General features: G+C 39.5%; 1 protein-coding gene across 4 annotated transcripts; it reads left to right on the forward strand.

Moving 5' to 3' along the window:
* The first annotated feature begins 10,685 nt into the window (after nucleotides 1-10,685).
* On the forward strand, nucleotides 10,686-96,595 carry LOC116312956. Of its 4 annotated transcripts, XM_039607092.1 has the most exons (6): nucleotides 10,686-10,953; nucleotides 18,061-18,182; nucleotides 22,795-22,842; nucleotides 86,419-86,624; nucleotides 94,706-94,954; nucleotides 95,295-96,595. In XM_039607092.1, exons 1-5 carry the CDS (start codon nucleotides 10,896-10,898, stop codon nucleotides 94,920-94,922), a joined length of 651 nt encoding a protein of 216 aa, XP_039463026.1. In that variant the 5' UTR covers nucleotides 10,686-10,895; the 3' UTR covers nucleotides 94,923-94,954; nucleotides 95,295-96,595. The 4 variants fall into 4 exon arrangements, with proteins under 4 accessions (XP_039463026.1, XP_031586349.1, XP_039463027.1 ...); XM_031730489.2 differs by having other exon boundaries at nucleotides 94,706-96,595; XM_039607093.1 differs by lacking the exon at nucleotides 10,686-10,953 and adding an exon at nucleotides 11,722-11,783 and having other exon boundaries at nucleotides 94,706-96,595.
* The last annotated feature ends 24,478 nt before the right edge of the window (nucleotides 96,596-121,073 follow it).

The following is a 121,073-nucleotide window of genomic DNA, read 5'->3' on the forward strand; positions in this document are numbered from 1 at the left end:
TGCATTGGTTGCGACATGTTGTTTGTCGGAGATCCAGTGTAACTTCATATCAAAGACAGGATGGGACAAGAGAGACTAACCTTAACTGAGGACAGGCCTGCCAAATTGAGACAGAAGATATCAAAAGACATAAAGGAGAAGAGAAATACTTACAGCCTGCTGAATTTATTACATTTTTTCTCACACACCGAGAGTAAATTTGGCAGTTGATGTATTAAGAGTAGCATTACGAATGACTGCAAGTTTTAAACAGTCATCTAATTAACGATTTAGATTGATTTGCCTTTAAAAGCTCACTACAACACCTGCTGTGGATGAAAGCATAGGCCATAAACATTTATGCCTAAAAGAACATTACCTTGCCAAACACATTTATATGTATGTGCTTATGAGTCTTTATCCTTTGCTCATATAAAACTTCCAAATTGAGTACAAACAGTGAACTTCTAACTTCTAACATACAGCCACTGATTCATGTTCAAATTTAAAAAGCAAAGATTCACATCAATTTTAAAAGGTAAATATGGTCAAATTAAGAGACTAAAATACAATTGAAGAAATAGTTTAGCAGACAGAGCCTAAATAGGCTCAATCATCTGTTCAGGCTCCATCATCTATCATAAAGCTCTGCCATGTTAAAAGAAATATGTGGATAAAGACTGGCTGAAGCAACAAGAAACATTTTTTAGAAGTTGAGTCTACTTTGGCACACCATTGTTCTTTTCTTGTAGAAGTAGCAGATTATTATAGTTTGTTTTTTTTATCGTTTTTGAGTTTGTTGACCCTTTTTCATGTAGTTTTTATTGTTTAAAAAGGTTATGTTTAGCTTTTAATAGTGTTACGTTAGTTTAGTCTTTTGAAATTATCTTAATATAGGAAGTAAAGTTTTCATGAATGCCTTGACATATTTGTAACGCTTGCAAAAACAGCCAGAAAACTCTTGAATCTTGTTGCATTTGGACAAATGAAAAGCACCACTAAAACTCGGGACATAAAATAAGACAAAAAACTAAATACTAGCAAAGTTTGTATGGTGTAATGATGTACTATGGTCAATATAAACTCTTTGGCTTGTGGAAAACAGAGGACGAAGGTTAGATTATTATCAGTTAAAATCAGTAGCATGACTAATTGGAGACGTTGTACATTTGGAAGACGGTAACTCGAGTCTCTTTTTTATGGCTCTGTCACACTAGAATAGAAACAGGACGAAACCCTCTTTACGAGGTTGGAGTATGGAAAAAGCGCCCTCAGAGGGGGCAAACCGTCAGGCGTCTCAGGAGGGGAAAGGTGGTGCTGGCGGTGCGCTGCTGACGCCGTGCAATCGGTTGTTCTCTGGTCATTGCAATGACGTTTTTTGTATTTGGTGACCAATTGCAAGTAGTTACCGTGACCGCTTTTGATTGCAAGACAATTGCACAGGTCGGGTCATAGGAGACAAACAATCTTTAAAGAATCGAGGTCCAACTTGGACTGACTATCACTGCTATCACTCTGACAGATTGGGAGTGGTTTGCAAATAATTTCTGTTTAATTTATAAAAGCACACAGATTGCCAACACGTTAAAGTCAGTCAAAGGAAATTTTGAATGATGTCATTTTTTTGCAGATTATTATGAGTTAAACTGACTCTGTGTTATTGCTCTTTTATTGATGTTTTGAGACAAAGTTGCTTTAAAGTTGCTTGGCTCTGTCTCTTGCCAACTTGAGTGCAAAAGCTGGCCTGACCTCAAAGAAGAGATCATCAAGCGGCAGATCCGGGTGGCTGGCCTCTCCCTTAGAGATAGAGGTTCAATGCTCCCGCTGCCCTCCACATCGAAAGGAACAAGGATGCCCCCTGGGCGCCTCCTGGGTGAGGTGTTCGTTTTGAGACAAAGTTGCTTTGGATGGATGGATAACTCGAGTCTCTTTTTATGGCTCTGTCAAGTTGCTTCCAAAAACCGCTTTTGATTGCAAGACAATTGCAACAACTAACTGCAACTGGTCGTAGGCCTGGTTCACATCTTTTAATAAAACCATTTCAAAAGTAAGAAGATCACATTCCACATTGTCAAAGTAATTTTGATGGTGCCACGGACTCCAGCAACTGTTCCCTAGTATGACCTTAGCATTAGAAAGGGATTTCAAATATGCTAGGATCATATGACCAATAAATTATTGGTGACATGAATTATTATTATTATTCACTAACAAACCCAAGTAATTATGGATACTTGATTTAAAAAAATAATTCAGTACAATTCATTAGAATTTTTAAAATAATTGATGACTGAATTTTCTAATTCAAAAAGGGGAAAAAATAAAATCTTTGAATATTATAATATAAAACATTATTTTTCTTTGCTGCACAGTTGAACATTATATCAAATAAATGTAACACATAAAGAGCTTTAGTTAATAAAAGTGAAAAATATGCAAGGAGGCCATCTGGAGAGTGAGAAATAAAATCCTTAATTCTTTGTAACTACCTGCTCGCTGGTTTACCGTTCAGCTCTGTTTTACGACAGCTAATTAGGCTGGTTTTATAACCAGGTTTACTTAACTCTGTCATGCAAGGATAAATTACCATTTTGCACTTCTCACTTAATCATTTTAATTACCACAGGCAATTTATCAGGCTGTCTTCAGGGCATGAATAATTGGAAATATTATTAGATGAGAATATATACTGGGTATATCAAAGTAAGCTGTATACGTATGAAGAAGAATATATGGTACACTTTAAGGAGATACAGTGTATGTTGGGGTTTTTTTATATTTATAGTATAAAATGCATTACAGATGGGCAGGTAATAGGTTATGGCTTCATGCTCTTATATATCTTTTATATAGTCCTTCATTGGCTCTGTGTTTGGAAGAGGCTGACCCTTTGCTGACTTTGTCCACGTTCATTCTCACACTATATCGGCAACAAAAGTGGGATGCAGCAGCCACCCCTTCCACACAGATCAAAGTGGGGTGTGCCGTGCTGCTGTGGGGCTTACTTGAGAGACTACCAACATGAAAATACCACATCCCAGTTCTCAGTAGGGGGCTGGTCTGTAATTGTGTCTTGTCAGACCTCCAGAGTCGCTCTCACAGCTTCGTACCTGACATTTTCCTCCAATGAATTTATTTTTCATTCTCTGGTATTTTTGCAGTTGTGCCACTTGTGACCAAATTTAGCTCCTTTTTCCCCTCCTCACCATGTGCACTGTGAGCCAGTGATAAAACTATGTGTGAAAATTGCACTTTTTATGAAAAGAGAGCATTACCCTCATCAAGAAAAGGTCACATCGTGTAACTGATGAGCGGCCAAATGCACCAGTATTGTATGAGATTGTAATTCATCACTTTAGATGTGTGTGTGTGTGTGTGTGTGTATTTTAGCCAAGATAGAAATGGGCATAAAATTATAAACACTGTGGTTTGAAGAAAATCAAATTTCCCACAAAGCCCTTTTAATGTAAACAACCAAAACCACAAAGGACATGTATGATGTGTTGTCTCTTCAGCTGCCATTGCATAAAGTGTGCCTTGGTTATAAAAGAAGGCACTGTCCACAACACAGATCCCAACCTCTAACCATCATAACAAACAATTACCTGTCTTTAAGAGGCAAACGATAAAGGTGATACTGCATCCTGATATGCTGTTTTTGGTTTTGTTGAACTCAGTCCCTTGGGATCATCCTGAAGAAGGCTGGATCAAACACCTGAGTCACTAGCATCCACCTCCACATGCAAAAATCTAGAGCAGCAAAGAACAGTAAACTGGATAGAAGAGCTTTGGTTATTTTTGTATCTGTCAGAGTGCTTTTGTGAGGCTGTGCAACTGTGTTATGCTATTGTCTAGTTTAGGTTCCACTTTCCCGTATTATTTTGTTTCCTTCTCTTATGCTAATTCATCCTTTGTTTTCGTCTTTTCGTGTTAACCTTGCCAGAGAAAGCTTGAAAGGAGCGCTGCCATTTCCCCCTCTTCTCTTTTCTTTGAGTTGCTAGGAGGTTTAGTTGCAGTTTTTCTTTTGTTTAGTTAGTTGACGATGATTTTGTTTTAACTGTGGGTCTTATCTGTTGCTTTGGTTTGGCCTTTGGCTTCCCTGTCACCAGCTTAGGGATCGGCTTGGATTCATTAGAATGAACACTTTCAGTGTTGGAGGAGGTCAGGGTTGGACACAGATGCTCAGAAAGTAGATACAAAAGCACAGAGACTAAATCAAATCAAATAATTTGCCTGTATGGAGTTTAGAATATGTAAATGTCTGGATAAAACATAGCAGAAGTGGCTTTCTTGTAGGTTTTTTAGTCAGTCTGAGGCTTTAACAGTAACTTAAGCTGTACCAATACATTGGTATGGATCAGTGTTGGTCCTGTTGACGACACTGGCGATGTGAATGTGTAATATTTATATGTTGTGTCAAACTAATTTTGCCGGCTAAATGTTTGACAGTTGTGTGAAGAAGAACTTCTAGACCAGTTCGTTGTACCACTCTAATGTACCATTCTGTTGTGGTAAAATGAGTTTAGCACTAAAGCAACGAACCACGAGCTGCGGCTCATGACCGAAAGAATAAGACTGAAGATAATGTACAAGCTGCATAGATGAGCTTCATCTAAAGGGCATCTGGGGTCGGTCTTACAAATCAGATGAGGAGCTTGATGATTCAGAAGAAGCTCAGAGTAGAGCTGATACTCCTCCACATTAAAAGGAGGTGATAGAGGTGGATCAGCATTTGGCCAGGATGCTTCCTAGGTGAGGTATTTTGGACAACTGTCCAACTGGAAGGAAACTGTCGAACAGACCCAGGAGATGCTGGAAAGATGATCTCTCTCAGCTGTTTTGGGAATGCCTCCCACATCCCCACCCCCACCCCAAAATTATAGCTGGAGGAGGTGTCTCCAGACAGGGAGGTCTAGGCTTCTTTGCCCCGACCCACCCCCCGATCTGGATCTGGACCAGGGGCACAGAATGCATAGGCGGTTATTTTTTGTTTTTTACAGTGACAATTTGCATGTTTCCTGAGAACAAAAATTGAAATAAATAACAAAATCTAAATACTGGAAGAAAAAAATGGCGTTGGTTATCAGCCAAATTGTTATTTTAAACATCGGCAACAAATTTCACAATCTGTGCATCCCTGCTAATAACGTCTGTCCGGCTGGGGAAAAAAACACAGAACTAATGTACCAATACACTCATGTGAAATTCCAACAAAGCATGTGTATAATACACATCATATTATACAGATATGGTTTTCCCTGTGCTATTCATTATTTTAGGCGCAATTAATTTCATCAACTTTAAAAAAAATTATTATTTCATGTTTTGGTGTTATTTTCTTATAGATGTTAAAATATTGTCATTGTTGTGTTTTTCTTATGATTTCAGTCATGTAATGTTCTGAATTGTAGGAGAACGCAAACACACGCTGTAGGCCGTCTCATAGCACACCTCTGACTTACTGTAGTGCTCCTTGAAAGCTCCCCGTGCTAACATGCTGCATGTTACCGAGCGGACTGAAGATTAGCATATGACATGACAGATTACATTAAATCATGTCTGCGCCGTACTTTATGACATTAGCCTCTTAGCCCAGGCATACAGATGCATGCAAATGCTCCCTCAAACCCTCTTATTTAAATCTGCTGCATGACATGGCACCTTTGATATGATTATTAGTCATCTAAGCGACTTGACTTCACCCTCATCAGATAGAAGGTGTCAGCAAAGGTGAGGAATGATGGCCACTTTGAACACGAACCTTGATGAGCTGCGGAAAAATGGTGAAAATCAGACGAGCGACTGAAGACGTTATTTAACAAAGGACAGCCATGTGGGCGGAGGGGGGAGGGGTTCCGACCCGTCCGTGATGAAGTTATTTTCCCTTTAAAAATGTTGTTAAAAAGTTGAGCAGAAAGTGTCACCACCTCCTCAAATATCACAAAAAGAGAAAGTTGTTGAAAATGTGGTTGTTCATTTCATGCTGGCCAACTCATTAGCAACAGAAGTCAGTCTGTCTCAGTCGTAACTGCTGCCCAGATGGCTCTCCAATCTGCCCTGTGTAAAGAGCGAATAGTCATAATAATACATAATCTTCTGTTTAACACATGCCTTTTGCTTCATTTTTTCGAACTGAACTAGTACAGTAATACATAAATCATCCTTTTTTTTTACATCCTGAAGCGACACAGAGATCGTGAGTTATCACGCTTTCTGAAAGACGTCAGTGATTGTGGTATTTCAAGCTCATTCCGATTGTCAGTCACACCCAGTGTTTGCATATAGTGATACCCACATTCGCCTGCTCTTTAGGGAGGTAGGGATTGTAGATACTTCTCTCCAATTATTCCCAGTATCATCAGAGAAGCCCCCAACACCACTCGAGTGTCTTGTCTGTGCTCTGTGGTCTTTAATCTTAATTATAAAGCTATCATTACAGCATGAACCCTGGGCTGCCAACAGTGGAGCCCTGGGCTCATCTGCTCTGAATCAATCAAACTAAGTTCTGCACTGGAGGACTTTTTTCTCTTTTTTTCAATCAGGTCATTTTGATTCTCCCTTATCTCATTTTCATAATTATGCTTGTCCCTTCTCTAATGGAGTGAAAATGCTCTACCTCCTGAAGCTTTACATGGTCAAGTCTGAATATTAAAACTGTGCGGCAACCTTGAACGTCTGACCTTTGCTTTAGAACTTTGTGACAATAAAATGCTTTTTTGTTTTTCAGCGGCAAGCAAAAGCCTCTGCGAGCAATCCAAAAGATTAGAATTTGTTCCCTGCCGCGCTTGTTAATAACGCCTCGTTAATAGAGAAGGATGAGACAAGAACAAAATAACTTCGGCAATTTATTGTTTATGAGAAGGTGTTAGATGTGGAGTTATGTGTCTGCGAAACACCCTCATTCACACTTAAATTGCTGGCGTCTGCTGTAAATCAAGGCGGTGAAATTGGATGACGGAGAGAAAGCTGGCTGCAGCCAATGACAAATTCTCCCTATCTCAAACACAGCTGACATCTCAGAGCTGTGATCAAGTGGAATGATCAAAGGCATTCAGTACTCCATTTAGAGGTACTGCGTGTGTGTGAGCGTGAGAACGGGGTGACAGTGTCAGGAGGTTTATTTAATGTCAGACCGAGACTTTATACTCGTTTCATACACCCTCGTCGTGTTTGCGTACTCGTGGTCAAAACTGTGACTGCCATAAAGAGGAATTCTGAATGTATTTGTCACTTCTGCTTGAATTTACAGTTCATCTGACAATGTTGGGACTGGTAATTGGTAGTTTTATTGATGCAATGTCTGTGTGGGCAAGCACTAAAAATAGTTTGACAGCAATTTCAAGAGCACACAGGCTGTTAATCAGCTTGAGGGGTGATGTTGTTAGCAGCTGCTTAGTCCCATCTGCGATATGAGCACTCTTTGTGTTAGAGTATTGATTTGATTTTTTTTTTTAATGTATGCACCTTTCCTAATTATCGTATATGGAGTGTGTGACAACAACACAGCAGTATTAGAATTTGTTCAACTTTGAACTTTTGCCAATCACCCGTGACAACAGCTTGAACTGACAGACAGCTAATTAGACTTATTTCGCAGCTCCCAGTCCTTATATCACTCACTGATGAGCATACTTCTTAATATTAATGAGAGCATGTCAGAAAACACAATTTATATGCTACAATACACTGTATTTTTTTATTTATAGGAAGATATCACCACAGAATAAATACAATATCACAATATTTTACATAAACCATATATTGGGTGAAATTGTATGCACTATTAGACCTATAAAAACCAAGAGCTGAGAGCAGCTACACATACCTGTGAGTTTTGGATCACTGTCAGATGCTTTGTCATGTGGCCATTGGAGGAACTGCAGTTTTTACTTTGACGTAGGCGTCATTTTTTAGCTGTTTGAGATTCATAAACCTTCATCAAGATAACATTTTCTTTATTTCGCATATTATTTTATTGTCGTGTTGAATGTGGAGTGCCATTTTGTTATGAAAGTTTCTTGTTTACCCGAGAGTGAACTTTTTGTCTCTAGTGGAGAAATTCAAACAAAATCTTACACAAAGACAACCTGTAAGTCACGTTATTCATCATTAAAGACGATAAAACAGATCAAAGAGTAGATGAATCGAGCTTTTCAACTTTTAACAAGCAGAGCAGGTAGGGTATTACTTTCCACTGTCCGTGGCACCCAATCCTGGCACAATGGGGAAACGAGCCTGACAACTGAGCATAAGGCAGAGAAGATTATGTGGAGTTCATAGGTCACAGTTCTTTAATGCGCAAACCCTCCAGAATACCTTTTTATTGCTGTCTGGGAGAAAGCGAAAGCCTCAGTTTAATGCGACAGAACTGAGGTCCTCATCGGTGTTAAAATATGCAAAGCAGTACATGCTAACATTAACCAGTGCCTACATTATTTATCCTCCTGAAAAGTGTTTTATCAGCACTAGGCCTGCTTTACTTCACTTTAAAATATTCAAATTAGAGCGGAACTAAAACATCCACCTTGCAAAAAGCAGCGCTTTTTAACACTGGATTTTCAAATTAAGCTCACAATTCTCATATATTTGGTTAAAATACAGTTTGGTGTATTGCAAATTCTGTAGCGCTGCAGTTATTAAAGGAATTGCCGAAGGCTCAGCTCTCCACAATAATCAATAGTTTTCCCTCTGAAATACAGTCAAGCACTGACAACTGTTCAAGTTTTTCACAAAGTTAAAGAAAAGCTAAAGTTTGACTTTAGACTGAAGTGGAGCTGAAACTAAGTCACACAGTAAAAATGTCTTTAATGATCATTTTTGTGAAATATGTGGACTCCAACATTACTTCATGAAACCAAGGCTGCATTTTTAAAGTTATGTTCCACTTTGGGCACTTGGGCTTCAAATCCACTTCAAAGTGTTTGTTAGGTAAGAGAGCTGCGTGAGAAACATAACAAATGAACATATTAATTTCTCAAAAGTTACTTAGCGTTCATTTCTTAGACTTTGGTGTTTGATTCTTTCCCTGATGTGGTCTTTATTTACATGGCAGGGGGGTTTTAGAGGGAGAGGGAAAAGCTTTTACTGTGGTTTACGTTGGCCATGTATCATTGGGCTTACTAAAAACTAAAGAGCTGTTCCTTGCTTTTTAGCACTCAGTCTCCCCCTCCACGCTCTTTATTCCCTAACACCCATCGCAAATTTGGTCTGGTATGTGACTGCTAATTTATCCTTTCAATGTATGATATCCTGTCATCTCCTCATTTGTCCCTGAGTGTTTCTAATCTGAGATAATCCCAGTCAAATCCTTTGATTGTGTGTTTGGACCAGATCCATCTCTAAAGAAGCAATTTAATGGGCTTCATGGCACTTGGTGTAAAGTCATTTATCTAGTGGATTGGATGTGAATGCTTGTTTTAATAAGTGCTCTTCATGAATAGTAGGAGACGTGCCATTTAATTAGGCAGAGTGTAGACCTAGATCATCCTCACAACTTCTCCAATGTGTTTTATTTTTTTCCATATATATATTTTTATTACTATTTCTGAAGCTGAGTGCTTTGTTATAACAGGTATGAGACTCTTCAGATTTCTGTATAAAGAAATTAACTGTGTGATCTGGTGTTTTAAAACACGGCTGCACGATTTAAACTATATAAACGCTGGTAAGCAAAATCGTCTTTTTGTCAAACATATTCCAGACATTTAGGAGCCAAGAATGTCATCTGACAACACCCCAGATTACTTGTTTTCTACCAGGTTTAGACTGGTGAAAGTAGAAATAAGAAAAGTTGAGCTATAAACGATTAAAGTTTTATTATTTCTTCTTGATTCAAGTTGGGAAGAGTTGGGTCATGTCTGCATCTTGCAGTGAATATTTGGATGTTCTGTATCACGTCGTGCTTTATCTGATACTTGTTTGAGTCTCAAAGTCCTGCTGACCTTTCATTCATACATTATGAAATAAGCAGTTCTAAAACCTTTACTAACACACTGACAACAACTAGCTCATTTCATAAGGAGTTTTTGCTTCTCATGTATTTGATGTGCTTCTTAACTTAAAATGTTATAACCTTGCATTTACTTGCTTCTACCCAGAGACACTCACAGATAAACTGAAAATCTTTATTCCCTTGTGTCTGTGATAGCTGTAACATTTTGTGTGCGTTTCATGGCCTGGCCTTACTTACAAAAAGGAAACTGCAGGAGGAGATCTATCAAAATGCAGCAGTAAAGGGACACGTAAATGTCACAAACTGTTGGTGAGGAACTTTCCATCGATGAATGTGTTCCGACACAATGCAGAAAGACGTGTGGGGAAATTCCAGAACCTGTTAATCATTTCCCAGCAGTGGCTGTACGCGATGGTTTGTTGCAACTCTGGTGTTTTTTGGAAAAAGTCTCATCCACTTCATGCTCCTCCCTCACCATGAAACAATGCTCACCGTAAATCATTTTACCCTAAACAAGCAAACAGAAAAGCACCTTTTTGCTGTGTGAGTCATCACTTTATGGCCAGCAGCATCTGTTTTTTAGACCTTCTTGAAAGCAACACAATGAAATCCAGCAGAGAGCCCCTCTCCAACTCTCTTTCTCTTCCGCTTTCTCTCTCCCCTTCTTTTCTTTCATGTGGCTTCCTGTCGTGACGTGCTGCAGCTCACGGCTGTGATTGGCTGCTCACTTTCACAACTTCCGTTCAAACAAAAACACAGCTTATCAGCTGACCGAGCGCAGTGACAGAAAGTGGAGCTATGCTGTGGTAAATTTCTGTTTTGACATGTCAATTCGTCTCTAAATGTCCATCCGTCTTCAGCGAGGGAAAAAAGAGGAATGTCAACAGGAAGTAGAGCAACTTGCTGGTATCTGAAAACAGTCAGAGGAGAGTGGAAGGAGTTGTTTCTCAACACAGAGTGAGACATGGGCTCCGAGTACCGACCTCTGTCTCCGGCAGAGTCATGTAGAAGTTTGTTTATAGGTATGTGCTTGACATTTGATGATATGTTACAACTTTCAGTTTATTTGTTCAAACAGAAATGAGAGATTGTCTTTTTTTCTTGGAAATGAAATGAAACAGCTGGCTGTGCATTTCTGACAGCCAGATGTTTCAGAACTGAAACCACAGCCTGGGTCATTGGGCTGTTTCTTCCGGGGAGGGAGTGTATGTGCTGTTGTCAAAGCCCGCTGGCACAAAGCGCATATTTGAACACATTCATACACATTTTTATAACCAAGTTATCAAAGCTACCTTTAAAAAATAATAAGTTCAGGTTGTTTAAAAAAACAATGGGTCTCAGTCTGTATCACTGTGTGAGGTAGCATAACGTAAGAGGCAAGGAAGGTGATAAGTAAACAGCATCAGCAGACTATTTAAGCTTTTTTTTAAGTATACTTTATTTCTGGCATCTCCATTCTACCATAAAACAATCAACCTGGTAGCCAAAAATCCCACTTGCTTTATACAGGACTTTACCCACACCTGAACCTTGTTAGTCTCTACCATTGAAACAAATAGGTCAGACCAAACAATACAATTCTAAACAAAGAACAGGAATAAGATTATGCATGAAGTTGACAAACTCATTTCCTCAGCTAAATGGTTTGAAAAGTAAAACACTGCATACAATACAACTTAAAAGGCTACTTTAAAGAAACTAAACAATACTTTGCAAAATGAAAAACCCTTCATTTGGTTGCACCCAGTGATGCGATCAATGACCTCATGTCCCTATATAAACAGGAAGTACTGGGGCGGCCCTTCCCATTTACCTGTCTTAAATATAGGACCTGAATAAATGGACAAACATGGTAAGTATAACCAAAGCAACATGAAGAAACATAATTTACCAGACATTTGCCTGTGAACAGAAGAAAATTCAAGTGACCTGATGGTTAGTAGTGTTTGCTTTAAAAAAACATATGCATGGATGTAATGGATGTAACTACTGCTACCACAAACAAACCTGGGATAGTGTGTTAAGCAAAGTTACACCAGCAATGTCTAAATTAAAGCATTATGGCTGACTGTAAAATAACAATAAGGTCAAGGGACAAGTGGTAAATGAGTTCATGCCTAACCACTTTGTCACACGCTGTAGCATGTAAAGCCTGTTTTCTTGGTTTAAACATTAAAAGAAATCTATCATCACTTTGTCTTAGTCCTAAACTAAACACAAAAATCAAGTGCAGATTCAGTTTTTTATAACTAACTGACAGTGACTAACCAATGCAATTCTCTAAGCTTTATATATGTATGATACACACAGTGCTCTTAAAGTATGTTAACTGTGGAGTGAATGTTTGTTTTTGGTACTTCACGCTTTGGAATCTGAGGTCAGAAGGTCACCGCAGTGGTGTAGATGCATATTTTTACACACACACTTATACATAGTCAAAAGTGCCTTAACAGAACAATGGAATTTAAAGCTACTGTTAACCTACATTTTGAGTAGTGTTTATATATATATATATGTATATATATGATGTGCTGTTTGCATATAAATGTGTGAAACAAAGTCAGGATCTGCCTTTGTCTCTGTCCTGCTCTGACATCAGATTAAAATGTTTGAAGCAGGAAGAACATGAATTTCACTCTTCTGTTATCAGACTTTTGGAGATAAGTTTTCTAATTTGCCAGAAAAAGCAAATGAAAAACAAATAAAGAGCTTAAATATCATTGACATTTAATAATAAGCTATTGGCACAGAGGGCTGTAAGTAAACAGTGGGCAGCTTCTTAAGGTCACAGTGAGGAGATTTAAATCAGGTCCTTCACATCGATTTGATTGCTCAAAAGTCTACGTCAGTTAGCATTTATATGGCAGTATAGAGGTGTAGTGGGCAAATTCACTGAAAGGCCGCCTTCTGCCTGTATAACTACAGTGGATGTTGTGCTTGATTTCTCTTTTACCAAATTTGGAGGAGTTGCAGTTGAGAAAATGTATTTGGACGACAGCAGAGCCAAAGTTTTATGGCTGTTTTTAAATTTTACATACCTCGAAGCTTCAGTGGTTATTGACTACGGTTGTGATAGTTTTTTTTAAATTTTCTTTTGAGTTTTAGTTTTGATATTGATTTAGTTTCACTTTTGCTTGTTTCAGTAAGTTTGTACTGTTTGAAAATGGCAAGTTGTCATTGGTTTCACTTTTACTTTTAAAATTCAGAACCTATAATATATTTCAAGCACAGCATTTGACTTGACTTTTGTCTCATTTTTAAACTCTACTTTAAATTTATAATGAACCAAAATGCTTTTTCACGCCTAATTTGTTTTTAGTTTAGTTTAACTTAACTATGGCCACACCCAGTTTTGGGGGAAGACACTGCAATATGAATTTATCATTGAATTTTTATTGCTACAGTCCATCAACCAGTTATGATAACCTTGAAAAAATGGGTCCATTTGGTGGTTAATACACCATATGAGGTGGTGTTGCCTTCACATTGGTTTTACCTGTCGTAGGCCAGTCAAAAAAACACCACTATAGCAGGTGTTTAAGGATGATACAGTGTTTTAGGTGTGCATAAATACACTCTGTGGGTTTGATGCATAGTGGATATTATACTGTATATTTCAATTACTTACAATAGACCTAAATGCTGAGACAAATAATTGATTTCTTGTCCACTATTATTATTGTCTTTTTCCCCCATATTACTTGAATGATCAGTCAACAATTATTCTTTTTTCTTGATATTTTCTCTCATTTTCAGACTTTGGTCACATTATAGTTTTCAGTAATTAAAGAGAAAAATTTCAAATTTACACTTGTTTAGTAAAACACCACTAACTTCCATCTAGAGGTGCTCTAGGTCTGTACTTGGAAGTTGCGATGGTCGTGGTGTTAGCTTACAAGTTCCCCAACCCCCATCGCAACCCCCCCTAACCATTGTAGCCAGATGGCTGTCACACAGGCGGTTCCTCGCCCAGACCATGCTGATTTCCCATCATTCTTTTGTTAATGAGGTCGTTAGCAATGCAGTGGACAATTAAATTATCCCAATCTGGCATTTTCCTCATTTGTTTACTTTGTAGTGCACTGTACAGTGTTTCAACCTCGAGTAACACTGCTCAGTTTGCCTCTGTTGAGATTATGGTTTCCATCCCTGTGTCGTTTTCTCTCAGGTTTCATGTGTGATACTGAGCAGCGGCGAATTAAAACATCACTGACATGCCTTGCAACTGAAGCTGGTTTCACAGTCAAGTAGCATAAACAGAGCTTTTGACAGAGTGTTGGTACGTTCTGCTTTGTGATAAGATCATCACCCTGTATGGAAGCGCACAGCTGAGAGCTGCTGCTGCTGCTGTACAGAGCAAGTTTTGTTGGCTGTTAAATCGTGCAGAGAGGAGGACTTCAGCCAGTTAGTGGAGCACCCACCTTCATGTGAAACTCTGCTGAACGCTGACACCACTGACAGTTAATTATGGGAGTCACAGATCACGCAGACGTGTCAGCTCGACTACGATTGACACACTGCATGTTTACATCTCTGTTGTAATGTTGTTTTCTAGTTATTTTCCCAGCAGTAGTGCTGTTATTTAGCTCCAGAAGTGCCCCAGGGCTTGCCATAATGATCGTAAAAGCAGCACAGATTCGGGGGAGTGAAATGTTAAAAAGGACTTGTGCGTATAATTGGTGAACCTGCCATCACAGTAACTTTGGCAATATTTTCGGTCAGGCTGTTGAATCACTCAGACTGCCTGTTAGCTAGATTGTCATTCTCTATAGGTATGTCTGTACATGGCTCCATTATTTTCTGCAAACTCTTCAGCACATACAAACTTATTTTGACAGTGACTGAAAACCAACTAAACTTGCTATACTGTTAGGAAGGCAGACTAAAGGCGAGCAAACAGATGAATTTTGACATACTAGTATGTGGAAAGTGTGTCAGTGGAAGCAGTAGGCCAGTTGCTTGCTGTCAATAACAGTGAGGTAAAGCAAGCAGCTAAACACCAGACATTTATCTCAAAAGCTTTGGGACTGAATCAAAAATAAAAGTTTAGGGTTTCCTCCTTTACACAGCCTGTTCCAGAGATCTTAATGCAAAGTGAAATATATGCATGGTCAGTAATAAAATCTGCTTACGCAGATCGTGATGGGTTGCATTAAAGACTCTTCCTTTGATTAAAAGATTTTTCATCTGAGGATAGATTTTCACCTGAAGCAATGCAGATCAGCGAGAGGCCCAAAAGAGACAGGAGCTTCTGAGGCAGCAGTTCATCCTCCTATCAGGCGAGCGCACAGATGACAGCTAGCCCTCTCTGCCGTCTCTCAGTGTTTTTCTGGGATGAAACCAGCGGACCTGGCTTCTAGCTACTGTCCAGTATTTAGCTTCAAAGCTGCTGCTTGGGAATCATCACTGACGGACGATCATGGCAAAGTGTGCTGTTAAATCAGAGGTGCTGGTTGCAGCACAATGGGGCATAAAGCACTGGATGGATGTTGTGGCTAACCCCAGCCTAGGGCCAGGACCGCATGTCTGGCAGCTCGCACATGATGTATTCTTCTCTACTTTTATGCCCACCCCTAACTGAACCGGGACAGATCATTTTACTGCGAGACTTTAGGCTTTGCTTCAGCTGTGAGCTCAAAGCAGCTGTTAGGAGTTTTGATGGCAGCAGATGAAGTGTTGTTGTTAACAATTAGCAGCTCCTGACCTTTCTTTACACCCTGTTGCTAAACACAGTCTTGCATGAGGACGGAAGCAATGGAAATTTGGGGTTTTAGAATGTGTGGTACTGACCTCAGCACTACAGGGGGCAAAACACCACCTTAGCTTAGATTAACCTATATTTCCACAACTTTGTTGTATATGTACAATGAAAATAAAGGGCTATTCTATGCTATATAAGGGTCGGTTCAGATTTCAGATTGTAAGGACCCGTGGTTGTTGCAAACATATATATAGAACATGTGAACATAGCAATTAAGGTACATTCACAAATGAAAGAATTCTTTTTCACCAAGAAGGAATCAAAGTTAGAAGATGAGCCTGCTATTAAAATATAGGGTAAAAGGAGTCCTTTCATATCCTGCCTATCCCACATGATGATACAAGCCCTGAAAGTTTGCCTAAAATAAATTTTTTCAAGTTTTCTCCAGTGAGTTATGAGAACACAGATCAAACAGTCAGGGTACCAATGCTTGTATCTCTTCCTCTACGTCATAGATAGTGCAGTTTTGCTATTGAAGCTATGAGGTATTCCATGACAGTGATGCTCAGGGTTGGTCAGAAAGAAAAATGCAAGAAACAAAACAAATGTGACGCTTGGTGTAAACTCGATCTGGTGTTAGAAGCCCTGAAAATTTCATGTCATGAGTTATGATGGAGAAAGAAATACAGGAAAAACAATGTAAATTTTTAAAAATGCTACATTTTGACTCACCCCTACGTACCTTGGAGACATGTAACTTGAAACATATTTGCAGTATGAAAGGAATATTATGCATGGCTTCACTTTATACTTGAGTTACTACACAAAGACAACATCAGCTGATTCTGATGGGGTCAGGTGGGAGGGATCGGGTTTTCATGAAATGACCCGTGAATGTTTTACGTGGTATAATCACACTTATAGCTACAGCTGCGTCGGGATTTTTATAGTGACAGAAGGTTATGCAAAAGATGCGAGACTCACAGAGTTGTCACCTGACTGCAATTAATGGAGTTTTTAGCATGTGTGAGCTCATTATTTTGGTTTTATGCCTCAGTGCTCTCATGCGCATTGCTGCCAATAGGAAAATAGGGGGAAAAAAACCTCCCTTATCCCCAGTGTATGCTAACTGCCCAGCCCCAAACTGCAGACAGTTTTGGCAGCTAGCTGGTGAATTTTGTAGAACATTTAAAAACTAAAATGTTTCTCCAGATATTTCTCTCAGTAGTTCCTAAAGGTGAGTGTATTCCTTTTTCAACTTCAGCCCAGTTTTCCAGCAGTGCTAATATTGTTAGTTCTGAATGCGGCCAGTGTTCACCTTGTGTATACTTTTAAGCTACAATCAGTTTTTTTTAATGGATTTTTTTAGGCTAAATGTGGCTTTGATGGAATGTAAAAAACTTCCAAACTGACTTTTGAATGAGAATTACTCTTACCTTTTGTTTTTGTTATTTGCACGCACTAGTTGAACTTTGTAATAGCTGCTTTAACTGAATAAACACTGCAGTGTCATCACGGTAAACCCACTGAACCCATGAGTTCATGCTTACAGTGCAGTTTACTGTGTAGAAATACAGGTTTAAATAGATTGTCCTTTTAATGTTCCCTTAATGACTAAATAGAAAACAACATTATTGTTTTTCATCTCTTTATTGAGTTGGATTTGATGTATTTTCAGTACTTTCTATATTGCCTCTAGCTTATCAAAAATAATCCAAAGTTCAGTGGTAAGCCACCAGGACATTTGATAAAGGCCTGTCAGTTGACTCTTCTACCACCTAACATGCACACGTTGCTATGACGATGTCTTATGTCCTGAGAATTCTCAAAGTTGAAAACGTCCAGACTGCTTTTGACTGCCGACTGTGGGGCAACCATCTGTAGAACAAAGCTTTTATTGTTTTAGAAGGAAGCTGCCATTTTTCTACCAACTAAATACACGTTTACTTTTAAAGTTCACAGTTAACTCTTTCTCCTTATTGGCTGCCCCTCGAAAGTTGTGTCTGACCATGTTAGGATATCTGCTTGCACTGACATCGTGCAAAAAACTCTCTGAAACTTCATATTTAGAGCAGTCTGAATCCTGAATTTTTAACTAACAGGGATGACTTGTAAATATTTGGACCTCATTATCTGAAACTGTGGCCGTATTTAATGTGAGCATGCACTATTTTAATAGTTTATATGTGGCAGAAAATAATGAAAAAGCATCATAAGCCCACATTCCCTTCTCTGCGTTCCCACTGGGAATAACATGAATGTCTAATGCTCTGTGGAACCGTACTGGGTGTGTTGAACACTGTAATAGGAAATAAGTATCGCTATACATGGATGAATATTTGATATGAATCTTAACGCGAATCAGGGATTAGCCTTTGATCCAATGTGAAACCATTCATAATCTCCATCTTCTGCTCGTCTTCCACAGAGACATCAGAGTGCTTTATATGCAGGGATGGTGAACTTAAAGCCAGTGACCCGCTGAGGAATTTCTGCGACTGCAAGAATTTACTTGCCCATCACGTGTGTCTGTCCACATGGATCCAGAGGGTAAGAAAGACTTTCCATGTAGGGAACTGTGATATTTTTGAATTGCCATCAGCTGTTTGTTAAAGTGTAAGCGGTGAAACGTCTGTGTTGGTTTTCCAAAATTGACTAAATGTATTTGCCGTCTCGCCTTATTGAGACAAAACATTGCTTGCCTAATGAGCTACCTTTCAAATAGAAATACCAATTAGTTTTAATGAGGGTTGCTAACAATGGTGACACGTCATCGTTATACAGTTGAAACACGGAGGCCAAGACAGTGAGAAGTACCTCTTAATGGACTGGCTGAAATCCAGGAAGCTATCAAGTGCCCAGCACAGGTCACCTACCACAGAGGAGCTCATTAACATCTGTAGTCCTTCTTGAACCAGCAGTTGTACTAACACAGTGGTCGGGGAGCTGGTGCTTTTGGACTGCACCTCCCAAAAGCTCACTTTACACTCTTCTCAGCTGATAAAATCTAAGGTTCCGTAGGTGGCATACATTTCTCTTTCTGTTCAGTCATGGAGCTTCTTTCTGCTCATGCTAATTACTCTTCCACCATTAATTCCCAACAAACTGCTGCTGCTGTCGCTGCCAGAAATTGGATTGCCAGAATGTATAATTACTGCTGTGTACCAAGTATTTTCCCAGAAATAAAAGATAAAAGCTAAAAAGCGAGTGAAGAGGTGTGTTGATGTGAAAATGTAAATTCAGCGGCGGACTTTAACACCTCAGCTGCAGTCTTTCACAGAAGTAATAAACCTTCTCTGTATGCAAATGAGTTTTTATGTCACAGGACACGAAAGTGCACTTTACGAGCTTGTTACTTTGCTTGGACAGATGCACTGATGCGCTGTTCAGTTTTACATAATGTGATCACTGTACAACTGCCTTAAAGGGCGTCATACAGCAGTAATCACAATATGACTCTAAAAGTACTGGTTGTTAGCTCTGAGAATCTTAGCAGACGGCACTGTGAAAGTTAAAGCTCTAATTTAATGTTTGAAGTGAAAAACGGATTGAATGGTTATGTGTTATGTGTAATGGCTCTCTCTTAGGCTAGGAGCTGTGGTTTTCTAATCTAGCATCTTTAGCGCTTCCGTTTAGCTGTCTTACCAACCTTGTAGCAGCAGGTAGCTCTGATAAACCCACCGAACGTCACCAACACCAACGTGCAGACTGACAGCATTAGGAAAAAGCTGGTAAATATGTTTAAGCATTTAGCAGTTAAAGAGCCACATTTTCCTAAACTGTGGGTGGCAACTAGGGGCTGCTTTTGCTAGTCAGCTAATCAGTTAAACAAAGTATTCTTACTTTATTAAGATGGTATGATTCCACGCACCATTAACAGGGTCTGCAGCCTCCACAGACGGCTTTAATGGGAAGTTGTAAATGAGAGCGGTGGAAAGTAAGCAGACAGCTGTACAAATCGGTGCAGTGCTGCAGTACTTGGATTTCAAAAGTGAACATAACCATTTGACTGAAACATTCCATAAACTACATCCTGCAGGCGTGTGGATGCTAGTCTGCAGTAGGGCAAGGCAACTAACAGCTAACGTTAGCCACACAAAATAATCTGATGCACACAAATTGATGAGTGATGCATTTCAGCAAAAAGTATATTTTGTGTAGGGGCGGCATCACCATGGCAACCATGAGCACAATGATGCAGACCGTTTTTAATAACTAAACTTAAGTTAAATATGTGAGTTTAACCTTGTCATGAAGATCTAGGATGCTCCTAAAAACAACAACAACAAAAAGCAGAAGATAATTTCAATAAATTAGAAAGTCAAACAGTGGAAAAAATCTTCCTGAAATGTTTCACGTTTTCTGCTTTTTCAAATAAAATCTATTCTCAAGCTGAATAAATACACACACGGACAACTATAAAGACTACACAGTTGCATGGTGGGAAATGTAGTAGTCTTCAGTCTGTGTGGAGGTTAAGCCTTCTAGAGACTTAAATGTGAGGATGTGTCGGCACAAATTCCAATTCTGCTTTCGGATTTGACTGTAGAGCCAAAGAGCAAATAAACTGAAGAGTAATTTCATCTGTGTCACTAATGCACGTTTGGATAGTGCTTGATTCCATTTGAGGTATAAACAAATTCCAGCTGTATATAAATGCATCGAGATCTAATTCTGCGTCATAATGTATGCACTTCACAGCACACCGATGCTTGTAGATTAATCAAAGAAGAATGTGCGTAAGCTTGTTGTGTCGTCCACTCCAGAGAGCTTTGGGTCTCTTTGGATACTCCACAAGTGGTAGACAACATGCTACAGCAGACCTTTCATCTGCACCACCCAGCTGTCAGAGTGAAGAGCCTCTTCCATTAAGTGTGTGTCTTCCCACTATACAATTATATACAGACATACACACAGGCTTATGAAACGGGCATGCTACACGCTCTGGGATGAGTGTGTGTGCCGATGCTACCACAGTACTTTTAACATGAGTGTGTGTGTGTGAGAGAGAGAGAGAAGCAGACACAGAGAGAGGGGGGAACATGCATCCATTTAGAGTGCTCAGGGTTGGGAGCCCCTTTCCCTTTTTACGGAACAGAAATCAGCAATTGACCTGTCACTTTTGCTCTGATAGCCATCTCTGGAAAGCAGGTCATGCACATATGTCTAAAGTGCCTCTTAACCGCATTTTATGAAGCCAGAAAATGTAATCCAATAATGATTTGACTTGAGAGAGACAGAGCCAGCCAGCTGGGAGTGATAGCATGCACAGTTACCACTCCTCTAAAAGCAGCTTGTACGGGGAGGGGGGGAAAAAAAATCCACGTCCTTATTTAATTTCAGCCACAACAGTATCACACAGATGTTGTCACTAAAGAGTGGGCACGCAGAATTCAAACACGACGAAACACCACTGGCATTCATTTCAGCTGTTGATACATACTTCAGCATGTTTGCAGCAGAGGACTGTCTGAGTGATTATCGTCTCCACTGAGGCAAAACATACGCTATCTTTTTTTAGGCTGCCTCATTTGGCCCCCTCCCCCTTCTCCTCCTCCTCCTCCTCCTCCTCCTCCTCACTCAGGTTCCTAAAGACAAATAGCATGGCACAGAACTAATTAGTAACCAGGAACTAGTTAGGAGATGCCCTTTGAAAAACATGTCCTGAGGCAGGATTTAAATATAGGGACAGAGTCAGTGACTGAGTGTGCCTGGGAGATCCCGGCCTCCAGGCACGGCAGCACTTTGACCTCTGACCCTCATTATAGGGAGTGCATTCCTAGAGGGGTGAAACCCCTCAAAGCACGAAGTACAAGGGCACGAGTAGACTGTATAGCACCAGCTGAGTGTGGACTGGTGTGAGCACTGCCTGCCCACTCACTGACAGCTTGAGTACTTGACTAGGATCTCTACAGATAAATTCTTATTTTTTTTTATCCATCTGGTTTCATTATATTGAGGTTAATAGGGAAAAAAATGCTCTTTAGAAATTGTAATTCCAACCGTTTGAAAAAAACACAGAGGAAAAAAGAAGTCATGCTGAAGAGTTAAATATAGAACCGATTCAATGGAGAATGTGTGAAGTGATGAAAAACATAATGAGATGTGCAGAAAATGAGTTTAGTTTCTGACGTGCGTTAGATATGTTTCTCATTTGTGATAAATTTGTTTGGGTGCATGACTATGTCTCCTTTTAATTGCGAGTTAAGCGTCTAACCCTCTTCTCTCCCTTTCTCTCTCATTGGCTGACATCTCTGCAAACAGACCTGGTTTACATTCATCAAACCAACACTTGCAGCAATCAGGCCACAGTGCCAGGGGCAATGGTCCTCTTTATAAAATCACATTGCCTAATAGCAGTGTTCTATAATTATATGCCATTAACATCTATCAAAATGTGCTCCCGCATGCCATGCATGTTAGCGGTTTGTGTACGCACAAATGCTTTTCTTGTTATTAGCGTGTTTAGCGAGCGAGCACCAGCTTAAAGATTGTTAAACATGTCACTGGATGCGTGCTTCTGTCATATGAAGCGATGCATTTAGTCTAAGCGTTAAATACATGCACGTGTTAATGCTACTTATTGTAGTCAGAGGAGGCCTCAAGTGCAAACCAGCCAAAAAAACACAATCAGAGTGCGGTGTCTGAAATGTTGCTTTCTGTTTCATGTGTTTTTTGAGTTTTGTGAAATATTGATGTTTCATATTTTGTTGTTTTGTCAAAGGTTGTTTTCTGATCCTTTGTCTTTTTAATGCGTTTTTTGAATTGTGTTCTCTCCTTTGTCCTTGTGTCTTGTGAAATGCTTTTGTTAGTGTTATTTTTACGATTTGTGGGGTTTTTTTATGCAGTGTTGGTTTTCTGTATGATTTTTTTTTTTTTGGTAATGCTTATTGAAAAAAAAAAAAAAAGAAGTTGTGTTTTTGCTCCTCAAGGCCACCATACTATACAGGCTTTTAAGCAATTTAATTAAATTAGCATTGTTATGCATAGTGCACCTTTGGGTTTAAAATAGTGCACCATTTCCCCAACAAACTTAATTAGTTTATTGATCAAAACAACAAACAAATGATTCGTTGCTCATGCGTGTCATTCAGGAACTTTGGAGCCGCTGTTTTCACGGCTCACTGTCACTAAATTACTTTTAAATATCGTTTCCTTACAGGGATGTGGGAGTGAAGACAGAGTGCGATGCATCATCTGCAAGGCCAAGGTAAGTGTATTGACGAGCGTGTGTGTTTTGAGAAGGGGGCCGTGATGTAAAATTCAGTGAGATATCTGATTATGTCTCATTCTTTTAATCTTTACTGTGTGAAATGTAGATGGTCCACATTTAAACAAACCCCAGTTAAGCCATTAAACAGTGTCTGCATCTCACAAGCAGATTTAAAGAGAGCAGATCTATAATACTAATGAGCAATCAGGTCTTTGTTTTGCTCTGTGATTTAGCTGATTTGCCAGCAGTTGTGTTGCTTATGAGCTGTAAGCTGTCTTTTATTCCTTATTATTGCAGCCGAACACTCGCTGCGGAAAAGGAGGGCGAAACATTATAATATTTGGCAGAGGATACAAGCCATGTAATGACAAAATCTGTATTCATTTCGTGAGCAGAAATTAATCATGCTTTCCTGTGTTACATTCCTAATGCAAATTTTCTGTCAACACATTGTGTCTCGTGTTTGTGAGTTTATTCGTTTGAAACGGTGGAGCTGATGTGTCATCACAGATGGGCCTGCATGCTGGAGAAGGTGGCCGCATTACTAACCATCTCAGATTAGGAAGTATGCTGTTGATGTGTTGTATGTATTCATGCTTGAGTCGTGGGTCAAAGCATCACAAGCTGGCTCTTGAGTGTTTTATTCATTGTTTGCTCTCCGGCGTCGGTTTCGCTGTCTGGTCCTGCGTGTATGTATGGGAAGGATCCACTCTGTGGGAGAAAATGTCACAGTAACTTTGACGACGACCTTTCAGGTGTCGAAGATATTTTAAACATGAAATCGTGTGAGTGCACATCCACAGTCTCACTCTGAGCAAATTAAATGAAACATTTAGCTTGGGGTGGAAGTCTCGAGTGACTTTTGTTATGCGTCTAGGAGTGTGTGTCGTTGCCACTGTGGGGGTAAAAAAACAGTGAGATGTTGTTTTTTGGCAGCAGGGCGATGAGTATGTTTTTAAGGTCTTTTCATGGGTTTCACGTAAAAGAAGATGATAATCTAATAATGCTGCTTTAGGAATTGTGTTCTTAAGTCTTCAGTTTTTCTCCTTAAAAAGGAGCATTTCTTGCTTCTGAGCGAGGAATTCTCATTGAAACATTTTCGAGCTGAGATTGTATACGAAGATGGTCGATGTCGACGGGCTGTCACCCTACTCTGGTAAAGCGATTTCTAACAAACTGCAGTTGTGGTGTTGAGGTCCTATTTTTGCTGGAAAGTCCCTTGAATGAAGAACTCTTAGAGTAACTGCTAATGTTTCTCATTTTAGGTGTTGTGCTCCTGACTCACCAGCTAAAGCAAAATTATCTTGTCAGTTCAGCTGGCCTTCAAAAGTCAAACTAACTTTCTGAACAGAAGAAAAAAGCAGAAAAAAAACCAAAATCCCTCAGAGTCTCAGTTAGTGCAGTTTGCTGCAGAGCAACTTTCTTGGAGGTTGGAGAGAGGTGACAAATCATAAGGTGCCAAAAAAGGAGCAGTTCTTTATGTTCTTATGTCTAATTTCAAAGGTCTGCAGATGCCTCCAGGTGTACTTCATTCAGTCAGCAGTGTTGCAGGTTTGGGCATCAAATAACTAATCAAACACAAGACTGACTTGAAGAAAATGAACATTAGAACAAACATAAAAGTACTCAGTATCACAGAAACCATATTTGTCCCAATGCCTTTTAGCTTTCAAAGGGTCGAATTCTGCCATTTTTTACTAAAGGTGTCCTCTGCCATCAGCAGTATTGCATGCCGGGAGCAAACTGTACACTTTTTGCAGTGTGTATTTGGAGATTGGCAAGGTGGCAGTGCCATAAATTCTATGACTATTAACCAGGCGATGGCTGTTTAAGTCCCAGTTGGGAGCTCTGCGTTTTTCACTCACTGTTTACTCTGACTTTCACTCACTGGTCAAAGAAACACGGCACTTAAAGACCAAGTGTCCTTATTTTCCGACTTGTCAGTGTTGCTGTGGCACCAACAACAGGGGAACTTCTCCTTTCTGACCTTTTTAAACATGCTGATTCATACACTTTCAATTACATTTTCATTTCAGTTTATCCTTTAGCACAAATCCTGCTGCTCTGTTGTCCTCCAGATATAATCATCCACCTGACTGTGGGGCTGTGAGTTACCGATTTGCTGTATAAAATGAAGTCGCCATGATATATAAAGAGAAGTTATGGAAACACTACTGCGAGCTGTCACACTACCCTGCAGACTATCACCTGACTGTAATAATGTAATCCAGTGTTGAGGCCATTTTCATTACTTTCCTTCTTCCCTGACAGTATCTGGCTGCGGGCAAACACATTTTTTTAGGTGTTACAACCATCCCTCCCCTTCTTTTAGCTACGAGGGGACATTTCTCGCACTTCTGCAGCATCTCCAACTGACTGTTGCATTTGTCCTCGCCTATTGTACCGATGGCATCATCGTCAATTATTAATGGCGAGGAGTAAGTGTCTGAGAGACATCCCACTGAGAGACCAAACAGCCACGATCAGGGGTTAGTGGCAGGACCAGGGAGTGCTGCGAGTGGCAGCTGCACCATTTAGAGAGTGATTGTTGGGAAGCTCCTACTATATATTGATATGAACTCTGCTACAGTAAGTTAATGCATCAGTATAATAACATTTTAATGTCTGCAGTGGCATGGGCATTTAATATTTGTCCACAGAGAGATGTATATGTAGATCTGCAATGACTCTAATGATGGTGATAATCATTTTGTCCTGCGCAGCTATCACTCTGTAATGCATTACTGCAATCACCCTTGGTTAACATTAAGAGGCTTTAGCCATTACGACTTTGAGCGAGCAGTGCTCATCATAGTCTCCGATTCAATGCGCCAGCCATTTCATTTTGCATCTTTATTTTTATTCTTGAAGCTTCTTTTTCCTGTATGTTGTTTTCCCCTTATTGCAACGGGGTCTCAAATGTGGGCCATTTGTATGAGTTATGCTAATTTGTTGGGGCAATGAATGCATTAATTTCATTAGCACATGGCCTCAAAGCAATAATTACCAGAGTAGGTGTGTCAGAAGCAATCATGTTAAAATTTGCCAGTTAATTATTAAGATTTTGTTCTGAGGGACCTGAATTTGACATGAGTCGCCGAGGGAAAAAAAAGAGAGGAGAAAGTTAATGCATTCCAGTGGCCGAGGCTAGGTGCTTGTTGTTGAACACAGTGGGGGTGTCTGCGACATTGTGGGCCTACTGGCACGATTTTTTGCATGTTGACAGCTCACATTCTGGACTAATTACCACAAATAGCAGAGGGTTAGCTGGTGCTTGGTCAATCCAGGAGGGTGTAATTATAAAGAAAAGGAAGTCCGGTAGTTCCAGGCCGTCTAATGGCCCCTGCTCCGTCAGATTGCAGTCCAGTGTAGACGATATTGGTCATGACTTGTGATGAACAGATTCACAGCTCACTTCGTTGGTCCTAAATGGGATCAGGAATATATATTTGCAGCTTCACTGTGACAGTAGTGATCTGTTGGGGTGTTGCAAGGCTTTGTAACAGTAAAGTATAACAGCTTTATTACAGCATGGTAATAATACAGGGTAACAAAAGCAAATAATATTTCTGTTAATGTGGATGTCTTAAATCAGTAGTGGAAGGTCAAGCCTGCATATGAAGCTCGAATGTGTTGATTATAACAGGAATGATTTTAATTCATTGCATGGATCAAATATAACTGTTTGATATCTTTATTTATGTTTTATGTCAATCAATTTTATTTAAATATGATACATGTGTTTGAAATATCTGTCAAATTACTTGCTGCTTAAGCATATGAATACCCCAGAAAACTAGAAATAAAGATACAGAGCATGCTTTGTGAGATGCTGTGGCTTTATACTTGGAACAAGAGTTGGGTTTTTCCATGGCAACTAATGCACAGTACATGATGACAAGGATTGGACCATTTAGAAAAGTGGTTTTAAGTCATTCAACAAACACTGGAGTCTCTAGCTGAATGCTCTCTGAGGCCATGATGCCACATAAATGCAGGGTGACTCAGAGGTTTTAAAAATGCACGAGGTATACAGTGCATATTAATCAAATATGTGTACGCTAATAACTTAAGGAATCCTGTTCGAAACTTAAAATGCCACATTTTTTTATGTCCAGCAGTTTTTGGACTCTTGTCTCAATCTGGGTCACGGAGGCAGCAGTCAAAAGCTAAATTTATGGTCCTGCAAATGCGTCCATCTGCATACACGTTGCCATTTGGAGAGCTCCAGTGCAGTCCTCCAAAATCCGAGCTGCACAGTGCTGGATGTGGATGACCTACGCGTCGTCAAATGCTTATTGGTTAACAAGTGGTTTGGAATAAGAAAGGGAGCAACAGGAATGGGAGAGATGCAAAAAATGATCAAATATTTTTACACCATGAAAAGCACAGACAGTGAATGCAGTGAATACCTTTTATTGTTTTAGCACTCAGTGTGACTTCAGCTCTTTGTATGCTATAACTTCACTCTATTCCACGGCAGGCTGATGGATCAACAGCACAAGCTAGAGTATCATATTTACTGCATATTTTGTCCACTCCATTCACAGCAAACACTCTCTGCAGTTGGACTGCGTCTGCACTAACCCCGCTCAAGCATAAATCAGCAGATACCCCACCCACCTCCTCCAGCTCTTCTGGTGGTGTAGATGTTCCCTAGCCACCCAAGAGACATAATTTTTCTATCGTGCCTCCTCCCTGTTCATTCAAAACGCCTCACCTGCCCAGGAGGGAACCTATTCAGATACTTGAACGACCTCAACTGCCTCCTTTCGATGTGGAGGAGCAGCTGCTTATGCTCTCTCTCTAAGGAAGAGCCCAGGCGCCCTTTGGAGGAAGCTTGCTTCCATCTCCTGTCCCACATTGACTATCGTATCCCACTTTTCACTACAACTGACTAGTATATCATAAGCTTCAATGGACATTAATTTTTTTTGTGGGAAAAAATGTTTTGTTTTCCAAAATAGGGCTAAATCAGCATGAACATTCTGGGACTTAAGAAATGTTGTGAAATTAGATTATCCAGCAACATTTCTAGTATAAAGAGCAATTTTGTCATATACTGAGCTTGTGTCCTTCATAAAATTAGATTTTTCCACTGCTTTAACAGTAATTATCATCAACCAAGGACAGGCCAAACTATAACCTGCTAAGCTCTAAGCTGTAGCAGATTGTAGAGAGCTCCTCCAGCCATACTAAATTTTCTACTTTGGTTTTTACACCCTGATATAAAAAAAGCTGCTCTGCTGTGGTTGTCCTTCATTTATATATGAAATAATGACTTCAGTGTAAATACATTTTTAAGGGCTACTTTCGCCGTTCCCTCTGTGTATAATGCTGACATTATACATTTCTCTGCTTCTGTTTCTTTGTCATTATCTATGCTTTTCACATGTGCAAAGGTGGGTAATGGTAGCACTCAGTTTGAATCATGTACAGGAGCCTATTGTGTGATTGGTGTTTTGTTTGAAATTAATCCTGATTACGATAAAATGAAATTCCTAATTCAGAAATGAGCCCAAACAGAGCAGCTCTCTAACCTGAGAGCTTCAAATCTTCCAGCACCACTCTGCACTTTTAGCGAACCTTCCCCGCCTCTTGTCTCTCAAGTGTCTCCTTAAAGGTGCTAGCATTTACGCTCCCACCCTCCCCCTCTGGGGGGAAAAAAAGTTAATCATCACTTGATTTTATATGGAAAGCAGATTATCCTTTGATTTTGATGAATGCAGCAGCTGCCAGACACTTCATTTGACTAAAAGCAGGACATTGTGCCGAGGCCTCTCGTATGTCACTAAGCCTCTGTCAGGACAGTACTGTGACAGGAGATGACACATGAAAGGAATTCCTCCTTGTGGCTCTCCCAGGACAATGGAGTATGGCCTTGAGGTAAAACGTGTGTGCATGTGAACACACACACACACACACACACACACACACACACACACCATGCTTAGCTGCCAAGAATAAACACACAGCAGCATTTCTTTGTAAATCTCTTCAGACACTTTCTTTTTTCTTTAATTTTGATAATTGCTTTAATAAGTATGGATTAGAATGTAGTTCAGTTCATAAATCTGTTTAACCTTCAAGTGACCAATTGGAGTCATTTAAGACCCCACCCTTGTATTCATGTGGACAGTTAAGATTTCTTAATCATAAAAATCTTTCCAACCGTGAATTTGCCAATGTATTTTTCCTGCAGCTTTTCATAGTTTTACACTGGAACTGGCCCTTTGGTGTAGCAATGATAATGGAAAGCTGTGTGGAAATATACTGGGTTTTTAAAAAAACATTATAGGGTTTGATTTCATTGTAATTTTCCACTTGTAGTCAGTGCATTGTACTAAACCAAAAGTAGCAAGACTTACGGCCGTTAAGGGTTTCTCCACAAAGTATTTAAAGATTACTACAAACCAGATGTCCCAGTACGACTTCATTGATCAAAATATTATAGTCTGTAAAACCTGTTCACAGAAACATATCTTACATTTCTAAATGAAATTGTTTTTCTTCGATTACTTAAACAAATAAATTGTTTTATTAGAAGTAACAGAAAAGGCAGTCAAAATAAGTGTCATTTTAGTGTTTATTAACTGCTTTGTGCATGAAAAAACATAATAATGAGATTACTTACTTTTGGAACATGAATCATAGGTAAAAGAGACAGTATAAGTATGATAAACAAAAGCAGAACCGTCTTTAAAATACTCGCTGCAGGGTTAAATCTGTGTGCTTCTTATTAATGGCAGCAAAAACGGGTCAAAACAAATAATTTTAAAAAGTGTTTTAATCAAAACCATAAACGCTCAGCATGGTATTCACAAAAACACGTTTAAAGCCTGTCATATAGTAGGCTTTGAGGTCTATGGCTACTTTTCCAATTTATGGGAAATTTGTATACACAGAATTTTGATGTAACTTTTTAATATAATTTCATAAAAGTTGGAGATTTAGTTCATATATGGAATTTTATAATCATTTTGCCAAGTAAATTGCTCCTGATAACAGCAGTACAGCAGCTCAGATATTCTACTAACATGAGATCATTTTTTTTTAGATATTCCCGGTCCAGTCAGCAGGTTAACAGCTGGTTAACCATGCTGACAGGTGACCTGCTAGTCAGCCTCAGATTGGCCTGACATACACATCTCTGCAAATAGAGGTGATTATCCTACAGTTCAATGTCAGTGCATTTTACCAAAAAAGCTCAGTGCAGTATCTCAAAAGAAAGTTAAAATAAATAAATGGGCATATTTTATATTGTAATGTGAACACAAATTTTAAATTAAATTTCAAAAAGTTTGATTATTTTATGGTGTCAATTATATTTGTCAAATGGAAAATCTGAATCGGTATGTCAGCATTTAAAAATTCTGAATAATCTCTCACACAGAGGCAGCAGTGGGGAATTTTCATTTTTGAGGCTGTAATTACTTTTTCATTTAGTTTTTACTCATTAGCAAATAAAGTGAAGCATTTTGTCAGAGTTCTCGCTCTGAAATGCCACTTGTGTTTCTCATTCTCCTTGGCTGTCAATAACTATTTTCGCAGGATTTGCTCACATGAGGAACAGAGAGGACTTTAAGGTGGACGTTTTCAATTTAACGACCTATCGCCGAGATTATTGTTGAGGTTTACGCTTGTATACTAAAGCAACTACAGGTAACAAACTAATAGAGGGTGCGGTCGCTCCAAACCTAATACGAGTTTGGAATTTTTTTGCAGACCCCGTCTGTCGACAGCTACAGCGTGTGGTTTGGCAGGATGAAGTTGCAAATGCAATTTAATTTACATCATAGCAGGGTCAGATTCTAACCATTATTCTGAGCAAAGACTGGGACTCTTGGTAATTTTACTCTCCTTATTTAACCTCCGTGCCCTCCTCCTCCTCTCTCCTGCCATCCGTCGCCAAGCACAATTCATTTGAGTTCCTGTTCAGGAGGGTGATTCAATTATGTTCTCCTTTAATTGGCTTTCAGGCATCTAAACTGAAACTGATGGGGAATTAATAACAGCTCCACTAGCTCTCCAAACTGTTTGCAACCCTGGAAACATTCTAAGAGCCTGAGTTGGTCCCATTTTCCGTGTGTCTGTTTTGGACGTTTGATATTGCAGCTGCAAAAACGTGGTCACAGTTGCTGTGTGGTCCTCGCTCTCGGTATGCACTTTGTCTCTTTGTCAACACCCTAGACGTTTGGTGCAAACTTTGTACCCATAAAAACAAAGCAGATGCCAAAGAAAGCTCAGCTTAAGTATAGTGTATCTTATTTTTCCTCCCTGACCTAAAAGATGCATGTGGTTTGAAAACATTTACTTCTCTCCAAATCAGTCGGTTAGCGACATGAGATGGAAAAAAAATCTCTGCATTCCTCTTAAGCCTTCGCTGTATGTTCTCTCCTATTCATTTAAGCACGTGTTGTACACAGCAAACACAAGTCTGAAAAGCAGCGATATTTCTACCTCTCCGTGGGTACGGCTCTCTTTGGAGTCCAAAGAAAGAGAAATCACTCGCAGATGCGTTACTATTTAGGTAGCTAACAAAAGAAGAGTTGTGAAATGGCAGGAAATGATGGCTGCTAAAATGAAGGTTTGAAGTTCACATGTCATTAACGTCCATGAAATCAACTTTTTCCTCTGAATGTACTCTTCCCCCAGAGTCTGCCTTTGTCTTCAAACAGCGCCAAAGCAATCATTATGCTCAGACATAATGCACCATAATGACAGTAATTTCAGTATCAAATTTTCAAATGTTAGGCTTTAATTCATTGTGGTTAAGTAGCTTAGTTGTAATTCACATTTCCTACCCGTCTTAGCAGAGTGCTCAAGGAATGAGACGTCTAAAGCAGGACATGGGAGCACCGCATGAAGGAACATTTTAAAGCCTTCATTCATTTAAGCACTGTCTAAAATACATGAGAAAATTCAGTGACATTTGGGAGGCAACAAAAAACATTCTGCAGTCTCTCTGTTTAACTCTGGTATCTAATCTTAACAATTTTAACATAAATCCAGATCTGGAATCATTCCTATCCCATAATGTCAACATAAAAACGGATATCAGCTTGCAGCTTTCAAATCATTCATGTAGTTTTCAGTTGGAGCAATTATAGCCTGTGTAAATGTAAAATTAATTGGCGACGCTTTTGATAAAAGATTAATCACTGAAGTAATTGTCAAAGCAAAAATAGCAAAATGTTCAGATTCCTCTGATTCAAATCAACTAGTTTCGTGTTCTCGTTAGATGAATTGAGAAAACAAATTCTTTCATCAGGAATGAAAATCTTTAATTGCAGCACTAATGATTTAGCTCAGGATAAAATCTCATTGCTCCCTCTCTGAGGGCTTTCTGACTCTCCTACCTTGCCTGACAGTTCCTGTTGAAGTCTTTAAAAGCACACCATGTACTTTCATCTTTGGTCGATGAAAGGCTGGGAACGTAGGGCCGACTTACATTTTCCTCGTACATGTACAGAAAAACCAGTAACCAATGAGAGGTTGTGTCCAGGTGTGTAGCCAAAATGGCTTGTTAGCACAGAAATTTAATACAGGATTGAGGTCTACACAACACCACATCTGCCAGTAATGCATGGCAGAAATCTCCGTACAACTCTTCCTCATGCCCTGTATGTAAAAGTTTCATATAGCTACTGAGATGTCACCGAATTTTCAAACAAACACAGATACCTGCTAATTAATTCTAAGTTACAAATAATAAAACAATTTCACTTGCTGTAGCACTCAGGTGGTCATTATATTTGTCAGATATTTACATTAAAATACTTTAAGAGACACAAAGAAGGTTCAAGAAGTCCTGTTCATTGAATCTGATAAGTGGAGGAGTAGACCTGCAAGACTGCTGTTGGCCTTTACAAAATCAAAGTTAGAAGCCTTTCAATTAAGTTTTTGATATGAAACAAGCTCTAAATATGTTTATTGCTCTGGCCATCGGAGGAACGATTCACCGCTGCCATGTACACATTAACCAAACTACTAATATGTCCCAAATCCAACCGCCAGTTTCTGTTGGCGCACACTTTTCATTGTGCTGTTTTCTCAGTGAAGCTGAGCATTAAATTAGCAAATTACAACAAGAAAAAGTATACAAAAAAAAACAGTCATGGACTCCACAGCTGATGTAATCTTTAGTACTACAAAATCAGGGCACTGTAGTTTGCAGCTGCAATTACTCAGCTTGGCTGCGGATAAAGATACTGAGGACTCGGTCAGATTACTGTGTCCTGGGTGTGTGTGTGTGTGTGTGTGTGTGTTAATCATAAATATAATATAGTAAATATGGCATCAGCTTCCTTTCTTTTTTGTTTTCTTTCAACTTGGAGTCGGACAATATGAGACCATTTGGCGGTGGCCTCATTACTGTGATTTGCTGGCATTAAAAACTCACACATAACACCTCCTTATAACTGAAGCTGACACTTGGGCAGAAGGCCCAAAGCCTATATAAGAGAGAGCAGTTACCTTAGCAACTAAAAGCGATCGAAAGAAAACTGCAGTTAATTGAACTATTTCAGCATTATTTTTGTGCTACTTTTGACCAGCGCTAACCTTTCACATATGTACTTGTTCATTAACATTTTCCTCACAGCGGACCTTGCTAGTGAGGATCAGTATATTCATTACGAGGGTCCCCACAGCCATTATGCGCCGAATCTTTTGGTTCCAAACTGAGCTGTAAATTTTGAGAGAATCTGACACCCCTGCCCGAGGGTTACAGCAGAATGCTAACGAGGCCACGGCGACATTTCCATCACCATACAGTCAGTCGCACCATACATCAGCTCAGCGCCGAACATCTCCCAGAGACGCATGAAGTCAGTGACAATTTCAGACGTAACACTTTATTAGTATCCCTCCCATCTCCGCCGTGTAATGAATGAGGCCATTTAGACAGGATTTACGATATCTTTAAAACTTGATTGCTTAGAATTTGAGAATTATTCATAAGACTAAAGCATCATTTGTCATACAGCGAGTGCTGTTTTGGTGGAAACAAATGGTTTTGTTGTAGTTTTTCAAATGAACTCCTTTTCATGCACTCTTCAAATAAGCCATTTGTATGCATATATGTCCATGTAGAGGCTGTAATTAAAGGGAATGTGGCTCAGGTGACAACTCGCAATCAAGTTTTCTCCGTAATGTGTTGTGCCACTATGGAGCTGAGGTAACGGATACGAATGCAAATGATTAGGAATACACGCACGTATTGGATTACACTGCATCTTTTGCTGAAACAAAGAGTTCGCTGTTCACATGCACTCCTATTACTGTACTTTGGAGGTGTCGGGGATGCATAATTCATGTCAGATTTTACTTTGCTTAAAGGTAACCTCTGCTGAACTTCTGATTGAACGGTACACTGAAATAATTAAATTATTCCCCCTTGAGTTTCCTTATTTCCATCACGGGAGAGGGAGTGAGAGAGAAAGAGAAGTGTCCTCGCCTTGTTACAAAGATTATTGTGTTCACTTCCTGAGGCGGTGTGGCCACGCTTTGTGTGCGATGCCCAGATCATCTCTCAATTACACAAGGATCCCGAGGCAGAGGGTGGGGACCCAAGCGAAGGACCAGTTATGTCCACACACACTCTTGTTCACTCTCTCTCTCACACACACACGCGCGCGCGCGCACACACACACACACACACACACTGCTATTGCTCGGAGGCATGGCTTACTATAGCCACAGCCAAGAATGAGGCCTCTCAGGATAGATTTACACACAAATAAAACCAGTCTTATCTTGGCCCACATGTGAACGAGAACTGATTACACGGTCTACATTTCAATGCTCAGATTAAATAGAGTCAATTTCCTATGGCCTATTTAAACCAAATCCAACCTGCAAACATAATGAAACCAAATCCAATATTACTGAACTAAGACCTCAAATAAGTTCAACTGTCCACTGAGAAACTGTTGAGAAACATTTCTGGCTGACAATGTGCATAGCAAGCATTGGAAGGTAATGTTAGACACATGGAACTGCAAACCAAAGTGAAAATGATTTAGTCAAATAATGCAGTGGAAGTTGAAATTTAATATAACTCAAAAAGACAGCATTTTTCTTATATAACAGCTCCCATTTGTTAACACGGTAATTACCTTTATTCCAGGCACAGCGTGGTATTGTTTTCCTACTTTCCTTTAATCATTTTCACTCTGTTATCTAACGCAACACAGGCTTCAGGTTTTAACAAGTTATGAGTTTATGCATTAAAACATGTTCATGTAGTCATCTTTTTCACATTGATGAGACAATCTTAGTTTAGAAATGTAAAATAAATCTTAATTTGAGTCATTTTCATTCACAAATAATAAAAAAAACAAGAATCTTGGTATCCGTCCAAAGCATCTGTGTCCACGGCTTCCGATCCGAAGCAGTCAGGAATCCTGCAAAAAAGAAAACTTACCTGACTAGATTTAAAATACAAGTACCAGCATTTAATTGTTTATCCAACCAGCTGCATGTTTTAAAGGACATTTAACTTTAGCTGTCAGGTAATTGCTAAAATGAAGTGCAAGTCCTTTATGTCGCATGTCTTCATTTCTCTGCATTTTATTGCCTCTCCTCTTGACAGCCCTGATCTAATTACATGTGCGATAGAATGTGTTTTAATTGTTTTCTGGACTAATCAAACACTGCTTGGTTAAAATCTGAAGTACTCATCCACAGAGTGAGCAAACTACTGATAAGTTATCTACAAGGTAAAATCAGAAAAAGTTCTGAGATGGAACAAGTGCAACATCTGGCAGCGGTAGCTTATGTTTCACAACTCAGCTTGATATTGCGCAAGGAACATCAGGAGTTGTGTTACAAGCATTTTTGTGCACATTTACAGCCCAGGGATAATCCAACGTTGAGAGAGTTTGGAGTCCAAACGGCAAACTTTTTGCCATAGAAGAGCTGGCTGCACCAAACAGCTGTTGCTGTCCACCACTCGCCTAAATTTGGCTTCCTGTGGCTTTGTGTTCTTCCCCCAAAAGCTCAAGGGCTTCCATGTTGTCACCACGGAGGAAGTCCAGAGCCTTAGATGGCCCTTGATGCTCATACTGAACAGAACTTTCTAACCACAGCAGGAAGGCTGGGAGCTTATTTTGCTACTGCATGGAAGTGGGTGAAGGTGAAATTTAAACTAGGCTAAGACTTTGTCTCTTATTACAACATTTTCTCTGTCGCTTTTTCTGTTTTTCATGTTTATAATTTTATATTAAACAATTAGCAATTAGTTGACATCTGCCAAATGATTTTAATGAGCTTTATCTTGTTATTTTAATGATATACAAAAAAAGCTCACATAGAATAAAATACATATAACTTTATTGGAAGAATCCATGAGAAGCAGCTCATTTTTGGAAGGTAATTATTAGACAGTGCTCTTTATTAAAAATAAGGATGTTTAATCGCTTATAGGTTGAACTTTAGAGCTGTTCGAATATAAAACAAATGACAAGTCTTATAGATTGGCTACTGCATTTTTCTGACGTTAGCTAACTCAAACCACCAGAAGCTGCTGGTCATACCAGACCAAGTAAGGCCGTGGAAGCAAAACGCTGAGAGAAATGAAGCACAGTGGAAGGGGGAATATTATTCCTAATAAAGTAAAGCTTCTCCGTTATACATGGATCGGTTGTGTAGATTCGTTTTACATTTTATAGAACTTCTCACACCAGTTTAATTACAATTAAAGCTTCTGACATATTTTGTAATATGTTTAAATATTAAACATCCTTTTTGGGGTTTAACAGGCTGCATGCGAGTGGATGTAGACTGTATTTTTCTTTGAGGACATCTCTAAGCACCACTTGGAATAGGATGATACCATGACAACATGACAAAATTAGTTGGGTTTTTTTTTTTACTCAAAAAGCCTGTATAGTGTCCGTATATTACACAGAAGTACTTCTCAAAATTATAAGCATAGGCTACGAATTTCCTGTGGTCTTTGTGTATCTACTCCCCTGATTTTTCAATTATTTTGAAGGCCAAAATCAATGATTCTACTTTCTTTTGTAAAAATCACAGAGCACCAAAGGTTATTCTGATGTTCATAGAATTTATAAAAATGAAACTTCTACATTTTTAATCATTAGTTTAATTAATCCTGGACTCACAAAGGTAGGTTTGAGGCAGGAAGAGCTCGTAAATGCTATCTACAAGTGGTTATGAACGATGCAATCAAACCTGCCAAACACTCGAGAAGTTTGAGGTGGAAGGTTGAGTTAAACTTTTCAAAATTTTCAATCTACAGAGGTTAAGAACACAAGCGGATCACAGCACTCGGGGTCTTTTGAGTATATTACAATTACTCTAAATCACATGAAACTATTCCAAACACGGAGGTGATTTATTACATTAGCGGCGAGTGGTGGAGACCAGCACAAAGGGAGATTGTATGAAGATTACAGTGATGAAATAGTCAAATTTATTATCTTGACAGCTGGATATTCCAATTTCTTTGCCGCTGAGCCATGTAGATTTTCCAGAGTGCAAACACGTTTAAGTACTTCTTCAGAGTCAATTAAATCAGATACTAGTTAAATTACCATTTTTATTAACCTACAGGTTCATATTTTTGTAATTTTAATCACTATTGGAAAGACTATTAGAACGTCTTTCCTATGAAGACAGAACTAAGGGTCATTTAGAGAGCAGCTGAATTAATCACACATTGTCACTTCAAATCTACCTTTCAGTTCTCTTTAAAGCTCGCTCTGGGATTTTACATGTGCATGGAGAATTATCTGCAGTTAGTTAAAGGAGAGATTAGGAGTGACGTTGGGCTGCACCCACCTCTAGGAAACTTGAGCATCACACCTCCAGCCAGAGTGAGATTATAAAAATGAAGCTCGGCGAGTGTTTCAGAAGACTTTCAAAGTTCAACTACTGTCAATATCACGCCACAAATCACTTGTACCTGTGGCTTCTCCCGTCCTCCCCCTGCTGTGCGTGGTGGGAGCCAGCCTCAGCAGACAGTGTGGACAGTAAATAATATACCAAGAGAACATTAACCTTTAGTTGTGGTGTTAAGATGGAACCTCAATTAACAAGAGTAAATAATCCTTGTGATTACTTTTGGCTGGCCTTTATCTCATACATAACCTAATTAAATGGACCATCCAAACATAAAACCGCAACTAATCAAGGGCTTTGCTGAGGTGCTGCAGTATGGCTGTGTGGGATTTTAAAAACACACCCACGCACGTGCGACCATCCATGCGTTCTCTACACACACACACACACACACACACACACACACACACACACACACACACGCGCACACACACACACACAGACACACACACAGTTTGAAAAGACTTAATGACTAATAAAGAGTTTTAGTTTTGGCACAACTTCCCAAATTTGCTTAATTAAATACAGAAGAGTTTCACTTTAAACATACAATAGTTTTTAATTAGTTAAACCACCAGCCTTTACCATTTGGTACGTGGCGCAGCGCATTCACTGAAGAGACTGCTACTGCTGCTCCTGTTACTCCGAAATGAATGTTGGATTTGTTTTCTATCTATGTTGCAAATATTTGGGTAAAGTTGCGGAATTTTTTAAAACAGGTGCCACATTATCGTTTCTGCATTTTAATTTTGTACAAGTAAACTTGTCACATATTCAAATTACTCTCTTGACTGATAATAAGAAAAAGTGTCTCTCTTTCATTTTATCCTTAAGTTTTGCATCTCATTTCTTCTGATCCGTGCACTGTTTGACTTCCAAATTTTGAGATTTGTATAGTCTGCATAAGGGGACACATTCCAGTGGAAAATGAGATTGGTTTGACTTAATGGGAAACAAAAATCTACAAACATCTATGGTCCTTTAAGCATAAACTTTTGAGGCAGTGTCTGGCGTCATCTTTCTAAGATTTCATACAAATTCTGTTCTCCTTCTTTCCACAGAGCACATAATCTCTCTTATATCTTTCATTTATTTTCATTGGTTTAAATTCAAATGTGGAGCTCTCCAGTTAAAATCTGCAGCTTTACTTTTTTTGTTTCTTTAACAGCAGATATTACATGTCTGTGTATATTTATATTTGGGGAAATGTTTCCACATTCGGGTTTAATTGCTTAATTTTCCAGCGCTTCACCCTTCTGTTGTTAACTCTCAAGTCTCCTTCCACTGTGAATCAGTTTGACGAAAAGTTTGAAGCAGGCAACTACACAAAATATTTTTGTCACAAATTAAAACAAATTTTAAAATTTTAGAAACACAATTAGTGTTCAAGACAAAAAAAATGTGTGGGTTTTTTGTCTTTGTCAATTTGCAAGTACTAAGCACTGCTATTAAAAAGATGTGTGAGGATTATTATTGAATTACTTAAATTACCGACTTTGCTCTAGTCTCTGTTTCAAGACAATAAATATCTAACTAATCTGTATATAAAGCATTGGCAAGATATAATATGTTGAAAGAGAAAGCTACACAAAATTTAAACAACCTCTGATAGTAAATTTTTCTCATAGGATTATTTTATAGACATATATATGTATTGCAGGTTCACACTATAGGTCTTTTTAAGATAACAACAGATATTATTATAACTAATACAACAGCTATTGGTGCTTTGGGATTAAAAACACTAAAAACATAACTTTTCTGTTTTCAGACGTGTGTTACTATTTATTAATTGCATGTACCTTGCTTATAATAGGGAGGGTAAAATAAGTTGTGTCAGTGGTGTGTGATTGTGGATCCCTGCAAGGCTCGATATTCCTTTCAGGAGCATTTTTTTTTTCATTTCTTATTTATATGATGCCAAAAATATGCTCCCAGGACTATCATTTTTCTGTGCCTGTTTGCGAAAGCCGAAAGCTAAGAGGATTTATCTTCTTGACCCATCACACAAAGACAATGAGCTGCAGAATAGTGGTGTCCAACTGGGAGGACTGAGGGTGGGCACACCCAGCCGTCCTCGGGCCTCCTTCTAAAGGCAGAATCATGTTACAGGCGGAGAAACCCATTACTCCTGTCTGTATCAGCTCTCGGTGCCTTTGTAAAAAGCCCGGCGCATGTGAGTTGGTTGCAGGGATTACTGTATGTCAGTAATATTCTGTATCTCTGGCTTGTTTTGACCAGCTCGGACTTCAGGTTTCTGACAGTAAATTGCATTAGATATCTGCAGTGGCAGTAAACACCAGCACAGTTTAGCCTTTGCATTGAGACTAAGTAGGAAAATGGTGTTGCAGAACTCTCTACTTTTTAGGAGTCGTTTACCCCCGGGCTATGGCTAATGGTTTACTCACTCCCCGACATGCCCTCGGGCTCCAGGTAGTCTCACATTGTCAAGCTGCTCTCATTAACTCCTATAACTCCTGGAGAGATAAGCGTCAGACAGTCACACACTGGAGGCCTTACAAGTGGAAGTGCAACGGACTGACAAACACGTTTACAGGCTAAAGGACACGGGCAACTTATACTTGTGTGTTGGAGGCAACTTTTTACCCATGAAGTGCTGTTCCAACAAGCATTTTGTAATTTATTCCTGACTGCTTTATTATGCAGCATAGCTACTGTTCAGCCAATTAAATATGCCGTAAATCTATCGTTATATTTTCCCACAGGCCAAGTTGATGTCGTCACGGGGCCCAAAATATTCAGTTTACTGTCGAGATAGAAAAAAACAAAACAAACATGAAACCCTCATGGCGGAGACATTGAAAAACAGCAGGGTTTTGTTAAGAAACTGACTAAAATGAAACTTATATTAATTTATCTAATCTTAATTCACTAATCAATTAATCAGTTAATTGTCGAGGTGCTAGAAATACTGTAGTGCAAGCAGAGCTGCTGTGAGTGAAATATAACTAAAAATTTAGGCTGTGTCTATCATAATACATCTTGCTTAAATTATATAATATTATATTAAGTAAAATATTTTATACTATAATATTTCGTTGTATTTGAGAAATGTGATATATTAATTAAAGTAGAAGAAATGTGATAATAATAATAATGTACCTTAGCTTTGGGTAAATACACTTTTGCTTTCTTTTCTCTGTAGGAAAAATTGTAACTATGTAAAATGCATCATGTATAAATTTACTGAATTGGTAATATATTAATGACAAAAAGAACAAAATAAGTTAATTGAACAAAAAAAAAAAAATTATCTCATTTATTTGTCCTGGTCTCATTTCAGCTTAGTGTGGGAGTCTTTACTATGTACTACTGTTTTTTATACTCTGACTAGTTTCTCCTTTCTCCGCTATCGTGACGATATGTCTTCACACATGGAGTAGAGTGGACAAGACACAGAAGAAATAAGAAAGGTTTGTAGTTTAGTCAAAAACTCTAAATATGGCAGGAGGTTTGAATTGCTTCTAAATTGCTGTACTTTTGCTGTTAGCTTCCTCCATGCTATGTTAGCTCTCATGCTAACAGCTGATGTGCTACATTTAGAAAAAACAGAATTCAAAGGATAAATTCCTAATTATTATTGCTGCTACAGCTTCTTTACAGTGTTAGTGTGGGGCGTAAGAGATGGTTGTATTTTTATTTCTTTTACTAAGGTGGTGTATTAAGGGAGTGGAAGTAGCTCTCTGTTCTTATATTTTGTGGTGTTCTTGTAAACTGGAGACCTGTAAATGTGTGGCAGCTTGGTGTAAGCCGCTTAGGTTCAGAAATCCTAGATTCCTTTGAAAACTTTGTACATTAACTCAGACCTCTTTCTCCAAATATTTCATCTTTTTGTTTATTAATTTTGTTTTTCCAGTTACTACAGTTTGATAACATCTCTTATATTTATTCTTGCATTTTCATCATTTTATTAGTCATGGCAAAACCTTAATAAAATATGGTCTGTGTTGCTAACAGTCTAACTGAAAGCTCCCTTATTTACGCCTATGTAAGATTCCTAACTTAAAAACAGCAACGGTCTAGACTTAAAAATGCAGCAGCTTGCAGATCTTTAGTTTCAACTGTTCACTATAAGACGGTTATTTTGATGAGGTGTCATGAGGACCAGATCTTGTCCTGGGTACTTTCACTGTCACCTCATACACTCTTTTCTCCTTTAATCTTGATTAAATATCTTTTTTGTTTGACAATGTTTGAGCCGTTGGACCGTCAGGACTGTTGAGTGAATTATATACTGCTAAGCCGCTATCGTGGATGGAAGCAGCCTTTTTTTTTTTTTTCTCCATGCACGTCACTACGAAGATTTATTCACAGTTTCTTCTATATTAGATATTCATCTGGATGCCAAGTTAAAGTCATGTTCAGTATGCAGATAGCTCAGATCTATAGAGTAGACACAGCTGTCAGCATAAGTGTGATCAAGATGCCAGTCAATAAACCAAGATGTGTGCAGCATTAAGTTAAAAAGCAACACATTAAAATTAGTTTAATCCAATTTTTAATCCATTCATCCGTCTATTTTATTAAGACTTTACATTTTACAATGAGATATATTTATATTTGTAGTTTTATATTTATACATTAGAAATTGACCAATAGTTTTCGGAGTCGTTTTTGCTGATTCACTGCTAATATTGTTATTAATAATTGAGACACATCCATTTAGATTTCTGGCAGAAATCATTGCATTCAGAGGTCCCATGCATGCCACCATCATCTCTTAATTAGGATATGATCATATTTGTCCACCATTTAGATATCATGAAGGTTAAACACCGTAACTGCCAATTCAGTTGACATAATACATTAAATTACATTTTAATAAAGATAAAAACGTCACAAGTTTGTTAAAGTTTTGGCTGAGAGGCGCTAATTAAGCTCTGTAGAATTTGACGCAGTAATTTGCCGTGGTGGTGTTATACTGTTTGCATTATACTGTAACTGTAAAGTTGAAAATAACTGTCATTTTTTAAGACTGCAAATTTCCAATTTTAGAGGTTCTACGTGTTAATTGAGGAGCCTGAGAACCCCTGAGATCCATGTATTTTGCACTGAGGGTATACCTAATAAATTGTACTGTAGAGGGGGGAACTCCAATAACTAAGTTACATTGCATTTGTGCAATCTAAGTGTGTTTTTATTTGCTGAATTGAATTGTTCCTAAAGATGATAATGAGTGCTAACAAGAGTAAAATGCCATAGCTCAGGAAAACATAACAAAACAAAAGGTTATGAACACTTGGTCTTTTAAAGTAAACAGTCCATAATTCTAACATTTAAAGCACTCAGTACTCTCAGTTGGGGGGGAAAAATGAAAAAAACAATGACACTAAAATCAGCAATGATTCATCATAAGACCGATATACTCTCAAGATTAAAGCACATAAAATCTACACATCCATTTAGAATTTTGATAATTGCATTATATGAACCATTACAAGTAGAAATGCACAGTTTGTCACTTTTTTTTGTCAACATAGAGGAAACAGCCATTTAGCTTGATTAGACACTGTGGGGATTTTCAGTGGAAAAAAGGGAGCATTTAGCATTGTGAGCTCCATACTTTGGATGGTTGATTGAACAATATTCGCAAATAGAAATTTCAGGTTTTGGTTGTGAAGAAAGGATGATTAAAATGTGTAATGTATTAACATATCTTACACTGAGATTTTCTGAAACGTGTTACAATCCCGGGATACTTTTTTCCGCCCTTTTTAAAGCAAATTTTGTGTTCGCCTATAGTTCACGTTGGCTATTTCTACACATATGACAACAGCTTGAAGATTGAAAACTGTAAACATGTTTAAAACCGGCTCAGTTAATATCCATTATGTTCAGTCACCATCAGCAAAGTAATGCATGTGTTATAAAAGGTGGAGTGTAGAGACAAGGACACAAATGGCAGACTAATTCAGCAAAAATGAACATTAATAGCTGACACAGAGTTCAAAATCAAAAACAAGACAGTGGAAACACAAGGAAACAGGACCACACACACATATATATAAATAGACAAACTGAGGATAGATTAATCAACAAGGAACACTAGAGAGCAGATCACAAGTGAAAAACAATCAGGAAAAGATGGGAAAAGGAAGTAAAACTAACACGGACAAGAAAGAAAAGGAGAACTAGCGGCAAAGAAGAACTGAGGGGAAAAAATGATGAATGCAGAAAGAGGAGACGGGGATCAGAAAGACTGAGGGAACTAAAGAAATGAGAAATAACAAACTTAAAATGGGAAGTGAAGCAAAGTGAAGTTTTCAAAATGAACACTGGAACGGTAAAGCCATAAAACAGGAGCCAAACAAAAGCTCAGCGTTTACAAGACAGATGAAGACGGCAAGACAGAAATCCAACGCTCAGCCTAACAAACATGAAAAACAAACTTTAGATGCAAGAATAAAAATACGACCTAAACTCAAATAGATTAATCCAGAATTCACGACCAAAACCCACAAAAGCAGTATGCCGGTGATATCAACTGTTAGGTTCTTCCACCCCTGTGCTATACTTCCTCTCAGGGTTATTATCCTTTTCTGTTTAGTTTCGGTTAGCTTCCAGAGTAGCTTTGCTTGTTTCAGTTTAGTGTTTATTAGTTTCTGTTACTTTTCTTTTTTTTTAAGCTCTACTTTTTCATTTTAGTTAACTAGCATGTTTTCACACTTTGCCTTATTTTTAGGTTTAATTTTAGCTCTCTATAATAGTCTTGCTTCCTGTTAGTGAGGGAGGTGGTTAATAAACCCCCTGCTGTTCCTCTCTCGTGTGTCTCACGGGCAGCAGTTTGTCTGTTTAGAGGAGCCGTACCTATACAGGGCACAGGCTTGGATGACCAGGGGGAAAGTAAAGAGAGAATCAATATTAATTATTATGTATAATTATTAATTATTTAGTGGAGTTTGCTGTCATTTAGACAATAATCCTTTATTATTTCAGCGAATACAACTTGCTTATTTGCTTCTACCATTAAAATCAGTTTATTTGTGGTGGGGACATTAACTTTGTAACTTGGACCCTAAACCCAGAAGCCTCTAAAGGCGTCTGACTGAAGGGTGCACAGCCCCGCTGCCTCACTGCGCTCAACTAGTCTCCAAGATTTAAATTTTTTCTTCTGGGAAACAAAAATAGGAGCACATTTTTAAAAAATCACCTATATTACACATGCTTCTCTCTTCTCTTCTTGCACTTGTGCTTGTTGAGAATGGTTTGAAAAAAAAAAAAAAGATTAGGGGAAAATAGTGCATCATAAACTGGCTGCAGGCCTCAGGGCAACAGTGTCTGCTCTAAAGCTGGATAATCTCATATCAGTGTGGCGTGTTCATTTAGCTTAGAAGATAGGACCGTTTTAGAAGCACCTCCTTAGGTTATTATGAAGCTTTTCATACTCAAGATGATAAACTCATTCTGGCACCTGTGTAATTTACTAATGACACATGATTTTAGCCTGCGCTGACTGCGAGCCGAGGAGGAATTACAGTGCAGTGCAGAGCCTCTGCAGATATGCCAGCTGCTGACATTGAGGCAGAACCAGGTTGGGCTGTTTTAACTTCTTTAATTAGGTGTGTTTACTCTGTATTTTATTTGCAGAGATCATGGAAGAGCCTGGGGAAAGGTAGATTTAATTAAGGGACACTGATGAAAGCACACAGCTCACACAATCTCCAAAGTGTTTCCTCTGATATTGCTGCAAAATATCCTGATGACAGGTGGTGCTGGGGAGGAGTTGACACGGCTGCGAAATAGAACGATTTGGATTCATTCTCACCATGTGTAGGTGGGAAAGTGTTATAGGTCTTCTGTTATATATCGCTGCATTCAATTTAACTGCCAAATAAAATCCATTTAAATACACAATCTGACTTACGTAGGAGAGTGGGATTTCAGAGGTGGAAACACAACAAAAAAAGATGATGTGATTGCACATAACTGAATTCTGATGGTCGGTGGGAGAGTGGAAATGTACAAGCAGCTTTGCAATTAGCAAGTGCAGGCCTGCCACATTGTCAAATGCCCTCATGCTCCGTCTCTGCGATAATTGTCACAGCCCCGCTCTTTTATTACAATCTGTCATAGAGTCAACCATATTCATTATGAATTCTTATCTGCTGGTGCTTTAACATTTGCCAGATGGCACGTTGGTATCAAAAGCTAATAATGATGTAGTAAGGAAATTAAGACTTTATCAAAAGCTACTTAATGCCGGAAAAAAGGAAAATCAAAATACACTGATGCATCAGTTGATCCTCGATGATCCCATCTGTGAACGTGTAAAAGATGAATCATCCCATCCTATAGCCACAGAATATGCAAATTACTGTCGAGAGCAAAGCTGAAATTAGATTGGGTTTAGCTTAACTAATCTCCTTTGGTCACAATTTAGCTCTAATGTTGAAATAAATCTTATTTTATACACACTGATCTAATCTCACTCTCCAACCTACAGTATGGAATCCACTGGCAGGAAATGGAAAGACCGTAAAATAAAATGTGTACAGTAAGATGTTAGCACATGGGCAGGAGCTCTCAGACATTTTACCCACCTGCCACTTCCCAACAAAGGGATTTACCTTTGCCACCTGCTACAAATGCGCCAGCCTAATTAATCATGATCAGAATACTGAAATCTCCCTTTAACAGAGCAACAAAAGAAGACGTGCATGTGATCCAACACATAAGATCAAGAGATTTTAGAAAGCAGCAGGTAGATAAAAATGAAGAAATAAAAGCAGATTTAATTTGATTAACCACTTGTGTCCGAAAATTGCTTATCGGGAGGCCTGATGTACCCCTCGGTGTACTCTGAATTTAAATGGTTTGAGCTCAGCGGTGCTTTTATGTCACTGAGCAAAAGGAATCTGCATCAGGGCTGTCGGATTATAGTGTTTGTTGTCAAGTAGCGTGCTCTTGCTTGAAGAAGAGATTCCTAAAGCATGCCTTCATCAGGCAGCAACCTCCAGGACTGGGAAATGTTCCAGAAACTCCACTTCCTCTACTGACCACTTGATGCTGAATTCCAAAAGTGAGTCAGTCTTCACAGATTTCCAACATATTTACAGCCTGGTACAAAAAACATCCTAATTTTGCTGTGAATTTTTTTTTAAAGGTTACTCATTAACCTTAAAGTTAAGGGCATGGTTTCTCAGATGTAGCCTGTAGCCTTTTTTTGCTACCTCAAGTCACTTATCTGGACTTTTGGAATATTTTAATCAAAATACCTGACTGCTAATATGACTTGGTGAGCAATTACCAGACAAGAAGTCAGTGCATCAGTGTCGATGACTGAAAATTAGAAATTTTTTTGGACATTATTTAGCATTAATTAAGCCGTTGCACCCATACAGTTTACAAATGAAAGTTCTAACCAAAGCTTTAGCTGATAACTTGGTGTTTCACTCTGTCATTCAGGACCAAAAAATCCCAAAAATGTGTCATCAGTGTGAAATCACTATAGGTATGTGCATTCATGTAGTCTACCGCCTTCATTTTCCCCTTATTTTCTGATTCCATGACTGCTTCACCGAGGCTGAGGGGGCACAGTGGTGTTGTCATATGTGAAGCAGCATTGTTCCCATTTCCCCTGCCCTCACAACTTCCCATTGTGAGAGTGTGACCATGTTTTCATACCGGAGTTATCCACTAATGTTAGGATTCACTAGCTTAGATCTTTTTACTGTGATTTTAAATGGGATAGAAATGTTTATATGTTGAAAAAGAGGCATAAAACAAAAAGTACTTACAGAAAAAGACTCTTCAGAGTGTCCTTTAGTACACACCTGCATAATTGAAGGCTTGAAGTACTATTTAAAAAGATGAGTTGTTTAAAAGTCACGGTAGTTCATTCATCCTGAGTGGATGAAAATGGCTGTAGAGATGAATGTTTTTGAAACAGGCTGTAAACATTGTTATTACTCCTGCAAAGTCGGGTGTTTTAACATGGGAGTCTTTGGGGATTGGAGCCTGCTTCAAATAGCCATTAGATGAACTGTGCTTTTGCCTAGAGGTTACTTTCATACTATCATTAGAATAGAAGTTTTTGAAATCCATGCACTTGATTAGTTTTATATATTTTGGTATTGATGATGGCTTTCTATTTAAATTTAAATACAATTGTATTAATAAAGTGATTGCTCCATTGGCTCCTGCTGGGGGATAGCTCCTATGGCAGAAATCTGCCCAGGAGCTGGCTGTCTGCAGCCCAGATTTGATGGACCATATTCAGACCACACAAAATATTTGTCAGTCAACACCCAATCTGTCAATATCATATTTGCATTAAGATGTTTGCCCTAATATGTAAAACAGTCAAATTTCTTAGACAAGACTGCAAAATGTATATGTACTACTAAAACCTCTTAACTGTATTGTTCATTGGCACTGGGTACATAAAACAAACATAATTCCGGCTATGAGCATCAAATTATGGTATTTATTAGGTGCATGATGAATAGTCCAGCTTTGTACATGATGTCTTACGCAGCGTACTTTGCTTTCATACTGTTTCATACTTGGCTTTCATAATGCAATAAAAATGAACTGGAAAGAAGCTGATGATATGAGTGTTTTATTGTTCTGTAATTTACTTCAGTCACACAGTAACTTTCAGTAGTGAAAGTCTCATCTTGTTCCTGCTGCCTCCTCCATCCTTTTCCTTTCTTGTTCCAGTCGTTGAATTGAAGAATGCTTTAGGAGTTTGCATGCTTTCCCTGTGCTTGCAGGGGTTTGCTTTGGGCCTCCTCCCACAGTCCAAAGACATGATGATTCTAAATTGGCTGTAGGTGTGAATAGTTATCTCTCTCTCTGTGTTAGCCCTGTGATAGACTATAGCGACCTGTCCATGGTGTACCCTACGTGTCGCCCAATCCCAGTTGGAATAGGCGAAACATTCAAAAGTAAAATGCTCACATTTACATTTTTTTTGTTGTACAGCTGTAAATGATGACTTTCTCTTTTTGACTACTTAAATGAAATTTTGCATTGTGTCACTAGATAAGCCCTGGAAAAGGTCAACCGCGCAACACTGGAAAATAAGAAAAATATTGAGTTTTCAGTTAGTTCATTTAGGAGCACGATGAAGCACTCACTCCTTTAATATTTATGCCTTTTTGCCACTGTCTTCATCATCACCACTTGGAGTAAATCCATTATCTTGGCACAGTTTCTGTTGTCGTTTTTGTATCATAAATTTTCATATTCTATCTATGTTGCAGTAACAAATGCTAAATATGAACAGCCTAAATACTTCCAGTCATGATTCAGTTCAGTTCAGGTTTATTTATTTGTTATTTAGCAACAAATCACAGCAACAGTCACCTCAAGGTGCATTATACCAGCGGTCCCCAACCTTTTTTGCGCCATAGACCGGTTTATGTCCAACAATATTTTCATGGACTAGCCTTTAAGGTGTCATAGATAAATACAATAAAATAAAACCAGTACCAGTACCAAAAGCAAAATAAGATTTATTCATAACACACGGGAAAAGACCCAGGGAAACCGGATTAAAGATAAAAACAATTTAAAAAAATAACGCTAAAAACCCTGGAAACTATAAATTTCAAACCCGAGCCTCAACTCTCACTGCCCGGTACCAAACGACTCACAGACCGGTACCGGTCCGTGGCCCGAGGGTTGGGAACCACTGCATTATACTATAAGGTGAAGGCCCAACGGTATTAGGGAGAAAAATCCAGCGCTCAGATGATCGTCTATGGGCAAGCACTGTGATGGTGGGATGGAAAAACTCCTTTTTAATAGGAAGAAACCTCAAAAGGGGCCAGGCTAAGGGGGAGTAGGCCATCTGTTGTGACTGGTTGGGGGAGAGCGGAAAGAAAGAGGAGCATGATGACAACTGCTGGTTTTCCTTTCATCTCACTCTGTTTAATATGAAATCTGGAATTTCCATATATAGCATACATGAGGCTGATAACACCTTGTTTCTGTGTAGTAAAAGCCAATAAACAAACCTTAATTTATAGTTAAAACTCACTAAATTCTGGACTTCAGACTCCTCCAAACTCTCCATCTCACTCATTTCAGGCAATTGTTTTGAGGTCTCCAAGGCTCTGTATAAGATAATTACTGATTAGTTTGAATTGTCAATGATGCAAGGCAATTATCGTAGAAGAACTCCAAGAGTAAAAATATGGAGCTGGACGAAGTGCAGTCTAGTTTAATGAGCCATGACTGCATCCTGTATTTTGACTTCTCCAACTGCACATATTTACCTTGTCCCAAAAAGTGACCCCACCAAGCGCAACTCTCCAATGAAATTAGTTGACTTGGCCACAAAATTTATTCACCATCGTGGTTTGAGTGCCCGTTTCAAATAAAACATTATTTTTAAATCACTAATTGACTCAGATTACTTCAACTCAACTCGTCAGTGCAGGTGTTTGAAATTAAAAGCCCTTCAACATAGATTTTTATCCTCAGAGCTGTTTGAATGCTTTTAATGTGAAACATTCTTTGATGGTAACTTAACCTCACTTAAAAAAAAGAAAGAAAAACTGAAGAGAAGAGAAGCAGAGCTGCTGAGGTTTTTAGTATGACATGATTTCGTTTTAATTATGCCTATGGAAGTGTATATTACATTGAATTTATCAAGATAACAGGGAAAGTGTCTAGTTGGCCAACATCAACAGCAAATCAGAATATGACCATATCTTGGAAACATGGGAACTGTCTTACTAATATATGAGATAAAACAGAGGAAATTAGAAATAATGGCCTCTGTTATACCAGACTGTTGCGAGGCTTACGCCTGGGATGCTGTCATTACTTTTATCTAAAATGTAAGTAAAGCCGGTTATTAATGTCTTTAGTCTTGAAAAGTAGGCCCTGAAAAAAGGTGGAATTTGAGCAATGCACAATAAATAGTGGAGGCGATGAGGCTCATGGGAACAACGGCTCCGGCCCTAGATTTCCCTCCCTGGTGACATCTTGAGTAGTTCAGGAGTTATGTGCAAAAGTTGTGGAAGATAATGTCTGGTGACATGGACTTGTTGTCACATTTTTCATCCACTGATATCCAGTCCTATTGCATTCAGATCACACCTCTTCAGGCAGATAACTATTTCCTCAGGATTAATGTCCCAATTTCTGCATCCTCCAGCACATCACGGTTAATGACCTTGATTTAAATCCCAAGAAGGTTTGTAGGAACTCATATTACTTCCAAACAAGAAAATAGATCAGCCTTTAGGTGTTGTTTTAGTGTGGCCTGGTGCTGCAAAAGTTTTGCCCTCCAGCTATCGGCGAAATAGCCGATTGCCTGTACTCTTTGATTGATTCAGTGCTAGTTTAAAAAGCCGAGGCTCCTCGCTTATGCATATACTGTTTCCCATTTTTCAGCGTAAAGTAAAATACCCACTGCATTTGCTGTTTGATTGCCGAAGCTTAAACAGTTTGACATGCTGAATAAATCGCCTAGGTTATGTTGCTTTACAAAAGTGAAAGGTGTGATAAGCTCGTAGGATGAATTAGTGCTGCTTTAAAGCTTGCCGCACGGTTTCAAAATTTCCAATAATTCCCAGCATCTAGGCTAAGCTGATGACAACATCACACAAATGACAAAAGTCAAGGCAACCTGCTTACAGGCCTATAAATGATTTTAGGCTCAGAGGGAGAGGGGGAGGCGGTCCTGATACGTGTCAGTCACAGTGCGAATACACATTCCCCTTAAAAAGCTCCAACGTGCAAAACATAGTCCCAGATTTTTCTTGGATGACTCTCTGCATTTTATTAAGCATAACTGACACCACAATTTGCTGGAATTCACACAAAGGTAAAGACTTGCTCTAAGATATAGTGTAGGTAGCATTACAGTAAGGTTAGAATATACATCACTACAGTACATCACGCTAGCCAGAGTTGTTCTTAATTCTAGAAAAAAAGCCATGCTACACTATGAATGTAATATTTGAATTCATGCCAAGGTATACCAGGTTAAAACATGTCAATTTAATTGGGTTATTGCAGTCATTCCATATAAAATCAATCAAATCCAGGGGAAAAAAAATCCCACCTGTGCCCTCAGAATCAGCTGATTTCTGCTTTTGTACAATCACTGTAGTATATTTCATGAAGCCAAGGCCATGTTTTACCTTCATATAATGATTTTTTTTTCCCTTTTCAGTTGCAAGCTCTTGAAAAACATAGTGCTAGGTAAAATGTGGTGCTTTTAAATTGACTTTTTTTCTGACATTCCTGAGCTCAGTCATTTCTTAGATATTCATCTGAGCTTTTCTGGGCTGGAAAAAATAGATTTAAATGGCGCCCAAATCAATTTTACACCCACTCTATGAGACACTAAACTAACTAAAGTTAAAATATCATTTTTGTTCAGCACAGTTATTAGCTCATTCAGCTGAAAGACCAATGAGTTCATTCCATGGCAAGGTGTCCACCCGTTCATCCACAAATCACAAGAATCACTAGTCCTTGTTAAGTATTCATCACATTTTAGTGAAACTTGTACACAGTGACAAGAAACAAGCATTAGTACCTTTAGTGTTTGACTGATTTTGTTATATATCTTAAGAGAAAGATACGTTTTGGTTAAACATGGTCGCAATTTATAGAATATAAAGGAGCTTCTTGTTTAACCTGCATTTTGATATATAAATGTACATGAAGTTCTATAATAAAAGTCACAATAACATTTACTAAGGTCACTGTGAGCGCTCACATTTGAAAGTCCACAGAGCAGCGCTATTAACAAACCTCCCTCACAGACCTGTAGAAGCAAGTAGCGGGCATGAAGATTACAATTAGCTGTAGATCCAGTACCTTCAAGGACTGCCAACATAAAGAGTAGTGAACAATGCGCTTGACAAATAAGTCAAAGCTTGAAATCTACCACTTTGAAAATTACTCTAAATTATAATCAAGTCATATTTACCCTACTCTGCCTGGTTTCTTTGTGCAAATCTTTTACTTTACTGACTTTGTCATATAAAAATACACCGTTGACAAAATGACTAAAAGTGTTGGAACACAAAAAAGTCTTAGAAATGGGACGCTTATCACAGTTTTGCTCTGTCACACAGTTAATTAAGGACACTATGGGGTCAGTTTGGTGTGTCAAATTTTGTGGGGAAAACTTTACCAGAAGTGATTTTAGGCTCAACTTAGTAGTATTCAGCTTTTAAAGTTAACCCACGTCTTGGTCCAGGAAATTTTGAAATGTACATTTTACATCACCGCTTTGCAAATGTACATCAAATTGCAAGAAGAAAAAATGGGGTATTAAGAATGATGTTCTTAAGGAAATATCACAAATCTTGTATAGATTACTCAATAAATGTGTGCTATTGGGGAAACGTTCAGCCTTGGTGGAGATACGCAGCTTCGGATTGCTCTTATTTTATCATGTAGGAAGTTTCAAAAGTTTTCCAAGATTTAGCAGACTGAAGTGACGTGTGTGTGTGACGCAGATGAGTTCAGTGAAATTCAGTTCCTGCACATAATCAATAGACAGCAGCTTTAATTAGACCACTGAAGACATTTATGTCTGCGAGACGAATGACTAACATTCATGAGTCACATGTGCTGGACACCAGCTTTAGCCTTGAAATGTGATGTTAGTGTGCTACTCTATAAAAACCAGGCTGTTAGGCAGCATATTTAGAAATCCATATGAGTAGATAATATTTTCCCTGTTTTATTTTTTGCAGAGTTCAAGATATAGATGGGTTGTTTAAATTCACATAGCTGCAAACAAACAGACATCTGGACTTAATCTATATAAGGCCCGAGGACTCTGACTAATCACCTGAGTAACCCGAGTAAACTATTGCAGATGTGAGATAATTGCAGATGCAGGCTCTCGAAATAACTGCATTTAGATTTTCATAAGTCATTCTGTCAGCACGAGCGGTGATAGGCAGTTGACCCATCTCGTTCTCCTCCTTCTCCTCAGTGCAACTTGACCTGCCGGGGGTGCAGGGATATGTGCTGTTACAGAGCACAAAGGTATGTTCAAAGTTCTGTGTTGATGTTCTAATTTAATTTAACACACTTTAAAACTGGGTCTTTGTTGTTAGCTGGAGAATGTGTGCTGACACACATGCAGAGGATTTTGAAAGACAAACTCGCTCAGACAACACAAACAATAGAGCCTGGACTTTGAAGTGCAAGCTGCAAGGAATCCTCATTAATTGTGTAAAATGGGTTTCTCTCCAACAAAGTGACAGAAATGGTGTAATGGCAGGCTTCATGGGTAGATATGCTGGCTAATTGGCTCTTTAAAATAAGGTTAAGGCATTTTAAAGGCCTCAAATTGGTCTTTTCTCCTTCAGAGCAAGTTTGGAGTGCCAAAAATAATTAGGGTGGTGCTGATTGTTATGGACCCCATATCACACTAAGGCGAAACAGACAGCAGGGAGGATGCCAAGGGAAGCTTTATGAGTCTCATTTGAGGTAAGCTGAACTGACGCTCATTATAAACTGTATGAGTTCTGTGAGCCATACAGATTACATAACTATCTGGAGCTTTTAAAACAACCATTTTCACTTTGTAAGTTGGTATTAGTGGAATTGAATATCTCTAAGGAAACACTTGTTTTGTGCGCAGTGATGTCTCAAACCACAAGCAGCCCTGAATGCAGAATCAAAAGACTTTACCAGGAAAAATCAGCATGGTTTGTTTGTTGACCTGGTTAAAGCAGCAGCACATTTCTTTTCTGGCACAGTGGAACAAGCTGTAAACACAAATGTGAAATAATACCACCTCATGAAGGTACACTTGGCTGTTTACACATCCCGTAGGAACAATCATTTGGGCTGACGTTTCTGCTTGTTGCCAACTAAATAGCAATGGGCACAGCTCCTTGTTCTCTGAATTAAACCAAGAAGAGGAAGGTTAAGAAACACAGTTGAAAACACTTTGCTTTTCTTTCTTTCCTCGTATTAATTAAACTCCCCAAAACTCATCTGCTCATTACAATTGCACACTACCATTCAGAAGTTGGAAGTCAAGAAAGCATGTTTTATCTAATATATATAATATAACACTGCTTTTAAACAGTAGTGGGTTTAAAAAGTTGTTTCTTTCGTAGACATAATACTAACCCACATAGCAGACAGATCTGGTCCGGTTCTAGTGTCAAGCCGGCACTGCTGGCTGACTTCTGGCATGGTAACTGGTATGTCATCCAGATATGGACCAGGCCTGGCATAGATGGCACTGTTTATGCGATGGCATGCCACATCTGGCTCGATTGTGGTTTGGTTTATGTGATCCAGGCTCATAGAAAACAGGTCTGGCCCGGATCTGGCATCAAGCTGGAACTTCTGGCTGACTAGTGTCATGGCAGGGTGTATCTCAACCAGATGTGGGCCAGGTCTGGCAATGATGGCACTATTTATGTTCCTATTTTCCTACTTTAGTTAGAAAACCCAAATGCCATGTTGCAATACTATACTGCTATGGTAGCCAACGTTTCAAATGCAGGTTTGACAGGTTTGTGGTAGAGCAGGTCACCTACTGATCGGAAGGTTAGTGGTTCAATCCCTGGCTCCTCCAGTCTGCATGTCAAGAGTGTGAATGTGTATGAATGTAGTTAGGAAGCACTCAGTTTAGAGAAAGTGTGTGATTGGGTAAATGTTGTATAGAGCACTTTGAGTACTCTGGGGGAGTAGAAAAGCGCTATACAAGAATCAATCCATTCACTGTCTGAACAGAGTTTCCTCAAGTTACTTTTGCGCTATTATGTTCCGGCACATGTTGTTATTACATGGCTTGATTAAGGTACACATTAGGCTGACATCTGGGGCCAGAGCTGAAATTGTTCTGGGCCAGCACAGGGCCACCAGTGTGTCTGCTGCTGGCCCATGTGTGGGCCACCTCTGTCGGGGCCACCAAAGGGCCGTCATTCTTTGCGGTATATGGGCCATGTGTAAGGACATTGTGTAGGCCAGATCCGGGCCGTACCTATTTTGCTATGTGGGAAACCTTTACATTTTGAGTTTTTGCAATATAACTTAAAAATAATCAAATAAATCTGTGCCGCAGTCTTCAGCCATTTCCCGCTGTCCCTCTGTGTACATGAGCCTCAAAAAATCTCTTGCAAAATGCAGAGACACGCAGTGTCGTTTCACACTGCCAAAGTGTGTTTTCTGTTGAGCCAGGAGAGAGTCGTCATATGTAAAGTAATTTAAGCCATGTATGCTAGCAGCGACTTACTACCTACTTAAGATCAGACAGAACGTCCCAAGATTAAAATTCTTTACAGTAGTCTGAGTATATAGTTTAAAATGTTGCATAAAACTTGACAATCTTCCCATAAAGACATTTAACAGTATTTACATATGCATAATTGCAGGAAGAAGCTAAAATGTGACCTGCTCCCCCACTATCTCTAGCTAACTGCTAAATGCACCATTATTTTCAGCAGATGGTTGGTAACTTTGTCAGCCACACAGTATTTTCCCTCCATGCTGCTTTTGATATGTAAAACAGGTTGATGACAACAATAATAGTGCATAAAATCAGTGAAAATTTTAAATGGTGGAACTAAAGTAAGGCCCCAGTGACACAGGCTTGAGATCTGGTGACCTTGGCGAACATCTGGTATGCACTTGTTGTTCCCCGACTGGTTTGCTGGAGGTTGCTAGGAGCTGCTGTGAAATAGATTGCTAAAGTCCCATTCAATCAGTCCTAGAAAGCAGTCAGTAAAAAAAAAAAACTGGTCATTTTTACGGAAAAGTGTGTATTCCACAAATGGTTGACAGTGCTCTGCTATGTTACCAACCTATTACTAATACTACCTGCTTTGTCCTAAATACTTCAGGGAACTAATTCCCCTAGCAGACCTTAAAGCTTTATAAGCTTATTTTCCAGATAATATTGGAACTTGTGGTCATGTAAGCGGAGGTTGTTTTGACTGAATATGTTTCCATGTTATTGTGTAACCATGCAAATTGGTCTCATACAAAGTTAGAGACTGTTTAAAAGAGGGGGAAAAAAGTCTTTCATATAACAAGCAGTATTTATTTGTATAGAGCTTTTCACAGGAAGGGGTCACAAAGTGCTTCACAGAAATGATCTAAAGCAATTCAGTATTTTAATTAAGAGTAGAAAACTGCAGAGCAGTAAAAAGAACTCAAAGACAAAATGTAATGTATTGCATAAAAAGCAGAAGTGGAGCAAACATAGCTCAACAGAGATGTATTTAGCTGACTTAAGAGTCTATAGAATTGGTACAAAGCTGAGATGAACTGCAAAGTTGGGTTTGGTAATTCAGTTGAATTCAATTCAGGTTTATTTATGTGGTGTCAAATCACAACACAAGTCACCTCAAGCCACTTCATACTGTAAGGGAGAGGCCCTACATTATTCTGGAGAGAACCCTGACAATCAGTCCTTTACAGCAAGCATTTTGTGACAGTGTGAAGGAAAAACTCCCTTTAAGCAGGAAGAAACCTTCAGAACAAGGTTTAGGGAAGGACAGACTTCTGCCATGACCAGAGGGGGTGAGGGGAAAGAAAGAAAACAGTGCATTCAGGGTCACCAGATCCAGCCCAAAGTATGAGCTTTATCAGAAAAGAAAGTTTTGAGTCTAACTTTAAAAGTAGAGAGGGTGTCTGTCTCCTGAATCCAAAGTGGGAGCTGGTTCCATGGGAGAGGGGCCTGATAGCTAAAGGCTCTGCCTCCCATTCTACTCTTTAAAACTCTAGGAAAGCCTGCAAAGAGAGACATGCTCTTTCTTTGCAGGCTCTATTGTATTATGAGATATTAAAAATATGATGAAACCTGATTATTCAAGACTGTGTATATGAGGAGAACATTTTAAATTGAATCCTGGATTAAACAGGTAGAAGTGAAGAGAAGCCAGAATGGGACAGATCTGATCTCTCTTTCTCATCCCTGTTAGTAGTCTGGCTGCAGTGTTTTGGATTAACTGTGTTTTTTAGGGAACTTTTAGAACAACTTGATAAAAATTAATTGCAATGGTCCAAACTACAAGTAATAAAAGCAAGAACTAGTCTTTCAGCATCACTCTGAGACAGGAGATTTCTAATTTTAGAGATATTGCATGGATAAAAGAAAGTAGTCCTAGATATTTGTGCGTGTTGAAGGATACATCAAAAGTGCATCAAAAATGTGCTGATCAAAAGTGCTGCTGGCGGCCAAGGTAATGCCACACAAAGTATCTGGTTAGACACCATTTTTCTGAGATTTTCTTAGATTTTTAGTGCCGTGTATTATCATTTTAGTTTTCTGCAAGAAATAGAAAAGTAGAGTTAATTCAAGTCTTTAAGGCATGTCTGTAGTTGAACTAATTGGATTGCATCATCTGGCTCCATTATAAATAAAGCAGGATATCCACGGCATATCAGTGAGAATGCATGCAGTGGGTTTTTTTTAATACTATTACCTAAGGAAAGCATGTATAATGCAAACATTATTGATCCTATCACGGAACCTTGTGGAACAGTGAGACTAACTTTTTTTGTGTGAAGAAGACTCCCCATTTGCATGCACAAATTGGAGTTCATCAGATGGATCTGATTAAAACCAGTGCAACTACAGTGCAAGTCCTTCAATACCACCAGTGTGTTCTAGTGTCTCTATTAAAATGTTATGAGCAGTGTATCAAATGCTGCACTGAAGTCTAACAGGACAAGCACAGACATGTGACCAGTGTCAGAGGTCAAAAGAAGATCAACCTTCACTCGTGATACGTCAGTGCTCTGATGAACGCTATATCCTGACTGAAACCCTTCATATAAACCATTTCTATTCAAATGATCAGTTAGCTGTTTGACAACTGTGATTTCAAGTGTTTTTAAAATAAGAGGAAGGTTGGAGATTGGTCTATAATTAGCTAAGACAAAGACAGCCACCTCAAAAGCCTGTGGTACAGATCCTTTTGGTAGACGTAACTGATCATATTTTGAATTGTTGTCTTTATTAATGGTGAGAGTTCTTTAAACAGTCTTGCAGCAGTGGGATCTAAAAGACACGCTGATATGTTTATGATGGAAGAGACGAAGGAGAAATTATTGTAGTTTGGAAAGACTGATAGGACAGAAAGTGTAAGTAAATATCAGGAGTTATTAAGGTTACTGTACTTAATTATATGTCTGTGATACAGCTGTTAATATTTTTTTCTCCAATTTTATTTGTGAAGAAATCCATGCTCAAGCTCAAGTTAAAGGAATACTCGTAGCACTTTAAAGACAAATAAAAAAAGTGAAATTGGCTCTAAGCAAGACTGATCTACTCTAACTTTTAATCAAAAATACTTTTGTTCTTCAAACAAAACTATTCAACGATAGTTAAAAATGTAACCAAGACTATTTTTATTGCTTTTATGTTTTTTGGCAAAGATCAAGCATTAATCGTCAGCCCCCTACTCTGAATACTCATTCCTGTGTTGCAGTTGTTTGGGGACCTCCACATTGTGAGGGTCGCTTGCACTGACGTGGAAGCATGGTGAGCAGTCGGATGTCCTAGTAGCCTCATTCTCCCTGCTAGCAGAGCATGTCCCAACTGTTGTCAATTTATCAATGTATCGTGCACTAGTGGGCACAGTTTGAGCCACCATTAGGACAGGTGCCTCCATCCATCATGGCCAAGTCACTTATTCCACCTTGTCAGGGGAAACTAAATGGAGCTTTTGAGGAAATGTAAACAACTCTCAGTGGACAATCAGAGGGCCCATCTCAACACTCCCAACCAGAGAGCTGAGGACTGAGAGGGTTCGGTCTCTCGTTACCACCCTAATGTATTCCCATATGTCCTTTAATTTGTTGGCTGAGACTTGCTGATATGCCGCACATTAAATGCAGCATGTTTTCTTCTAGCTGTAATTATCATATTGTCATGATTACCCAGAAAATCACTCAGCTCGGTTTTACGAGAGCTTTCCATCTCAAAAATGTCATATTTTTAAAAAGCAACCAATCTGAGATGATTTTTAGTGCAACATTCTTTTTTTGTGGTGGACCTCATTTCTGCCAAACACTGTAAATTATGAAAGAAGGAGAGAAAAAAACTGAAAAATGTCTCATTCTCCAAAGACACTTACTGTGGCATTTATGATTTAAAAGTGTGGATTAATAATGCAACAATAACAAAAATATTATGCATGTATTCACTGTACAAGGGAACTCACTATCTAATTCATGTTTGAACATTTGTTTTGCTCCAGCTTGTTTTGGAGAGTTTCATCTTGACAATTATAATCTTATGAGGATTGCTCTTACCCCCCTAGGGCTGCACTTCATTCGATTTTGTTATACTGATGCACAGTACACCCAGAGGTGAAGTGAACAAGGATTAATTAAAAGACAAAAAAAGAAATAGAAGTAGGGGGTGCAAAAAGCTGTTAATCAGTCCCCACCAATCAGCCGCGATCACGATGGCACAACAGAGTGAAATCAATAGAGAGCAGACAGACTGATAACTGTTTTTTTGTACTTGCTCGAATTCTGTTATTAGCTTTAATTTTCCTAAATTAGGCCTTTTCTCTAAATATACTGCACCCATTATATTACAGATCTGTTTTCCCTGTCAGTTTTACAGAATTTATTTTAACTTTCGTGTTCCTGTCACAGACATGGCTCTTGTAAAAGTTGCATCGAGTTGAAGAGAGAGCACCAGTTATACTCTGTAGTTGTTTTTTGAAGAAATTGTGTGAAGGACTTGAACTACAGTTGAATTGCTTCTAAAAACTAAAGCCTGCTGCATTTGAGATTGTTCCTCTGTGCTGCGGAGCTCTATTGTGGTCCCAAAACTATTACAAACACACCAGTGAACCACACCATTGCACTGAGTGACATGTTTCTTTATTGACATTAATACGGACACTAGGACTGCCACTTTTCATTTGAAATTCAAACTGCCTTTTAAACATAGGAAACTATTAAATATTTGATCTACAATCATCTGTTTGAAATTGGATTTGATATTTTAAATCACTAAGCGCAACAAGCTACTTTCCGTACACCAGGGGGTTTGTGTGATCCGCTGGATGGGCGGTTGCTTTCACTTAGCTAGCTATTTCACCCAGCACCATTTGAGAAAAAAGAGTGTTGGTGGTTGCTGCTAGGCGATTACTCAGAAAAATAGAATACTCTTTTGCATTCATTTTCCCTAGAAAGCTCTCATTTTTCTTCCAGTGATAGCTTTTCCTTTATATTGAAATGTTTTTATTCCCCTAGAAGCTCAAACTCACTCGAGCCAAGACGAGTAAAAGAGAGCCTTTGGTCAGCACGATAAATGTAGAAGTAAAACGCATAGCTGAAACAATGGAATGGTTTTCCACTGGCCACATCTTCCTTTGGCTCCACATCATCCCATGTTCCTCAACTAGACTGCTTTCAGCAACGCACGACAGTTGGCTGTCGGCTTCAGCTCTCTGTTGCTACACAGGAGTCCACCGCCACCTGGACCTCCCTTCACCCCATCTGCAGCCACAGACATCAGCAGAGGAAACAGGCCAGCGGGGACCTTAAGAAGGTTTATAATCAGAAACACTCCTAGATCTCCACTCCTAAATCTGTGTGGTATTTGTTTTTCATTTCACTTTCTTTAATTTAACGTTAAAGAAAATGAGCTCCTAAAAGATGCGTTCAATAAATGCAGGATTACCATGTTGGTGCTGTAGTTGTTTTTACCATAATCATTTCAGAAGAACAGTATTGTGTCTCCATGGACTCTTATTTTGACTTCTTCAACTCCTCTTTGCAGCTTGAAGCAACATCCATCAAAAACAGAGTTTGTATATATTTTGTGATGAAGACCAGCATCTGGAAATCACTGGCATCGACTTGATTATGGACACTGGAACAGTAATTCCCACTGGGATTCTTGCTTTACCTTAAGCTTGTACTGTGGAATGGATTCTGCTTACTGGTTTCATTTTGGATTCAGTTCCAAGTTGGTAAAATTCACAGATTTATTCATTCCTGCGTCCCATATAGAATCATCTTCTTCTTCTTTGCTACTTTGCTCGTAGATGGGAGGAAGGATTCCAAAGGATTCTGATTCAATAAACAGAAACTAGATTTAGAGCCAATGAAATGCTGCTGAATTCCATTCTTATGGAAAGAGAGGGCTCTGAATGAGCAGATTTTAAAGTGTAAAATTTGTTCTTACTTTAAAAAGTGATTTTATCAAATTGTGTGTCAGTCACATAGTGCTTTATGCTTGAGTGAATATTAAGAAATCCATTCTCGCCCTGCGGGATCTCTACCAGAGGCCTGGGATCTTGAGGGTCCTGCACAGTGCCTTTGCTGTTCCTAGGACTGCAGTCTTCTCAACAAAGACCTTGAATGTGGTTCCTGGGATCTGCTGGAGCCTCTCGCCCACTGTTACCTTCACCCTCCACATCTTTTCAAGTTCCCCTCTGAGCTCTTGGTACTTCTCAAGCTTCTCGTGTTCCTTTTTCCTGATGTTGCCATCACTCTGTATAGCTACATCTATCGTTACGGTCATCTTTTTCTGCATGTCCACCACTACTATGTCCGGTTGGTTAGCCATCACCACTTTGTCTGTCTGTATCTGGAAGTTTCACAGGATCTTAGCTCGATCATTCTCAACCATCCTGGATTGTCTCAGGAGCATCTTTACACAGCCTGCACCTGGGGTCTTGCCTGGTGTGGTAGACCCCCTGCCTTTATGGATCTTGTGCTCAGAGCTTGTTCCTGTGCAGCCATGATTAGTGCCTCTGTGCTGTCTTTATATGGGATCTGGTCCTTTTGTGTGTATACATGCTTGTGCTTACACTCCCTGCCTTGCTGCAGCCATAAAAAAGTGCTGAAAAGCTGAGCACTACTGTTAAGTAGCTCTGAAGCTTTTGTTAAGTCAGTGAAAGTCTTTACATGCATCACAGATATTGAATAATTTTGCAGAGCCCACATAATGTGTATATATTTATTAATAAACCCGAATTGCCTGAATTGAATGGAATTGAACTGACTTAATTAAAGTGCACAAAATTGTCTTTTCTAATTTCTAATTGTAATGACTTGTCTATAGCTGTATAAATTAAAAGAATAGACTGCAACATTATCCTCATCCAGACAGAAGGAAAAAAAACTATCCCTCTTTTAATCCAGACATATTTCACCTCATTCTGATATATTGTTATGAAGTGAATTCAGTTCAACATGAAAGTAATTATATCAGCTATATTCAAACAAAATGTTGTAAACCTTTGGCGACGCTAATCACATCTTCTTTTATTCCGACTGAAGACTCGAGTTGGCTGTTTCTTTCCTTTCATATTTTATATGCTTATTATCTAATTTTCTTTTGAAGGCCTTGATTATTCCCCGTCTGAAAATGAACAATAATTGCTGCCCTACTGCTTACAAAGTCTGCCGAACAGAAGAATAAAAGAGTAGTCTTTTCAATGGTCAATCAGCAAAGAAGTACATTAATCATTATCTTGCATTACAGTTTCTTGTTTTGTGCCTGAAACATGGCTCTGTAAGAATTAAAATGTCTTTTACCCTCTCAATTACACGTGAGATTTGTATGGTCACTCTGAAACGTAATATGAACAACAAGCATAAAATAGAATTTACAAAGAGGAGAGTGCTTTGATCACATACTGTATGCCTTGAGGAGTCTTGCCTGAGAGTCTTTGATGTGAATCAGTGCATGAAAGACAGGTCCAATTGGCCTGAGGTCACCCTCAAATTTGCACTCTTTAATCATGTGTTCTATGTCAGGTGTATGAAAAAAAAGCCCCTCGTGGTTTATGATTTTTTCCTTTTTACCATTATTGCATGAGGCAAATTTCCTGTCAGACGAGTGCGAAACCATTTGCTGGCCTTAAATATGGTTTTAGCTATTGCACAAAGCTCTGCGTGCTGTGAAAGACATTAAAGAGGACAGAGACAAGATGGGAGGAAAAGCCCAAACAGTTGTTGTGTTAATACCTTCATAAACACTGGGATCGCTGCACCTAATTACCATCAGATGGATGGAACTGAAAGGTCAGTCATAGCCTTTTTTAGCTACACAACCGAGGCAGCTCTAGGGACTTCGATGTTGGTCTGTCCGTCTCTCAGTCCAGCGTTTTAGTCCACAATAAAGTCTCTCAACAATGTGGATAGATTTCTGTGATATTTGTTTAGGCATTCACGGTCCACAGAGAATGAATTCTAATTTCTTTTCTTCCTGATGTTGCTTCTTAAGCTTCCAGCAGGTTGAAGTGTGCATCATCTCATTTGTATTTTGAGTTTGATAATACTGTTGTTTAGTGATGTGCTGATCATTTTTAATAAAACGCTCGACCTGAAGAAAAACACACATATAGCAGCGAGGTGGTATCTTCCAGGCAGACGTCAAAGAAAGGAGGTAAATGCTACAATATATGCTCAATATTAGCAACTGCAGCAACATTGACACACTGCCAAAGAAAGCACAGCTAAACTAATCAGAGGGCGGCTGAAGCTAAAGCTTGACAAACCTTTTCTGGCCTCAAAAGGGCCATTTTTTATAGTGTCCTTGAAACTCTTCACCTTCTCCCACCCATGTGAAAAATAAAAATGCTGCTTTACAGTGTACTTTAAAGGTGCATCATGCTGAATACTTTGCTCTAGAGGGGTTTGCTGGTGTTTGGCAGCAGGAACACAGAGGCCACACTAAATTCAAAGTGGTGCTATTTTTGTTTCTTACCTTGATTTCCTTGAATTTCTCCAGAACATGTTGACGCATAAATACCAGAGCAGCCACTATTCTGATATAAACAATCCAGAAGGCAATTTGCATAGTTGTTCTCTGAGAATCTATATGATTTTAGTTTGTTGTGGGGACCAAGCTTCCAGTCCTTGGTTTCTCCTGATGCCAGGGGACAGGGGAGGAGATGTGGTGGAAGGCTAAGAAAAAGCCCCAGCTGTGTGATGTTCCCATTCCTGCCCTACAATCATGCTTTGGACTATTATTTTTGCTGTTGCATCCATTGGCTACCTGTCCTTCAGCATCATGGATTGACACTTTTCTTTCAGCTACTCGCTTTAGGGATCACCATAAGGAATCAAAATCAAAACTAGGGATGTTCCTGGTGATTTTTCTTAGCTGACTAACCATGGAAAGAAAATTAGACTAACTGACTAGTTTAAAACTAAGAAACATACATGTCCTGCACCACCCTCACGTACTTCTCTACCACTTCTGACTTCCTTGTGCAATACCACAAATCCACTCTAGGCACCTATCACCTTTCACATGCTTTCTTTGGATCAACAAAGGTACCGTTTAACTCCTTCTGACCTTCTCTATACGTCTCTGTTAACACTCTCAAAGCAAACATTGCATTTGTAGTGCTTTTTATCAACATGAAGCCATATTGTTGCTCACTGATTGTCACCTCTCTATCTAACCAAGTTTAACAACTCTCTCCCATATCTTCATGCTATGTCTCTACAGCTTTATCCAACTTACTACATTATAGCTCTTCACCTCACCCTAGTTCTTGAAAATCAGTACCTGTACACTTTTTCTCCATTCTTCAGGCATCCTCTCACTCTCCTAAATTGTGTTGAACAGTCTATTTAAAAAGTTCAGTGCCTTTTCTCTTGGACATCTCCATACCTCTCCATGTCATCTGGACATACCTTAGTGTCCAGCCTCACATACAACTCACTAAATGTGCGTTGGAGCCACTTGGGTCTGTGGCTTTCACTGCCGTGCAACACATAAGTCATCACCGGTCATATATCAAGTAAGGCGATTGGCCAAAACAAGACCTCAACAGCTTTTCCTAGGAAGGGAACCCCAGGCTCCCGCAGGGGTCTTACTTTTCTGAGATATTTTGGTGGTACATTAAAGTTCAGCTTGTTGCGCACATCCTGAATCAGCAACGCTATTAAGCTACCTAATGAGCTAAGTGCAGAAAGTTTTTCCAGGAAGTCATCCAAACTTTTGGCAACTCAGGCCCACTACTTACACTATTTCCCCACCTCCATAAGAATTGACCCCTAGGGTAACCAGGGTATAAAATCCAAATCTGCAGCTCACACAAGTAAACAAATCAGCATGCGCTGGTCTGGTTAACCTCCCCAATCAGTCTCCCTAATCAGTTATCAACAACACTGTACCAAAAATATCTGACACACCAACTCCTTCAGCGCAGTAAGAAACAATTCGAAATCCCAAAATAAAATTGCTGCAATTTCAGTTTGTCAAAGAACAATTGGGCTGAACTTAGCTACAGTTGGAATAATGACAGAAACTCTTGTAGTGAAGGCACTCTAGTTCTGTAGCACAACAAACAACAAAGTATTAGCCCTCATTGCTCTCTGTGTTCTTCAGAGCATTTGATCCTGTTTTGTCTAACTTTGCGCCACAAGTTTTAAGCAACAGGAAGTAAATTCACCATCAGATTTACCTGCTTTGGTCTATCTACTGTACATTTCTGCTTCTTTGATTCGGGCTTTGACACAGTGGCAGTAGTTTTCTCTGGCTGTTCTGGCATGCAGTATGTTGCAAACAGCCCGAAAAACCAATAAATGTTTCAGAAATACTTTCTTTTCTGCATCACTATTTTGACTGGTTTAGAATGAAAAACCTACATATGGGTCTCTTAGTCTTGACATGGGGATTGCAAATTATCTGTCTAGAAATTTAATTCTGTTGCAGTCGCAGTATAGACATTCCTGTGTGATTTAATAGGGTCTTATTTCTATATGGAGATAGAATTGGAAGACAAATAGGATTTAAGGAAACATATTACCTCTTGTCCCTCTCTGAATACAAAGGGCAGACCTCAGTGCTATCACAAAGAAAACAGCTTAGCAGCAGTGCATTTGTTTTCCCATTCAGCGAGAGAAGCACTTTGTCTTTCCAATCGTTACCTGTCTGTGAATCAGTTGCTCCATTATGGAGGGCCTAAAGAGGGAGGTGCTGTCTAGGGCTAAATTGCAATTAGTCGGCCTGCAAGTGAGGCTGGCACCAGTTAACTTGGGATATTGGAGTGCAAGGGCCCCGTAATCAGGCCTTGGTCATGTAGAACAATGCATAAAATTAAATTGACATTAATGAATAATTGTATAATGAAAATGGACGAGTAGAGTTAATTGCATGTTACAGTGAGTGTAATGCCCAGATAACCTTGTGTCTAATGCTATTCTTAGTCTGACTGCCAAGGCTCTCACCGTGGCTCCTCTCGGCGGGAAGTCATTAAAGCGAGGGAGTAGATAATGCCAGTGAGCCGAAACCCAGAGTAGCTACAATCTCGCAAAGACTTTCTTTCACAGGCTTTTTTTCCTAAGTGGGCTATGCTGCAGTCATTTGTACACAGTCTGAATGAAATTAAAGGTCACCAGTGCTGCGCATCTATGTCTGGATGGGCTTTTAGAGTGGGGCCCACTCACAAAGGGGGCTGTCACATGGTAGAATGAACACCTTGAGATGGCTTGGAGGACGAGGGTATTTGCCACAGATGAGGACTTGAGTGACAGCTGCTGTGCCTAATTCATAAATGCACCCCATGTTGAACCACACCTTCCATTTAAAAATTATTCCAACCATTAGACGCTTTGTTCGGAATTTCAATATGGCTTGAACTTTATTACAATCCCTGACTAACATTACCATACTTATTTTAAAATGTCACTGATTTTTCAGCCTCATTAAACATATAAGACATAGTTATTACACTGCGCTGTCCAACGTGCGGGTTGGGATCCCCTCCGGGGGTCCAAGATTAATATTTGGGGTCCCAGTATGGTTAATAGGATGGTGAAGTTCAGATAGATGTTTGTCTCATGAGTGTTTTTGCAACTGATGAATTAGGTTATGTTTTTTTCACCCTCACTGGCATCTAAAAAATATTTAAGTTATGCATAATTTTACAAACCTTTCAGTTTCATTTACTGGCCTTTTCTCTGAAATTCCTAATTTCAGAGAGAAGAAATATATATACATAATTCAAACAGTTTCCATTGGTCAGTATTTAGTGTAAATGTAAGTGCAGCATAAAGTTTGATGGATCATCTTATTCAGCATAGAGTCACAGAGTGAGAAGTAGTTATAATCATACTAGACAGTTGACTACAGGAAGTAGATTTTTTTTCCAGGAAATAATAGTCTAGTTAACAAAAAATGTGTTTTTATTATAACTGGCTATAATTGAGAATCAGTAATTAACACATATTATATAATGTTTATCTTAGAATGTCGTAAACCAGGGGTGTCAAACTCATATTAGTTCATGAGTCACATGTAGGCAATCCATTGTCTTTCACTTATTCAGTTCAGGGTCACAGTGGTTCACGCTCACATTCACACTTCTGGCCAAGTTGTAGTTAGGATCACTAATTAACCTAACATGCTTGTCTTTGGGGTGAGGGAGGAAGCCAGAGTGTCTGGAGAGAACCCATGGTGAGAACTCTTCATAGAAAGGCCCAGATAGGCTGGTGGATTCAAACCCAGGACCTTTTTGCTGTGAGGCGATCGTGCTAAACGCCACACAGTCGTGTAAACAGCACATTCTAAAAATGTTCATATTTATTGAAACATCCATTTAGAAGCAGATGAACACAGTGAGATGTCTTAAGAACAAGGGAAATTTGAACAGTGTGTCTGAGGTTTGCTACACACGTTCTCGGATTACAAAGAAATGCTACTGGTCCTTATTCTTGTGTGGCATGTGAGGCCATGAGCACCGTCTTTGATAGTAAGAAGCATGTAAGTGTGATGATGAAGCAGATGATTATGAAACAGACAGGTTTTATACTATCATGATGTAATAGCATGTGCTTTGGAAAACAGCCTGATTGGAACCTTTGGCAGGGACATTATGGCCCCCTGAGCATATGTTTGACACCCCTGTCATGAACTACAAGAACCACTTACATACATGAAATAATAAGAAAAAATGTCTTAAACACTAATTAAACTGTTAAGTTCTATTAAGAGCATATAAGTTCCCTCAGAAAATAACCGCCTCCATTTGTTTTGTAGTGAAGTGACACAAATGCCCACCAGGGCCTAGCAGCAGCTTCCCATAGGGAAATTCACTGAAAACAACAGCAATGTATCAATTTACTAGCTGCTAATTTACCGTTGTCTCAGCTCATTAGGTTGAAATGCATCACTAACATCACATTAACACAGAACCAATGCAATAAATAAAGCTAAGGAAGCAATAGAAGCAATTTACCTGATCATTTCTGGTAATCACAGATTTGTTTGCTGATTGCTTTTTGCTATTAATGAACAGAATGTATGTTATCCAATCATGTGATAAGTGGGCCCTGGAAAGAGTGAAAATGGTAAGTGGCAGGGTCACTGTTATTTTTTTTTTTTGGCAATGGCACTGCAAAAGTGTGTCGCATCAAAATATGATAAGCATAATTTAAAGGAACAACAATAGAAGAGTTCATCCTAAAATCTGATGTCCCTTTCCTGTAGCAAAATGTGACATTTATTTATACTTGAACTCCAAGGAAACCTTTTTCCAGATGTCCAGACCCAAAATATTAAGATTGTCTCATAACAGTGGTTCATATCGAGTTCTGGAATATCTACATTATTGGACATTAAATGAACAGTCAGTTTTCTCCATCAGAGTGTCAGATGTGGGGGGAAAGAGGTTAAACTTGAGCAACTTTGGCAATGCCCAAATGTTTATCTCCAGGTTTGGGAATCTGCTAAAAATCAAGGCTTGTGGGCTTTCCCAGTGAGCAGCAGTCTGACAAACCATGAACCTGTGGCAGTATGGTTGAACATGTGCTGGAACATGTTTGTTCTATGATGGCTTAAACTCAAACTCACAAATTCGAATTTAAAGGATGTGCTGTTAATGTTTTGTTGCCAGATGCCACAAGGTCAAAGGTCTTGAAGAGCCCATGCCTCAGCTGCTGGCAGCCGTTTTAGCAGAACATAATGGACCAACAGCACATCATTCCAAGATGGCATAAGTTTTGACTCATAAAGTCACATGCATGAAAAGGAAGACTGGCAGTCTTTTGCAGTAATCAGCAGCGATTTTCGACTGTGGTTTTGATCCTCTCTATAGTACATGCAGTTAAAAATGTCTGGTGTTTCTCTGGGTTTAGAAAAATAACCAGACTTCCAGCAATAACTCATTTCCTCCAGATACTCCTGTACTGTATTTCACAGCATTCTTTCTTCTAAGTTTTCATGAAGAGAGACTGTATGTATATGTAATTCACATTGATGCAGGACCGTATTCATTGTAAATGTTTGTAGAAGCATCACAAATAGTTGTAGTAATTTGTCCAAAAATAAAGTAGACATTGTAAGCCATGCTAGTTTGTCTGTATCAAAAATTATCTGTAGTTTTGGGGAATGGGAATTGACATGAACTGTAGTTAGCAATGAACTGTACTTCTTTTTCCCCCCCTACCTCCTACTTTTTACATTTGTTGCTCTACTATTTGTGGCACTCGTGTGCTACATGATTATCATCGCCTCAGAAAGCTGCCTGAAATGTGTGGCAGTGTTCATGTACAAGACTCTTAAAGGAAATACATATGCCACAATGTGGAGTTTATGTTTAGTTATTTCAGTTACTTTTTTTCTAGTTTTGCCTTCTGCCTGTACTTTACTGGATTTGTTTGCCCTACTGCCTGATAGCCTTGGCCTATTTTATGATTAAAGATTTGGATTTTGGCCTTTTTTGGTTCCCCCTGCTATCCTACCCCTTGAGCATTTTTGCTGTCGTCATCATGGTGTTTTGAAACCAGACATGACGGGCAGGGGGGAACTGACGAGGAAACAAAGAACACAGCATGCCCGTTGGCTAATGAGCATAGCCTGGATAATCCTTCTTTCTCACTCTAGTTATAATTAATATACAAAATAAACTTCTTTCCCCCCCATATGATCTGAAAGTCTTAATTGAGACCATGAAGTGATCAGTAAAATGCTTATGGAGGAAGAAACCCTGTGGGCGGTTTTGCCTTAAGTTCTCTTGAAGTCTTTTTGCAACCACAAGAGTCTCCCCCTACTGGCCATCAAGTTTAAGCATTTCTGATTTGGTTTCACTTTTCAGACCCAGACGCTATGCCCATCTTTTAAACTATCTATGCCTTGGAATAAACATAGGAATATGGGAATAAGACTGGGAATGGAGACAAGTCAGAACGTGTAGACAGGGAAAAAGAAAAACCTTATCCTCTACTTGTGTGGTATACACACTGAACACGTTGGTGAATGAATCAGAATTAGTATGCAAGTGAACTGAAGCAGTGTCCCAGATTGTTCCCATCGATAATGTGCAGCGTTATCCACATTTTGAACACTCTTTGTCATTGCCGGTGAATCAACATCTATTGTTGTCATTCAGAATGACTACAAGACATTATCATTAGTTCTTAGAAGCAATGTATTTTCTGTATTTCATATGAATTCAACAAACAGTGCCTTTTTGCTATATACAGTGGTATTCACAGGATAACTTTAGCACTTTATCGTTTCTGCAGTAGATCTAAGAAGCTTTTTAGACACAAGTAGCATCAATAGGCCTGATGTCATTGTATTTAGTTTCATATTTCCATACTCTATAGGTCTGGATGCTATGGCCTAGATAGGTTTACCTAGTTATGTCAATCTATCCTTTTCTGTAGTTTAGCGTTTCACTGGAATGGCTTTTAGCTCATCCAGGGAGAGATCAAAAACTGCTGTTAGCTTACAGGCATTAACCTGCATAGTGATAGTGCACAGAGATATACCACGACATGATGTCATGTTTTCTGTCTTATCGTAGGCACTTAGTGTACAGCATGAGGCCCCTTGTGTCCTGTACCGTGTGTGTTTGGCTTCATTACAGATTGCGGTGATGAGGCAGTGTTACCTCGAACAAGCCTTATCATGTACAGTTTTACAGTTTCCTTGTTTCATCGGTGGAAGTATGAGAAGTGGGGTGTCACACTAGAGGAAGTAGGCCAATTAATCTACAGAACCCACCACCACATTTTTCACTGTTACCCACTAGCCAGGAGTTTCTCAAAGTGGAATCCCTGGAGAGTTTGTAGTGGCTGTTTGCTTGGGGGGAAGATCCTGATGCGCTGGTTTGAGGCATGTATGAGTTCTAGTGCTGTCTCCTGTCCAAACCCTCAACCAAACAGTTTCAGGGATCGAATATATAGATCCATAGTGTACGTGTATCATGTAACAGATTGGTCTTATTTTACATCATAATAAACATTGTAAGCCCAGCCACAAACAAAAATCCAGCTAATTCGGGAAATAATCTCAGTAATTACATTTGCCCAGGGCTGTACATTTGATCTATTTAAAATTATACTCAGTGTAAACATTTGTTTGCTTTCTCACTGCTACTTGAAACCAATTTCTGTGCACTGTTTGAAAAATATATGTTTACGTTTATATGATACCAGCCAAATTTAAACATATAAAATAAACATCTAAATATTAGACATCTGTCGTGTAGGAATCTTAGATGCTTAGACGTGGAACTCGCCATCGGACATTGGACGAAAACAGCCTTCACTTTTTGTCTCACCTGTAATTTACACTGAATACGTCACATTATGAACACTGTGCTTTACACATGCAGCAAGCTTTAAATGTAGTTGTACCATGTTTTATGAAATGGTGACATATGTGGATAATTTTTCATAAAGTTTGGCCTTTATTCACCTCAACTTCAGAAAGCAGCTGACCTTTATTTGAACCAGGTTTGTATTAGAGGCAGGCTTTTAAGTCCATTTCATTGATTGGAATAAATGGACATGGTTAAGTAGAAAGCCTCACTCTGATACACCTCCTTTAGCTCTTTTAGATTAGAAATTGAAAAGATGCGTCGGCCTGTGCATGAAACTTTTTTTTTAATAACAATGTATTTCTTTATAGAAATATGTGGTCATCGCACCAACTACCCAACGCACCCAGGGTGTCACATCTTTCCTAGTAGGCCATCAAGGTTAACATAACATATCATTTCTTTATATGTGAAGAAAATAGAACAGGTTAACAGGTTGTAACTTCTCATAACGGTGATAAGATTTATTTCTTGATCATTTTCTAAGGTTTCACTCAGAGTCAAAGCAGAGCTGCCCCTGTACAGCCCTCGCTGCCCTGTGGCTCCCATTTGTACTGTTACAGGACAATAAATCATAATGATTGACAGCTCTTGGTATAGCATTTCTTTGAGAATTAAATATGTTTTCAAACTGAAACTCGCCGTTTTAAAATTGGAATACGGTAAAACAGCACTGTGGTCTCAGATCATAACTTCACTCTGTCAATATACCAAGGAGTATCTTGTGGTCAAACTGTCTGATGTAATATTTCATACATTTCTGATGCTGTTATCAAGCGGCTAGAGTACATCAAAGGGGGCCACTACTGGTCTTTAGATTGACTGCCTGCTGGTGTCCATATTGTTTTTAATAGGCTGTTCGCAGCGGGCAGCAATACTACCGTTTGTGTTGCTCGGCCCTTCTCCTCGACTCCCTGATGCTTCCTGTGTTCTGTGTCTGTAACTAAAACTGAAAGAATACAGAGGTTTTCCTCCTAGAGGGCTGCGTTTGTCCATTTGATCAGGAGTGTTGTTCATGTCTGTTACATCAAAGCAAAACAAACTGTATAGTTAATAGTAAATAGTTATGGGGGGTATTTTTGGTTTTTCTTGGCTGCTCAAGAATCACTACAAAGGTAGCAACTATTCTTTGACATGAGTGAACACGTCATACTAATGGAAAGTATCAATGATAAAGTCCAGAGCAGAAATATACAATAAGGAAGCATTGAAATGGGCAGCATGATGGCACGTGGTTAGCACTGCTGCATGATAGCAAGAAGGTCTTGAGTTCAACGCCACCATTTAGCCGTGGCCTTTCCGTGTGGGGTCTGCATGTTATCCCCATGTACTTTGACTTCGTCCCACTGTTCAAAATGATGCAATCAGTGGGATGGGTTAGTTTTTGATTCTTACCCATAGGTGTGAATATGTGTGGGAATGGTTGCCTCTGTCTCTGTGTTAGAACTGGGTCAGATTGGCAACCTGTCCAGGGTGTACCCATATCTGTACCTCTGTACCCTTATGAAGCTGGGATTGGCTTCAGCCCACCTGTGACCCTGAATTGGATAAAGGGAAGAGAATGGATGGATGAATGGAAACAATGTAACAAAACTATAACCACAAGTACCTGTGGTTGGTCTTGAGCCTTGAAGAGACGTAAATAGAAGAGTCTGCAGCATGCGTTGGTATGTGTTTGTATTTCTTGGTAATTTGTGATGATAAACCATTCCATGTTTTCAGCTCTCAGTACACAACGGTGACAGGAAGTGCAAAACAATTTCTGGATGAAATGTTATAGCTGTGGCCAGTCAGAAATGGGCTTTATTTTGAACTTTTTGTAGATTTTTTTTACTTGATCACAACACATACAATACTTGTTTTTGTTAATCATAAAAAGCATTTTTTATTTGCAGCAAATATAGATAATTCCCAGTTTACAGTGCAGGTAAATATAGTATATTTATCATTTGCATGCATAGCTGTCCCTTCTTGATATGAAACAAGAGGAAAATCGTTGAAGTGGCCCTTAAAAGCATCCTTATGGTAGGGTCATATATTAAGTCTTTTGTTGGTGAAACACTTGTGTCATATTGTTTTCTAATCAACAGGTAACTGTTAAATTTGAATTGTAATTTAATTGCAATAGAATGAAACTGCATAGTGATTAGTATGAAATCTTAGGGCTAAGAAAATTAAGCATACTTCACTCAAACACATTCACTTAGTGCAGTGTAGCAGCAAGCGTCACTCTTAAGAGGAGCAATATACTGCTGTGAGTTTTAAGTATGCCCTCTGATTCAGTCAACTAAAAACCTGCCTTGAGTGAATTTTCAGAATTTCTCAATTTATGCCAATATTCATGAACGGGTAAGTCCGAATTGACCAGATAGGAAAGTTGTTAATGTAAACCTTTAATTTTGATGTAAATCAAACGAACTGAAAAAAGTCAGGAGAAGCAAAAAAAAAAAAAAAAAAAAATAGAAGGGAAAAAAAACTTCTGGAGCTCAAGGCTATGCTGGCTTACCTGTCTGAAAGGGAGCAATGAATAATTTGATCACATTTTTCATCTCACCCGAGTGCTGAACAAACAGGAATCTGTGATTAACAGTTTTAATTAGGATTCTAACTTGACAAATTCTTACAGCCTCGCAACGTTCCTAAGATGTATAAATCACTGGCCTGGGATCATCAAGCTGCCTCTTAAGTGAATGTGCCTCAAGATTACTTTGTGATTCCACAAACTGTGAGTCAGCCAAGGCTGAGTGTGTGTAACTAATCCTCTTCCCACCACATGTCAGGTGGAGGAAGTTTATGTCCACTCAATGAGCTGACTACCCTGCTCAGGTATTGGACTCTGGTGTTTTTTTCCCCTCTCTGTTTCTTCTTTGACTCTTGAAAGCTGGATGTCAAAACTGAGAGGAGCCCATGTTCCTTTGCCTCCAGAGTGTCAGATGTCTACACACCTGGATTATGAGGTCACTGGAAAAAATAATAGTGGACTGGTAGATGTGGATCATTTACAGATGCCAGTTAGGGTTAGAAAATATGAAATTGTCCTCTTTTTAATGTATTATTTAATCAGAGTTTTTTTAAACAGTTCTTTTGAAATAATTACTTTTTAAAAATAGGTTTTGATTTTATATAATAGAAAGATATCTTTTTTCCTCTAATCAGTAACTTTTCCCCTAAGGGAATTTAAATTGAAATAAAGACTAAAGTGTTTTGTTTGGGCATAAAATCCATTCTTGTTCAACAAAATGCCAAGATTAACAGTAAAATGCATGTGAGGTAGCAAAGACTCACTCCCCTTTACTATATATGGACCAATTTTAATATCATGCCGGGGATTCCCATGATGCATTGAGTTTTTCCCTTCCAGTCACCTTTCTCACTCACTATGTGCTAACAGACCTCTCTGCATCGAATCATATCTGTTATTAATCGTCTCTCTCTTCCACAGCATGTCTTTCATCCTGTTTTCCTTCTTTCACCCCAACCGGTCGCAGCAGATGGCCGCCCCTCCCTGAGCCTGGTTCTGCCGGAGGTTTCTTCCTGTTAAAGGGAGTTTTCCTTCCCACTGTCGCCAAAGTGCTTGCTCATAGGGGGTCATATGATTGTTGGGTTTTCTCTGTATTTATTATTGTGCTATCTACTGTACAATATAAAGCGCCTTGAGGCGACTTTTGTTGTGATTTGGCGCTATATAAATAAAATTGAATTGAATTGAATTGAATTGCATAGTCACCTATCAAAGGCCGATTTTGAGCTATGAGAAACTCTGGACGTCATAGAAAATAATGTTCTAGTATGTCCAAACATTTGAAACAAAAAAAGTTTACAGAAATAAAGCTCGGTAACCTCATTTTGTTTTCATCCTTTTGTTTTTTCAAGGTGATGTTGCATTAAGAGTGATTTTATCCTAAAAGAAAAATGAGAAAAACTGTGGCCCCAGACAGCTTCCCTGTGGAACACCATAGTATTGTATACTTCACTCAGAAAAACAAAAAATTTAAAGGTTTGTTGTTGTGTTCCATCATATAATTAGTTTCTCAAGTTAAATAAAGAAAGACAGGTCTGACCAATTAAGTACTGATTACATTAATTGAAACTCTGCTGGAATATAATGAATTAAAGATTTGGTGTTCAACTTGTTTATTCCCCATTATGGAGCAAAGCGCTTTTTTCCTACTTTTCCCTTTAATCACTGTGCACTAAGTGTAAATTTATAGCTATAAAAAGTGCTGCACTGTAATTTTGCAGCACTTTGGTTAGTAATGGATGAAGACACACACCATCCCTCAGCCCCCATGACCCGCCCTAATGCCAAATTTAAACATCAGTAATGTGCACTGGTGTCTGAAATTCCATTGTGAAATGTTAAATTTAAATCTTGATGATATGCATCGTAACTATTGTAATCAGACACCCCAAGCTTCGCCTCCGTTATTAATTGTCCAAAGCATAATGATTTATTGTAGTCCTGCAGTAGGATTATTAATTTTCTGGTTGATTATACCTGTGGGCGGCAACAACGCTGTTCTGCATATAAGCATCTGCTAAATGAAAAAGTATTCTTCACATGAAAATATGTCCTTGGAGAAACAGCAGCTCATTTTTAGTTTAATCAAACATATGTAAAAGTACTGTTGATTATGAATACAGTGGCATGTATTCAGAGGGGAAACGTATAATGAACATTACTTAATGATTTTTTTCTTTGTTCAGACTTGTTATTGAAACAAAAACTTCATTGTGTATGCGGTTAACTCCAACTGTTGCTCTTTCCAATCAGTTGTACGCCGTGACTTGGCAAAGCCTTTCGGCCCTGCATCCCAAACTGCACCTGCACCGCAACAAAAACACGCAGCCCCAATATATGGCTCTGCTGTGACACTGGCGGTTTACATTCCAAAGGAACGGCGGAGAGTGACAGAAGTGTGTGTACAATACAAACCGCTCGCAGCCAGGCAAGTCTGGGTACGCCCGGACTGCAAACTGCAGGCCAAGTTCAAACTTCACTCAAAGAAATCACTGGGATCTCAACACTTAGAGGAATGCACAGGTGCAGACACTCAGCAGCAGACAATCAGAGCCAGCACTTGATCAGTTTGACACTTTGCAGGGCCGGGGCCAGTGGCAAGTTCCTGTGGGAGTGTGATTGGGGCCCATGTAACAAAGGAAACAAGTCCACTGATGCCCCCCCAGCCCTTGCCTGTATTTGTGCAGTAACCTGGCTGGTTGAATCCATCTCCACTCTTCTGCTCATTTACAGCCACACAGCTGATGGTTGTGTAATAACACTTTTACTCTGATAAGCTTGGCATGAGTATCCACTGGCATATTAATCTGTCCATGTCCAATTAATCAATGCTGGATTACATGTTGATGCTCTTAGCTGCAGGCTTCCACTTACATTTACTGATATCAGGATGTTACTTTTAATAGAACAGAGCACATTGCGTTCATTTCTTTGGCACCAAATAGATGTTTTTGCACTTCATTTTGGTTTAACATGATCAGTCAGGAGAGAATGTATGAAGAGCTCTGTTTGCAGCTTCATTGATCACAAGAGATATTACTGTCGATCAAATAAATTTTCTCATGACTTTCATTAACTAAATTAAATTAAATATGCAATTAACGAACCTCACTGATAAAATTGGGAGGAAGGGGACATGATGCAGTACTTTAATGATACTGATTAGGATTGCTGCTTAACATCGCAGCAGTCTTATGCTAAATCAGGCTTGTTTGCAATACCACATCTGACACATCAGTGCTGAGAAGGGAAGACAGCACAGTGCTCACCCCGTCCTCTCTGGCCACTAAGAAGGAGAGGCAGATTAATTAACAGACCTTTGCAGCCAATGAAGACAGGTGGCAATAATCCTGACAAGCGACAGATCTGAAGCCTCTCATACAAAACCAATTTCAACTGAGCTCCATTTTTCAAAAGCTCATCAGGGTGAAGAACGAGAGAGTTGAACCCGTGTGGCTGCAGAATTTGTTTCTCTCTGATTGCCTTGTCAGGATATCTTATCCGATGGCAGATGACCAAAACCCCACCCTTCATAGACAAACTCTCCCTCTTTCTGTCTCTCTGACACACAATCTGTTCCACACAATGCATCCTCTGTTTTCCCACTCACATGCGGTGCCTTACACTTCCCCACAAGGACGCACATTCAGCCACAATCAACCAGTCGCCAAGTTACTCATCAGTAGTTTGAGACTAGCAAGGGCATTTGAAATGAATATGAGAAACAGACAGAGGTAGGCAACATCAATTTTTTTTCTGCAACCGGCAGAGTTGGAGACTTATACGACCAATATCACAGACAGGCTTTATCAAGCCGAGCCAATACCATAATTAAGCTAAAGCTCGTTCGATGAGTTGTTTGAAAACAATGTCTCTCTCTACTCATTTTAACGCACCAAGTCTGTGAAAGGGTGTTAAATATGCACGATACTGTGCTGCTGAGGTAAAAGAAAGGGAAATACATTAGTGGGATTGTTGAAAGCTGGGACTAATTAACCCTGCTATTATAAAATGGGAAAGAAATGTCAGATCATTGTAACATGATGCCGTTTGGCTGATCTGTACAAACCGCATGGTTAGATTTATGCATTGTTGCTCACATTCTCACACAGTACGCGTCGGGTTTACACAGTACAAGAGAAAAGGCTTAAAGAACCAGACAGTCGGGTTCAAATCTCAGGTAACGAGTACAGGAGGAGGTAAAAAGACCAGGTTGCATTACAGTCTGGCTCTCACACCGTGATCGTACTACAACCCCTGGCAAAAACTATGGAGGATGTTCATTCAACTTTTTTTGCTTCATAGGAAATGACACAAAACTATTTTGGACTTCACAAGACTTGAAACAAATTCAGTTTAATTATTTCAATTAATGGCATGATTGGTTTTAAAGATTAAGTAGAGGAAAAAATATGGAATCATCAAGAAAGACATCACTATCAGTACACAATTAGCTTTAACACTCTTTGGTTGAAACCAGCTTCTATTGCTGGCATAGCAACAGTGTGAGCGAATGATTGCCATCTCTCCTGGTTTTTCACATGACATCCAACCCATATCATAAATGAGCGGGTAAATATGCTTGTTTTTTATAGGCATGCTGCTTTGAGTTTGAGTTTTTTTGCCACACTTTGTGTTGGATTTTCCTTCCATTGTTTCAAGTTATAGCTCTTTCAGTCTGGTGCAAAATCATGTTAGGGTCTCTGAGATTATCATCTATACATTCAGGCATTTAGATTAGAAAAACACATTTCAAGGTGCCAAGGTGTAATTTTTTTTCCTCAACATTGAGTGATTCAGTATTTTTTCCCTTGATTTGATCTAGAAAAGATTTCTGAATTACAATAACTTAATTTACATTGACTCAGGAATGTTAGATTAAGCCAGGATGTTCATCAATGAAACAAAAATAGTTTTCTTTCATCTAATTGTTTCCTACAAAATAAAAGAGCTGAGTGAATATCCTAGAAGTGTAGTGATTCTATCATTATTGTCAACTGCCGTACTTTTAATTTAACACTGAAGAGGTGGTGACCTTACACTAAAGGAAAATCACCAGGACTGTGATCATAATTATCTTTAACATTGTAGGGTTTAATTTACTTGAGAATAAAATGCATTTTGTTTATCTAATTGCTAGAAAGAAGTATGTCTGCACAGAATCAGTGGGTAAACCATGTGTGCATCAGTCCTGCTTCCGTGCACCTCCTAATGGCTAATCTTGAGCCAGTCAAAACCCTGTAGTGCGGGAATAAAAAACCACTTTGTTAGGAAATTTAAGAAAAATCTATCTGCCTGCCTAAGAAGGCTTTGGTGTATATGTTTGTTGGGACTGGGATGACTGTGAGTAAACTGTGTTCACAAACTGTTTGTACTGTAGCACCTGGTCTGAACTTGTTTTGCACATGACAAATACACATATTGTTATTAATATAGAACTGAAACTATTTAAAAAAGCAAACAAAAACTAAACTTGATTGAAAATCAGAAAATAAATAAAATTAATGAGTAAAATTCATACCTTTTCCTGTTATTTAAAGAAATACACTCCTTTTTAATTCATTGCAAGTGCTGCTTTATAAACCTAAAATATCTGCGACATAAAAGTTAAAAAGAGTCAGCTGCAGTTTAAATTGAAGGCTCTGATTCTCACTGTTTATCTTGGTTATTGTCTTTGATCTAATGAGATTATTTGTCTGGACAGAATGGACCCCAGTTGGTTTACTGCAGTGCAATCACAAGCACATTATAGTAATGTTACTATCCATTGGAAATTAAGTACATAATAATGTGCTGCACTTGCATTAATGTGATTGATCGTGTCTGTTGGGGATATGCATACATAACAGTCTTTGCTTCCCTTTTCGGCTCTTTAGCTAACCCTCCTCAGGAGAACCTCAGTGGTCGATGATAGGATCCACCCCGACTGTCCAAACACTGCTCCCTCGGGGACATTAATTTCCAGCCAGTCCAATGAGTGAGTCAAAAGAGACAGCGCTCACTAAGCATGAAGATTAGGGAGTCGGGATTCAAACTTCTCAATTAAAAAAGTCTCTTTTTTTCCCAGACAGAAAGTATAATGGCAAATTAATTTCCCAGAGATTAATGTACAAGGTAAATATTTTAGTATAAGTATTTATCTTCTAAAAAGTCAGAGGATGTACACCCCCTTTGCTCCCATCCCCCTTCCCTGCACTCCCAGTGTGTGTTGAAACAGCTCAGATGCATAAGGAGTCTAATGAGAGAAGAGATTCCAAGCAGCCTGATGGCTCTCATCAATCACCTTTCTCCTTTGGATGTGTGATGCCGGCCGGGGGATGGGGCCACGGAGGGGTGGGTGAGTGGGGAGGGAAGGCATCGGGCTTTTAATCTCAATAAGTTAATAGACTTTCGAGTTTGGTCATGCTAAGTAGAACTTCATCCTTGTTGCTTGCAAACAAGCAGCATTTACACAGGAGACGGTCTCAGGAGCTGCTTGGCATTTCCATGTTACAGAGTTAATTTGTGTCACACCTGAAATTAGGAGATCTAACTAGAGTTTGTCGATACACCTATAAAGGCCAGTTAAAGGTTACTAAATACTGACGCAGCTCGGGGAAGCCAATCTAGATATCTACTGTGGCAAGAGTAAGAGATAAATGGATCTTAATGTTAATTAGACACAGGCCTTTCCAAGCAAAATAACTGTAACATAATACTCCTGACTGTATAATACCATCCCATCTCTCCGTGTATCATATTTATCAGCCCAGTGTCTGGTAGGTAGAAGCATGTCGTTTGATTTTTGTTGTCTAATGGCTGTCAGCAAACATCTTGTAGTTGTAACCACCTTCTGGCAGTAGCAGCTCGTTGTATCGTTCCAGACGCCAGTAAAAAACTAGCTGCATAAGCTTTTTTTGCGTGTGTTCGAAAGTCAATTTCCTAATATTAAGAGTTTTGCCAAAAAAATCTCTGACTCCTGAGAAACACATTAGAACCTGAAAAAATTTGGTTCCTCACAAACAGTTTAAACAGTATAAAATAAAAAAAAAATACTTCCGCTTGACTTACTATTGGTCCATTTTGTCACTTTATAATGTATTTAGCATTTTCTGGCTACTCATTCCTTTACTTTCAGCATTCAGCTAACCAACACATCATGACATTTTCTGCAATATTTAACAACTAGAAGTGCACTTTACATTTTTTTAATCTTTATGTGATTTTACTGAAAACATAAAAAATTGCAATATTGCTAGAGCAGCTCTAAGCCTGTAAGTTTGTTTGTTTTTCTACTTGTAAGTGAAATCAAAGACTTCATTTCGCTTCTTGTCCTCTTTCCGAATGTAAACGCTGCATAAAAACCTCGATGAAACAGAAAAATATACAGACCTGGATCAGATTATCTTCTGCCATATTACATCACCTGTAGCGGTTTGTTCCTCTCCAAGACGTTATATTAAAACTTTGATGTTATTATTGGAGTTCTGTGATGTAATATCACCATGACAGTCCTTTAAATGTTGGGTCAAACATTCTGACCATGACTTTATGAGGATTATAACATATTTTTGTATAGCACTGACGTGACAGCTGTGGTTCATTAATTATCTCCTTTGCTGGACGTTGTGTATGAGTACTTCTGGAGGGAGAGGGGCTAATGTGGAAAATATGTAGAAAATGTATTTAGGTTGACAGTCGGGCTATTAATAATGATTGTGTTTGGATAAATAGTGCCCTACTTTCACAATCTGTAGAATCTAAATATTCCCAATAGGCTTCTTCCCTCCTGTATTGATTGATTAGTATAGTGTTTAAAGGTCATAGTCATAAAACATCAGGAGTAAATAACAGACTGATTTTTTTTAATGTATTGCTTGTTGGGTTTTTAAATTATTGCTTCTCAGTGTAGTGTTTGGATTACCACGTGTTATTTGAATTTGGGATTGGCTGCAGAGCAAATGTAATTTCTGGCAAGACGGCGTTCCTCTCCATAAAGGGGCAGACCTGGGGGTAGATATCCTTTGTGTACTGTGTTTGTAATCAGTTCCCTTCACGAAGACGACGCACCGCTGCGTCTCCTTTCTCTCTCCTCCCCAAAACACTCAAAACCTGCTTTCATTCTATGCAGAGTCACGTGGAGGCGAGACAGATGTGACTGGCTGTCTCCTTATTGTCGCCTTACTCAGCGTCTTCACAGATAATTAATTTGACGGAGGGCTTACAATAAAACATACTAAGACTGGTTTGGCCTTGATGTGACTAAAAGCTGCAGCCCGGTTGATGGATATGACGCTAACAGCTTCATTTCAGTCTGCCTTTTTAGGATTGTGTTCAAATGCTTTCAGTCTCGCAAACATTAAGGACTGACCACCACAACTGGGTTTTTTTTTTTTTTTTAATAGCTTTCCTTATAAGGTTCCCAAAATAAAAGAAGATAGCCTTGGGAGTACAGTCATGTCTCGGTTTATGCAGACATTTATCTCGACGTCTGGAGTTTCTTTGGCAAGAACGATGGCTCGCGGTATTTTCTTTTTTTTAATTTGTATTAATAAAAACATTTTCACCAACAGATATTTTAAAAATGTTCAGTGTTATGGAACCACATTGAGATTTACTTTGATGTTTAAAAGTTCATTCGACTGAAATTCAATTTCAGAAGAAGTCATTTCTGAATTACTGATCGCGACATTGCAAATTAATTAAAATACAGCAACCTGATTGTGACTCTGGAAGTTTTTTTGGTCCTTAAATTGGCTGCATTGTTTTAAAAATAACTAAATTCACTGACTTTTCTTTATTTGAAAGCACGCACACAAACAGTCCTTACATATATATATATCTATATATATATATATATATATATCTATATATATATGTATAATGTGACATTAGAATAAGATATGTACGTGGACAAAAAAGGTTTGCGGTCTAAACCCCCCAAAAGGTGATTGGTTTTCATTTGGCTGTGACACTGGTCGACCTTGACAAGGAAAAAAATCACCACAAAAGAAACCACGAGAGAACACGAGTGGAAACCATAACCCTGTAATTTAATCAGATCAACCGAAATCAAAGGAGGCAAAAGTTCAGGATTTGAATGCAATGAAATGTATCAGCTTCTTAGAACCTACTGACATTGCTCACTTGTGGAGGAGCAAGCCTCGACAGAAAGGGCTGAGTAATGAAGATGGATGCATTCTGTTATCAGCCAGCCACTTACTGGGGCCTGATGTAACCTTAAACATTGAGGATAGCTCAGTTGCACAAAGAATCTAATTAATGAATAGCAGCCATGAAAGAGGACAAGGCAAGTGTGCATTTGCAGATGAATTCCAGACACTAATCAAACGCTGTTTAAGTGGTTTGGTTTGTCTCCAGAGCGAGGCGATATTTGGACAGGACTTAAGGCACTGTTTGCATGCACACTTAATGACTGCATGCATTTTTTCGTGCTTATATGTGTACATGTGTGTGTGTGTGTGTGTGTTTTATCTTGCTTTCAAGTGTTATGTACACCCATGCCAAGCCTGAAGTAATGAAGCACTGAATGTGTAGAGCAGGTGTGAGGTTAAAGCATTAGTTTGAGTTTCTTCCAATATTAGGAGGTTTTGTTTAGTCTCTATTACAGGGTCATAGTGCAGTTACTGTACTAGGATTTGGATATGAAGAAACTTTGTTCTGCTGCTCAGTGTGTGCTGACTGCTTTAAGCTGGGGACACATTTACAAGCTAGAGTGCCTCTAATTTCTAAGAGCTGGACAGCAATTAATCTCTATAAACTGAGATCTTTGTATGGATATACCAGATCTGTGGGGATCGGGTCAACATTTTTGTACTTCCATTTGTAGTCCAAGTTGTATTGACCAATCACAGCTGAGTAAGCATTGGCTGCATTTAGGTATTTCCATGTGGGCTGCAGAAGTGGCGCACAGTGCTATCTTGAGACCATTCCCTATCATCTAATGATGATTTATCCTTCATTCTTTCCCTGCGGGATGGTATTGCTCTCTCACTTATTCTCTGTTGTGGTCAAATGACACATAAATCAGTCGCTAGATGTCAAAGTATGAGTCTCATGGATGTTATGTGCAGTTTTTCCTTAAATCTGTTGAAGTTTTTCACAAGTTCCTGCAAACCTTTCACAATACAAGTGTTTTCTCTTCGAGCTTTTAATGTGAATTTGTACAGGAAAGGTTGAGTTATTATAATCCATTAAGTTTAGCAGATTGGGAGGAGATTGAAATGACAAAAATTGGACTGTTTTTCCATGTTAAACAGAAGAAATAATGGTCCGTCACTTAGTTTTGTCGGGATGTCACTGTTCCTGTTCCTGTTTTAATTTTAATGTGTTAACATACAGACCACAGACCATTCATTGAGCTGTTTAAAGACAGTTGGTAGTTTAATGTTAAGTATTTTCTTCAGTGAATCAGTCAGCACACTCCAGGCACTTAAGTTAGGTTTGGACAAGCAGGAACAGGCCATTATATTATGTCAGCTAGAGAAATTAAAAACAAACTAATCCAAATCTGTGGAGTGCCTGAACCTGTTTTTTATGCCTTTTTTCTGCTAATAATATTCTTTTTAATATCATGTCCTTTCACAGCGCTCCTGCTATTATAACACCTTATTAAGACGTTTCAGCGTTTGATTTGCCTTTATTGGCTCTTGAAATTAGCTAATAGATGAAATTAGCTTGAATGATGATTGATGTCTAAAGTATGCTAAATGTGTTATTTCCTCTTTTGGAGAATAAAGAAAGTACAGTGTTGTTTTATTTGCACTCCAGAGTTTATGGACTCAAGTCGAAAATTTCACGCAAACTCAAACATTTTTCATTTTTATTCACTTCTTCCATATTATTAAATCAATATAAATTACAAACAATGAGATAAGAATGCAGATAATGTTATTATGTTTCAAAATTGTGAGTTTCTATTTATGTAATCTTGCAAACTTTAGAGAGACAGCTTGAATTTCAGTTTGGAGGATTTCACACTGAGCCAGAGCGCTTGGACTTACCTGTCTGCGCTAACGTGGTGATAGTCATCGGCTCAGCTCACTTAACTCTTCGTGTCACAGATTTGCTAAGCTCATATTCAGGTAAACAAAACAACCTGAGCTACTGACTACAAAATATAATTTAACAAATCACTTAGAAGGACATAACGCATGCATATTATGCACACCCTTCACTTTCCAGGCAGGCAGTCTGGACATTATTAATAAACAGAGTGACGCTGACAGACAGGTTGACGGTTGGTCTTTGCTTTTACTTCATGTTCTCATGTCTTTCTTGCATAATACTCTCAGCCTGACAGGACTCATATTAATGCTTTCGTTTTATCCCTCACCAGTAGCATGAATATGTTGCTGTCACACACACACACACGCTCACATTCAGTCGAAATGAGCGCAGTGTAATTGTACTTTTAAGTGGTGCTTTTCATCCACACTGTAGTTGAAGTTATTCAGAAATAATCAGGGTGCTAAATTAAAAAACGAAAGTGTTGCAGGAACATTAGTGTAGCATTAAATATGAAGTTTACACAACTTGAGCTTTTTACTGCTTTGAGCATTTAAAGTGGGTTCATCCAATTGGATCACGGAGATCAGAATCAAAAACATTTCTGTGTTTCTACATGTAGAATGAACCTTGTCATGAGACTTCCTTCTTTATGTCGTCCAGTACCAGCTGCAGAGGAGTTCCCCGTGGCGGTCGGTGAGCTTCCAGTGGCAGACGTGGCTCGTGCTGATCACGGCGACCGTTTTGATGAGTCTGGTGCCCTACGCTGTTTACTGCATGATGACAGCCTTCACCAACCCTCCTCCTCCCAGCACCTTTAAAGTGGCAGCAATTTCCTTCGGTATACTGACAGAGACCCTGCTCATCAAGTGAGTGTGTTCTGTTTTACTGTGCATTTATTCACTAACTCATATCTGTAGTGTTTTTTTCCCACCATGGAGTGCCCTTGGGCTGAACTCAGTCTAACACGGTCAGAATGATTAATGATTAAAATGGTGATAACATTCTTTCCGCACTCTTTCCATATTCTGTTCTGCTAAATACATAAAACAATATTATCAAGTAACATTTCATTTTTATGTGAGTTTAAAAACAAGAAGCAGCGAGTGCCTGTGTCATCCAAATAATCATCTCTGAAAACATGTTGTTGTCTGACCCACAGCACCCTCCCACCTCTCTTGTTTTCACTTAGTCTCCTTTTCCATCTCTATATTGCTAATTGGAACGATGCCTGCGGTACTGTAAACCATTAGTAAATGAACAGTCTGTTTTTATTAACATCTTACTTGTAAATAATGCATTAGATTTCTGGCATAAACAATATCTACTCTCTGATTAGAAAGCAGCATATGGCAGGTCCTGTAATCAGATTACAGATACAGGTTATGTAACCTGTAATTGCCTAAATTAGTGATAAATATATAATGGGTTACTTAGAATTAATTTCCTAATAATATTTTTGAAAATCAAGCTTTTTAATGTGGCTTTGCCGACTTTGCTTAATTAAACTGGATGCTGGGATTCAGACAAGCTCCCCTGCTTAATAACATGCTTTCTAAAATATGATGGTGGCAGTGGAAGTGACCCTCCAATCACCCTAAACAGCTTTCTGTGCCAGTAGCAAAATTAAAACTTTGTGTTCTACATGTGTCCTTCCTCTAGTATTTGTTTTAACTTGGAGAAAAAAAGGCAGGCTGTTTGTAATTAACTCAACAAGGCTTCTAACGTTTTTTTTCCCCCTTCCTCTCCCTCCATTAACCGCCCTTGCAAGGAATGTGGCTACTCAACTGGTAATTAATAAATATGGTGGTGGTGGTGGTAATGTGCTTCTGCATCATTATGTTGTTGAAGCCCTTATCCACACTAGTAATGAGCTGTAATTTTATGACAGGAAGTTGGTTTGTTTACAGCATGTTTGGCAGCGTCAGATGGGCTGCGTTCTTAGCAGATCTCGGCTGCAGGTATTTGCTCATTATTCAAGTCAAAAGAGGTTCAAATATGTTTTAGTTCAAACGCTCGCACTCTTACAGGAATCATTCATGCTGACATGTGGTTTTCAGTGGTTAGCACATTGAAGCATCTCCTTTGTGCTATTCATGTTTCAATGTGTCTACATAACAAGTTAAACAGATGATCTGTTTCGGTCCATAATGTCCATAAGTATTTGGACAATGATGCATTGTCTTTTTTTTTTTTGTAGAGAGCTACAGTGGATGTTAAATTAAAAATCAATCAAAAATAAGACTGAAGTTCAGACTTTCAACTTTAATTCAAGTGGTTTAACAATCATAGTCATTTTTACACACAGCCGTCCATTTTCCAAGGTTTAAAAAAAATTAAACTATTGATGGACAAGCAGTTTGATATCCAAGTGAGTCCGCTTCCCTTGTATTTTCATGACAAAGTATGCAGATAAACAATCTGTAGTTGATTTCAAGTGTTGAAATTGAGGCCTAAAGAAATATCAGTGCTAGTGAGGAAGGCATTTGAACTATCATAGATTTAGTAAAAACTCCATGAGTGTCCAAATCAACAATCTGGTTCCTTCTTACAAAGAGGACTGTGCTGACCAGCTCAGTAACACCAACAGGTGTGAAAAAACTCAGTTCGATTAAAGTTGAACTGCTAGGTATATTTTTCTGCTTTGATTGAAAGCCTACAACAAAGAAGGTGCAAACAACTTGTTACACCCAGGAAAAAGAAGGTCAGATTAGACAAAAAATATCTAAAAGTGCCTGCACGGTTCTGGAAAACAGTCTTTGGACAGAAGCCAAGATGAAACTGGCACTGAAAGATGTACCAGAATGATGGGAAGAGAAAAACGTGGAGAAGAAAAGGAACAGTTTGGGACCTGAAGCACACTACGTCATCTGTAAAACACGGTGTAATGTTATGGGATGGGCATGTATGGCTGCTAGTGGAACTGGGTCAGTAATGTTTTTATTGATGATGTCACTGCTAATAAAAGTAGCAGGATGAATTGTGAGGGGTACAGGGCAACACTCTCTGCTCAGGTTCATCCCAGTGCTGGAAAACTAATGGGACGGCACTCACAGTGCAACTAGATAATAATCCAAAGCAAACCTCACAAACAACCCAAGAGTTTCTCAAAGCTGAGAATTTAAAAATTCTTCAATGGACAAGTCAGTCATAGGATCTCAACCCAATGGATCAACTTTTCAGTTATTGAAGGTTATCGAGTTTTCAGTTGAGCCTCTGAAAATGAGGCACTGTGTATAAAAACGAAGGCTAATAAAATACTTTTTTAAAACCCTTTGAATTAAAATTGAAAGTTAAAATCCACCGTGGTGGTGTACAGAGGTAAAACTACAAAAGATGTCATTGTCTAAATGGTTATGGACCTAACTGTACATTATTACTGGTACAGTAAGAGGGTTGGTGGGAGCCCTCATTAGGATTGGTGGTCTTCACAGACCTTGTGTCTCATGGTGCTTGTGCTGCCTGGGATGTGCCAGTGTCCTGCTGCCCCTTGTCAGTGTGCATCTCAGTCACACTTCAGCCCCAAGGGTGGGAGCTCTAGTAAGGAACGACCCCAACTCACCCCCACCCACGACTCTGCCCAATAGTCTGATAGACAGAGATAAGATGAAGATAAACAAGCAAACAGCTCAGAATGACCTTTTATTGTCTGCATCATGTTGGATCCTTGTTGTGAACTCATTTGCTTAATTTAAACGAAAAACTAATAGGGGAAAAATAAGTGCAGGACACAGGTTCATCTTGTATGGAGTTACGTGCTAATTAGGGGGTGTATTTGACCATAAACCTCGTCTTGCAAGGGAATCCACCAGTCAGTCCCTGGTGGATTTTGACTCCAATGAGACACTCAAAGGACAGTGGACTTGCACATCTTGAGGGACAAAACCTAGAAAGTTTTACTGCCCATACAATTAATTTACTGTCCGAAGACTCTGTGAGCAACAGTGAACAAGAGGCACGCTTGTTGTATAACATAACAAAAATTAATTCCAAAGAATAATCATTTTATCCCTGTTATTTGGTTTTTAGAATCACTGGGAAGCAAAATTGGAACTGAGATTAAAATCTGATTAATCACCCAGATCTGTGTAATTGTTGTGTGTCAGCTACAGCATCTTTTGTTATGTAAGATTTATTTAGACGAAACCACGCAGCAGGTCCAGCTCCACATGTAAGCTCAACTTGACAATAATAATTTTATTTCACAGTTGAGTTCAAGAATGCATTTTTGTTCATCTCATAAAAACTCCAACAATCCTTCGTTCAGCGATGCTCTGGCCTCCTTCCGGCATTTTGACCCTCCAAAATAATCTTCTTGCCCTCCTCCTCGTGCTGCAGGTCTGTTATTGGACACATTCACAAAGTCACATGATATTTGTCAGACTTGAACTGCCTTTCAGAAGGCTGTCACACAGTATGCGCTCTCTCCTTCCTTTACTGTCATGGTGAGAGTTTGCGGCGCTGCGACAGTGCCCTGACCATGCAGCTCTGCGCTGTGAATTTTTATATGCCATTGCCTGGAGGTTAGAAACTCTCATTATGCCGTGTTAGATTTATTAAAATAGATTATGGAAATGTTAATTAAGTCATTAATTACATTATTTAAGCAGCATTGACAGATAAGGGAGTGTGTATGTGTGTGTGTGGGGGGGGGGTCGAGCTCCCTGGGTGGTTTAAAAGGATGTGATTGGTGACAAGGGACACTGTGGAGATGGCGTCTAACCGCTAGCACTGACATGATACAAAGTGGCCTACACTGCTCTCTCACCTCACGCTACTGTCTACAGCAGTTTGCAGAGCTGCCTGAGGACGAATAGCTCATCGCCCTTTTACAGATTTAGAAGTGCACACAAGGCTACAAATGTGCTGCTTTTAAGTGGCCGCTGCGCGTAAGTTGAGCAGATTTGGAGACGAGTGCTCTGAGCGTACATTCTGCTTTACATTCTCATTTTTTGTCAACATTTGGACGACGCATTTGCACTGACATTTGAGCAAAAGGCCTCAAACCAAATTTGCAAGCTGTTCCAAAGGAAAACACAACAGCACAATTGTAAGATGAATTACCCACGAGTTGATACCATGGACTCTCTTATCTGTTGACAGTTTAGTTACCACAAAGCACAAGAAATGTGTTTTCCAATTCTCTGAGAATTGAGCTTTTCTTTGTCCCATCAAACCTATATTAAGGGAGGGAAAATTGCTCTGATCACTCTTGATAAGAACAAATGATAGATGTTGTAAACAAGCCGAAGGCTTCAATTCTGATCTGAGGCATTGATTTGCCTCAGCAGCCAATTACTGTGGTGGACCGAGGTTATGCATTCATTGTACTGGGAAAAGGATTTTTTTGTCCACCTGTTATTATTTTGTAAAATGCTAAATTAAAACTGTTTTTTTTTTAATGGTGAAAAAATCCAGGTGGAAATAAGCAGTCTTCCCTTGGTTTTCGATCAGGTTGAAGGCAGCGCTGAAAGGTGAATGTCTTCATATTAAGTGGCTGCTGATTGTAGGAAATGATACAGTGTGTTGCTGCCTGGCCACCTCAGAGTCAAGCTATCATGATTAGCTTCTACATCAGTCACATGAACCCAATGATCAGTAACTGATTACTGAGATAGTTGGTATGCACTGTGCCTACAAGAACACACTCATGGAAGGTCTCCCAAGACTGAAACGTGCTTTTTTTCCAGTGTCACAGTAGAATTTTACATTTTCAGCATTTTTTTCTCTTTCTTTCTTTCTGTATGTTGTATGTATGTATGTATTTGTTGTCCTGCCACATCCACTGCAAGACAGACATGGAACACTTTGTTTTTCACTTGTCAAACATTCTCTGACTCGCTGATGCCTTGTATGCTTAATGTGTAGGTGGGAGCTAAGGTGGAAAGAGCTCGTCTGGCTCCCACCACCAACTCCTCAAAAGTTTACCCATTAACATTTTATATTCAGATTAATTAAAAATTTAAGAAAAGACCACTGATGGCTTCTTTGGCATTGATTCTCCATTGAGTTTCTGGAACTCTATTCCAGTTATAAATGCCACTCTACCAAAGGATATTTCTTAATTTGGTGTTTTGATGGTGATGTAGAGCACGGTCCAATGCACTGGCCTGTATCTCTGGGTTGAGAGTTGGTTAATCTAAAAGCTTTATCATGTTTTTTTATATTCATCAAGCCACTCTGTGACCCATTGTATGAAAATAGCCACTGAGATATTAGTGAAGACCTCTTATGATTCCATGAGTGTTTTTTTCATTAGTAACTTGGTGGGTTGGATCTAATTGTTGTTCAAAGGACACTTCAACAATCTGCAGTGCAGGAGTATTGACTAAAGATTTGTGATTGAGTCATTACTTAGTTAGCATGCCATAAATAATCCTCCTTTTTAGCTTTAATAATGAGCATAATTTGTATTTACTGAAGTTAGAGAATGGGGGAGCCGAGGGCTGAAATCCCAGAGACTTTTAATCAACCGGATCAACAAGTCTTTTTAACTGAAGGACCCAGTCCCAACTGGCCATTAAAAAGAATGAAAGTTTAAGCACTTCCTCACTGGATTCACCTTTAAGACCCACGAGCTCTGCCCATTTTTATATCCTCTATAGTTGTGTGCTGTGGACGGAGGGGATTGTCAACCTGGAAGAGATCTCTCCCTTCAGGATAGAGAGTAGTATTTATTGTGCTGACCTTTATTTTAATAAAATTCAACTTGTATCTCATTTTATTCATAATTGATAAAAAAAAATGTGGGGCACTGCTATAAGGAGACTAGTGGACTCGAACCATGTAAGCAAAATCGGCCCGCAGGACAACACAGGCACCAGATGCTCTCACAACAACACAACAATGCTCTCGTAACAATTGTTACACGTATGTAACCTATTTGTGCATAGCAACCAAAAGGCAAGCACTGGTGAGATCTTCTTCAGATACATTTTGAGATACTGTGCACAAAGAAAAACATTGTTTTTTAATAAAAAAAAAACATCCTCACAGTTCAGTTGGTCTCAGTTCAGCAGTTTTTTGTAATACGAGGGCAAAAAGGTTTTGGCTGTATATTAGGTCACATATACTGTTTGCATGCAAGAGTCCAACAAACAAAGTGCTTCCAAGTTTTTATCCCTGTTTAATAAAGAGGGTGAATGTTAAGGAGTTAATGGCCCTGATGTACTCTAAAACACACAGACCTGGCTCTGTTAATACTTATGTGTGCTGAACGGATAATTGGAGGTGAGCTTCCCTCCCTCCAAGACATCTACAGGAAGCGGTGCCTGAGGAAAGCGGGGAGGATCATCAAGGACTCCAGTCACCCCAGCCATAAACTCTTCAGACTACTTCCATCAGGAAGGAGGTTCTGCAGCATCCGGTCCCGAACCAGCAGACTGAGAGACAGCTTTTTCCACCAGGCCATCAGACTGCTGAACACGTCATAGACACCTCACCCTCACTACTGGAACTTCAACATTATGCACTCCATACTGTACATTAATGCCACTGTTTTGCACATACCTACCTCTGTATATTTTATATTTTATATATCTTATTTTATTGTTTACTCTATTTCATTTGTAAAACATGTATATACACACTCACACACACACACACACACACACACACGTAGAAAAACATATTTAGTACACACATTCAGTAATGTATATACCTTTATATATGGTACATATATTTATTACTTTTTAAATTAACCATTTTTATATTTTGCTTGTTGCACGTTATTGTATTTTGCACAACTCTGTTGCTTGTGAAGCTTGCACACAAGAATTTCACTCGCATGTACTGTACCAGTGTACCTGCACATGTGATGTGACAATAAAGGTGATTTGATTTGATTTGATTTGACTTATTTCCGTCTTCATGTGCCTGTTTACAAGAAGTTCACAACAGTAAATACTGAGCAGCATCCGGACACTCCTTGTGGACTTCCACAGAAACGGTATTTAATCATTTACACTCTTGCGGCTTTGTTGACCTCTCTGTGGAGTCCTGTTCTTTGGAATCTTAACTGCCCACACTGACCTCTTTCATACCTTTTCTCTGCAGTGCAGGAGTATTAAACATCCTGGCTTAGACGATCCGGGCAGCAAATCGGTTTCTTCCAACATGTTTTTTTGCCAAGCAAAGAAGTCTTGTATAGATGTTTTTGCAGGAGACGGTGCTGGATAGAAAAATGTATAATTTCACTCCAGTGTTGCAGGTTCTGATTTACACAAATTAGCCAAATGATTACAAGAACTCACAGAGGAAGTGAGTAATGATGATTGGCTCATAGCATGTTCAAAGGGTACGTGAACAGTTGGTTTGTGTAATCAGTGTGTTGGATTTGGGAGACATGACCAGGTGTTAATCCCTGTAATCCAGACATAACGACTGATGACTAAGATTGATTGTTTCCAAAGTGGGAAAATTTGTGGGTCGACCGCAGGGTGAGGTGGGACAAACAGCCGCAAGCTGTTGAGAAATATAATGAAAAAAGTATGATCTGCTGCTGCTTGAGCTCTTAAGGAATCTGCTGCTAACGAGGAGTCGTGTAGGGATCGTGCCTCAGCTTGGTTTGAGATGCTTAGCGGCAAGCAGAGGACCACAGCATATTTGGGTTAGTGGTCCTAAGATTTCGGCTCATCAGTGTTTACAGATGCATCAAAAGAATTTTAATGTCAGCATGAGACGGTGAAGCTCGTGAATATTTTAAGACTGGGCTGTATGGGAGGCCCTCTGAATTCAGCTGCAGGCTCCCACACTCTCTAACGACTAAGTTAATGGGAGGAGAGGGATTTAGTAATGAGATTAGGATTATGTTATTACACTAACAAAGTTATTTGGGATTTGCCAAAGTGCGAATGTAGCTAATTGGACTTTGTCGGCAAAATTAAGTGGGATGAAGCAGTCAAACCTTGAGTCTTTCCCTAATCTTTGTGTTTTGGCTGGATTTTCTCAGGTGTCTGTGGAGTTACTTCAGCTCTCGGTACCGGCAGGCTGCGCAGAACTCCTTCGTAGTCCAGCCCAGAGGCTCGACGGAAGACAGAAGCAACCCCGGCCTCTGGGATCGGCCTGAGGCCGCCTCAGCAGGTCACGCTTCATCAGCAGCCTCACCCACTCACGTGGAGGAGAGGAAAGTGGATGTGTTGAAGAGTGGATGCCTCAGCCTTTTCTGAACCAACAACAGAAGGAGTTTACAGATTACAGGGTGAGAGTAAATCCTTGGGGAATTAGATGTGTCTGAGAGCCATTGAAGTTATCACATCAGTATATCAGTGTGGCATTTATAAGAACTTACACTTTAAAACCTATTTTCGAGGTGTCAAATATTCTTGTTTTCCTTACACTCTCACTCGTTTCAGTGGATATATTCACACATGTTGCAAATTGATAACAAGGAAGAGAATGCACGCAGGCAGCATGAGTGTATTCAGGCTCAGAGAGGGGAAAAAAAAGCCTGAAATTACTCCCTTTCCTTAATGATGCCCACACAGAGACAATGGGGCGCCGCTCTGATTAGTGTCACCTGTCCTTGTGCATCTCATCAGCTCCATTATGGCTCCATCTCCCATGCTTCTTCTGCTAATTGAATAGCCTGTGAAGTGGTGACGAGGACGGGGGCGAGAGCAACGTCTGTCCCGCTGCTGCTTCAGAAATGAGACTAAAGCTTCCCAGAGAGACACTAGTTCTTAAAACATAAACCATTATCATACAGACAGAAAGCGTGCTAACAAGTCGCTCTCATGTTATATTACCGTCACACTGTCTGCACACTATTTTCACCTATAACTGCTTGGAATTAACATTTTGGGCCATTTGCAGCAAAAGAGATGGATGAGAGGAATGATAATCAAACACACATTGTTTATTAAATATAAGATTATTGCTGGTTAGGTTAGCTTAGCACAAAGTCTGGGAACATGGAGCCTAGCTTTGATGAAATCTGCATACCAGGTGAGCTCTGAAGCTCACCATCAACCCCCGATCTGTTGTGTCTTCGGTGTCTTCCAAAACTGACGTTGTGGGCAGTTGAAAGTGGTGTAAGACAGACATTTATCTATCAAGTGCATCTTTTTAGCCTACCGTTCCTGATGACTGTTACCAATCAGCTTTGCAGCTGCTAAATGAATCATGTAAAATATTAAATTGCACCGATTCCCTTCTTCCATGGTTGCAGCCAGCGGGTCCTGGTGAATAAACTGCTTTTTCTGGAGGAGAAACCTAACATGTTGATTGCACAATTACCTTGCTTGGTATAAGTTTGCATTACTTTCAAATAAAGTTTCCCATATCAGCTTCCCACAAAACCTTTAGAGTATCACTTTGAATAGTTTACATCAGAACAACCCAGTCAGACATCAGCAGGTGCTCCTTCTTTATTCAAAGCAGCTGTCAGTCACAGCAGTCTGTAATGAGGACAAATAATCTTATTATAGCATCAAATAACTCATAATCAGCAAACTGATAACAAAAAATATCAACATCAGTGTTCTGACAAGTGCCTACAATAGGAACTTATTTTTTTAGGGGGGGGGGGGGCTTAATTGAAGGTTATATAAAGGTTATTCCTGGAGGTAAAACTACTGAAATTTTGGGAGATTGTCTGGGATTCATTTACATGTTTTCAGCAGTGGGAGAAATGGAAGCTCCCAGGAGAGTATTACAACTCCACTCAGAAGGACTCTTAACCTCCAAGCTGTCACCCAAGTGATGACACGTTGATGACATCATCCAGGTTTTGAGTGGAGTTCTCCTTCAATAGTCACTCAAATGTGCTGTAAATTGGTGATCCTGTATAAATGTGTTTCATATATAGGAAACTGTCTTGTATATTAAACAGTCAAATAACTGAGTGTTGTCCTTTGTTATATCACTGTGGGGGGGGATTTTCTAAAGTAAATGAGAGTTATTAAAAACTGAGGCGGGCCTCTATCTGATGTTTGTGTTCAGTTGTTTTCAGGTCAGTCTATATTTAGTCAAAAGCAAACACACGAGTTATTATTCAGATGTGAAGACAAAACCTTGAAGTATAAAAAGCGCTCTTTTATTTTGATTGGATAAACATTGCCAGCTGTGATGCAGGGCTGCAGTGTTGGTGCCTCTCCTGCCAGGCAGGAGCTTTGCTGTTATCTGCATGTGCCTGAGGCTCAGCTAATGTAAAAAGATCCTCCTCGCTCTGCTCTGCTAGCAGTGAGCTCTGCAGGCTTATCCTGCTCAGTCCCTTTCCGTTTCACCTCCCAGTCACAGCCAAGTGACTCTCAGCTGTGCAGCGCCTCAGCTCGGGCCTTCCTACAGACAGAATAGAAGAAGTACAGCAGTATCTCACGCTCTCGAATCTGTTAAATGCCACAACAACAGTGTCCCCATGCCTGTACGGGTTCTGGGACTTAATGTGAGCGCGTGGGGCCAGATGGACACCTTCATGAGTGTACGAGTGTGGATTATTCTGTTGGCTACATCTGGGGCTCCACATGGCACAGCAGACTGCAGTAAGAGAGGCAGGTGGGCACACGGGGAGGGCACACCTCCAGTGGGCTCTCTTACATCTATACACACCGACAAGACATCTCCGCAAATGGCAGACTGAAAGGTTACGAGACCATCCTGCAAGACAAATGCCTTTCCGAATCCCGGCCGGTGTCCTCTTCTGTCCTTAACTTCCTGTGTGTCATCAACATTCTGCTGCTTCCAGGTGACTTCAGGTTGTTTTTTTTTCTTGGTTTGTTTCTGTTTGATGCTTTTGTCCAAAACATATTTCACCACATCCACACAGTGGGAATAATTTGGGTTAAAGTGTCTTGCTCAAGGACACTTTGTCATGTGGACAAAAAGAGAGAGGGAATGGACTGCCACTCGTATGATTAATGGCCTGCCTACTCTACCACCTGAGCTACAGCTGCCCATAGTACTGTAGGAGCATACCACCACCATCAGCACATTATCACATTGTTCAGTATTTATCAGTGGTAGAAATAGCAAGATCATGTGATAACAGCAAGGGAACAATATGCTGTGTAGCATTAGGAAAATCCACTGCTGAAACAACAACTCAGTAATTTGGTAGATTAATAAAAATTTAAATCTAATTAAATGAGTATTACGTGGCCATGCTACAGTATTATTTGTGTTATTGTGCTGTTGGTAAGTTTATATTCTTAATCACCCTGAGAAAAGTAAGGAAAAAGATGATTTGGTAGACGTCTATCTTTTAAAAATGGGTCATTCTAGCCTGTTGCTAGGTGGTTGCCAGGCAACCTAATGGCGTTATAATATATCATGAGTAACTGAAGCTTTGTGGATACAAATTATTACAAGTTATTGTGGTGAAATAAGCATGACACAATGCATAAAGGCTAAAATGGTTGGTAAGTAACTTAATGACTTAATATATTTCGTGTAGAGCGCACACACACAGCGAGAGATTTTATGGAATATAGTAAATTGCACAATTCCAAATTTTAGTCAACAAATTTAACCATTATTTATTGTATAAACCTGCTGAATTACCATAGTAGCCACGGGATAATGCAACTTTATAAAGTTGATATGGTAAAGCATGCTAATGGCTAATGTGTCCAATATTCATTTTAAACTGAGCTCAGTTTTGGTCTCCACCATCACATGAGAAATGTGTCTAGGTCTAGTTTGTGGATGCTCAACTATGTGCACTATGTGCTATTTTCTTTGTGTCATTAGCTGCTGTGTAATTGGATTTATCTGAGCTTGTAAACCAAATGACACTAAAATGCTCCACAACACTGAGAGGAATAGCAGTGAAGTGTATTTGTGGGTTCATGATTACAAGGGATGTCTTTCACATTACGCACAGTTGGTGCTGCTGCTTTTCAGTATTGCAAATTAAACATTTTTAGGGTTTAGACTGACTAATCTGAATAGGTTGTATTGCAGTGTTTTGGAGGGTTTTTTTACATGATTTTTTACATGTGATACATTTTTTAAAATATATTGTTATAGTTACTCTGTGTGACATATGTTGCATACTCTATATATTGCATTTTCACTGACTGCGGTAGCGAGGAAAGAAAGTGGCTCGATTACCTGCCATTTCATTTCTTGTGACTCCTTTGTGCATAGGTAGGCAATCTAATTACAGCGTGGGAAGGACAGACTCTTCACTCCAATACATTTGTACTAATATAAGGAAGATTTGCCTTTGATACTGGCATTTGATTTGTTAACAAGTGCATCACCTCTATAATCACCTTATGACACTGATACAATATGTGTTGCAGTGAAAAAGCGCTACCTACAAATGTCTAATTAGACCATAATATATCCAAGATGTGTATATTGTCACGTATCGGGGAACCCGAATCGTTCCATTTCCTAATAAAAATTTTCCACGGAGCACATTCACAAAACTCAACCCAAACTTATTAATGCCCCTCACTCATTAGATTGAACTCAAGCCCAGGGCTTTGTGAAATCAGAGCTCATTAGAAGAGTCCACCTCATTATGAGTGGCCAGATCCATCAGGAGAGATAAAGCTCCCGCTCTTCGCTGACTGAGATCCAGTCAAACACACCCGCAGCGCTTCAGACCACATGTGAACAAGATATTTGCTTTGAAGCGCCAACACACGGATTCGAATGAGCGTGTCAGAGCGCCAAATGTCCTAGGTTGCAAGTGACAGGGGATCCGCTTTAGAGCTGGCTACCTGTTGAGGAGGATTAAACAAAATACAGATGGTGTTTACATATTAAGCAAACAAAGGCAGGCTCTGCTCTGATGATGACAGGAAAGCGCTTTCATCATTTTAAAGTAGAACATTTTGATTTGTTGTTGTGACGCACTGCTTCTATACCTTTCCACGAGCCTCCAGAGTTTCACATTTGAGCAAGTGGGTGCGGATAGAAAGTCCTGAATGATGTTTCTGCGGCCCTGAGATCACCTCTGAAGGACGAAGGCTGCTGAGTGTCCGTCCGTGTACTCCAGCCATCAACACAACAGGAGCCCGGCGCGGTCTGATCCACCGCGGGTCGACTTGAATAAATTAAATGAATTACCAGCTGCCTCGTGCAAGTTCGCAGGATGCAGGGTGGCATGAGCACGCCATTACAACAATGATAAGGATATCTGCACGGCCTTGTGTTAAAGGAATTACGCATAGCATCCAGAGCCTCTAAGGGAGTGTGACAGTTTTGCGCACACTGGCAAGTTAGTATGACATGAAAATGTGTGTGGCTGCAGAACAGCACGGCTGCCACGTGGCCTGAGTCAGGGGCACGGAGCGCTTGCTGAGAAGTCAAAAAAAATGGAATCTTATTGTGATGCAAATGGACACCGTATTGTGCTTAAACAATGCATTAATATGTCCCCTATTTGTGAAGATAACATCAGAAGACACACAGTAACACAAAATGATGTCCTGCGAGGTTATTTAAAGCGATATGACATCACATCCTGACACTGCGAGAAGTGCTTACTGCCCGTCCGGCTGGTTTTGTCTCCAGCTTTGATAAAAACTGATGAAGGATAGAAGGCTGCTTTTGAGTCCCAGCCGCTATATTGGAGAGTCGATTTACATAATATTATGTATATTGTATTCCGCTGCGTCCTAATGTTTGAAAGTAAACTGAATTTAAGCGTTCAGCGGCTGGAAGAAGTGTTAAACGCAGGACACGTGGCAAGGTGTCCGATAGCTTTGTCTTCTACCTGTAATCTGATGCCGCGTGGAGAGGAGGGATCGGCCTCACTTCCCCTCAGGGTGATTTATGATTGAGGACATGTTAATAAAAATATCAAAACAATCTGAGCTCTGCTGGGGAAGATACCGGTCTGCTACGTACATCATGCTCGACAGGTCCATGCAGGGAATCGCCTGCTCGGTGATATTATGCTCATATGGATGCCCCGTTGCCCTGGTCTTGAATAGAATATGCAGCTGTTGTTGGGGGGTTTTTTGCGGAGGGACGGTGGGGGTAGTACTACTCACACAAGGTGACATTTGCATGAATGTATGCTCCTTGAGTGCAACTCTCTGCTCGATAGGTGAAGCTCCTCTTTAAAATCTTATGTCAACACTTGTATGTACCTATCAATCCATCAGGACGAGTTAAAAGTCATTAAATTTTGAGCTACACGGGTCGCCTGCCCTTTTCAAGAGCACAGTGTGCTGTCATTTGACAGCCAGCGGTACAGGAGTGAAGAACACGCCGCTTTTACTGAGTAAACACCCATTTAAAATCTGCTTTTCCTAAAGGATTCATGTGTGAAATCACTGGAGAGACACGGCCCAAATTGTTCATTAAATGCCCTCAGTGGCTGAATGAAACCATGTAACTGCCACACCACCACCACAATCCCCTTTGATGGATTTATATCGAGTATGGGCGTGGACGCGCTGTAATTTAGTATGTGTTAGATGTAGCCGTAACACTCACTCAAATCCACTTCCAATATCCCAGTTCCTGAAATCTCAATGATTTTCTGTCTCTGCCTGAACACAGAATCATCACAAAGCACACTGTCAAACAGAAAATATTCTGAAACATGAAATCTTCTCCACACACACATTGGTGTTGTTGTCAGAAAGCACACGGTGCATTGATGCTGCTACGCTGTGAAAAACTTTAGTGAAGGGGGTGAAAGAAAATGCCGTAATAAGCCTCGTGAATGTTGTCAGGTGCTTTAATACAGCAGATTGTTTCTTTCACTAGCCTCGCCGGGTCACTCGCTCCCATACGCGTACTGCTGGGTGTAGCAGCCATTCATAATTGTCTTATGTAGTCCATAATGGTCTATCCAGGGGAAGGTAGTGTTGTTTCGAGTTTTTCTTTCTTATTGGAAATAATTAAGTGGATATTGTCAGATGTCAGAAGCAGATCGCCAGACAGGAGAGCAGCAAAGGCCGGGCTTCAAGCAGAGGAACTCAACAGACTTTGAGTGGGAGATCAGCCCTTCTTACACTGCTACAGTACAGTACACACGGGTTTGTGAACTTGGATGAGTAGATGGATGGGCAGAAGCGTTAAAGTTATTTTAAACAGAGCTTGTCTGTTAGATGAAAATAGGGACGAGATTACAGTAACGGATCTGGAATCTGGGGCGTGACTTTGGCTGTTGTTAAATTCACAAAATCAAGTTATAACAAATATGAACTTTTATGCAATTCATTAACTCAAGCACAACCCACACAGCCTAGTTGTAAAAGACACTGTTGAACCTTTACTGGCATTGCAAAATCTGTCAGTTTTAGTTAAAAAATAAATGTGATTTTTTTTTATGTTTTACTTTATTGAAAATCAGCAATGTAAATAATTTTGAGGTAAAGGTCAAGTCAAAGCCAAGCACTTCCTCTAAAGGGGGCCTCTGTGCTAGCATGTAATAAACTCTATCCACGGGCTTCTACTCGGAAAGGGTCAAAAATTCTCTCAAATCAGTTTTTTATGCAAAAATTTTTATGATGTCATGAGTGGTCAGTCATTTTGAATTCCTTTAATGAATAAGCTTTAATGATGTGCATATTTACAACATGACTGACTCCACTGACACGCCTCACCTGAGAGAACAAATAGTTTGGACAGAGTCATTCATAGTCATGTGTTGTGCTTTTATTAATTGAAGTAACAGACCCTCAGGTGTTGCCACCTGCAGGGCTGGCAGGTTGCTGTTGTTGTGGTCCTCAATATCATTAAGCTGCCTCTCCAGTGAGCCTCTGATTCCACCATCTTGGATTGCATGTGGTGATGGTAGTTCTTGTTTTGCCCTCCAGCAGTTTGCGCTGGAGGGACAGCAGGTAGAGAACCAGCTCATGTGAACTGATTCAACCTCCCAGAGGTCGCGGATTGGAACACGTCTGCTCAGGAAGGAATAAGCCCAACGCCGTTGCCGCTCACTGAAGTGGCATTGAAGGCACCTGACCCACCCAACACTGGGGAAAAAATGAGAGAGGTCGTGTCGGGGTTAGCTGATTAGCAGTATTCAAAATAAAACACTTGAGTGTAAAACCTCAGCATGTCTCCTTTTATCTACCAGGAAACCAGGAGTTCAGTTAGCCGCCTTCACTGATGTCGGAGCCAGTCGTAGTTTTGAATCAGTCTCCAAACAGTGCAGGAAAACATTCCTTCAAGACAAATTTTACCCAGCATGAGCTGTTGCACCCTGACACTGGCAAAGTTGTATAAATGTCAAGAGAGATGTGCCCCCCTTTTGTTCGCTGCAGAATTTGCCAGCAGCTCATTTCCTCCAGGAACGCATTAACAAAGCAGTTAATTCTATCATTAATTAAAAGGAATCACAATTCAGTGAACACTTCAAATTAATCTATTGAGATTTGCTCTCACACAAAGCTCACATTCTATTTTCTTTGTCTCATCAAAGAAACTGCAGCTCAAGAGACATGTTTTTTTTTTTCCTTTCACTTGCGTCAGTCTGGTTGTGTGTAGCTCTGTTAGCAAAGCATGTCAGCGACGCTGCCAGGTTTAAGGGTTTGATTCCAAAGGATGCATCCATGCAGTAAATGAACACACTCGTGGCATTAGCAAGGCGCTAACACAGGAGCAGTTTGGCTGAAAAAAAAAAAAAATATATATATATATGTAATATACACACACCGCCTCCCACAACCCCCCAAGTCATCTCAGAGATGTATTATGATGGCGCCTAAACTTGCCAAACAGAGCGGCCTCTGGAGCAGACAGTTCAGGTGGAAGTGATCTGAAAGGCGACGTCTCCTTTGTCTAGAATAATGCAGCTAAATAATTCTTTAACACCAGCAAAATGTTTGATCTGGCCATCGGCCACGCAGAGCTGTTTATCTCCTCAGTCACTGGGTTATAAATACTCGTGTGCTTGGCGTCTCCGCAGTATGGAGCTACTTGGAGGGTGATAAGGTGCTAATTAGCAACTGTTAGCACAAGTAAGAAAAAAAAAAACTACATCCACGGAGCGAAGCACATCTTGCTGTTGCCACTGAATGTTCTGCCGCTGATCCTTTCTCCTCTTTCACCGAGACTTGAGAGATGTCTCTTATTAACACAGCGCCGCACGAGAAACTTGCCTTTTTTTCCCCCTTCCAGGCAAGCCAGGTCTGACAAATTAAGGCTGTGGAGTCATTAGATTAAGATAAGAACTTATCTTTTACTCTGAGACAGACTTTTATCTATTGTATTTTTCTTCCCTCCCATCTCTTTGGCCAGCGCCTCCCCCCCCCCCTCAACCGCCTCCACCACCACCACCTCTTCTTCCATTCACTGTGAGATTGTTAAAGTAATTGGGATGTTATGTGACCAGAAAGGCCAGATAAGTTTTTAACCCTGTCATGGATTAACCTTTCGTGTCTGAGGTAGGTCACGAGAGGTGCAGCCCGAGACATGTTAAGACTCATTTAAAGGATTCTTGATGTATTATTGCGCGGACACGGCTTGTTTTTTCTGCAGGTACATGTGCCAGGAGGTCTCGAGACGACTTCTGTATGCTGTCAGGGGGTTATTAAAGCATAAAGTGTATTCTTTTGGGGGTCGCTGGGCGAGACTGGTCTTCATCTCAGAGTACATCATTTCCAAACGTTCAACCAGGTTTCATCACATGCTCCCTGAAAGCTATTTTAAATGACCTTTTAAAGTTAATCACAGTCATGCTCTGTTGAACTAGTTTAAAGAGAATCGGCATCAAAAAAGAGAGAGAGAAAGGAGGGGAAAAAACTCCTTCATAATGTAATCCGCGGCAGGATAATTAGGAAAGTAGCTCTCCGAACATCAAATAAACAATCAGCATCAGATGCTTCATCTTTGTCTAAAAGCTGCGTATGGATTCAGCTGAATCTGATGCTTGTGTATACTTTTCTGCGTTATTAATATCTAAGGGAAGAGTCACAGCCTGGAGCAGCGTGATTAGAGCATCTAGATTTATTATTCTTCAAAGCAGAACACATGAAAACCACCTGAAATAAATGAGTTGGAGCCTTATGGCGGCAGCCAGCGCACTTCTGTGATGCCGGTGTTTAGAATCCTTTGTTTTAAAGGTCATTGCACCACCTCGTTGATATCCAGACATCTCTTTGTAGCGCTAATTGTGTCTACATTCTTGACCACTTTGTCAGACAACTCCGCACTAGAGCTGAGAATTCAGAGGAGTATATGCGGCTTGTTTACTGCGATCAAGATAACAAGGACAAGTCTGTGAAATAACGAAGGCCGGGGCTGATGCAGAAAACACTGTATTTTCCATTTTAATGGTGTTTAAGCGTGGAAGCTGGAGGAGAGAGAGCTTGAAAAATGTAACTAAAGGATCGGATTCAGTGGGATCCAAATGGCAAGGGTAGCTGTTGGGCACGATGACGTTCCTTTGATGTGAGCTATAACTAGCTTTAAGCTCAGCTCGGGCGCATCACGGCTGCATCCTGACTGATGTGGGTATTCCACTTAGATGAGATGGCCACTTTGTCGTGTGAGCCAACTGTACCTTTAATTTCAGATTCTCTAATGTCTCTGATGGGATGACATTAAAGGGTCGGGTCATTAGTGTATTGTAATGTTTGCCCGCAACTGTGTGAGCTGGACTGTCATCTTTTGGAATTTTTGTCACATTCATCAATGTTCTGCATAATGGGATGAGAAACTATTTACATATCGGATCAAAATTGCCAGAGGAGAGCATTAATTATTGAAAAAGTGACAGAATCAAAAGAGCTGCTTCCCCCCACCCCCTCGTAGTTTGTGGCCTGCGCTGACTGAAAGCCACTCTGTGCCCAGTAAACACAATTATCTCAATTTTAAAGACATTTGAGAGAACACGCTCAAGCACAAAGGCCGGAGCGTCTTCAGTCGGTGCAGTAGAACGAAGGTTTACCCTTCACGCCGCACTTCCACCAATAGGCTGTAACAAGCATGTGCGAGAGGGTGCAGCCTCTGGAGAGCCTCCTCGTCTGCTCTCTGCATCTTTGTTTGTGTGTCAGGCTGCTGAACAGAAAGTGCGTCGTATCGATCGGCGTCATCTAGCGTTAGGCTTGTACGCACTTAATTATTGAAAATAAAACAAGTGTGCTAACAAGAAGCGCGGCGGACTGGTGTGCATAATCATCCCAGGTAGTGCACTTTCTTCAACCTGCTTCATTCGCTTCCTCTGGCCTAAACTGTGATTTTACTGCACATTACTGAGATATATTATCAGAAACAGTATCAGCTACCTGCCTTGTTGTCTTGGCACCGCGAGCTGGAACTTTTGGATTTAGCTGTCATTATTTAATTTTTATGCTTGTTCCCTGTGGGGATCATTAAAATTTCATCTTGATCTTATCTTCTGAATCATAATCTTTAAATCTGTTTGAATCGCTGTAACCTGCTTTTCCACTGATGCAGTAAACTGCGTCTATTTTCACGCTCTAAAAACGGAAATATATCATTTTTTTTTAGGTGTCACACACCCTAGACATCTGTTTCAACAGAGTCATAATGGCACATAATGAAGTTTGTTTTACAGCACTGCCCTGATACATATACAGTAAATTATATGCATAGGCAACTGGGACAGTAAAGACTTGAAAATGCAGACGGATACATTTTACTGCATTTCCCCCCACCCCATCCACAGTGTCATCCCCTTAAGCTGCCAAGAGAGTGTAGGGGGGTGAATTCATGAGGGTCTTCTGTAATAGGCTGGCACACACACAGGCACAGCCTGTGGAACCTTACAGGCTGCTGAAGCTGGTCTTGGCATCGCTTTTGGCAGCTATGTGGTTATGCGCTCTCTCACACTACACATTCTTTCTGAAAAAAAAAAAAGTTTTAACTAGCTGGTCCTACCACTCCTTTATAAATGAGGAAGCCCTTGGCATAAATAGATCTACATGTTCATTTGGTATATTAAGAGAGACACACAGTTAAAGAGTGTTCATTACAATTGTAAATTTCTGCCCTCGGGCCCTTCGCCCGGCGCTAGATTACATGAGGTCTATGCTCACGGACAGCGCCTGGCATCTGATTGAGGGTCCAGTGCAGCTAATTAATTTCATTAGAAAGTGAAGTCATCTTCTAGCAGGAATTAATATTTGGAGCGTCATGTTGCTAATTTATTTCCAGATTTAATTAGCTCAGAGAAGAAATGTTGCTTGGGCAAGAGGACTTTTTAATTATCAGCTTGGATAAATTTGAAAATGTTGATGCCTAAGGGTTGAGTTAATTAAAACCTGCATTATTTTAACTTTAATTAGCTCCCATCTTTGTTTTTCTTCACCATATGGCCATGTCCTGTAGTCAAATTTAGTTAATTAAGCTAATTAAGCTAATCATTTTAATTACTCAAGACAATGTGATTGGATAGAGGATGACTACAAGTTTATAGCCAAGTACTTGTTTTTCATTAAGTTGAAGGGACAGAGTTATTTCTGATTGCAGTTGGCAAGCATAGCAGAGTAGTTTGAGAATGTGACAGCCTCTGAGATATTAAGGCTGAAGTCTAATTGCATTCCTTGATAATAAAAAAAAGAAATCTTGTCACCAGCACAACTCTTTTTAGAGGAGAAATGGTTTGCTACAACATATTCGAGCTTTCTGCTCGTATGCTGATATCGGCCCCTTGTACTCCATCACATTAAATAATGTCTGCTCTTCCTCACGTTTAAAGAGGCTCGACTCCACAATAGACGCTCCCCACCGGGAGCATGTGGGAGACGAAATAACAGATATCATGATCTGCAGATAGAGTCCGTGTTGTTTCTTTTGACCGCAGCAGGCTGGGAAATTGAATTGTAATTGGGTAATAGGGTGTGTGGTTGGTGGTGGGACAGTATGCTGCCCTTCCCGTTTGTGACCCTGGAGTGTGGGATGGCCGGGGCGTGGGTCTGTGCGAGCTGCTAGCAGCTGTGCGTCAGTCTGGACACAAGCTGGGCCCATCCAGAAGCCAGGCCTAGCTGACAGATGCAGGGGCTAAACCCAGTAATGAAATAATACTGGGAGACATCATGTCCGTGGTTTCCATCATTGTTAAAAGAGTTTTTGTTTTTTTGTTTTTTTTTTTGTAGTGAGTACCCCCACTTAGGTAATTTGTTTCCATGTATAATCCTATTGCTCACTATTAAATTAAACCAACTGGTCATTTCAGTTTGAGGCTTATAAATAAACTGGTTGCTATGTGCACGGGCAGTATGTGGGACGTCTCATCTGATTAGAGGGGAAGCACTTAATAATTTCAACTGCAAAAGGTGACCTTCAGTGTCAGGTGACCTCAGTGGTCTGCCACACATATGGCCCAGTAATATTACTAATGTCCCTTCCTAATGTATTTTTACAATCCTCATGCTGGACCACTATCCACAAATTGTTTTTTATCCAAATGTTGACGTGCGCGGAGATGGCAGAGGGTGCCGCTGCGAGAGCTGTTTACATGGTTGAGAGCGGTGATGTAGTGGACCACGGACACACTGGTGAAGAGAGACGATAGGCCCCTCTCTGCTTTCATCAGAGCGAGGCTGGTTAGTCAACAGCGTGCGTTCGGGCTTTGGTCAGCGCTGGAGGGGCGGAGCCCCCAGCCTTCTCATAGTCGCACTGTAACTTAGAAAGCAACACGAGAGCTGAATTAGTCACCACGTCCCCAACAGGCATGCACATCCTTCACTAATGGTTTTTGTCACCACCTGCATACTGTAAACGCTCCACCTGATCTGCTTGCACAGTTATGGCTTTCAGATGAAAATAAGTAGTCGGGCCCTGAGTTACTCATTCCTTTCATTACTCTTAGAAATTATCTGTTGCTCTTAAACATTTTACAAACTAGAATATTTATTAGTCCGTTTGACATGTATGAATCAGTTCAGGATGGACAAGAGTGGTTCAAAGAAATCTGAAAGAAATTTTAATCACAAGTATCCTCTAAACACTAAAACACAACCCCTCGCACACTGTCTCACTTTCAAAAACACATTTATCAGTCACAAGAAGTATCTATGTCCCCCTGCGGGGTGCAAGCTTAAAGCTCAGGCCCACCTGAGCAACTCTCCCAGTTTGGGGGGGTCACCGCCCCGACTGCAATGAACTGTTTTTAGTGTCTTTAATGCACATACACACACTGTCACATTGTCTTTCTTGAAGATGTGTTAAACATTGGCTGACCACACAGTACTTTATCATGTGCTTTTAACTCTCAGATGTCTGCTGGACAGCAATTACCAGTTACAACAGCTGAATACTTATGTAGCATAGAGTAGGATGTCAACAACATGGCGAGTCTGAGCAATTTTGAATCAATGTACTTTAAAACTGCATGATAAAGTCAGGAGTATCTCAGGGAAGAGCAGGAGGATCACGAGGTGAGGTGTTGTGGATATAATGTGGAGAGCAGAGATGAGGAGAGATGGTCAATAAATTGGAAAAGATGTTAAATATGGAGCTGCCAGGCAGAAGAAAAAGAGGAAAACCACCGAGAAGATTCACAGCATTTAGGACATGCAGAGGGTCAGTGTGACAGAGGAGAACGTTAGGGACAGGGTAAGAGGAAGGCAAGTGATCCACTGTAGTGACCTGAAAGAGATGAATATCATGAATACACATGAATACCGTATAAATTCTCGGGTGCAAAAGCACTACAAAATTGGAGCACTCTCCACTGGTAGCATTTGTTTCTTGTACTAGCTGGGATGCTAGCTTGTGGCTAGGATAATTACAGTTTTGTATGGATTGGATTTACTAGATTTCTCATTTACAGGCTAAGAAGGCTGGCCTATTATCAGTGTTAGCATTTGTGGCTAGGATTATAATAAATGTTTTAGATGAATAAATACTTGCTAGAAGATATTAACACAGGAATAGGCTGACTGTTGTGTTTTAAGTATTATTTTTCAAGGCACAGCTAACTGGAAAAGTGGCATGTTAGCATGTAGCTAAAGTAATAGAGAATTCGTGATGCTCATTCAAGAAGATACTTCCAAAAATGTGCCTGAAGTAACAAAAAATGGCAAGTATGTTATAAATATGGGCATTTCTGTTTGTTTTAGATGGTAATTATTTGTTCATTTAAGAGGTGATGCATATATGGCATCATTGGTAGTTCTGGCCACTATAAAGTGGCAAGCTAACCATCCTGCTTGTAGCTAAACATAGTGTCCAGTTTTTATAAATTAGATTAGTGATATCAAGAGTCCATTGCTGCTAAAGGGCATAAATTACACATCACCTTGACTACAGTATAGTAAAAAAAAATAAAAATAAAAGGGAGAAAAGTAAAGCTGAGTATAGCCAACTGTGGTTAAATTTAAGCTGCTGTTTAAAGAAAAGAAAATACTTTTTAATTGCCTTAGTATACATCATGTGAATACACACAGCTTTACAATAAGAAATAGTAAATTATCTCCCCAAGGTTTTATTACATTTACATGAGCCCCAGAGCCTCAGCTAGATTAACTATTGCAGCCTATATTAGCCAGTTGTTTATTTTTGTATTTGCTCACTTTTTCAGTCTTATTCACAAATTAACATTACAACATAACTATCATTTTCATTGATGGCATTATAGGATTCATTGCTTTTTAACTGTTGTCATTTGCTTGGGGAATTTTTGAGGGCACAATTCAGTTTAACGCTCAATGAAAAAAACGTTAATTATTTTTACCTTATAATCTTTATATACTGGTATATTGGTGTGACCAACTGTCCAGTATAAGCCCCTCCACCAGCCAAGGAGCTCGGTGAGAAGCAGCTTAATAGCTTTAGATGAAAGGAGGGAGTCATGGAAGCTTCAACCAGCAGAGAGCGAGGAGAGCATCTGCTTAAAGGCCACCTCCCCACGCCCGGATCACCATCTCCAGAAGAACTCGGGCATGGAGCCTCCATCTCCACAGCTCCACACTAATTCCAGTGCCCCCGCCACACGCAGGCTAATTAAGGCCATGCATTTATTTATGACTGAGCTCATTAAACAGGGAAAAAGATGGTCGCCGCTCTGAAAACACATTAGTCCCCGAGGAAACCGCCTGTGAAGTCGCTCTCCTCAGGCTGTTTCAGGTCACAGATTCTGAATCTTTGTGACATATGAAGAAACAGCGAGCCGTAATGCCTTCAAAAAAAGAATAGGGGGTAAAAAAAAAACATCAGTTGTGAGGCGATGAAGTGATAGTGCAGGACATTCTTCAGGGTATATTTGAAGCTGCTTGAACTGGTCCTGTAATTACATGTATAGGTCATTGACCGGGGGACGAAAAGAAATTTCACTTGCAGGACTTGTGCTTTGCATTTTTGTCTTCGGGTGTTTGTGAAATCTGTTCCCTTAATGACGCACTTCCTTTAATAGGATATGACAACTGCAGCAAAAAGATGGCGATGCAGTCATTAACAGACATAACTCAGTTTAGCTGCACACAGACTGTCCCCATCCTCAACCACAACTCACTGCTTCCACCCACTTTTTATATTACTATGGTATATAAGTTAATTTAGGACTCAGGCAGAGCTATGAAATCAAAGAGGATATCCTCAGGTGTATTTTCCTCTCCCTGGAGTGCTTGTCTTCTTACTCTCTCGCTCTCTGTCTGTGTGTGTGTGTGTGTGTATGTGTGTGTAAAGGGCATAGACAGAGAGATCTTAGGCAGATCCAGCTCCCTTCCTTGTAATTGCAAAGATAATGCCAAATCACACAGTCCTTTGCTGAGACAACTGGAAACTTGATTTAGTGCTCTTTAATGGCTCCAACTTTTAAGACACTGAGAAATTCCTTCGCTCAGCTTGTAGGCTACCTTTGAGCTGCTGGTAGAGATGCTTAAAAGACAGCATTGTTATTAGTATAGTTTGAAGTGTAATGCCTCTGCTAGCAGTGGCCACAGTCTGGGTGAATTTCCCAAAGGAAGCAAAGGAACACTGAGGCAACATCAACAGTTAAAAATGGTCCAAATTATTTCAGCTTCATGTAATTGAAGTGTGTCACTGTTCTCCCGCATGTTACAACAGTACAAAATAGTGCAAAAATACGCCATCATCTAGAAACCCACTGGTTTGTCGACTACTGTTTTGGTATCTGGGACAGATACCAAATATTAGATCATAAGATTAGATCATCATTAGATCATAAGTTTTTAAAATCTTAAAGACGTGCTAATACACAACACATACACTTAATTCAACGTGTAGCCTATTTATCGTAAAAATACTTGTCTGTCTTTATTTTTTGAGCCTTTGTTGTGCTAATATGTGACAGTGGTCATTTTACAACATTAGTGAGAAAGTGGGCTGAGTTATGTGCGACTGTGTCCTTTGCAATATTGCTAAAGTTATAATTTCTGGTCACTGCTAGGTAGAAAATTCGTGGTTAGAAATAGAGAAGAGGAAAAGGCCGGCATATTGTTAGCGCTCCTGGTTGTATTTCAGGAAGCTAATACGTCGGCTGGTTTTTAGGATTATAAGACTGCCGTGTTTGGTCATTTGAGGAATGAGGAATATGATGTTTGAGCTGAGAGCCCAAAATTTGAGTTTTATTTTTTTAACATCTTATCTATAGATCTAGCTGTCAAGACGTCACCTGCTGATTTGTCGACTACTGTTTTTAAGTCCTGAATTTTGTCCGTCATCTTCTTGTTTTGTTTTTTTTAAACTGGACCATAGCTGGAAAAGACAGAAGAGTTCCCAAATTAAGCTCGCTACTCCCTACCAGGAATTCTATCTGGGCAACTAGATTAAACTCGGAAATTGATTAGAGTATCTGAAATGTCTTTATTTGGCCGATATCATCATTTTAATCTTTCTTTAGTATCTTGTCCACTGGAACCTGAAAGATTTGTGACATAATTTGCTTGAAAACTTTTTTTTAATCACACTTTTTTAAAGTGAATTTTTCTTCTTTTTTGTCATTTTAATTAAATTATATGCCTTTCCTTCTCATACTGTGATTTAGGGGATTTTGTGGCAATTATAGGCCACAGTAATATAGAACAGGTGGCGTTAAAGCTGGGGTGCCATAACCTTGTGCTCCTCTGAAATAAAGGCATAAATGTCAAAAATAAAAATGTTTATCCACATATTGAATTATTTCACAAATTCACTTTCTTTACATTATATTTACAAAAAAAACACACACAAAAACATATTGGTTGTAAGCTAGCCCAGTCATTAAGCCTACAGCCTTACTACTTTTATATTTTTTGCAGCATTTGTGTGGACATTAGTACTGGGATAATGATTATGGTGTGTTTGTGATGCCGCTCACTGTAGAGGGGCTAAAATCAATCTACAGGATACTCGCTCGGTGCTTCATTTCAGGATGGCTGATAAACAACAGCATTTGGTGACCTTTTGCTGTTCTTATGGGGGATTTAACCCCCTGCTCAGAGCTGCACCATGCTGGTGGCTCCAGCAGACAGAAGCACGATGAACGCTAAAACTCAGGTGGGACTCTTTCTGCAGGATGCCTGCACAAAAGCAACGATACCAGACGCAGAAGCCCTCGGGTTCACCGGACAGCACAAGAGCCCGACGGTGTTTTTAGTTTCTTCACCTAGACTTGCAGATGGGAGCGTATTCTGCGTCTGTCTGTGAGTGTGTGCGTGTGTGAGGCAGAAAGAGAAGGATGGGGGTGGGGGTGTCGAGGCAAACTCTCCACTCTCTGTAGGACTGTGTGTAAGATGCTTTCAACAGCAGGCAAACTGGTTCTGCACTTACTGTGAGAGGAAGCTCTGAGTGTTTAGAGTACTCAGCCCACTTAATGCATTATTATTGTTACTACATTCTTGAGGAGAATGGGGGAAAATGGAACAAGGAATGCTTTTCAAGAGTCAAACCAGTAAAAGGGGAGGAGATGGTGTGTGAGTGTGTGTGTGTGTGTGTGTGTGTGTGTGCGTGCACGAGAAAGTAAACATGACACGACTGTTGACTGTCTCATTCCTTTTGTATTTATCCTCTTTTTTAATATGAGCCAGATGTCATGTTTGTAATATTCTCCAGTGAAATAAACATTTATGTCAGCAGAGAACGAGTGGCTCCCATTCCATTTGTGTATTTATTTATTTTTTTTATTAAAAGAGATGCTGCAGTTTGAAGACAAAGAAATGTAATCCGTTTATAAGCAGCTAATAGTGTAATTTAAAGGAAAGCTTACAAAAAAATCTGAGATTGAGTTTAATAAGTGAAAAAAATTCACGTGTTTATTGCTCATAAGAAAAAGCAATATTTATTTTTCATATGGTCTCAAAACACTTTGGTGTCTTCTGCTATGATTTGCCAAGGAGGTCATCTAATCGGTTCAGATTGTCTGTTTGTTTGTTAGCAGGATTACTCAAAAAGTTATGGACAGATTTGCATGAAAATCTTACAGAAGTTGGGACTTGGCCCAGCTTAGAAACAATTAACTTTTGGAATCGATTTGGATCTGGAGCCAGGAATTTTTGGAAGGATTCTTTACCATTGTGAGGTTGATTAAAATTGAGCATTTTGCATCACGGCGACACAAATACATATCAAATAGAAGTAAAGTAAAAACATTAGGAAACACTGTGTTAAAATATAACAAACTTTTACAAATCCAGATATACAAATCCTTCAGTAACTCAATTCATGCAAACGTGACATGGAAGAATTTTCAGCCTCGGCATATGTTTAGCGTCATGGATTGCTTCTTGTTATGGACATCAGTTATGAATCAAATTGAAATGTGTGAAAAATTCACTTTTAAATTAAAAAAAAACCCACAAAACAATTTGTTCTTTCATCGAACTGTAAATTCTTACAAGTACTATTTGTTACTTTTCCAATTTCCACTTTGCCTAAAGGTGGCTTCAGGTCCTGCGGGCATGAGGTGCTTCATTTCTCTCATTGCATTACGAGTGCATTTCCACTGTGAAGGACATCTGAGTGTAAAGTGAACCTCTTCTGGTCAGTTAAAAGCAACGCTTTACCAGTGCACCTCGCACCACACTTCACAGCATGCATAATGGAGAGGATAGAGTTACCTGCTACTTTAGGCCAAACACAACTGCCAATAATCACCCCACTAATATTTGCATGTCCCTCTCTGTGTGTTATTGAACACCCGGCTAAGTAACTGAGCGCTGTGCCCAGGCATTATTTTCAGTTGTTTGCTGATTCCACAGTGGGCTGAAACAAGGCAATTATGAAGCACATTTCACACCATGATGGTGTTTTTAAGGGGCTTCAGGTTTCACTGAAAGCTGAGATTCTGGTAACCTTTGTATAGATAGTCTATGGATGTCTGATGGTGTTAAAGTTAATGGACATTAGACTTTCTAAGATACATTTATAGGTGAAGATTCGCCAAGTGCTGGCAGGAAACTGCATACACCTTTGAATCTTCACTGTGACCCGTAATCATTAGAAATCTGAGGAAAAAGATGCGTCACTTTCTCAAGTTTAGTGAAAGCCTGATAAATGGTTTATGAGATACAAGTGAACAAAGGAACAGACAAAACCCCTTGGACCTCATCAGTGTAATTACAGAAATGCTGGAACGTGAAAGTGAGATGCATAATTTTCACAGGTTTTGGCAAAATCTGATCAAGTCTGGCCAAGAAAACAGATGGCTGGATGAACTAATGAAGGAACAAATAAAGAAATGGAAGTTGAACGATGCTATAGAGAACGTTCTGTTTAAGAAGTACAGGGAGTATCTGAGAAAGGAATGGAAATTATTCACACAACCTAACAAAAGATAATATGAAAGAAAACAAACAAATAAGCTTCAGTTTAACACCGATTTAGTTCATCCTTTTGGAAGTGATGTTTGTCTGTTTCCTGATGGTTTTATTGATTAGTTTGATAGATGTAAAACTGATCGCTTTAATATCGGTTCATTACATATCAGGCTACAATCAGCAGCTGTTTCCCAAAAATGGGAACAGCTAGTGTAGCTTGACATTTTAGTTTTTGAAACTTGAGAGCGTATGTAGGTTATAATTAATGAATTATTGTTAATTAATGGATTAATTGGGGCAGCGCGATGGTTAGCACTGTTGCCTCACAGCAAGAAGGTCCTGGGTTCAAATCCACCATCTGGCCGAGGCCTTTCTGTGTCTGCGTGGGTTCTCTCTGGGTACTCTTGCTTCCTCAGTTAGAGGGGATAGATTAGCTGGTGATTCTAAATTGCCCGTAAGTGTGAACGTGAGTGTCAGTAGTTGTTTGTCTCTCCGTGTTAGCCCTGCAACAAACTGGCGAAGTGTCCAGTCCCTTCTCACCCTATGGCAGCCGGGACAGGCTTCAGCCCCCCTGCTAGATCGGTGGATGGATAATTGATTAATTAATGAACTTTAAAAATGCTGATGTTGCTTTAAGCTCTTCTGAGGTTAGCCATCTCCTCATTCTTCTAGTGTAAATAACACTAGAAGCATGATTGTACTTTTTTCCCCTTTTCCAAGTACCACTTTCTTCATCCTCTAAGAACGTATCCCTGGCCACATCACATAAGAAGTATCTTTCATATTAATGCCACTTTATATAAATTGCAGCTACATTCACAAACTAGACCTCACAGTGGCTACGTCCATCTTTTACATAGTCTATGGTTGTCTGACTGTAAGTGCGTGACTCACTGTATTCAATTTGAGAAAAGTCTATTCAAAGTCATATACTACACAAACAGTATATAAAATTTTTTTTAAAAGGTTTCTCCGGGACTCCTGTGGAAAACTTTGTGCACCCATGATTCAGTAGCTTGCAGAACCACCTTTAGCAGCAATAAACTGAAGTAATCAGTTTCTATATGACTTTATCAGTTTCTGGCTCCCACTTCTTCGAAGTGTTGCTTCAGTTTATTGAGGTTTGCAGTTCTCCCATCACAGCACAGGTCGTCTAGATTGGTTCAGATGCACCTTTGCAGGCCTGAGCTGTGCTGTCATGTTCTTTTTTAAATATTGAAGAGGTTTTCTTCAGCAAATCTCTCCAAACAAACCATATTTATTGAGTCTTTTTAAAACTGTGTCATTTCATTATGAACTTTAACATTTAGCATGCTAACTGAGGCCTGTGGAACCTGTGATGCTTCTTTCTTTGCAATTTCAATTTCATTCTTGAGAAGATGTGCTGAGTGCTTCAGACAAGCAAGGTGCCAAAACCTTTACATTTATAGAGGTGTTCACACTTGCTGATGATCAATTAATCAAGTGCACTTGATTAGCAGCACCTGGCTGCTACTTATCCTCTTAATTCCTATGGAAGCAGTGAGGGTGTACTTAATTTTTCACGTAATTGCAAAGAGTCTTGTGAAAATCTACTTTTTCACATGGATGTAGTATAAACACTGCACTATATGAATGCATCCTTACTAAGACACAGTAATTATCTTCATTTTAAAACTGACTGTGAACCGGACGACTGTGAAATTTCTAATGGCACCCAAGAAGACAAAGTTGTGCACACATAACACAAAAGCATCATCCACCGAGCCAAACTGCTGGAAGATTTTTCTGTATGCTATTATTTCAGAAAGAGGAAATACTAGAAGGATGGAATAAATAAATAAATCGATTTAATGTGTTGATGTTATTATCTCAAAGCATCTGGAAGGTGTTAAGTATATTGTTTCGGATGCAGTAAACAAAAGGAGATAAAACTAGCTTGGCAGATGTCTTTGGTTTGCACAGGCTGTCATGCAGAACACAACATCCACTCTGTCATAAAAAAAAACTCTTCCAATCACACAGAGATAAATGATAATCAAAAACTTGCAGCAGAATGAAGACGTAAACTAATTAGGAATAAATACAAGGTGGCTAATCATAAGTAATCCAGTTGTGGTGCATCAGCAGACTCCCCAGTGAGCGCAGGAAGGAGCTGGAGTTGAAGCAAAGTGATTTCCCTCAGGCTGCCGTGCCATTTAAGTGCGCTTCATTGTTGTGGGTGGGATCCCATAGCCCTCACTCTGGTTTACCACATCAAAGCAAACTCTCACATATGTATTAAGTCCCAAACTGAGCAATTTGACTCAATAAGTTGATTTGAAAAATGACTCATGAAATCTGTTAGTACGCACGTGCACGGCTTATGTATATTCATGTGTGTATGCATGTATTTATGTGTGTGAGAGAGTAAACAGCTTAATGGAACCAAGCGGATTTCATAATGGAAAAGGCCAACGTTAGCGTAGCACGAAATGGTCTTGTTCTGATGTGGATTACTGAGATCACTTTAAACCAAAATCAACTTAAAGGATAATTCTTTTTTTTTTTAATCTGATACTCAAAGGCTTCTGCGGCCTGACAGCCATTCATATGCAGGTGAAAGTGGGGATGCATGTTGCAGTTATCACCTCTGAAATAGCAGCAGTGGATGGGCATCATGTTTCATAATTCTCCCTTAAATCAAATGCGACAGTTAAGCTAAATGAGGATGATGGTTTTGAAGCATTTTGCAGTCCTCTAAGTATTAACACTGCCACATTTTAATGATGTTTACATAGCTATCCTCCCCTTTCCACACAAAAAATTCCTGTTTTAAGAGGTTCATAGAACCTCTAGCCAAAGCCCCATTTGAATCTCATGTTAAAAAAAAAAAAAGTGGAATTATCCAATGAGATTGTTTCTTTTGTTTTTGCAAATCTGACTGTCTTGTGTATTTGCATTGAGGCATTGGTGAAACTGTATTTTTAAATTTGTACATTTATTTATTTTGCATTTATCTTTTGCATTCTTCTTCACTTTGGTTGGGACCTAAATGTTACTTTTCCATGTTGTAGCTGCAGAGTCATTTTAGTATTAAGTGTAATGTTAATTGAATAATCTAAATTGCCCGTAGGTGTGAATGTGGGAGTGAATGTGAGAGCGAATGGTTGTCTGTGTCTCTATGTGTTAGCCCTGCGACAGACTGGCAACCTGTCCAGGTTGTACCCCGCCTCTTGCTCTATGACAGGTGGGATAGGCTCCGGCACCGCCCACGACCCTGAAAAGGATAAGCAGAAGTGGATGGATGGATGGATGGATGGGATGGACTATCTGCACGATCTTAAAAAAGCTAATTGAGATAATGATATGAAGTAGGCCAGCATATTGCTAGCCATTCATTCATCAAGTTATTCATTTGCAAGTTCACAAACAGGTGAAAACAAGTAGAATGAAGCAATATATGATTTAGATAGAATATATGAATTGTTTGATACTTGAGAGCACTGATTAATTTAATGCAATGATTGTGAAATTGAATATGAATATAAACTTTCCTGCATCAGTTCTGGTACGTCCACATGGTGCGTTATACTGGATTCTTTCCATGTTCCAGTTCATCAAATTAAAAAAAACTACAATTTATAAATATGAGTTATTCAAACATGAGGAATATCACACTGATATGTTGTGGAAATGTGTGGGGTTTTTTTTATGTCTTCATTTAATATGTGTGAAAGCATTCAGCTGATTTGGACTGTCGTAGAGTTATTATGTATCTTGCATATGAGAAGCTGTAAATCAAAAAGAGTCCCCTATACCAGCAACATTGTGATTTCTGCAAGAATCCAAATCTGCTGGCAGAGATCGGGCATCCAAATATTTCAGGGACTTCAAGCGTCCATCACTCTGTTAACTGAAGCTACACAAGAGTCCACATTCATAGAGCCATAGTACCAGATATTCATTGTAAAATATTTGAAGCACCGAGCTCAAGTAGTTTTGTAGGTAATGGAATTTTAAAATGCCCACTCAAAAATAAAAAAAAAGGGCTTGAAAAATGTCTAAAAACAGCCCGACCTTCATCCTTGAAAGTATATTTTTAGGAAAACTAATGAAAGCAGCAACTGGGAATTTTCCATAATTCCTTTTAAGAAGTAAATGTCGTCTCTGGATTCTTTACAGGGATGGTCCGGTGGGAGGGATTTGACGAGCTGACAGTGAATAATCTACTGTGTGCTGCAAACTTCAGTAAACCTTGTGTTTTAACCAACCTATATTTACATTTTGGAAAATTAGGGGACAATTAACAGTTTTTATATAACATTCAGTAAACCTACCACTATAGCTAAATTGCTTTGAGAGTTGGTCTTAAATTTGGGGATTTTCAGGAAACCTGTGAAGCAAACCTCGGCTTAATTATTTATTTATTTTTAATACAGAGCCGTTCTGTCTATACGTACTTTTTACAGCGTTCCACAAAATCCAAACATAAACCTACCTGCTTATTATTGTGTATAAATGAACTTCTGTCCTCAATTTGGTGTTGCATTTTCCTCATTATTAATAATCATTTTCATGTTTTTAATATGCCCAGTTTTTCTGTGCCTTTTTTCCACTATTAGTAAAGCTCTTTGATCTGCAGCTGTGTATGAAATGTGCAGCATTAATAAGCTGCCTTGCCTTTGTCACACTGGAAGACATTTTGGCTTGTCATAGTCAGAGAGGCACAGGTGTTACTAATAACATTAACTATGGCTCCGTTCCATTAAAGCCATTTCCCTCTAACTGTATCGATGTGCATCTCCCGTTGATTTGTCCATGAAAAAAAAAAAAGAAAGCTGAGCGGAAGTGCTGGAAATTTAACAAAATGTAAATATTACAAAAAAGGGCTGAGGTGGAAAATGTGATGTATGGATAATCTAGACATTTGTCAGGTACACGCGAGAACCTGCATGCTCAAACAATGCAAGCAAGCAAGCAAAGAGATACAAATCGAGAATGTTGAAGAGTGGTGCTCCTGCCAGGAAACGACTTCAAATCTGTACGCAGTTCAAGTCCTTGTTTGTTAAATGGTCTGGTATGTGGCAGAGCTGCCATGCAAGCTGTTCGCCCGCCATAGCAAGCAGGTTGGCGTTCAAGCGTCTTGCCCAAGGACACTTTAGCACGGGATCGAAGCCCATCTACTACCTGAGCCACGGGTTTAGTTACATTGTCCTGTTTAGTGTATCTGTTATACGCACCAATCAGCCGCAACATTAAAACCAGAGATGAGTAAAGTGTCCTGCTGGGAAACATGGGACCTTGCATTTGTGTTGATGTTATTCTGACTTGTACCACCTCCTGAAACACCACCGCAGACCAAGCACTCCTGTCCGTTGCACCCCCATCCCGAGGCCCCACAGGACCCAAAGGATTTCCTGTTAGTTCCATTAAAGCATTTTGTTGTGATGTTCAAGGTGACAGGTGTGTATTTGTTGTTTGGTTTTTTTAATACTTCTTTTTGTTCGGGTTTGCACATCAGAGTCGGAGTACATACTTGGCTAGACTTCGATCAGCATGTTCAGAACCGGGACTCTGAAAGTGAAGCATTGCTAACAATCGCTATGTTTAGGTTGCGCTTTAGAAGGTCGAGAACAAATCCACTCCGCATGATTTTCATGCCATTGAAATTCCAATTTAAAACACAAGAGTCTGTTTACTCTTTGGGTCCATTTCCTTTCCTGTTCGAGCTGATTTTTTTTGCATCAAAGCCTCCTTCTGGAGAAGAGCAGCATTGTTTCA

This window comes from Oreochromis aureus, linkage group 23 (assembly GCF_013358895.1).
Source record: "Oreochromis aureus strain Israel breed Guangdong linkage group 23, ZZ_aureus, whole genome shotgun sequence".
Classification (NCBI taxonomy): domain Eukaryota; kingdom Metazoa; phylum Chordata; class Actinopteri; order Cichliformes; family Cichlidae; genus Oreochromis; species Oreochromis aureus.

Coding starts and splice junctions, on each gene's coding strand:
- LOC116312956 (XM_031730489.2), top strand. CDS start 10,896: ATGGGCTCCGAGTACCGACCTCTGTCTCCGGCAGAGTCATGTAGAAGT. Junction 18,183..22,794: donor TGTCCACATGGATCCAGAGG/GTAAGAAAGACT, acceptor GTTTCCTTACAG/GGATGTGGGAGTGAAGACAG. Junction 86,625..94,705: donor ACAGAGACCCTGCTCATCAA/GTGAGTGTGTTC, acceptor GGATTTTCTCAG/GTGTCTGTGGAGTTACTTCA.